This window comes from Cyprinodon tularosa, unplaced genomic scaffold (genome assembly GCF_016077235.1).
Source record: "Cyprinodon tularosa strain WSP-4 unplaced genomic scaffold, ASM1607723v1 ctg473, whole genome shotgun sequence".
NCBI classification, from domain to species: Eukaryota; Metazoa; Chordata; class Actinopteri; order Cyprinodontiformes; family Cyprinodontidae; genus Cyprinodon; species Cyprinodon tularosa.
In genome coordinates this window covers 520,752-657,225 of record NW_024039200.1, presented here as the reverse complement: position 1 = coordinate 657,225, position 136,474 = coordinate 520,752, and the positions used below count along the sequence as shown (strand labels likewise).

Here is a 136,474-nt window from a genome sequence, read left to right as displayed (position 1 = left end):
TGAATGAAATCTCCACGTGGGGCTCGGACTCGGCACGGTAAACACTATCGGAGGGAGCCAATGAGCGTCGAGAGTCCCCACGTGGGATGAGCTGACCGTTCGTTGATTGGATAGCATAGCAAGCAGCATAGTTCCGCACGTCAATCAAGAGAATCTTAAAGCAGCTCTGAGAAGTTAACCCTTTCCTGGGTGCTTGGGGTGATTGAAAATGCGAGGAGGTTGTGTGGTTGTTGTATCAAGATTCTGTGGTTTCCCCCTATTTCTCTCCACAAACCCGACGATGCATTTAAAAAACCTCAAATATATTCCTCGTTTTATGGAGATAAATTAACTTTGCAGTAACATGTGATTTGCTCTTTAAAACTGACATGACGAAACTGTTAGAATTAACCCCACCAACAAGGGATGTGTGTACACTTTCTGTATAGGAATAATGAGATTTTCATCTAAATGGAAAAAAAAGCATAACTTTTTGTTATATATAAAAATCGTTATATCCTATTACCCCATCACACATGCCTTTTTTTTTTAATGGTGTACTAAGACAGTGTCACATGAAAGGGACAATCCAGAATTCACTGACTACACACATTCAATTGCACAATATGATTTATTTCCTATAAGACATGCTGCAACAGTTTTTTGGCACATAATGAAAATTGGGTAGGCCTACTCTGCGCATACACACATATTGTTAAAAAAATTAATATGGCTGTAAGTTAGGAGTGTAATGACTGGATATTATCTCTCAAAATTTGCATACATGTACGTATATGCTCACCTCAGCATGTCTGAAACTTGAAACTAAAATAGAAACTGCACAATCTAATTTATATATATATATATATATATATATATATATATATATATATATATATATATATATATATATATTTTATTTATTTATTTTTTTTTTTTTCATTGGTCAGTCCTGTCAAAAGTAAGAAACTCCGGTGGCAAAGCAGATACATTTGAATTTCTTCTCCACTTCTCAGACATAACCAATATGACATAGTGCAAAAACAATGACAGGACTACCTGTTCCTTAAATCTCCTTCATTTCCCACCTCTAAGTCCTAATATATATATATATATATTTTCATACACAAGCGTATACCTAAGTAATAAATGGTTTGAGAGAAAGTTAATTGATTAATTAATTGATTTTACTCATCTGATTTGTTCCCCCATGCTAAAAAGTTTCATAACATGTTTCGTAACATGTTCACCTTTGCTCAAAACTTGCCTAGTTTCTGAAGAGTGACTCAACCAACATATTTAGTTAAATGATATGCTTTGGTAAGTTAGTTTACCATTTTTAAGTTTACACTTAAAAACTAATATATTTGATTATATTTCAATTAACCTTAATAACTTACGTTTATTTATTCAACTTCTGAATTTCTTTAAAAAGTGCAAAACTCAGGAAACTGACCCATCATAAGAAAGAAAAAAACTGAATCTCATTGAAAGACCATTTTAGACCTTTTAGTGATAATGGTTCAGTATTTGCAACAGTGTTTACATTATGTGCATTAGTTTGCTACCTTGAAAAAGATTACAATTTAGGAGGAAAAGGGTAGGGAACTGGGAAAAAAAATTGGTATTCCGATGGCACGACCCCTTTAGCTGGGCTCATAATTAGAGAAAGAGATATTGAAAAAGCAATTTCTGACAGTGGAAATCACAACCTGCCAGAGGTGGTGTTGGAAAAATATAGATGGGTGTGTGCATGTTTGTGTGAGAATGTGTGTGTGTGTGTGAGTTGGATAGAGAGAAAGAGAGGGTGAAAAGAAATAGAGAGAGAAAAAAAAAACAGGAGGGGGAGGGAGGTTGGGAGGAGGCAGAGAATAAAGGATGAAGGACAGCAGGGGGGATGCTGAGAAAGACGAGCCAGTGGGAGGGTTAGGAGATTGAACGAGAGCAAAGAGTGCACATGGGTGATGGAAAAAAGAAAAAAAAAAAGCCTGTGTATGTATGTGTGTGTGTTGAGCAGACAAGTGAGGGAATGAAAACAAGAAAAAGAAAGGAAGAGGGGAAAGAGAAAGAGGGGAAGAGGGAAAGAAAGAAAGATTTTATTGCCATTTTTCCATGAATTTTAATGCACAGGGCTCGCCTCCCTCCAGGATTTTGGGATCACATTTATTAGAAAAAAAAAAAAAAAAACTCATGAGGAATGCAGTGCTTTTCAGTCTACTGCTGCACAGCAGGATGCTTCATGTTGTGTATGTCTTTTGTGTGTTGTTGGTGGTGGTGGTGCCAGCAGTTGCAGGATGTATGAGTTTCCACCGCATGGTGCAGGGGTGGGGGTATGATAATACAGATGCTAGAAAATGATAAGTGAAGGACACATATTATTACTATTGGCAGGTCAGATGAAGGAGTATGCCAGGTATGTGTGTGTGTGTGTGTGTGTGTGTGTGTGTGTGTGTGTGTGTGTGTGTGTGTGTGTGTGTGCTTTGGCTGAACTCCTGTGATTGAACACAATACAGTCCTCTTCTCACTTCAGCAGCCCAGAGCAACGGGACATAAAAATGGCCTGTGATTGGACATTGTAAATCTGCAAGACATTTCTGTTTTTAGCCGATTCAGCTGGTGTTTTTTACAGATTATTTTGTCAAACACAAATACAGTGAGTCTAAGCAAAAATGTTTCCTGTCTCAAAAGCAGAGAGTGTCAGAGAAGTAAGGGGAGTGCCTCTGCAACCCTAAGTGGTCAGATTATTGGCAAGCAGTATGTTAAGGTTGTGCAGTTGTATTATGATGATAAAAACAAATGAACTTAAGTAGAGAAAAAACTGCGGCTTAAATGTCTATTTATAACTATATAACTATAAATGGGACCATCAGGTTTAAATATAGGTATATACAGTATATCCCAAACGTGAGGAGTGGTTAGAGCAGATCCCTGGAAATACATCAGACATCTTGGTCCAGAAGAGTGCAGTTCTAGGAACAGCAAAGATACAGCGGCGAACCTGAGCTTGTCCCAATGACCAGGGGCACTTGACTTTCCAGGTTTTCTTCAGCTCTCTCTCTCTGTATATATATATATATATATATATATATATATATATATATATATATATATATATATATATATATATATTAATATGCTTAAAATGTACTTGTTTGTCATCCTTGAAAGAAATGTCAGAAACTCTCCAGCAAAACTTTCAGTATCTATTCTCAAAGGGATTATATCTGGATGCGTTATTTTCCTGTTGATCGGTTTTAACTCTCAAAAACATTAAAGATTGGAGGGTTTTTTAGACCTGTGTAAAGAGAGAATTTATTTTCAAATAAATAATTTTAAATAAAATATTAAGTCATAAAAAAATATTTAAAAAAAAGAATTACAATTATATACATAAACACTTTGAATCCTTTGATGAAGGGATGGATGAAGAACTTTTAAGCTTCCACCTTTTACTTTGCTCTTGGCCTCTTCCTAGTCTGCCCATGCCATCAGAGTTAATGCTGAAAGTGGTTTCTGACCAGCAAGGGCCTGAGTGACGGGAAGACAATGCCACAGTGTTGTCACGATGACTGTCCCTCTTCATCCTCACCCCCATCTCCCCCTGCCTCCGCCTTTTCTCCTCCTCTGGTCGTCATCAGACAAGCTGGGTGTCGGCACAGAGACCCAACAGTGATTTATTGGTCTGTGCTCCTCAGGGACCCCCACCTCCCAGCACTCATCCACACAGCATCCCCTCCCCAAGTCCTCGTACTCCCTCCTCCACCCTCATTTTTCCCACCCTCTGCCCCCCAACCCATTCTCTCTCCTTCTGTCCTCTCCTGCCGCATGGCCCCTGAGGGAAAAGGAGAGGTAATGACCCACATCAGCGCTAGCTATTCTCACATGCACACACACACACACCCACACCCAGCAGGCAGATACAAATAAATATCCTCCGTGGCACACATACACACACGTATGCTCACATAAAACAGGCGCTGACACATTTACGCCCACAGGCATGTGTATCTGGGATCTCAGGAATTCCATCGCTCCACCGTAGAATTATTGTGTTCCTGCTTAGAAGCCCTCTGCAGTCTTTGGCTTGCAAAACATGACACTGAAGTGATTGATAGTAAGTCATTTTTGCAATGTTTTCATTTGTAAACAGGTAATTGATCTGATGACAATCTGATGTAGATCCTAGAGGTTGGAGTCCAACTTTTAAATCACAGGAGTTTCCTCAACCTGGTATGTTTCAGGTTCTCCACAGTAAAAGTGGGAAAAGATGTTTTAATAGTTATCAGCCTCATTAGGTTGCTTAGACAATTATTCCAGAGATGACCAGTTTGGAAGTAAAACTTCATATGGTGGTGACCTCCTACATAAGGTCACCTCGATGGTTTACAATCTCAATTGTTTGCTGACTTTTTTTTTAAATAACTGAGTGAGAAATATTTATTTTATATGCAGGCAGCGAATTCACACCGAAGGCAGAGTGAAGAGGTTAAATTTGAGCATTGACTTGAAAATGCTACTGACAGCACTATGTGTGCGCTGTCACTCATCACACACACCAGACTGATGCTCAGCATGGGATGCAGAAGAATGAGTGCAGTTCAGGTGTAAATGTTTATAGATCTCACTAGAATGGTTCATTTTGTGTTATTTATATGCAAAGAAAGAAAATAGAAGTGTTAAAAGGGGTATTTTTGAACCAGTGCTATAATACCAATTATAATATATAAATGAATGAAAATGCCTTTAAAGATGAGGGCATATTGTTATATAATTATTTTTAGTGAATGATCCTCAGATTTAAACCCCTGATCGAAAATTATCAAAGATTTCTCTAATTTTTAATCTAGCAACACAGACAGTAATTTAGAACGCTGCATTATGCTACCACCTGCTGTCCAATAGAGGTATTGCAATTCTCATGATTGCATGCGTATATTGGTTTATTTTTAAAGGGATCATTCAGTGCAGTAAGAATATATAACTGTTTTCCGTAATGCTTGCAAACATTTTCTCACATGTGAGGTTTTATTTAGTCTTTAAATATATAATTAATCTATAATCTATTATTTTAATAACTGGGGAGGGTTATTACTTTATTCATGTCATTCTTCCCCTGTATTAGTTTGCACTTTAGTTTTCATCTAAGATTATAACAGTTGCATCTAAAATAATAATAAAGTATAAAATAATAAAATTTCCCACTAATGTTTTTTTTTTCTTCACTATAGATTGAGGACGGTGCATGTTGGATGTCTTATTTACCACTAGGTGTCACTATGAGATTGAAATCTGTGGAGTTTACTACTGTGTCTCTATTTAGCTATAGATTGGACACAATATGAAAATAATTTGCATTTTTAATTACCTGTAATTGTAGGTTAGTACCTTAGAGATGATTGCTGTCCATGATAGTATGGAAACACAACTTTATTTGTGGGTTTTTGGATTTCAAACCTTTCATACTTTTAGTGTTTTGAGAAATAAGAACTTTTAACCTTTTGTTGATTAATTTCAGTATTCTGTCAGCTAAATTTTCATCTTTTGCCTTTTCCTTGGCCAGAAAATACTAAATTTTCCCCTTTAGGTTGGTTGTTTTACCTGTCCAGGGTGTACACCAAAGCAGTGTTAAGGATTGCAAATTAATTAGTAACTCTTAAAGCTTTGAAGAACTAGAATCTTGCAGAAATCGCCATATTGAAAACAATCCAACAGGAAAGCAGATCAGTGGAAATGTACATGCATCAGTGAAGCTACCAACAAAGGCTTGCAGTTAATTTAATCAGGACCTTGCAATAATAGACACAAACTAAATATTAATCAGGGTAGCAGAAGGTTAAACAAACTACCTAATAAAAACATGTATGTTATATTGCTTTTTAAGGATTTCAGTAAAACGGTTAAGCTTAAATTAAAGCTGAAGCCTCCCTAAAACTTAAGGAACAAAATAATAAAATAATGGGCAGAATCCAAAGGATTTGTCAGGAAATATAAAAGATTTAGATATCACAATGTGGTCTGATTGGTTTACACTGCAAAAATGATCAAGAAATTTGCAAAAATTAAATTAAGTGTACCCTTAATTTCAGCTGGTTAATTAGATAATCTGCCAATTGAATGAGCATTTTTTACACCTAAAGTAAGAAAAATATATAATATGCACTTGAAATAAGACAATGCAATTGTTTTTTCTTATTCTAAATGTAAATTGTCTTGTTCCATTGGCAAAGTGTCTCATTTGCCTCCTCAATTCAAGAACAAATGTAGTTATTTTAAGAAAAAAAATACTTATTGAGATTTCAGGGTTTTTTTGCAGTGTAAACATTTATTATGGAGCAGCAACAGACAATGCATTAAAAACAACAGAAGAGTGAAACAATGATTTATCCTTAACATACTGATGTCTGGTGGAATGATGCTGTCTTTTCTTGTTTCTCAATCATAAATTCATACCTTAGACCAATTTTCAAATATTTACAATTGCAAAAATTATGTAATTTTAAATAAAGTCTACAGATCCACTTCTTCGTATTCCTCTTGAAACAAGAAAACAAACATCACCAGCAATCCGCATGTCAACCTTAACCCTGTGGATGCACTCAGCTCTTTTGCTCTTTTCTTATTGGCATAACTGAAAACAACCTTCTTTCGATTTACATTACAATTGATCAAATTCCACCTTTAGTGATAACAGCTACTATTCCTCCTAAGTGTCATCATGGTAACGTGCTCTAAAGTCTGGAAGAAGCTTCCACTTCATCAGTTGTATCACAAACACCATGAGACTTTTAGATTATTTACGGTTTCACAATACTAATGGATAAGAGTTGATGTTATAAATATGTGTCTGGACTACCTTACACATCTGACTTTAAGAGCTGATCTTTTTAAATGTGTCCTTGTATAGGTTAAGGACACATAACAAGGCTTGAAATTTTTACAGGGGGTTTTAGAGGACAAAATGTTGTCTTTCAGAACTACTTTAGCAGTTGCATCTCATATGTTTTTCTTCAATAGTTCACTTTAGAAATAATGTAGGGTCAAATGTAGGGTCCTCAAGATTCATGAGTATATAAATTAGAGGAAAATTGCCTGTGAGTGAAAAGACATATTCCATTTGCAATGAATCGACCCCAAGGGAGACATAAACAATATGAACAAAACTAGCCTCTAGAGGAATCTTTGTGGGACTCCAAGAGTGATGAAGGCTACAGAGGAACCAAAATGTTGTGGTTTTTCAGAGACAGACGTGTCTGATTTATGGGAATGTTGTATTTATCCACTGGGGTGTACTGGAATCTAGAATAATCAAGAAAAACTAGTTGAACTGTCCAACAACAACAACAGGGCTTTAGACACTTTAGAACACTGCAATGCAGTGTGAAATGAATTTGGCCTATCAGTTTTAATTCTTTATAAATTAAAACAACTCTGTTCAATGTAAATCTGTTGAAGCAGACCATGTGCTGTCCCTGACAGGTGAGTTGGGTGGTTGATGCACCCAGGGTTTACAGTATTCCACTGAATGTCCTGTTTCCAAAGCTATTAGACTGAAGTATGGCACACCTTCCCCCATTTTTTTAATGGATATAAGGAGCTAGAAGCTGGATTTTATGTTTACATCTTGTTAGAATGAGATCATTTCAGTCTGTTATAGAAGTTAGGTCTGTTTTCCTCCAGAAAAGCCTCTGTCACTGTTTACTTCTCCATGTCACGAGTATTCCACAAGAGAGGGAACATTTGCCCTCTGGCCATAAATCTTTAATGGCTTGCATGACTTGTATGGTTTAAAGAAATGTCACACAGTTCTCTGGCCAAATATGATACATGTGTGTTTAAGAGCGTGCTCCTGCTTTAGAATAAGAGTGAGGAACCAGTTTTGCTTAAACTTTAGAGGGAGGACATTTTTACAAAGTAAAGACATTTTGGACAGTCCTCAAGAGCTATTTTGCTAACGGTTAGGTTTAGGACTAAGGTGTCAATTGGTTTAGGGTGAGTTATGCATTGTAAGGGTTAGGTTTAAGATTACGGCATGAATAGGTTCAAAATGACAGAAAATCAATGGAAGTCAACACATGGTCCTCACTACATCTAGCAAGACCAGGGGGTGTGTTAGTTTGTGTGTGTACTTGTTTATGTTACCTATTTAGGACAATTTTTTGTATATTTACTATCCTTCTGAGGACCAACAGACCCTGTGGGGACCAAAGGCTTACCCTAATGTGGTGGACCCCTAGTTTTAACCTTAAAGAGATCAGTATAGAGGTATGATGTGAATATCTTTAGGTTAAGGTTAGGAACATACTGGTAATCCCTTAGCAAAAAGTAGTATACTTGAAGTAAATTCTATTAAGAATTCTTAAGTATAAGTTTAGAAAGTATACCGAACGATGTACTTTTAGTGTACTTGAAGTATTACTAAAGTAATACTTCTAACTAAATTGGGACATTTGTAAGTTTACTAAAGTATACTTTAAGTATACTACACTATTGACTGTACTATTGTTAAGTATATGAAGTATAGTTTAGAATAAGTAAACTCTAAGGGCAATGCATGATTTTAAGTATGAGAAGAAATTAATGCACTTTTATTATACTTGAATAAACTACTTTTTGCTAAAGGATGGTTAGGGTACGTAGATGTCAGAGTTAGACATAAAAGCAGTAAATAAAATGAATGAAGGTCACCGTAAAGTCTTAATATGGATAGAAATACAATCTTGTGTGTGCATACAAATAAATGTATCTCAGTTCAGGATCCCTGGTGCTAGTAGTGAGGGGAGCTAGCAACCATATGTGTTGCTCTTGCTAAACTCAACCCTTTATTAAATGTACCATAATGCACTTGGCCCCACTATTACACAACCGAGTCTGTCAGGCTGCAAATAACAAAAGAACCCTTAAATAATATCTTCTTCACTATCTCCTCTTCTTGTGCTTTCCTACATGGTAAAAAGCACACCAAATGCAATGTATGAACTCTGTAATGACTTTTGTTTGGCCAATAAAGCAGATCAAGGGCAGAAATTACCAGTGATGTAGTTCAACACCACCTTCACTCTATGTTTAGCATTGTGTCTCTCTAATTTAAGACAAATTATGGTTGCCATCAACCAATCACTGCTAATTAACTACAGATGTAGAGTAACTGTGGTGTTGCATACTTGATTATAAATGAAAACAAAATTCACTGAAGCGTAGTGAAAACAAGCGTGAAAGATTAACACCGATGGTTATGACATATGAAGTGGGTAGTATTCATTTTAGATTGACATTTTTTCCCCCTCACTCCACTACATGCATTTTTGTTATTTTTCCCAGTGTTTTATTGTCATTACACTTTCACAAGCACAGAGCAATGACATTAACTCTCTGCATTTAACCTATCCCCTTGGGGAGCAGTGGGCTGCCATTGTGCAGCACCGGCACCCGAGGGGCAGTGTGGGGTTTAATGGTCTTGCTCAAGAACCGCGAGTGGCAGTCCGTGGGAGTGGGGCTTGAACTCAGAATATCTGGATTTCAAGCCCTAACCACTAGGCTGCCACAGCCATTAGTGTAGCCTTAGGTAGAGGCTTGCCTAAGGGCCCACACTGGCAGCTCATTCCCCCCAGCTGGGATATAAACCTAGGCTTCCTGTGTGCAGGACAGCTATTATTTATTCATTTAATGCAAATCAATTCGGGTGATCGGCCTGTGTACTTTTTTTTATATATATATATATGTGGTTCATGGCTTTTTTTCTATGATTATCTGACTCTGTTAAACTAAATCTGATTGGATAGAATTACCTTTTTAAGAAAAATCATATTGTTAAATTTTTAAAAAATTTTTGTAAAAAGTCTGGAACCATCATTGTGATATTTATTTATTTACTATCATTTAATGCCTGACTGAACCTAAAGACCCCAAAATTCAGCTAACACAAATACCAAGTGTTCAAAGAATTTAAGTAAAAACTACAGGTGCTGGTCATAAAATTAGAATATCATGAAAAAGTAGATTGATTTCAGTAATTCCATTTAAAAAGTGAAACTTGTATATTATATTCATACATTACATACAAACTCATATATTTCAGATGTTTATTTTGTTTAATTTTGATGATTACAAATGACAACAAATGAAAATCTCAAATTCATCATATCAGAAAATTAGAATATTGTGAAAAGGTTCAAAATTGATGGCCCCTGGTGCCACACTCTAATCAGCTAATTAACTCAAACCACCTGCAAAAGCATTTAAATGGTCTTTCAGTCTAGTTCTATAGGCTACACAATCATGGGGAAGACTGCTGACTTGACAGTTGTCCAAAAGATGACCATCGACACCTTGCACAAGGAGGGCAAGACACAAAAGGTCATCGCTAAAGAGGCTGGCTGTTCACAGAGCTCAGTGTCCAAGCACATTAATAGAGAGGCGAAGGGAAGGAAAAGATGTGGTCGAAAAAAGTGTACAAGCAAGAGAGATAACCGCACCCTGGAGAGGATTGTGAAACAAAACCCATTCAAAAATGTGGGGGAGATTCACAAAGAGTGGACTGCAGCTGGAGTGAGTGCTTCAAGAACCACCTCACACAGACGTATGAAAGACATGGGTTTCTGCTGTCGCATTCCTTGTGTCAAGCCACTCTTGAACCACAGACAGCGTCAGAAGCGTCTTGCCTGGGCTAAAGAGAAACAGGACTGGACTGCTGGTGAGTGGTCCAAAGTCATGTTCTCTGATGAAAGTAAATTTTGCATTTCCTTTGGAAATCAAGGTCCCAGAGTCTGGAGGAAAAGAAGAGAGGCACTTCATCCACGTTGCTTGAAGTCCAGTGTAAAGTTTCCACAGTCAGTGATGGTTTGGGGTGCCATGTCATCTGCTGGTGTTGGTCCATTGTGTTTTCTGAGGTCCAGGGTCAACGCAGCCACATACCAGGAAGTTTTAGAGCACTTCATGCTTCCTGCAGCTGACCAACTTTTTGGAGATGCAGATTTCATTTTCCAACAGGACTTGGCACCTGCACACAGTGCCAAAGCTACCAGTACCTGGTTGAAGGACCATGGTATCCCTGTTCTTAATTGGCCAGCAAACTCTCCTGACCTTAACCCCATAGAAAATCTATGGGGTATTGTGAAGAAGAAGATGCAATACACCAGACCCAACAATTCAGAAGAGCTAAAAGCCACTATTAGAGCAACCTGGGCTATCATAACACCTGAGCAGTGCCACAGACTGATCGACTCCATGCCACGCCGCATTGCTGCAGTAATACAGGCCAAAGGAGGCCCAACTAAATACTGAGTGCTGTACATGCTCATACTTTTCATGTTCATACTTTTCAGTTGGCCAACATTTCTATAAATCCTTTGTTTTTATTGGTCTTCAGTAATATTCTAATTTTCTGATATGATGAATTTGAGATTTTCATTTGTTGTCATTTGTAATCATCAAAATTAAACAAAATAAACATCTGAAATATATGAGTTTGTATGTAATGTATGAAAATAATATACAAGTTTCACTTTTTAAATGGAATTACTGAAATCAATCTACTTTTTCATGATATTCTAATTTTATGACCAGCACCTGTATATTGGTATTGTGGGAACATGAATTGCAATTACCCTATTCTTGGGAGGAGAACAAGATTAGTGAAGAAAAACAATTAAGTAGTGTTGAAAGTGTACTAAATTATTGTTATGCTGTTATACGGTGCTAAGGGTCCTTGGGAAGTGGTAGTCAGTCAGGCACAGGGACTGCTTCCCTGGTCATGCACTGGGAAGCAGTTAACAGGGCAGAAGTTTCCAGAAGGGCCAGACAAGAGGGGAATCCAAACTCCAATCGAGAGAGTCTGTAACAGGAGCTATACTTACTGGGTAGAGGTTTCCAAAGTGGCAGTGGCAGATCAAGGGTTCGGGCTTGGATCATACAGTCAGTCAGACAGAACATTTCAACATAGAGGCAGAGGTGCACACTTTGTCATGAGACAAAGCAGGAGGTCAATATTCAGAGATCAAAGCCAGTAGGAGTATGCGACACGCTGGAAAAAATTATCCAGAGACAATTACAAATGTCTTTAATCAAGTGTATTTACCCTTAATTTAAGTAGTAAAATAAGATGATTTGCCAATGGAATTAATAGTTTTACTCTTAGAATAATATAATTACATAATACGGACTAGAAATAAGAACATACAATTTGTTTTTTTTTCTTATTTCAGATGTAAATTGTCATGTTCCATTGGCAAAGTGTCTCACTTACCTCCTCAATTTCAAAAGAAATGCACTTATTTTAAGAAATAAATTACTTATTCAGATTTAATTTCTTTGTAGTTCAGGGGCAAGGCAGGCAGGATAAAACAGTAAGTTAACAGGTTAAGATCAGGTGACCAAAACAAGGATTTCTGGAAGGTCTATTCACACCAATGGCTTTTAAGAATCTGGCAGTAACCCATTAGGAGAGCCAGTAATGTATAGTGCTCCTCCCAGGTGTAGCAACTACTGGAAGTTTCTGCTTCTACAGGTGTAACTGTTTAGACCTGATTGCCAGTGCAGCAGAGGGTGTTTACAAAGTTGTAGTATGCTCTGCTGTTTGCCTTTTTCCTTTTTTTTCTTTTTTTTTTACACACATATGTTTGATCATCAAACCAATTTGAACATCAGACAAAGATAATTTGAGCAAATAAAAAAACAGAAAATGAGTCATAACTATTTGCCTCATTATTTTACCCAATCTTATTAGCCAACAAAGCCACTTTAAAATTCCATGAGGCATAGTGTGAGTCATTGTCCACAGGCAGAGAAAGGTTTGAACATTGGTTTCTTTCCCAGGAGTGATTCTTCAAGACAACTTCAAGAGCAGAGTTTGAACTAATGTAGAATACCAAAATAAGCCAGAATAGCATCTTTGCCACTGCAGACCTAATTTGTCTAAGTTTTGTTCAGTGTACATAATTCAACAATGAATGATCTTGAGGGTTCTTCGAAGTATCTTATCTTTTTCTTGGACTGCTCTTTTCGGGACTGAGAGGTCCGGTGTTTCTCCAGACATCAATTGGAACCACTTCTCCAGTTTGTGGGTTACAGCCCAGAGTCTCGGCTCACTGAGTTTATCCAGAGAAAGTTAAAAACTGAACATTTAATACTTCCTCCAAAGGTCCAGACCTGGCTCTGATTGTTATAATTTGCATGGGAGTAATTATGAAACGCTATTCACATTCTTATTTTAAACAGTAGAAGGCGGAAGATGATAAATCCCACACATTGGTGTTATGTGCACATAGAAGAGAAGAGTGTTAATTAATGGGTCTCTTCACAAAAGCAAGACTTTTGACTTTGATGGGGCATGACTTACTGCTTTGATGAAGGAAAAACAACAGAGTCTATAGTTGCTCATTTTTGAAGGCATTTTAATTACTACAATGCTGAGCCAAGCTAAAAATGTCTCTGCATACTTCCAGCATGAGAACGTAACTGGAGCTTCTCTCTGGGATTCAAAGCTGGAGGAAAATGATGTTTGTCAAAATACTTTGGTATGCACGACTGATCCTACTCTACAAATTGATTCATGCCAATTGTAAAAAGCACAGAGAAGGGGGCAACAGTCTCAATCTGGTTTGACCACCTGTATGGAAGTGGGTCAAGATGAATCCATAGCCCCTCTGAAAGGTTCATGTAAACAGTTAATCAGAAACAGCTAATCAGAAAACCACAAAACAGTTACAATCAGCAAAAATGAAAAGTAAAAAAACAAGTCTACCATTGATATTTCTAAGTAATATAAATAATTTCTGTTTATTTTTGTGTCATTTTGTGTTTTAATGTGTTTTTTTTAATTATTTATATCCCATGCCTTTTTTTTTTTTACTTTGTTTCTATAAGATCTAAATTTATCTTATACGTATTACTCATAAGCCCTATCTTTTTTCCAAAACATGTATACTCATTCTTTATAAGGCCTCTCTCAACTTGTACATTGCCTAAACTGCTAGTCTTGGTATCAGCTAACAGAACGGTCCTTGAAGATGAAATGGAAGTGAAAACTTGCATCTTAAACTAAAGATGTTAAGATATAAAACCTCTTACTTGAGCTGTAAAAAAGGAAACATAAACTAACTGCAACAATGGAGTTTGAATTAGTGGGCTTTTATTAGAAATAATTCTTGTGGCGTTGCTCTGTGTCTTGGGTAAACCAGACCAACAGAAACAGAAATGTGTCATAAGTTGTATTATCTGCATGCTTTTTTCATGGCATTTCAGCTGTGGAGAGTGGCTATAAGGATGAAGTAGATACTTTTGTAGAGGGGTCCCAGGTGAAGATTTGGCCCCCTCGTAAAATGACCCGAGGGCTTAAGAGGTTAAGAATGTTTCTGTCTGATTACACTATCATTATGACTAGAGATGGGAATCGAAAACCGGTTCCTGTTCAGTGGTCTCTTAACGGTTCCAGGCAGCACCAGAGCCTGGCGCTGGGCAGCACAACTTACGTCACGTTTTTTACGCAAGTTACGCACATGGCATTCAGTAAGCAAGTACGACGTGACCAGGCGTAAGTCTAGAAAAGCAAAACAAAAAAATGGCGTCCCATCGGGGAAAGCGATAGAAAGTTTTTCTTAATTTTAAGGAAGAGAAAGATGGCAACAAGGCGCTTTGCAATCATTGCAACGTGGTAATTACATCCATGGGAGGAAATACTTCCAACATGCAGAAACACCTGCGCACACAACATGGCATAAATTTTAACGAATGCCGTGTTTTTGATGCTTCCGGACAGAAGCTAAAGTTACGACCAGCATGGAAGGCAACTCTGGTGGTTAGTAACTAGTTTTATATCACTGGCTGTGCTTAATGTGGTTCCTAGTAAATCATATGACATTTCTGAAAATAAACCAATTTTCTACCTCTCTTTGGGGTTATTAAACATGCTATGAAGATGCTTCGCAGTTCAGGGAGCGAGAGAAAGGTGACGCAGATTTATTTAAATCATGGGTAAATTAGTTTGTTTCCTGAAATTGTACAGTAATGCTTTTTCATTAAATGGATGCCTTCTTCATTAGATTTAGATAACCGTGACGAGACGGGTAGTCTGGATGGCTCAGAGGATGGCAGCTTCGTTCACTGCCTTTTGTTTTCGCCGAGGCAGGCAGAAATAGAATGTTCCAGGTGAAGGTAGACAAATGTCACTGTGCACTTACCAAGTTCATTGTTTCACTGAATTAATAAGAGAATCGATAAGGAATCGAATTGTTTCACAGAATCGATGAGGGAATCTGAATTGTGAAAATCTTATCAATTCGCAACCCTAATTATGACCAATTAAAGGTATAGAGGACAATCTTTTATTTCTGGGTAGATCATCATAAGTGGTCCTCCTAACTGTCAATCATTCTGGTGAAATGTTTATGTAAGGCCGTCCTACGTGCTCATTTCATTAGAGGCAGATATATCCCAAAGTGCTTTGTGCAGAGAGCTCATCTCATTATGGGATTTGCTGTCACAGCGGCCCGTTGTCGCTATAGGCAGCCGCTACCCGACAGCTGCAACTAATAAGAAAGATGGCGCAGGCACCATGCAGTGGAGGAGGAGTTACGTGACCAGAGGGGAGCACCGTCGGTACGAATGGTAAGTTAACCGAGTGTGGCCTAGTGGTTATGGCATTGCGCTTGGAATCAGAAACAGAACAGAATGACACTCTGGGTCCCTTAACCCCACACTGCTCTCTGGGTGCAGCACAAGTGCAGTCCACTGCTCCCCAAGGAGATGGGTTAAAAGCAGAGAGTAAATTTCATTGCTCGGTACTTATGACAGTGTAATGACGATAAGAAAAGTTGGCAAACTGAATTCACCATAAAGTCCACTTTATAGTCCCCGCTCTATATAGTAATTGAGGGATTTACGGGTTAGGGCGGACGTTTGGACACAGTAAGCCTGTATGAGCTATGAGAACAGCAACAACATGCACGGGGAGAAATGGGCTTGTGCATGCTCTCGCACACATTTAATAGGCGTTCCCTTGGGGCTGGTCTTTTAAAAAATTCGCAAACATCCTCCACAATACCTTTAAGACCAATGTCTAGAAAGAAAACCAAAAAGTATTTTTAATATGGTCCTGAGTTCCCCCTTTAAATCTGTAGATCCACTGAATATAAGGAAAATGGCTAAAGAGGGCTGAGCATATAATGTCAACCACAGCATCAAACTACTGCCAAGTAAGTGCTCTCTGTGATGCTTTACTGCTTCGGTGCTGAGGTTTCCCCCAAACCACTTATTTTAAGAACCACTTCTCACGAGACTCACAGCCATTCACAGAAATACATCCTGGTGGAAACAAACCATTCATGACTTGTATGATGGTTTGTAAGGAATGATACTTTTGCTATTTATATTTTTAGCATTGTCTCTAAATTTGAGGTTGGACATGGCTTTTAAAGCAACACAACCAAAACTCTTTTTCTCCTGGACTCTAAAGCCAAGATATCTGACTTCACTATTATAAAAAAAAACAAAAGATTTTTTATAATGTGCCTGAAGATTTTTTCCAAGTTCAAATGTTAAACCAGTGTCATCTAGTTTATCAGCAAATCACTAAAAGATATAAGAATGATTAATGGGTGAAAGTTTTTCATATTTTTTTTTTTTTATGTTTAAAAGTTGTCTGAACTCTGTCTATGTGACAAACATGAAACTTTGTGTATTTCAGTTTAATGTTATGTTATAGACAAACATAAAGCAAGGTACAGTTGTATGAAAGTAAGAATAGAACAAAACAAGAAAGAAAACAATTTTTGCAAATGTAAATTCAATACATATCCTGTGGATTTCCATTAATCACATGTATTCCCTTGAAATATTGTAATACTGAGATACCTTTTAGGTAATTGCAGCAGGAAGTCGTTAGTCCAGACAATTAGGTTTCTGCCCATTCTTCTACTCTCAAGCTTTGCCAAAGAAGATGGAGAGTAATTTTCAACAGCACTTTTTATATTTCATTTGTTTCTGCACTTGGTCTGGGATAATAGCGTAAAAAATGCCATGAATCAAAGTTTTTGGTTTTTATTTGCAATTTTTTTTTGTCTTCAGCTTTAGGATCACGTCCATCTGTTATTCAATTACACACAGGTATTTAAAGAGAGGTTTATGTTCTAAAGAAAGATAATTGTTTTAAAATGTTTTTCTTCATGTAATCCAAAAACAAAACCCCTTAGGTAACACTTTGTTGAAATCAACTTTTTTTTAAAGGATTCAGTAGGATGAGGCTGACTGTACAGTCTTTGTGATTTTTGCTTATTTGCAAACTTTACCCAAAAGGCTACAAATGCTCCCAAGGATGCCATGATATTGGCGCTGGTGTCTGGTCTAAATTCCTCATTTCACTCAGCGGCTTATCTCCGCCCAGTTCTCATTACTGCTCATCTGATCCATCTGCTTCAGCCTGTATTTAACCAGCCTTCAGACCAGTCATCAGTGCCAGATTAACCTTTGGGTAAGAGTTTATACCTGTGTGTTCTGATTGCCTATCCTGGCTTGTTCTGCCTCTGGACCTCTGAGCCTGCCCGTCCCCATCTGATCTGGTTTCCTGAACTGTCTCCTGACTCCTGCCTTATGTCCCCTGTCTCTGCTTGTCTGTGAACCAAACCTGAAACGGTTTCCTGACTTTTTTCTTGATTTTCCCATGGCACCTCTTCAGACCTTTGATCAACCTGGCTCTGACTACCGAGCTCGTCTTCAACGTGGCTTTGGCTTCGCCCTGTGGATTAACCTGCCTGTCCTCCGACCTCCGATACATCAGTGCCAGGGACTCTCTGGGCGGCGCCCACCGTATCATGTTGGCAGCTGACTGGCTGGAACCAACCTTTCCCTCTGGGCTTGGACTAAATTATAAGACCAGGTTAGGGACTCACACGTTCATTATCATCCACCACCAGATAGATGTGGTCAATAACCTGAGGTCTCCTCCTGCAGAGGTTTCTGCCTTAGACACCGACCCTGTTCGCTGCGGTTCGGTTTCCAATAAACATTTTGAGAAATCCGTTTGTCCGACTTGAATATTGGATCCTACAGTTCTGAACTCAACAAAGGATCTCATTTTAAGAAATCCCCCAAAACCTATTAATGAAAAAGGTTTACTGTACTCTGAAGAAGCCAAAGTCAAACTTTGACCTGCAATTCCAAAAGCTGAATTTCGTATAAAGGAAAAAACTGAAACGTATCAAAGTTAAAAAATTCTATTTAGAAGGAATCTTTAGTTGCTGTCCAAAAAACAACAACAACAACAAAAAACAATACCTTAGCTTCAACAATTAAATGACTTAGGTCAGAATCCAGGATAAAAAAGCTAATAGTTTAATGTTTTTTTAAATCTGTGATACGATAATCTGCTATGATAAGAAACATCTTGCTGTATATATACATTTATTCCAGTGTTATGGTACCATAACAAAAAAGTACTATTTTAAAATATGATTATAAGTGAGAGTTTACCTTTCAATGTAGATTTTATAAAAGATGTTTCATCTTCATCTGCTCTGAAGGCATGAGTGGAAAAGGGTCACAAGTTAATTTGATGCACCATAACTCACTTTAGATGGAGCCTCAGGAGCACCTCATCGCAAACACATTTTATGACATAATGAGGCAGTTTCCTTCAGACTGTATGGATAAAAAAGAGGGAATGTATTTAACACAGTTGTGGACAAGCAGAAGAAAAGCTAAACAGCAAAACCTATGTATAAGGAAAAAAGCTTAATATTTTCCACTGGCTGTTGTTTTGACATAGTGTTAATGAATAGTCCCATACACACCCCCCTTTCATAGAAGGCAAACGAGTGATATTGTTCTAAATGAGGGATGACAGTGGTTTTCAGTACTGCCGCCAACAATATTCCCACAAACCTCCCTGCGGGTCCAGAGTTTATTTCGTTCTAAATAAACATGTTTATTTTTGTGGCTCGTTCCAAGCTCCAGTCCCACAAAGCCAGCCAAGGAATCCTTGATCAGTCCTTCCCAAGTCCTAAGCAGTTAGTTTTAATTATTCTAGGTGCATAACAAAACAAGAAAAAAAAAAAGCTTTAATGTGTAATAAAATCATAACACAAATCAAGATCATGTTTGGATGGTTACAGAGGTACAATGCTGAAAGCTGTAACTGTAATGCAAGAGAAGTCAAACCACATGTTACATTTTACACTGGAATCTGGCTCTGTGTTGCAGCAGTTTGCAAGTCTGATAGTGAAAAAGTACGAGCACATGAAAAGCCATATTAGATTATCCATATGCGTAAACTGTCCTTAACTAAAAAGTGAAAATCCAAAAAAAGCCAAAGTACCAATGAAAAGGCGTTCATTTATTTTCGGTTTGTATATATACAATATAACAAAGCTTGAAAGACTTTCAAAAGTATTTAATTCCTCTTTTTACTATTTTCTTTGGTCATGTGTCATAACCATACTTAATCACACTCTGGTATGCTCCATCCACAAAATGTTGCCATTTTCCTGTAAAACACTGCTGTGCTATGATCAAACAGATCCAATGCAGTTCTAATTGAATGTTTAGGGTGGAGAGGTGAACCCTAGCCCTTTCCATGCCTTGTGTTTATCCCTGTTTAAACCAAATAAAAATTTTTTTTTCCATATAATGTCAGCTTACAAAAAAATCATCTGAAGTACAATCGCTTACATTCATTTTGCAGTGGAGAGGAAAACTCCCCTTTAACAGAAAGAATCCTCCCACTGAATCAGGGTCAGCGGTAGGATTGTCCATAGGATAATATGAGGTCATCATCGGAAGCAGCACAGCCAATGCCCCCCTCCAGGATGGTGAACAGAAAGCAGTACTACTGTGGAAAGATAACTGCAAAATAAACAAAACACAGAAATCATAATGCTTAAGGTAAGGTCATTTCATGGACGGCCAGGCAAGAAGTTGTTTCTTCCAGTATCAGAAGATTGTTAGAAAAGTGTTCAAAGAAAAGTTTAATTTATAGTGAGATCAAACTACAGCTGGGGTTGTACATTGGCATAATTTGTTTGCAGCCAGAAGGTCCTGGTTTAAATGGAAGCCTTTGCTCTACCTGTATGGTGTCTGCATGTTCTTTGAACACAATGGTTCTCTCCGGGTACTCCAGCTTCCTTCCAGAGTGGAAAAACATGACGGTGGTTAACTGCCAACATTTAACTGGCCTTAGCTTTGACCATGTATGCATGCTTGTTTGTCTTTGTATCACCTTGTGATAAACTTTAAAATATATTGCACAAAATTGCATTTTTTTTCTGAAACTTAAAAGATCTTAAGTCTCCTTAACACCATGCAGTGTGATTATTTTTACCGTTCTTAGATAAGTGAGTGAAACTAGTGGTAAATGCTTGCAGAATTTACACTCAGTATGTTGACATTGTGTCTACAGATCTGTTTTTTTTTTTTTTTTGAGTTTTACAGCACGAGTGGCTGTTTTTTTCAGACAGTAGACTGACAGGAAATGGGTATGGGAGAGACATGCAGGAAAACACCACAGGTTGTAGGCCTTAGTCCTTCAAGCTGGCCGACTCCATACAGTACATGGATCATGCACGCTAACCACTGCGCCACCAAATCACACCCTCTACAGATCTCTTAAGTTGCATTATTTTAGTCAGCAACACAGAATACTTTTATTTCCTGATAGAACAGAAACGGTTTATCCAAAGTCCTACCTATGTTACTCCATATAAATCAAAAATAAATACATACAAATGAAAGTCATACATTTTAGAGTTAAATATATCTTTATTTGAAAGGATCCGGGAGGAAGACTACAGATATAATTTATAGTCTACACAGATATAAACCACAGCTACAAACTGAAAAGAGGTTTTAAAGGACTGAAGGTTTAAAGAAGGATAAAAAACAGGCACTTTAACAGTTAAAACTTTTTGTTTGTTTAAAATCACTGTCTATGTTTTTGATTGGTCTTTCTGTTTAAATGTTAGAAACTAGAACAAGCAGAACTGAACACCACGACCAGTTACTGTTGTCACCTCCTAAATGTTTAGAGCTTTTTGGAACACCCAATCTCACAGCACAATCCCAGAGCAACATCCAGTCGCCCAGCTGCAATCCTATGCTCCACATGAACACTAAACTCAGATCCCTCAAGTCACAGCCAACAGTTTCCAAGATACCAGTTGTAAAGGTAGTGGAATTTGCCAACTAAATTTATTTAAGAATAAAGCAATTCATTTTCTCTCATTTTGTAGATTCAAACACTGTATCAACAGATTCACTAAAATGATTTATACCCGTTAAGCAGGCAACTTTCCAGATCATAAATTCACTTTGATTTGAATCTGTTCAGATTTTAGACCAATTAGAGTACATGAAAGAAACCCCAAGTGGAATTTTGGACATCTACCCATCCGCTGTGCAATAACTCTGAAGTAAAAGATTTGCCTGATCTATTTTCTATCCAGTACTGCTCTTCCAAACAAAAACCAAAAAAATAAAGGAGATGATGGGTTCATGGCCCCATAAAATTTGGTCATTAGTGTTACCAGCATTAAAAGCTAAGTTTAGCAAATAACTTCTTACTACAATGCAACAACAGTCATTATGAGAGTAACTGTGGTGACTGCCACAGACTAGGAACTGAATCTGCTCGGAAAAACCAACAGACAAGCCTGATTAGTCGAAACACAAGTGATGATATGAAATCATACCAACATAGAGGTGCACAAAGAAACACATACATATATACAGACAAAAACAAGCATCCTTTATAAAGACTCATAGTATTAGTAGATACAGTATTTGTGGCTCATAGTGGCAAGCAGATGTGATTGCACAGAAAAACTTCATTAAAGCAGGCCTTTCCAACCTTGTACAAAGTGAATAAAAATGTCATTTTCAAAATAAATTAAACAGCTTTTAACATTGCTGTCTTGTCCTTCTTTATCTATTTTAAAAATAAAACAATACAATTAAACAGAAATAAAGTAGGTGGTCAAATTTTAAACCTTGTCTTGGTAGTATAGTGGTAGCAGTGTGATGTGTTAAGTTGGAAACTGTCCGCATCAGTTATTTTAGTTCTGCAGTCCATTTTTTTTCCCAAAGGAGGAAAATCAGCACAAGGGGACATTATTCCTAACCTTTTATTAGAAAGAATGATATATAATAAAGCGTGCATATTTTTAAGGGAATAAAGAATAAAAATCATTTTACAAATTAAAAACTGTTAATTTACTTAGTAATTTAATGCAAAAAGTCAGCCTCATATTATATAGATACATTACACAGTGATATATTTCAAGCTTGTGTTCCTGTTAATTTTCATTATGACTTGAAGCATCAGAAACTCTTCAAAAAATATATACAACTTAAGACCAATAAAGAAAAGACTTTTAAAACAACATAGTTTTGTTTTGTCATGTTGTGACCTGCACAGCCATGGGGAATACAGCCGAAAAATAAGGCGGTCACTTACTGCTAAAAGCTGGCCCTCCTTATCTAAGCTGTTCATTGCTGTATCTAAACATATTATATGAAAATTAAGTAGATGAAAAAATACAGCTAAAAAATAGGGTACATCAGCAGCAGGTGTGACCACAACCTTCTAAAGGTAATTATTAAAAAGTTTGGGGGACATTTATATAATTGGACTGATGGATTAAAATGTCACATTGCTTGTGTTAAGACAATAGCAACTAGATATCAGAAGCTCCACAGCTGGGCTAAAAAGGAAATTTCTAGACTGCTGCATCTGATATTTTACAGCATCTCATGCCTCTTTATTAATTTTCAATTAGACTCGGCATGTACTCAAATAATTTTAGAAGTACCAATAACTTCTTCTGATGAAATTATGAAGACAATTCTATTACTAAGCTCAACTGACGAGTAAAAACCTACCTGAAGAACACATGCAAGACTGTAATGAGGAAGAATTAGACACCAGACACCTCAGCACCTCCATGCTGTGTCTCAGTGATTGAGCGATTCTTGCTAAAGGAACACTAACCAAATAGTTCATGTAGTGTAGAGTAAGTGGACATATTTTTCAGTGGACCAACATTTAGGGCTTTCATTAGCTTTAACCTATATGCTAAATATGGCAGAAAACAAAAGCTTGAAACATACCAGTGTTTTTTTAAACCATGCAAGTTTCCCTTTATGAATGGAATGACTTAAATAATTTGACATGAGTAAAAAAAAAAAACAAAGCCTGTATGCCTTAAAGCATGTCTGATCGTCAGGTTTGTAGTTTCATGTCAGATAAGCACAGGTGAATAGACTTTGATCCTTAAAATTATTCTTGGTACAGCTAGTCTAGGAGTTTATTAAGCTGTTACTCATATTTGTTTTGTGAAAGTTAAGACAAATTACCACCTGTCTCATGGTACAGTGGTTGAGCAGATACACACCACAATATCCAGCAAGCTTTATTTAGCTTGCAGCGATCATTTTACCTTGTGCAACATTTATCTGGTCTAGTGAGCAGTTTAAGGTGCACAAAAATATTCTGCTCTCTGTCACTGCAAAGAAGTCAAACATTTACAAAAAATTAAGAATATCAAAACAAACTTCAATAAGCTAAATTTATAACAATTAAGATATGAAATAATCACACTGAAAATGTGGGAGTTATATCTGCTTTTTCGAGTCCTTTAAACTGATGAAATAAAATATGCCTTACAAAATGGTAAACTTGTGGAATACAAATGAACTAACTTTTTTCTTCTTCCCCCCCAAAAAAACAAAAAGAGCACCAAAGACTTTCACTTCCAAGGTTGCGAAAAAGCACATATTGTTCCTTTTTATCTGTTGGGTACAATGTGTTATCCATACTGTTACGTTGCACTTTAGGTTTGTGAAAATGATTATTTCATTAATTACAATTCTAAGGCAAAGGACTCCCTTTTTGCTGACAAGTGAAGCAGAGGTCATTGTGTTTTTATTAACAGGGGTAGAGAACCCCCCCCTTTAGTCAGTCCAGTGAAGCAGATGAAGAGTGAGTGGTTGAAAAAGAGCAGAAGGAGCTTATGAGCTCATAAAGTCATAAAAATGTTACAGTTCCAAAACGGGGATCAAGACTTGAACTGAAAGCGGCAGATTGCACAAATGGAGTTGGAGCTCCTGCATCAGAACCTATTGCACAGGTTTGGGCGTCTGCAGGCCACAAGCCAAGAAAGCTGACAGACCTCTTCACAAGGCGTCAGAATCATTGCGGAATCCATAATGGTTGCCATGCTCTGCGTCTGCAATCTGCAGGCTCGGTTTGCTCTCTGGCTCCTCGCTGTTGGCTGCATCTGGTCTTGGGCAACGTGGATGGCGCTCCTTAAAGAAATCCGACACATAGCGAACCTGCAGTGAAAGAACGGGGAAGATCAGTAAGACTGTTGGTCACTTAGGAAATATATTTTTTCCTGGAAGGGAAAAACAGAGGATGTGAAAAAAAAGCCAAGGTTGGAAATTGTGATTACATCTGGAAGGGTCGGTACACAGGTGCTAGATGACACACCAACACTTCTACAGTCATATCTGAGAGGAACACACAGAGAGCAGGGCCAACCCTACAGGCTATTAAACAGTGCCTCACAGGAACTCTCTTTGCACAAACAGCAGCGAAGGCCAGAGAGACACACTAAAGTTCCATTTCATCAAAGATGTATACATTCTGCCACTGCAGATTTTTATGAAGCAATAACAGGGAATGAAAAAAAACAGCCCCTTTGAATGAAGCAAACCCAAAGAACATATTGGCTGGGAATCACGACACACGTATTTTATACGTTTTCAGCTTCCAAATTACTGTCAAAATTCAATGAAGCTTGAAAATGCTTCATCAGGGATTTTCAGCATTGGAAGGAGTATTATTAGCAGTAAGATTTCCATTTAACATCTCACAGTGTTTGGTTTTCCTATCACATATTCTCCACTGTATTAACTTTCAATGTAAGGATGTCATTAGGTGAGGTTGAAGTTATTTCAAAAGGAACAAAATGTCCAAATGTGAGCATGGTTGGAATTACTCAGCACTCCACACAAGTTAAGAAAAGTCCCTGAGCTACATTCTGTTATATTATTAGCTGCCTTTAGGGAAATTTAGGTTGGATTTTTGAACCTTTACTGTGTTTGCCTTAATAAGACGTTGTCTAGGAGACTCACATTGAGAATGGCCACCAGAGCTCCTTGCAGCAGCCCCACCAGCACGTCGCTCCAATGGTGCTTGTAATCAGAGACTCGGGTGTAACCTACGTACACGGCGAAGGCCACCAGGAAGAACTGGATAGTGGGCCGCAAAAGTCTGGCCCACTTAGCCACAAGTCTGGCCTGCACGTAAAGCTGGAATGGAAGATTAAATGGGGAGGGGAAAAAAAAAGAACAGTTAGCAAACCTGAAAAACCCCCGAAAGTGATGTCACCAAAACAAAGCTCGGATATTGATTTTGTTTAGCTGAGATTTCATCAATTTACATAAACTCAACAACCAGTGGGTGGCCAGCTGAAGTTCCCAAGGGTGGCATACTGCAAAATTTAGATCAAATCCAGCTTAAACACAGCTGAATTTACTGCAGAGGCTTTGTAATGAATTACTATTTGATTCAGGTACAACTGAAAACAAATGTCATCATCTTCCTTATTATGCATTTGACATCAAACCTGCAAATTCGACTAGAATGAAACTAACTAACTAAAAAAAGGCAAAGTCAAAAAAGTGTGCCTACTTTACAAGCATAATTCATTCAAGCATGAGAAAAAAACGTGTTGAACACAACCATAATTTATATCCACTAAGGATGAATAAACCAGTAAGTATCAGCTTCTTTTGCAGGCGAATAGAAGCCAAAATATATATGAAACTGGCAGCTATAGAAAGCTTTTTCTCTGCTGCTGTAGAAGGTGAAATAACTGGCATCTGACTTTCATCCCTCTGCAACACAGCAACACTTCACACTGAAACAGATATTTGAAAACCCAGCCCACATCTGAAGTACGGGTTAGCTTTGTTCTGTCTGTAATTTCTACAGGTTTACTTAATTTAAAATGAGCAGAACCTGAATCCACCTGTGTCAAGAATGGCTGCACACCCGTAAGCAGCACCTTCTCTTATATACAAAATATTTTTTAAAAGCCTTCTTTTCTTTTTTAGGTTCCACGTTATTGTAGAATGCATTTTAGGTTTAGCTGATGACTTTAAAGGGCATCAATACAGCTGTGTGTAAACAGGCAGCATGTTTGTCCACAAGTAAGAGACTGCTGTGGTTTTGTTTTTGACATTGGTTGAGGTTGATAAGAAGCTGGCACTTAAAACAACCTTTTATTCAGGTGACAATTTGGTTGGTCTGTTAAAAGTCTTGATTTGTGACAGTCACATTTGTGACACAAATCTGGAAAAGAAAAGTTTGAAGTTTTTTTTTTCTCCTTGCTTTGTTTTCTGCCCTTTAAGGCAAGTGAAAAAGAGAATTAAATGCAAAATTTCTGTTTGTTCTTGTTATACTTTATTTTGCCACTAGAGGGACTGACGTAATAAGACAAACAGTCACTGTCAGCTGTATTCTTTGACTGCATAGTCAGAGAGGCCTGGTTTTCAAGGGTCATGTCCCAAATATAAAATTAGACTTCAAACTTTTCAAGATTTTTTTGCGCCTCTTGCCTTCCAGGGAAGAAAAAGAATAATAAAACTTCAAACTTTTCTTTTCCAGATTTTTTTATCTCTCTTGCCTTTCGGGGCTTCCGTAATAAAGTAATGAAATTGGTGTACACAAACTCCACCCAATGGCCAATTCAACAGTCAGAGACCACAAAAACTAAACATAAGCCCCATTTACACTACCCCTCTGAAACCGATCCGTGCTGAGTTCGGTTGCTTACGACTGTTTACACATCACGCTAGCACGGTTCCTCGCCTCCTAGTGACGATCTATGGTATTATTGCTCTTTAGAGGGAATCAAATAAATTAACATGGCAGCGCCTGTAACACTCAGGAAGGTTGGTTATAATTGTGATGTTTTGTAGTTTGCGGAGAGTAAGGCGAAGAAGGTAGCCTTTGGCGAATTCACTTGATAGAGTCGACCTTTGGGAAGTGGATACAACAAATGATAGCCTAATCATGGCTTACAGACGCAGGAAACAACAACAGACATTGAGGTTTATCATATTGCTAAGCTGAATCATCAGTGGAAATCGTGTGGCACTGTAGGGAACCAAGCATTTTTATGAATTTCTGCAATTACATGATTATGGAGGATGACTTTAAGGAGATGACGCGATCTGCTCATTCGCTTTTTGTTATCTGAGACACAGAACTGAACCCTACTGATGAACTAGTATCAGATTAGCGCGGTTCAGTTGTGCCTGGCACAGTTTGGTTCAGTTTTGCATGCCATTTACACTCAACAGTTAACTTGGTTACAGTATTCGGAACGATCTCGGCATGGTTTCAAAAGGTAGTGTAACTTTGGCTATAATCACTTTCCTTTGTGTTATTTTACAGTAGTAATACAAAAAACAACAACAAAAAAAAGCTTTCTCAAATAAAAAAACTGGAATGTTCTTAGGAAATGTGACCCCTTGCCTTGTGATTGTGTGTCTAATAGTTCTATGTGGATTTTTCTACATTTCAACACTTGAATAAAAAAAACAAAGCACAAATACAAGCACCTAAGGGGCCTGTAATCTTGAATCCAAGGACAAGCAGATTTTTTTCCATTGTTTTAAAAACTCAAGGTCGAACTTACTGCCAGGAAGAGCGTACAATACATTCCAAAGGAGGAGTGTCCAGAGTAAAACGATAATCTATAAAAAAAAACAAACAAGAAAAAAACTATTCAACAACTCTCATCTGACAGTGTCAATATCACACATGCACTATATATAAAAGATACAACACCAAACGATGTATAAAAAACTCAGCAGCATCAGAACATATCTGTTTATTGGGTAAATTCGGGTGGTAAAGATGATTGTTTTGATTGCTTTAGGTTACTAACTGCTTTTCAATCTCTGGGATTTGGTGTTATATAAAGTCCAAAACCCTTTTTTCTTAAATGGGAGAGGAGAAAAAACTAATTTGGGTGAGTTGAGTGCGTTGGTGACTTTCCTTTAGAGTCATTAAGTGTAAATGTGATCAGATAAAGCAACCCACTGCCCTAAAAACCCGATACAGGTTCCTTTGATTCTCCTGAGAGTAGCTGGAGAGGTGTGCAGAGAAGGAATACAGAGAGGATCTTTATTACTGACCTCATTTTATCTTTACACATTTTATCATTGATATCTTTCTGTATAGAAACAAATAAATAAATAAAATTTTCTTGCAATTATCTTGTGCATTCATTATCACATGTAGACATTGTGAATTCAATTCTAATATAACAAAGTGCATCTGGGGGCCTTAGATGTATTAAAAAAACGTTAAAGTCTAACATTCTCACCATCCTGGAGAGACACATCAGCTGTGCTGCTACCATCAACACCTTTTTTAATAGATGTTGGAGTTTCACCTGTTTTTCAGTGTAGTCCTGTTTCTCTGACTATGACTGGCTAGATGTGCTCTCTCTTTCATCCTCTGACATGGGAGCTGGCTCTGAGCTCCTCGGCCTGCCTGTGTGTTTCCTGGACGGGGCGGCCTGCGGAGGTGTTTGACGTTGGCCTTTTTTATCTCTGCTTTTTTTCTCCACTGTCGCTACAAGCATGCTTGGTGTGAGGGATTGCCTTCTAGTCAATCAGTTGATGCAACAAACCGGTTTTCCTTAGATAGAAAACTTTGATTCAATTTGACTGTATGATTTGGGTAAATTGTCTCTGCAAAGTGCCTTGAGATGACGTGTTATGAATTGGCGCTATATAAATAAATTGAATTGAAACACTGGAGAACATTTAAAGAGTCAATACGTCTGTTTCTGTTGATAAAATGGGAATTATGAACCTCGTATCCTTTACTTTAAGGACAATGTGAAAGCTGCTGTATTAACCATTTTTTGGGCAATTTATAACTGAACACCATTGTGCATGGTCTCATTCCAATAATGAAAAGTTGCACTCAGAGATCTCTTCTCCTACCTTGACTCTGTGACTTCATGTAAGTGTCCTGTGCAGTTGATTTCCAACATGTATCCTGTGCAGACCTTCGGAGCACAAACGGCCATAAAGTTAGGCCTTGGGCGGCCGATTGTAAACTTGGCAATGTCCGTGAGTGATTGGCTGACAGTTGCTCCAAACAAAAAGGTTCCCACCACCTTGTAGAGCGCTGCTACATACTGGTTAAAACTTGAATTTGAGTAAACCATTCTTTTGTAGACCAGATAAGCTTCTCCAGACGCGATCTGAGGAAAGACATTTTTTTTTTGTTACAGCAAATTTCGTTTTACAATTTCTTAATACACCATAATCATTTGGGTTATCTCTACTGGATGTTGTTTAATAGCTGCTTAATTTGGCTCAGCATCTGAGAAAAACTTACAATGACAACAGTGAAACAGATGGTGATAACTGCCATCATGGTATGGGTGATGGTGTCTGGTTTCAGGGGGTACATGATGCTCTCATCATCACAATAAATCCCCCGTTGATAAGGCTTGAACCTAATGGTCAAAATGATGGAAGGCAGGGATGCTAAAATGAAAACAAGACAAGAGAACAGAGGATTAGATAAAAATGTTTATGAAATGATGAACAGGTCAGGTCAGAGGATAACATATCATGGTGGACATGGCCTTTATGAGATTTGTAATGCCTTGATAAAGTAATCTAATTGTTCCACTGTGGAGAAAATGTATGATAGCTCTGACAGAAATGGTTGAATTAATTCATTTGGGTGGTTTCCTGGTCTACAGCAAACACAGTGAAAACATTTCTATAGCCAGTGATCCTATGACTTGGGGAGGGTCACTAAAGAAGCTTTGTGAAAGCCTTAAAACAAAGAATTTTGATGTTGTCTTTTGGATTATTTTCCTCCAATTAAAGAGCATTACTTAGGGTGATCAGGATAAACCAAATAAGCACCAGTAGTCAAACCTGTAGATTACTTGAAGGTGGTGGATTATTTCAAATGTTAGTGCCCAAAATAAAACAACTACATAGACTCAGGGGTTATTAACGAAATAAAAAAACACCCCTGCTTTAAAACTGGCACCCTAGAGGTACAGAAATGTAGAAACATTTCCAGCAACTCGCATAGAAACAGTTCCTTGAAAATATTTTTGTTCAGACATTTCAAAAATGAACTAAACAAGCTATTTGGACACAACTACAAAAAAGTTACAGATAGGTCAAGGTAAGGCCTTCGAACCCAACAATTCCATACAACCTGGCAATCGTAGAGACGGCACCATCATACTCTCCTTTTGCTGCAAGTTATTTTGGTGCATTGCATAAAGTGGGTACAATACTGAAGGAGGATAACAACATCAAATTGCTGGCAAAAATATATGAAATAATAATTACAGAAAAATTGAATAAACAACCTTAATTCTAATGGTGAGTGTATTTAAACTTGTTTAGGTTTTGACTATATTAAAACATATAGTTTTTAAACATGTACTTCTTTCAGACACATTGGTTAATTTTCTCAGAGCACAAACATATTCATTAAAGGATATTTAACTTTTCCCTCTAGCAAGACTTTAGGCTTTAAGAAACCTTTTAGTTGGGAAATATCAGGGTGGAATTCCATACAAAGGAATGTTGAAAATAAACAGAGTATTACGTTCCTTGCTACAGACAGTAGGGCAGCGGGGTACCCTGTAGAGAAATAATCAAGTAAAAATAACATTTCCAAATGCTTTCAGCTCCTCCTAAAAATAAAACCCAGTAGGAAGCGGAAGCTGAGAGAAGCATGACGTCCTTAAGTTGTTCGGAAACATCCACCCAAAAAATACACATGAGCTTTTTCCAGCTCTACCCTACATCCTTATCCGTCTTTCTGCTTTTCACAAAAATTTGCTACAGCTGCTGGGAATTATAAATGCCACCTGCAAAACGCTCTATCGCCTCTCAAGGCTACAAAAGCGAGTAGTGGAGTGGTATGATGAGTGGAGGATCCCAAAAATATGTGGATGAAAGGCCTCAATCCCACTGACTCCAAAGACAGTAATCATTCACACTATCTTTTGCTCTCTGGAATTTGGTTTTAGTATTTCATCAGAAAAACTGCAGTCTTCATTAGATTAGAGTGGGAATCATTAGAAGGACCAACAGAGACATAGCCCTAAAAAGGAATGCAATTCTCCACCCTAATATCTACTGCCAAAGTGGTTTGGGGAACACGGTGGAAATGCCAGACATATTAAATGAAAGAAAAACAGCAGCGTAGAAGTACTGGATAAACTGGGGTAGTGCACTTGCCAATGGTATTATGTTCCTGTGTAAACTAGTTCAGCGTATTCCTTCCATTCTTCATAAAAATGTATGCAGCTGGCATAACTCACAGAGGGCTTCCAGTGAGGCTGAGCGATGAGAGACCATGAGGAGCAAAGACTGAAAATAAAATAAACAACTGGAAGGTGTATCACGATTACTCAAAGCTGAATGGTTGGATGTTTAATTCCATTGCTAATGATGGAAAAACAGTCCACTGAAGATAAAAGGAAGAAGAAATCTCAACCTCAACTTGTGGCCAAAAGCTCATTGAATGTCACAGCATGTAAAAATATTAAGGTAATATGCATTGATAAATCAGACATTTGTTAGTGCAATTGAGCAAACTTAGGACATTAGAAGGGCTGGAATGAAACTGGGGTTTATCTACTGCTCATTATATTTTGCTGCACCATACCACCCACTTCTCTGGGAAAGGCTGTTCAACGTCCAGTTATTTGCAGTGAATTTATGTATTTCAGATCTAACCAAGAATCAACAGAGAAAAGGAGCATCTAGTGATCTTGTCAATGACAGATAGGCCAGCCTGAATATATTATACGCTGCTGATCTGAAATTCTAATGAATAATAATTGTTTCAGGTTTCAACAATGGGCTGAAAAAGAGAAAATATCTGCAGGGCATCAGTTTTGTGAACAAAAATGAATAACCTCTCCTAATACCAAACTATGAAGACAGCTATCTCTGCAGAACAGGTCCAGTTTTGAAACAAAATTGTGACAACAGCAGATAACACAGCAGGTTTAGAGTAGGAGTGTGGGGAAAATAAATTCTATTTATATCGGGATTATTGGCTGTCCAATATAATATTGATCTTTCAGTTCCTAGTATTAGCTTAAAATTTTTTTTTTTTACCTAAAATAATGAGGGAAAATGGGCTACCTCTGCACTGCCACACTAGCAAAAAGCACAGTGGAGCACATTTGCTATGCGCCGCAGTGCCCCATCTGTAGTTGAGGCAGTGGACCTAAACCCTCAAAAAAATGGATGCCAAAATAACTAAATTACACATTTCCTTTGATGAACAAAAACAGCACTTGATTTTTTTATCTATACATTCAATTTGCTAGCTGGGAAAAATATTGCAACATATAGTGATATTGCAGTGATAATATCACAATGTGACCCAAGTATCGGGACACTTATCTTATAGCAACACCATTGCCAATACTCACGCCTAGTTCAAGGCCTGCCCACTAATAATGGAAACATAAGGCTACAATATGGCAGTGTTAAACACAAATGCAGAATGCTAAAAAGAAACAAACAAACAAAAAACATTCCCTGGTCTGATTAGCTTTGAGGCTAAGCAATTCAAATGCTAAGGTGAGAATTTATAGGTTTATACTTAAACTATAACATTTTAACAAAAGATTTTATTTGCAAATTTCCAAATTTCCACTAGATTTTATGTACAAAATAAGATGTTTTAATGCTCTGAGCTCTCAATTGAAAAAGCTAAAATTAGCTGAAGAAAAAAGATCTTTGTGTTTTGTTTTTAGATTAATCTTTGAATATCAGTAAACTGTAAAATTCAAAAGCTACCCAGGCTTGCTCAGGTTAGCAAGGTTTTCTCATTAGGATTTGTATTTGTGAATTAAAGGTATAGTGGAAAAAATTTCAATTTTTTGAAAAGAATCACCCCATGCACACCCCTGTACCCACTCCAGAGAGGAAATGCCTATTAAACATTTTTATTGCTTAATTTAAGTAGTTTTAATAAGGGATACAAATCACTCTTGCTAGTCTGTGCCTTACCAGGGTTGGTTGAAATAAATTTCAAGTATGTACTGTATTGTACTGTATATGTTACAATATGCTGCTATGAATTTCTTTAAAGACGATCTTTGAAGTTTATGTTCAACTGTACCAAAGGTGACTGTAAAAGCGTCACCTTTTCAGGGAGAGTTTTTAGGATAATTTTTATTGGTGACGTGTGAGTCTGTTAAACCCTAAGATTACCTGTTGTGTGTCAAAACAAATGGTTTCCCGATTAGTTTATCTGATTAGGACAGTTCCTCTTTAGGATATAAAATCATCTTCATAATGCACATGGCAAAGATTTGGAAATGGAATGAGAGCGGTGTCTTCGATCTAATAACATTGTGTAATATTTTGAAAAGCCTGAAGCTATGGATGTCTACTCGTTTACAAACATGTATGAATGTAGTATTAACGAGATGATATGGCATACTGGAGTATAAAATGTTTCTTTAACTGGGATTTGGGGCCGTCTTCAACTAGAAGTCAGCCTGGTTGGTAAGTGCTGCCATCTTTAACCCTGAGCAACTTCTCTGGTTTGAGTCAGATTACCTACAATTTCTGTCATGTCTCATGGTTATTTAATACATATATGTTATGAAGTGTTATTTAAAGAGTGTGTCCCAAGTGATCTCTTCTCAGGAAAAGATCAACTGTACTTCAGAACATTTTTGGAAGATTGGAACATGTTTTTGATATATATAGATATTTTAGGGCATGCAACAGATGTGTACATATAAAGTTAGTTACTAAATACTATTTAATTATATTAGTTACATAAACATATGTTTAAATGGAGCCTAGGCGGAAGTTCAACTGAAGAAACTCATTGCTTTCCTTCATCCACCTGCGACACAGCCAATCAGCTTCGAACCACACCTCATCTTAAAAGGCCTCCGATATGCGCCGTCTGCTCCGGATGCACTGTGTGATTTCATTCAGATGACCCCGTTTCAACCCACATCCAGCCCCTCCTCCACCGTCATAGTTTAAGCTTCATAATCATTCCTCCTGGATTCTTACTGCGTTCCCTGTCTCATCTTAACCGGTCCAGCAGAAGACCGCCATGTTGAGCCTGGTTCTGCCAGAGGTTACTTCCCAACGGGAAGATTTTCCTCTCCACTGTCACTCCATGCTTCCTCATCATGGACAGGTTCTCTCAACCTGTGTTATCCAACTGGACTTCCAACTTCCATGTCCCTGAGGGAAGCTCTAGTATCAGCTCACACAGTCCACTGGATCTCCCCATAAAGCTTAGTGTACAGACTGACCAACTTCCTCTATCTCCACTCCACCACCAGTGGAGGGGGGAGGGGGACAGCCCTATTCTTTGGTCCTGTTCAAGCATATCTATAAAAATTGAACGCTAAAGCACCAAAGACAAAGTAATTGTATCAATAAATTTCTCCTAATTGTCTTTTCTCTCCGTGTGAGTTTTTCAGATTGAAGTCTAGTTAGCACAAATTAAAATGCCTAGCTTGGTGCACTTATTTTCTTAGGTGCATCCAGTTGGCCTGCTTTTTAAGTAATGATAACTAATGGGATTTTACATTGCAAATAAAAATGTACTATTTGACTTAAATACTTTTTAAATAATTTAGCAATTAGACACAAGGTTTACACAAAAATGATATTGGATTATTGCCTAGAATACATCTCTAATGTATTATACATTTAAAAATACAACAGTTCACAGATAAAAATTCTGTTAAAAATAAATTCCTAGTCAAATGATCTAGTTTGAAATTAAGATAAACATGGTCGAAGTTTACCTTCAAGCCAACTATATATTTACTCGCTTTGCGAGTCCAAATGGCTGCAAATAAACATATATAAACAAACAGAGCAAAAAGAGTTGTTGTGTTTTTTGCCCATAGGGTTAAATGTGTAAACTGAATAAAGTTAGCAAAAGTATTATTTTATCTGGAAACAACCAAACTTGGAGCTGGAACAAATATCTTATTTTGAAAACCCCTTAATCTTGTTTAGGCATCATAACCACCCAACCACAGCTCTACTCTTTTATCTAAAAGATGCCACAAAACAAATAAACTCTTGTAAATCATAATTTTGACTGGAAACTTACATGTGACAGCACACATTTCGTAAAATTTTATCTACTTCTAGCAGCAAACATATGCTCCTTTTTTTTAACCACACTCTTTTTCTTGCAAACGGCAGCTGGTTTGACAGCGACCACCTACAACAAAACGAGAACTGGAAAAGGGTTTTGCACATATACCAGTCATGTTAGGAAGTGGAATTGTGGGGTTATAAACTTCACATATTTTCCTCTTGGAACTAATAAATGGTGTTTGCAACAACCACGTCCCAACGTTCAGTCAAGTCTGTAGCTTTCAAATAACATCCTGTTTCAGGCACAGCAGGAGGGAACTTTGATGTAAATTTCACTGATGCTTTTGGAAGGCAGCTCATGCATCTGTAGCTTGGTTCCAGCTGGAAGAGCAGGCCCAGCTGCAGAGAAAATTTGCTAATTTTCTTTTAAAACGTGTGGCTTATATCAGACAAGACTAGATATATTCCAAAGACTGATCTATGACAGTTATCGAACATGATCTACTTTTCTAGTATTTTGATATAATTGGCAGCTTTCAAGAATAATTGCAGTGCTCTCTTAATTCGGTACCTCTGATAAACACATGTAAACAGAAAGATAGTTAAATAAATGCAGGTTTTATTGCCAATGAATAATCTCTCATTTGTCGAGTGGGAAAATGGGAAATCGGGCAACAAAACCTCAATTGAGCTCAGCTGAGTTTTACCTCAAACAATCCTTCTCACTTTGCCTGGGGGTAGGAAAAACTTGTGTCCTTTTTTAGAACCGATTATCCATTTAATATTGACCCTGACCACATATAATCTTCTAGGCATGAGTGGAAAACATAAGTAGGCCTCAGTCCAATCTTATTCATACAGAAAAAACACCAGAAGCTGCCACGACGTAATGCATTGATCTGAAAATCAACCTCAGACGCAACGCACGCAGTGGCGAGGGTTTGATCCGTCAGATGGAGTTAAATCAAAAAGAATTCAATGTTGAATCGGGGCGGCAGCTAAATGCTAGGCGATGGGTAGCAGCCAAAACGTTGCAATTTCACATAATCCTGACGAGATCCGAAAAACTGTAGCAAAAACTATCAAGCGGGTGATTATGTATGTTCACTAAGTAAATATTATGTAAATAAACCCTAAACCTCTCGCTATAAATGTAATCAAAATCCATTTAAATGCAGAAACTGATTGAAATTATTGATTTTCCCACTAAAAGTTAGAGAAATCTCAGCCATGTTTATACCAAAATGTTACAGTTTCACATTATCTTGAAAAATCTTTGCAAGAAACGAACAAGCAAGTGAATATGTACATTCCCTGAGTAAATATTCTGGCAACAAACTATACATTTCTCACTAGAAATGTAATCAAAACTCATTTTAATGCAAAAACAAACTCAAGTTATTAATCTTTCCACAAAAAAATGAGCGAATGTCGGCCATATATATATTTTTTTCTTCTCCCAGCTGGAATCTTGAAAGTCACGTGACTAGGACGTAAAACAATAGAAAGCGTATAGGCAGAAGAAATGTAACAGTACCACAAAAAAATGGCCATTAATGTACCTCCACTACGTTTTGCAGTGTGGACCAACGTAGTGGGGGTACATTTTCCCATGAGACTGGGTTGTAAAAGGGGCTTGGAGTGACAAGCTCATTATTCCTCCTTTTTAATCATTGATAAACAAGTTTGTAAATATTTTTATACATGAAAATAATCCTACCGAATTCCATTATTCTATTTATCTGAGTGTGGAATATTTTCTCTCCTAATTAAATGCATAAAAAAAAAAAGCCTTATGTGGTATAAGAAGATACAGCATTATGTTGCATTATGAGCAACTGTGTTTTAGGGCTCTTTCCACATCTTTACCAGGTGTTCTAGAATAAACTGAGGAAACTGTACTCTTGGTTTATATACACCAATAAATTAAGTTTGGTAGGGGGAATTAAAAAAACTTTTTGTTTTTGCAAACCAGAGATTTGGAGTTTTAATTGTCATGAATTTCTAATACTATAAAAATAGTAAAAAGCTAGCATGTTTGCTTAAAGAACACTTTTTTTTTTTACATTGCCCCCTTGATTTTACGTTATTACCCGGTACATCATGTTCTCCTCACCCATATGAGTTTTTTTTTCATTTGGAGCCGTTCTGAAGATATTCCGTTAGGTTATATCCAAGTAATGTCTTCCTATGGGCAAACGACTTGAAGACACAAACTAAACTGTTTATAATTTATTCTTTATGGTACGCCAGCATTCATAACATGTAGGCCAATTCCTGTCCCCCAAACATCCACGGTTATATTTTTGATATTTATATCTTTTAAATGGGAAGTGCGCCGGACTGGAGTTAATGTCAAATCAGGGTCCAAATGTAAAAAAAAGTGCGTTTTTATTTAATTAACACAGCATGTCAAATGGCACCATGGAGATATTTTAGGCAACGAAAGGTATACCTACTTCAAACCTAAAAAGTCAGAATCCATTAATCACTTCATGACTAAACATATATAAACAAAAATGCTGTAAAGTAAGAAACCTGTCGTTATAGAAATATGCTACCTTATTTCTACTGAACAACCTCACAAAGGTCTAAATAACCTTTGAGTATATATTTTCCAAATAAGTCATATGCTAATGGTTGTTATAGTTTTCCTAATGCGTATTAAGTCCTTGTAGCAAAACATGAGTTTTGCCAGTCCCCCCCAAACCATTTATAGACTGAGTGAAGTCAAGACATCTGGATTTAAAAGACCCTGCCAAGGCTTGTTAAAAAATAATTCGTTTTCAATCTCCTGTTTGTACATTAAGCACCTCCACATCTCACTTTAGCTTGTAAGTCATAAATTACAAGTTTGGCTCTAATGAAAAACGCTGAGCTAAGATGATGTTAAGAGTCTGGGACTGCTGGTGCGGGAAGCCCTGAAATGTGTATGTGTAGCGCGTCTCAAGAGCACTAGGCCCCTGTGGATAATATCTGCATGAGTACAAACAAGCCAGTCTCTAGAAATTCAGACATACACAGATCGCAGACCAAAATAGACCCACTGGTACACAAAATAGGCCTGCATCACACCGCGAGACAATCCCACAACCCAGAGGGACATTTCTAAAGGGCTGCCTCAACTTAAAGAGCAGCTCTGTCTGAGTCAGACCAAACAGAGACAGCTACTCCAAATTTCTCTGTAGTACGCGGAGGTGCACAAGGCGGAGGCCTTTATCCATTACATGGCGTAACCTTCTCTCTGAACACCTGCTCAGCTGGATGGTGGCCAGAAAGCTGATCAGTCAGACTGAAACACTTCACTGAGACGCTGTTTGATGTGGACGGATAGAACCTTCTCAGATTTTAGAAGCTGCCTTTAAAGATTTTGGCTTCCTTTTTGAAAACACAGGTTGTTCTTGTTCATAATTAGTGGCTAGTGAATGTCTACACTTTACAGCTGTGCAAACTACATAGCCAGATGCTGCTGATTACTCCACCTGCATGGCCTTTAAACAACTCAAGTGAATTTAAGACCTTTGTCTACAAAAGCTCATGTGAGGTCGGTGAAAGTGCAGATATTAAATATTTTACAAAAGATTGTTAATCAAGTTTGTGTGTTTGTCTTTCTGTCCGTCTGTGTACAGGATAACTTGAAAAGTTATGAACAGATTTTAATGATTATTTACAAAAGGTGCTCCTCAGTCCAAGGAACAAACCAAAGAGTTTTGGTGATGATCACTATCATGACCAGGATGCAGGAATCGTTTAAAAGACTATTTAACATTATTTGTTGGAATAAACAGTTCCTCCTAAACCAGAAAGTCATAGCAGTGACTATTGACAGGTTCAGCATCACTCAAAAAGGTCTAGAAGTATTATACTGAAGACAAAAACACGGGAAGGGTGAGCCATGCCTCACTCGAAGTCTAAATCTGCTGATCAAACAACAAAGCAGAGTGAATGAAGAAGGTGAAGAGCAGAACAAACACCAGAGGCTGCAGAAACACACTGCGCCCGATTTCTAAACTTATGAAAGGACTTTAAAGAAATAGTTTCCAAAGGTGCACCTCCTGCCAAGGAACAATTAAAAATGTTGTAATGATCCAGATCATGAGCGAGTTTTAGCTATAGGTGTAAGTCATAATATGGGGAAACAATTTTGCAGCTTGGCAGAGGTCTGCACTCTCAGAGCACTTTTCTAGTAGTTAATGTTCTCACTTTAATGATACAATAAATAAGCAACAATTCTATTAAATTTATTTAATTCATATAGCACTAATTCACAACACATGTCATCACAAGCCACATTATAATCCAACCTGTTGTCAGACTGGTTCAAAGTTTTCAAAGGACAACCAATCGACTCAATCCATCACACCAAGCATGCTTGTAGCAACAGTGGAGAGGAAAACTCCCTTGAAACAGGAAGAAACCTCCAGCAGAACCAAGCTCAGTGTGAACATCCATCTGCCGAGACCGAATAGGGTTCAAGGAGACAGAACACAACACTTACTTCGACCATTGCAAAATGTTGCACAATTCTAACATGTGGATTATTTAAGTTGTCCATAACATCTATGAGTGTTTGGATTGTGAAACAAAGTCTGGAAACTGTTTACTTTGGTTATTCATTTCTATTGCAAGCATTTTTTTTTTGTCTGGAAATGTTTCCAAACAGCTAAACTGAAAAAAAAAATGATGTTACTGCTTTTAGCATTTACTTAATCATATTTAGTTACTTTAACACAATTGTTTTATGTCATTCCTTGCTAACATGAAACAATTGTGTTAAAGTAACTAAATATGATTAAATAAATGCCCAAAACGGTTGCATTGTGACAGAGAAAAACACAGGAACCTTGGTGTAACTGGCAGTGTGCGGCAATATCTTGGTGGAGCAGCAGTTAGTTTTGTCCCTGGCATAGGGGAAACGAGGACAACTTTACAGCAAAAACTGAAACACTGACATTAGTTTTTGGAGCAGATAACAACTGTACTCTCCCTCTCTCATCCGAAAATTCTCCTGCCTCCTCTACTGTTTTAAATATAATAGTCTCTCTGGGTTCTGCTTTATTTAGATGGCAGATGTGCAATTATCCAGGACCACAATCTCAGTATGAGCTAAACTAAAGGCTCTTTACATCCTCTCTGTTAATTTGTCTGTCCTCTCCTTCTTTGTGCTCCTTCTTGTGTCGACTTAAGTGCCTTGCTGCCTTTTAGGGGGTGAGAAATGAGGACACCTTGAGTCAAGCTGCCATGTTCATTTAAAAGGTACTCCAGCAGTTTATAAAAACTCACACATGCTCCTTTGACATAAGTGGCTGCACCTGCTTGGCCGTGCGGATGCTGGGTAATCAAGTTTCTTTAGTTTGGGAAACACATTCTGGGTTTTTGGTGTTATGTGTGGTGTAAGAGGGATGTTATGAGAGGGCTGCCCTGCTTCGTCTAAGGCTTTCCTTCAGGGTCACAGCTGGAACGTTCACCCCTCATTCTAACTTCTTCCTCTCTCATTTCCTGCCTTTTCCACATGAAGGTCACTGAACGAGTTTCCTCTTTCTGTTTTCTATTTTATTCACATAAACCTCATTTCTTTTAGTTCCCCTTTGTTGGTAACTCTTTTACTCCTCCTGTTTAATAATTTCATTTTTTAATCACTTCTTATTTGCCCTTTCTAAATTCTTTGGTGGGTTTTATTTTTTCTTTGACTCTCAGAGAAGCAAAATGGTTTTCTATTTTTTGACTTGTTTGTGATTTCCTGCCAACAGAAATCCATTCTGAAAGAAACATCAGGTGATTTTGCAGATCTTTGTAAGTCAGAAAACAACTAAACCCTGCCTCTCTCTCCATACAAGCAGGACTGACTCATGTGGAAGGTATGTGCTGAGTCTACAACCTCTGTCAGCGTTGGTCTCTGGAATTTCAGTTTGATGGAGGAACGCCCAGCCTCACCAGTCACACCAAATCCTACTGCTGCTGTGGCCCATTCTTTGTTTTTAATCCCTGTGTTTTGCGCCGTCCATCATTTATGTGTGTTTTGCTGCAGAGGGAAAGAGACACAGATCTACGGGTGAAGTGGGGAGACCGGTGTGTGCAGCTAAATCTGTGCCAGCAATCAAAGAGTGTGGCTTTGGAGGGGATCAAAGAAGTAGGCCACACATGTCTGAACCTAAAAGAGCTGCAGGAGTTTAGAGTCACTCCTCTAAAAGATTCAGAAAATACCACTGACTGTCAATGTTTTACTAATAAATTGTAAAACAGTAGTATATGTAATTATTATTGTATATAAAGTTGAACTTTACAAACGCACCACACTACCCATCCACATGTATAGATATAATTTTTTTTTTGCCAAAAATTAAATAAAACTGCGGGAGATGTTCCACAATTCTGTTTCTGACAATAAGCTTCTGATATATATAAATTTATTTTATTTTTTTTTAACTACATTAGCATTGCTTGTTTTACTTTAGTTGCATTTGGTTGTATATAATGTGCAATGCAACTTGGTGTTCAGATCCATTTTACAACAAAATAACTCAAAATCACAGAATATGATAAAAACGCTCTATTAAATAATATTCTAGTAAAACTTGGATAAAGAAAAAAAAAACTAGGTTAGCAGTGTGGAAATCCCAGCAGTTGACCTCTACTGATACATAATAAAAATAATTGAAAGCTCTTTAAAACTTACATCCATGGTTAAAATGCTTTACCACTTCCTTTTGTTTTTCTGTACCAATTTATCTTTTTTTTTTTTTTTTTTTTTTCCAGAGCCTCCCATGCTTCCTTGTATTCAAACACATAAGTTTATTTTTTTCCACAGGAGCCTTGCTTGTTTATCAGAGGTCCAGTTTCCATGACAGCTGCTCCCCTGAGGAGAACTATTCCCAGCAGACATCCTAGCTGCCTTTTCTCTGAGAACGCAAAACAATCAGTTTTCCCAACAAAGCCACATGAGAAGGCTTTGCTTCCTGGGAGATGTAGAAACACTGTTCCAATACAGAACCCTTACAAACAACTACAATGCCCATGCAACATGAATACAAACATTATAACTCTCTCCAAGGAAGCTAAATTATTCCAACATGTATGTCTGTATTTATCAAAAAAAAAATAAAAATAAAGGAAGGTTGTATTTTATTTTATTAGAAGAGGAGTTCAAATGATTTTTATTTTATTTTATGCATAACAGTTAAACAAAGTACACTGATCTCAACTCAACCGGAGTATCTTGATCAATGCTCTTAACTCCAGGCCAAATGTTCTACTTTTGAATGGACACAGAGGCTGAGTCACACAGCAATTAGAGCAGAGACAACTTCTCTTACTCCTTCACCTGTTGCACCGCACCTACAGGAAGCTGTGATCAGGGAGGGGTTAAAGCTCGCCTATCTTCACTGTGTTGTGGACCAACACCCTGTGTGTATACATTCACAATGACACAGGACATGGGCTCTGTGGGGGTAGGGGGTGACTGAGCAACTAATGAAAAGGAGTATAAATGACTAATTCAAAACGAACCACAGATAGCATGACAGGGAAATAAGGAAACAGATGTTAACAGTAATAATTGTAAATCAACGTTCGACTTAAACCATTCATTGTGTAATAAGATGACCGCTTTTAATCCAGATGTGTCATCACTAGTTGTTATTTTGGTCTAGGGAGGGGAGGGCGTGGGTATCTGAAAGCAGATACTGAAAGCAGAAAAGAAACTACTGTAATCTGGACTTTCTTAAAAAAAAAAAAAAAGGTTGACCCAGCATTAATACTGCATAACTGAAGGTAATCTTGAAGGTCTGGTCCTATAATGGATCGCAGGAAAAGAAAAAAAAACTCCAAGCTCATCTCAAAACTCGACTTCTGTTTATGTTAATGGTCAGCCTAATTACAAGCCTTGTAGTGCAGTTATTACACAACGGCACCAACCTCACATAAGCTTGAGGTCGGCCTGGTGATTACTTGGAATGGTGAGGTGGGTGGTAAGAGGGAAGTGGGAGTGAAAAAAAAAGGGTGGGATACAACGAGCCAAACCGGGCCGTCTGAACCCAGCCCAGGCCCTGATACCGGACTGGTGATTTGAAAATGTCTGCGGTCTGAACCACTTAACCTCTTCATCGGGAAATCCTTTGAAACAGCTAAGGATGTGGAAATAAGGGATGTCTCTAGCCAAAGAAACGTGGAGTTAGGGATGAACTTAATGACAGTTTAAAAATCATTTGGCTAAAATGGGCCTGTAGTTCTCAAAGGATAGTTCAGGGTAGTTCAGGATAGTTCAGATTTTGTGGGTTTATCAGTTGTTAGGGGTTTGGATGATTGCATTTCAGAGAAATTGATGTTCAGACAGTGCTGTAAAAATGCATTATGAAACAAATCATCTAAGCTTCAGCCAGGTCGGCTATACAATGTAAAACTACAGAGTGCATAATTAATATAAAATGATTTTATTGTTTCTTTACATTACTTTTCTTTCGGTTTATATGGTTTCTCTGCCACTATAGCTTTGCAGCAGATGGCAGACCAACATAAACTCTGATCAACTAATCAGACTTAACACACCAAACAAAATTTTATGTAAATAATCAAATAAGATAACACGGAAACGATTTGGAAATATAATTTGCATAAGCTGCTATAAATATATTGAGACTCGGACTCTGGATGTGTTCATTTTGTCCTCATACACTGAAATGACCAAGCAACAACAACAATCTAAAGTCAGGTTTGAAAAGCCTGAGGTCTTAGAGACGCCTAGAATTTGATACCAAACATGGCTGCCAATCAGTGGCCACCCAACTGCCTCCATCAAAAATGTGGCAAGTTGTTTGTTAGAGGACTGAAGCTGAGTTTTCCATACATCAGTGAATGCATCAGCCTTTTGTGACTGCAGGACCACATGATGGTTAGTGTTTTCAATGCTGCCAAACAAATAAAATCGATGAAAGCCAAAACAATAAGCTATTCCTTTGGGCTTCTGATGTTGTGTATCCTTTAAAACTAGAGGTCCAAATAGTGCTTAAACTTTAAGCAATTTCTTCCAGACTTCTTTCAAATTTGACATTTTTATGGGCTTTACATACAGAATGTGACATACAAATGCTAGAAAAAAACAAACAGTGTAAAAAAAAAATTAAACAAAAAAAAAAAGCACCTTTGTTACCCTAACAATTCTGAAAACACATGGTTAACCTTTGATAACCTTCTCCAGTACCAGAATAAAACCTGACCATGAAATATCAGTGACCCACACTAAAAAAATCTGAAATAAACCCTTTGGAAAAATAAACACTTTGGTTTCAGTGGACACCAACGTCACATCTGGGTGCATATTTATATAAACGACGTGCACAAGAGAAAAGTAAGCAGGTTATTATTTTACCCAGATGAGAGTCGATGATCTGCAAACTATTTTATAATTTTCTTTTAAAAACAAGTACCTATAGTGTATCCTTATTTTTTTCCCCTTACGGCCCAAAAGTTGCAACGACTCCTATTCAAATCTAGGTAATGCACATATTTCAATATCTGCATATTCAGATGTTTCAATCTATCTCTAAAGCCGGCTTTATACATACTACTTTATACGTCCACTGCGTCATCCAGAGCAAAACGTTGCCGTGCAACAGTCCTCACTTGATGTGCGTAGAATCTGTCCATGGATCATCTTTCATTACCGCCAAGGAGGTTATGTTTTCATCAGTGTTGTTTGATTTTCAAAATGACTAAAATTAATGGATGGATTTTGCTGAAAATTTCAGAGAAGGTGCGTATCGTGAAATGCAACAAATGTCACAGGAAATGAGCTACTTCATCTGTGATCTCTGAGTGCTTTTGTAGTTTTGAAAATGTACTGGCTTTACTCTCTATATATCTCCTCTGTATTTTGCTCCGTCATTTGTCACAAATAGACTTGATCTGATGGGCGACAGGGGAAGCTGTGTGTCATGCACACTGACTACATCACCACACAGACTAAAAAAAGATTCAATTTGCAACAGAACGGAGGACGCACAGATGATGTCAGACGTCAGAAACAAAAAAATTTTTTCATAGTTTTTTTCAGATTTTTTAAGACTGCCAAGAAACCCACTTCTTTATGAACATGCTCTTTCAGTGCTTGAGGAAATACAGACAAATGCATCTCTCATTACGGATATTACTTATACTTAACAATGAGCAATTCATGCAGGATTTCTGACCTGGACTGCCAATCTCTGTCATGATCTTTAGAAAAATCAGATTTAGTCTTTGCAGACCCAAATAGAAAAGAAAAACAATATTTCTCTCGAATATTTATTTCCTTCTTGGCTTATGTAGGCTCAGAAAACTCAGGCTCGGAAGGAAACAATATTTTGTATCCTTTAGTTCATTCCTACCGAGAATTATGAAAAAAATCCTCATCCATGCGTTTATAAATGTTCTAATTGATTAATGTAACAGGGTTTTCACAGGTCTACATAAAATGTTCACCAGACGGCTACAGTTAATCCAGAATGCAGCTGCCTGTGTCCTCACTAATGTCAAGAAAGTAGAGCACATCATTGAAGTTCTAAAATTCTAACTGTATATATCTTTATCTTAAAGAATAGACTTTAAATATGTATGTTAGTCTATGAATCAGTGAATGGCTTAGCTTTAAAATACATTACAGACTTTTTGTCAGTGTTTCCACCACTCAGGTCTCTTCTGGCTCAGTACTACTCTGCATAGCCAGAACCAGAAATGGCTGCTTTTAGTTCTTATGCTCCGATTATCTGAAATAATCTCAGATGACTGCAAAAGTGCCAGAAGATGCTAAGAATTTAGCTAAAAAATGTATTTGTTTAAATCCAAGTTTGACTTTTTTTATTTAAACTGGTGACTGGAACATCACAGTTCCTTTACCTGCCTTTAGTATCCCACTTTATTATACTTTTCTGACTTTCTTTATCTATGTGTTATTAATTCACATCACTTTCAATTGTCATATCACTGAAATGTGTTATAAAACATAGTATTTACCAGTTCACCCTTTATAGGGCAAGTTACTATTTTTGATCACTTGCATTCCTCTTACAAATGGAGTCCCCCCGCGACCCTCAGTGAGGTCTAGAAGCACAAGATCTATATCCAGCCATTCAGCTAAGACACTGCTACATGGCTGTACATTTTATTTTGGCATTTGACCAATTAGATGAACCGTTGAATGATATATTACCTACTGTAAATTAAGTAGAAAAAAAGGTGGAATAATAGAAGAAATCTACATTATGGAAAAAAGACATCAATTGAGACTTCAGTAAACTCAAATGGAAGAAAAGTGGAGGAAATAGACAACATTCAAGACAACAGACAGCAACAAAAAATAAAGAACTAGACAAACCAGATGGGACAAGGGTGAAATAGAGCAGGCATCCCCAAACTCGGTCCACAAGGCCCCCTGTCCTGCAGGTTTTAGAGGTTTCTCTGCTTCAGCACAGCTGGTTATGATGATTGCAGGAGATTAAAAGCCTGTTAATCAGCTTTTAATTAAAATCAGCTGTGCTTGTCAGGATTTGGTGTTGGTTTGAGGACCCAAATGCAGAGGCAAGTAGGCAGAGGTGAATTTAGGTGAGTTTAATTAGGTTCACAGGAACTGAGGCAGGAATCAAAAATCCAACAAAAAATAACAAACGAACCAGAACCGAGGAGACATCAGGGGAAACCCAAACTCTAGGAACCAGGGAGAGACGAGGTAGGCAGACAGACGTTAGACGAGGATCCAGCAAACAGGAACTGAAGAGGGAGGCTTTTAAAGGGGACAGAGACAAAGAGAGGGCTAACAAGGGGATTGAAAACAGGTGAGGGCAGAGCAGAAAACACAGCTAGGGAAAGAGGACACAAGAGGGCAGCAGAGGACAACAAATGGAAAACCAAGACTGTGACAGTGCTGGAGCAAGGAAACCTCTAAAACCTGCAGGACAGGGGGCCTTGAGGACCGAATTTGGGGATGCCTGAATAGAGAAATGGCTCCCAAGCAAAGCTTTTATGTGATCTTATATTGAATGTGAAGTGTTCATGTACATTGTGCATGTAAACAACTGTGAAAAATACTAACAGTGTTAGTATTAACAATTAGTTAAGCCTAGTTAACAATTATATTAGCATTAATGCTTATACTGCTACAATTTATGGTGAACCATAAAAAAATGTGTTCCTTTCACTCTGAGTGTTTTTCATGAATATATTATAGAAGCACTTTTGTTATTTTTCTTAATATGTTCGGGCAAGTTTGCTGTTCTTGTTTTTACATTAACATTGATTTTTGCCATCAAAATATTGATATTCTTTGAAGGTCTTGTCCTGGATTCCAATAACACCATTGGCTTGAAATTTTGATTTTCAAAGTATTTCACTGAGTGCCTTAGAAAGGGTTGTTAGAAAAAGAAAAAAATATGTAGACATCTCTTATTTTGTAGAAATTATTGCTAATCATTCACTCCTACAGGTCCTAAATTACATATTAACTTCATGTTTTATAACAGAGTTTAATCCGTTCAGGTTGAAACCCTTGTTCCTCTGCATCCCTTGTCCCTTTAAATTGACTTCTGCCTGAAGTTTGACCCATCAACAGTCATGCGCTGAACTTCAGTAGAAGCCAGAAAAAAAAATACTGAACAGTAATTAGTTCAGCATTCTTTAAACCATTCTTGGCAGACAAAATATTTAGAAAAATGAGAAATAGGCGCTGCGTGCGCATGCATATCACATTTCCATAAACAAACATTGAAGTTCCTGCGGCTCTGTAAAGTATGGCTGAGTTTTCACACAGCTTTAACAATAAGCTTTAACAAGATTCACACAAAAATTGTTAATTTGAACCATTTTTCTACTTTCTTTGTATTTTTTTTTTACATTACAGGCGTTTCAGCTGCTCTGTGGAATAAAGCCAAACTCACTGGATTATTAGAAAGAATCTGCTGTCGAAGTGAAGATTTGACCCGCGGCTGAATATTTGCTGACAGCATGAAATGAAAACCTCGGATAAAACCAGACAGGACAAGAAGTTTGGGAAAGTTTGTCTCCATAACTTACCAACAAGAACGCAGATCACGTCCATAGCCACGTAAAGCCTCTTCTTCATCAAATCCGACATCTTCCTTTTGTTAGTCATGTGAAAAATATATCTAAAAAAAAAAAACCTACTTGTTTTGTGGAGCAAACGAGTGCATTTGTGTTCTCTCACTTTGAGTTACGATCTATTGAAATAAACCTGCAGAACTGGTTCTTCCGTGATCCTCTTTTTCACCACTGCCTGGACTTGCGGCTGATGTGCGTAATTCTTCTGAAACTCGTGTTTCTGGGTGGCAGATAGTCTGCGGGCTTTCTGAAATCCAGCACCACTGAGTGCGCATTACTGCTGGAGAAAAATAACCCGAGGCAGCAATGGAGAGCCTCCAGATTCCATGGCGCTGTTAGAGTCCCTACTGAGAACCATCCAGCCTGCAGTCTGTGTTCACACACACCACCCATCTGCCTCTGGTCCCTCCTCCCCACTTCCTCCTCTGGCACCACTTGGACTAATAGCTACTCATCGTCGCAAATATTTCACTCATTTTACGCACAACTGAGAAAACGCAAGATAGAGCCTCTCAGCTTTTTTCTCCTCTGGTGTATGTAAAGCATTGAATCAATAACCTTATTTCAGATAATCAAACAAAATCGCAAATTTAACACACGCAATTTGATGCATTATTGGTGCTATATTAAACCATATACATAATTCAGTGCTTATGTCCACGGAAGAGGTTTAGGGCCACTGCAAAAACAAAAAAAAGTTATGATTGTTTAATATTATTTCAGTTTAATATAATATGGGAAAAAAGTCGGAATTTTCACTTTAATCTCAGAATTCTGACTGTTTTCTCAGAATTCTTTTTTGTCAGAATTCTGACTTTAATCTCAGAATCTTGGATCTTAATGTAGATGGGCACCATGAAGGCACAGATGTGAGAGCACTCAGCTTCACTGACACATTGGTGGAAAATGGCGGAATTAGGCGACTAGGTGATGCTATTTCATTAATGTAGGAGCAGAAGGTGCTTAAAACAAGAGAGATAGTCTCTAAAACAGAAATGGCTACGGCTTGATGCTAACATGTTTGTTAGCTGTCAGAATTCAGTCAGAATTCTGAGATTAAAGTCAGAAGTCCCAATTTTGAAAAAAAAAAAAAAAATCAGAATTCTGACCTTTTTCTCACATTATACTGAAATAAAATGTAAAAATCAGTTATCTTTTTACATTTTTTCAGCGGCCCTAATCCTCTTCCGTATATGTCTGAAAAGGGGTATGAAGTAGTAAAAGTTATTATTCATATCCCTTCCTCAACACCAACAATCTTCCAGATTGCTGCATTACATATTAGATACTCAAAATGTCAAGTGAGTATATAAATCAATTAATGTTCATATAAACATACATATAGCCATTCATACATACATACATCTGAGAACTGTTAGATGATTAAAGCATCCATTAGCTGGATGGAAATAACAATGCTTTAAAATTCTGACAGAACTATACAGATCTTTAATTTAGGAGTTATATTTTATATCACCTGCAAAATCATCACAGAAACATATATCATATTCTAAAGGAAAAAGATACTACACTAAATCAAGAAACTAGCTGGAAGGTCAAAGGTAAAGTTGTAGGGACATTTAAAGCTGGAATGAAGGTATAACACAAATGATTAACGTTCCACTATGCTTTTTTTATCTGTTGAAAGGAGAACATTATATGCCAGAAAGTTGGTGAGGAGTAAGAACAAAACCTTAAAAAGTGTAACCTACCTCAATTTAAGGAAAAAAAACATTACTTTACCCTGCCCCTAAGCAAAGTTTGAAAAATACCTCCATAGTACTGAGTGCCAAGAGGATGGGAGGGGCTAGATGTGGGGATTGCTTTGAGGGTTCAGCAGGAGTTTGGGAGATGACTTAGCTTAAGATTAAAAGAACATCATTAAGCTTAACTTCAGAAAGAAACTAGAAAAGCACTCTAAAGGATTGTTCTTTGGTATGAGGCGTACCTCTGGTAAAAACGTAATAAAAATCCTTCAAAAAAGTTTAATAAACAAACAATCCCCTAGACTTTGTTTGAAAGTTTGAAAACGTTTCCATTCCCATCCAGGAAGCTTTTTCAATTCAAAGCTTCCTGAATTTGAATTGAAAAAGCTTCCTGGATGGGGATGGAAACGTCTTCAAACTTGGAAATAAAGTCTAGTGGATTGTTTTTTTAAAATGTTATGAATGATTATGACCTTGATGACTGAGAATCTTCACCAGCAGTCCTTAAATTCATAATTTTCCCATGCCTGAATTGGGGGTTATTATGAAATATTGTGTGCAAGTGACATAAAATGCGTTTCCATCAGCGTTTTCTAATGCACTTTTTAAGTACTGCATCATAAAGGTGAAACAACTCCCTCAAAAATTCGCATAAAGGTTTTATGTTCGCTTGGAGTGGTTTTTGGCTTTTGCGAAAAATATAAATGCACACAACAGGGGATAGAAACTATTTTTTCAATAAGCTCTGATGTAGCACAACTTCCTAGATAATGACGCATTTATTAAAACTTTCCTTTATTACTGATCTATAGTCCATGCAAGATTACAGCCTCTACTTCCTGTTTATTACAGCCATGCTTGACGACATAATGTGGACAACTAGATATGACAAGATTCTACTTTCTGGTGCTTAGTTAATTCACTTCAAACTAAATGGAAAAAAAAATACAAATTAGCATTTGAAATTACATTTAAAAGTTACTTAAACTTTGCATTTCAGTTGGATAGAAATGGCTAGTGGCACATACTAGCATGAACCATCAGAAAAATTCAACTGCAGTTGCCAAAGTTTAACCACTTAAGGAAACACTTAGACTGTTTGAGACAAGTACTGAAGAACTATAAAATATGAAAAAATAAGAAATTGCACAGTAACATTAAAAATGCACACCATTGTTTAAAAGTTTAAATGCAAAAAAAGGTTAATTTTGGGGTAACACTTTAAGAAGTACAATTTGCTGTTTACTACAAACCATGTCGTGAATCAAACATGCTGAAGAAGGTGCTATGCTCAGCTAAAACAAAAAAGCTGTTGGACTTCATGAAAAAAAATGTCTGAGAAGGAACCACACAATCTGTCATGAACAAACTACCCCACTCTGAAACAAGGTTACGGCAGCATGATGCTGTGGGAAGCTTTTAGCATGCACACGCATGCTGGAAAGCTGACTGAAGTACATGGGGCATCTGACAGCGACCTTGGGATAGATACTGAGGTTGCAAAAGGTTGAGACTGGGGTGGAGATTGACTTTCACTCTAAACCGGAGGTCTTCAACAGGGGGTCCGCGACCCCTAGGGGGTCCACGGAGGTACTGCATGGGGGTCGTGAAACTTTTGGTTGATTAGACTTTTTTTATATTCACCCCTTTAATTTTCCACTAATTGAAATGTCTTTAAATCCACATTAACATGAATTCAACACACTGTAGTAAACAGTTAAATGGAGGCAGAAGATGTCTTTCAGTCATCAATGCACACATTCAGCGACACACAGGAGCTCTTTCAAACTGGGCATCATTTCATTCACAACACCTGTCCCATCAACCAGGAATCAGAAATACTTTAATAATCCCAGAGAGAAATTACTTTCGTTACATTACTCCATCTGTATTAGACTGACTATAGGACCAGTCTATTATAACACAATTTCATACAATATATATACAATTAGGGGGTCCCCGCTCCATCTCGCCATCAGTTTGGGGGTCCTTGGCTTGGAAAACATTGAAGACCCCTGCTCTAAACACACTACCAGGGCTATTATGGCATGAGTAAGATCAATAAATATCCATCTGTTTCGATGGCTCAATCAAAGTCTAGACATATTTTTTATTAAAAATCTATCATAAGATGTAATACAGCTGTTCACAGAAACTTTCTATTCATTCTGATTGAGCTCAAGCATTTTTCTGCAAGATGTCTGAAGATAGTAGAGATATACCTCAAAGACTTGCACCCATCATTGCAGTTGTCATTGAGATTTTATTTGTAATCAGACCAATAATTATCCTGTACAATTTCCTCTTCATCTGTGTACCACTTTGTGTTGTTCAGTCACACAACATCACAATCAGATACATTGTTATCTAAGTTCAAATATGACCAATCAAAAACAAGTTCTACTAGTGTAAATACTTCTGTAATGTACTGTATTTGGGGTCTGAGCAACAACATTGTGTTTCCCCCCTGGAGCAAACTGGTTCAGAACTGCAGAGAAATATCTTTCATGCATGTGTGCACTGGACTGCAGCTTTTAAATGACTTTTGCACATAAGGGAGTTAAATAAAATTATATCAGACTGTGTGAAGATTTTTGTTGCTACAGTTTTTATATTTTGCATGAGGCAGATTAAATGGTAACAATTTACAGAATAAAAAAAAAATCGTAAAAAAAAATAAAAAAAAATGCAAGAAAGAATTTTATTTTAAATAAGACTTCTCTGCCCTCTTGTGGTTGTTTGCATCATTGAAGTCTCAGTGACTAGGAAAAAGAAACAGCACAATTAAAGAAAAACATGAACAAATATTTAAGTTTTGCTAGTAATCAGACCTTAGTTTAAAAAAAAGAAAAGAAAAGAAAAAAACTTAATTTGAGCATTGACTTCAGAAGAGAAAAGTAGAATTGGATTCACTGGTAATAATTACTTTTTCTTTTCACATTCAATGCTTTTAAAATAAGGTTTAACCTTGTTTCAAGTGCCTAAAGACTCCTCATTTCTCATTAGTTTGTCCGTTGAAGTGTTTGGAAACGACCTCATCTTACCGGTTTACCTTGTTCATTCTTGTGGAATATCCAACTTAACTGGTTGCTGCCAGGTATATCAGGAAGTGAAAATAAATCATTAGACACAGAACCGCTTTCTGTTTGCAGAAGCGCTCGTTTGTGGTAGTTCCCACTGAGGTACCCTAAGGTAATCTTGCTCAGTTAGGAAACGTGCCAAAAAACACAACAAAACTGATACTATAACTGTCTTTCTACTCCACATAAACATTCATGTTGAGCTGTGGATTCAAAAATGGCCTTAAAAACAAATGATTCGTGTTTCTGTCATGTAATTAAAGAAAATGTAACAGTTAACATTAATAAGACTCAAACCCAGCCTAAGTTGTATGAAGAATTTGATGATGCTTCTATTTAGCCTCAAACACAGAACCTCTATATTCATTCAATCCACTTTTGCTTTGAATATAACTTATTTTACATGTTATTTGAATAAAATTAAATACAGTTATTTATATAATGCCATTGCCTTTACGGATTCAATTCAACAGATTTTACAGTCAGACTCGATAAAAGTTTTCTATCTAAGGGAAAATCAGCTAAAGAAAAAAAAACAACAACTCCCATTTAACAGAAAGAAACCTCCAGCAGAACCAAGCATAGAGAATGCTGCCTTATGACAAGGCTGAAGGGGGATTGAGAAGACAGAGGGAGAGATAGAAGCACTAATCCACAAATATTTTCTATGTTAGAAAATTTTATGGTAAAGTAGCTCCACAGGAGGCTTTATCTAGGAAAGAAACAGTCAGACAGACGCTGAGGCAGTTTTATGCTAAAAGGCATTACAGAGCCCAAAGTCCTAGAACAGAAACAGAACCAAGCACTGAAAAACAGATCCAACATATTCATTTATAAACAAATGTGTGGATGGCAGCAGCCCAGCCGATTTTTTGTCTCTTTTTTCTTTGCTACAATGAAAGGAAAGAGCAGAGAGAACAAAAAGCGAGATGTTGAACTACTGTACCCAATATTAGCAAATAAACTGAGTATCAATGTATTAAAATTTGCTTTATAGCAGTACATTTTTTTACTTTTTTTGGCTGTGTAATCCATTCTTTTAAATGATTTATTGAATTGATTATGCTTCTGCATGGACTCAGTAATCGCTGACATCACTAGATGAATTCATGTTGTCTCCAGTCCAGCCAGACACATCCTGATAATGAAAAGAATATGCTTTATTTCTCTGTATCAAATGATAATTACCAAAAAGAATATAAATAAAAACCAATAACTATGTTTTATCTGCATATCAAGCAAGTGAAACCATGAAGATTTTGCAGGTGGAAATAAGACCTGGACTTTGTTACCAGTTGTACTGACAGAAAGGAGCAGAAAACACAAGCCATATTTTCCATCTATTTTTATGAGCAATGCAAGATCGTTAGGAAACAAGTAGAACACCAAGCCCTCACAAGGATCCAGTCAAAAATAATGGCAATACAGTAAAATGTGAATCACTGACACATGGCAGTAGGATCATATCTCTAACTCCAGGGTTTCTCTGCCAGGCTTTCTGACATACAAATCAGCAGAATTTATAGATAGCTAGAAAACTCAAGGGAAGTGGGTTGGCAGTGATTGTGAACAACAGATGGTGTCATCCAGGACATGTTACTGTGAAGATTCATCTCTGCAGCCCAGATATTTAACTGTTCGCAGTTGTTTTTTTGGCCATATTATTCTCCCAGAGTTTACCAGTGTTCTTTTGGTAACTACTGACATTCCACCCACTGCTATTGCTGACACTGCATGGGATGTGATCAGTTCTGCTGTTGTTGAGCTACAGATACAGCAGCCAATTGTATTTGTGGCAAAAACTGGTGATTTTAATTATGCCTAACCCCAAAAGTTTGTCAGCTGCTGAACCAGAGAAAACAAATTTCTGGAGTTATTTTATGCAAATGTCTCACTAAAGTTCAATTCAATTCAATTATATAACTTCAGTTTTATATTGTTATATAGCGTCAATTCCCAACGAGTCATCTCAAGGCACTTTAACCATTGACTCAAAGGCCATCCCTCACACCAAGCATGCTTGTGGCGACAGTGGAGAGGCAAAACTTGCTTTAACAGGAAGAAACCTCCAGCAGAAACAGACTCACTGTGAGCAGCCATCTGCCAAGGCCAAGTGTTGTTCAAGTTAGCCTCCTCTTGGGAAATTGCATCACAATCTTGTTTTTCTCTTCCCAGAGTTTAAGCTCCTTTGTAAGAGACAACATGCATTAAAAAGAACTGTAAGAAGATGGTTAGAGGAAGCTGAAGAAGCCCTGCAAGGTTGTTTTGAGGCTACAGACTTGGATGCGCTGTTTTGGCCACATGAAGAGGATGTTGGTGCAATGACTGAGTATGTGACTGACTACATAAAGAACTATGAAGACCATCCCCAATATACAAGTAAAATACTTTCCCAATAATAAACCCTGGATCATCAGTAATCTGAAGCAATTGCAGAACAAGAAAGGATCCTTCAGAAAGGAAAACAAGGAAACATTGAGTGTACAGAAGCATCTTAAGGTTAAAACAGTAGAAAAGAAGGGGCATAGATGAACAGTCTGGGAAATAGATTTAGGTCTGGGAAGCCAAAAATAGATAAATATGTTCTTCCTTAGGCTCTGTTGAGGAAAAGCTAAGTATCCCTTTCTCATGCCCACAGTGAAATGGACACCCCACACTCCTTTGATCCAAAGCTTCTCTGCCACACCTCAAATCTTCCACCGCTACCATAAACTGTCCTGCTTTTATGTGTTTGTTTTTAGACAAATCAGACAATAATGCTGTTCCCCTCAACTTCCACCTGTCTGTTTCTAAAAGTCAACTGAAGACGCAGCTGGGGAGGCTGCATCACAATGTCACCAGGTCCAGATGGTGTCAGCCGCAGAGTCCTGTGCAGAGCAGCTCTGATGGATTCTACAGCACCTCTTCACCCTTAGTCTGACCCAGGAGACAATTACAGTGATGTGGAAGACCTGAACCAGGACCAGGCTCACTGTGAATCCCTCACACCAAACATGCTTATAGTGACAGTGAAGAGGAAAACTCCCTTTTAACAGGAAGACACCTCCAGCAGAACCAGGCTCAGTGTAAGCGACCATCTGCCGAGGCCGACATACAGAAAGAAGCAGAGATACAAAGAAACTTGTTATCCAGCTCCACAGGCAGCCCCGTCCAGGAAACACAAAGCCAGGCAGGTGAACCCCGAGCCCGCCCCCACACCAGAGGACGAAGAGAGCACATCCAGCCAGTCAGAGAAACAGGACTACACTGAAAAATAGGCCGAGCTCCAAACTGTATAAACCAAAGGTGTTGATTAGAGCAGCTCAGTTGATATTTCTCTCCAGGATGGTGTCACAGCCAAACAGGAACAGACCAGATGAAGCTAATATAAGACAAAAAATCAGAGCGTGCATAACGCTAGAGGTTGAACTAACAAATTCTACAGACTAGGAGAAAAGAGGCCCGAGATAGTCAGCAGTACAGGAGCACCACAGGGGACAGAATTCCAACATTCCCATTTACTCTGTACACCTCTGACTTCCAGTACAAGACAGACTCCTGTCATCTGCATCAATACTTGCATGACTGTGCAGTTGTTGGGTGCATCACAGCTGGAAAAGAAGCTGAGTACAGAGAGCTGAGGAACTGCTTTGTTACATGGTGTTGAAACAATCATCTGATCCTGAATGTCAACAAAACGAGGGAAATGTAGATTTCAAAAGAAACAGGAGAAGGTTGCATTCTTCTCAACTTGGGAGAGAAAGTTGAGGTGGTACAGTACTATAATAAGTATAATTACCTTGTTGTTTACCTGGACAACACTTTTGACTGAAAATTCAACTGTAAGGCTGTGTACAAGAATGGAAAGAGAAGACTATACTTTCTAAGGAAAGTTATGTCCTTCTGCATTGGCAGCAATATGATGCATATCTTCAATAAATCTCTTGTAGAGAGTCTGATCTCTTCTACAATCATCTGCTAAGGAACCTGCATCAAAACAAATTAAAATAAGCTGAACAACATGAAAGTTGACCAGCTGTGTTATCAGAACCTTTCATTAGAACCTCTCTAGATAATTTCACAAGGAAAAATAAAATTAAATCAAAAACATTAGTGATCATCTTCAGAAGACACCAACAGAGTGTCTTCTCTATCAACACCCTCAGGAACTCATGGAAAAAGAAAAGAGCAGACTGACACTTTTGCAAAGTTAAATCTTTTTTTTCTGTTTCAATTTAATCTCTTGCTTTTAAAGAATGACTCAAAGTAAAGAATCCAAATTAGTGTATGTGAATAAACTTCAATATCAAATAATTTCAGGGCAACAAATCATGAGAAAACACTCAAACCAATTTAACACTAAGTTAAATTTTTACACTGGTGGGTTTACTTTCAGATGTTTATTTACAAACTATATTTAAAAGACATATGACAGTAATTCATAAATTGAATATATATAGATATATAAATTTATAAGAACAAAAAGGAATAACCAAAAGAGAGATTTCAGCTAATTTTTACTACTTTAACTGTCTTTCAAACCATGTTTAAAAAGACAAAACAGAAAGATTTACTCCAATTTGAGCATGCTTTACATGGCCAGTTATTACAGGAAATAAAAAAAATGAAGGATTCTAGATGTAAAGCATTGAAGTGGATTTAATTCACTTCGTCTCGGAAACTTCTTGACATTTTAGAGTCGCCAAAAAGCAGCAAGGTGTAAATATAAACCATATGAATACGACAAAAAGGGAATTTCAACTGTTATTACCATTATTACATAAATAGGCAAATAAGATGTGCAGACATCGCTTGTCCAGGTCAGACATGAACAGAAATCATCTTTACATACATTTCCTGAGTGCTGCTCCTTGGTTGGTTGGTTGTTTATTATAAAGAACTTTGTTTCATTCAGGCTTTTTATTTTCAAAAGCAAAGCAACTGCAGGGGATAAAAAAACAAATGCATAACTGTTATCCAACTAAACCAGAGCATCTAACTGAAATATAATCTGATGTGACACAAAAAGCCCAAAATGTCGCTCAGTAGAGGTGCATGACAGCTCCTTTCGTTTTCTGGATAAACTAAATGTAAGTGTTCAGTTAAATATGAATAAAGCCGAGGTAGGAACCAGTATTTTAAATTGTGTAATAGGTGGGTTCGTTTCCTGGCTCAAAGGTGTGAGCTATATGGAAACGGAGAAAAAAGGAAGTTACATTGACCTCAAAACACAACATCTGTTGATGCTTTAGTTGAACTAAGTTCCACTAGAAGTGGAAATTAGTGGGAAGTCAGTGAATACAAAAAAAAAAAAAAAGACATGTAGAAACCTAATCATTACATATCAAAATGGGAGAAAAATGTAAATGGACTGTTGTGCTCATATATGGCTTTGCGTTTAAACTAATCTATATTAAATAAAATATTTTCCATTCAGGTTTTAACGTTAATATGAAAAAGTTTCACCCAGATACTAAAAAAAACAAAAAATGAGGCAGAACTAGGGGACAAAGGAAAAAACAATTACCATATCTAAAAATTACCAAAAGCAAGCAACTGATGTGCATGATGCAAAACAAAATATGTAATAACAAAAACAATAACAAAATAAAATAAGTTAAAGATAATGGAAGTGATTTTGAAAATTGGTGTGCAGCCCTCATCCCATCCACTGTGCTTTAACAAATTTGTATTTAACAGATATACACCTGATGGCTTTAAAAGGTCCATTATTCTCTCAACATTCAGCAATGGACGGACGTTGATAACAAGCTCTACTCCAGTGCAAAAGGTCCATCCTTTTCTGGTATAAAAACTGTATGGATAAATATTTCTCTGCAGAGCAAATGAACAGCATAATCTCATCTCAGATTTTACCTTTCTATGTACCCCAAATTCTTTCTGAGGGGGAGAATGCAAACAGTGCTAGGGGTGCAGCAGGCCGCCAAATGCCTGGAAATTTGATGAGAGGAGGGCGGATGAGGAAGCCGAGGTTGAAGGAAGGTTAAATTCCACCTGCAGAGTGTGGGAGGCGTGAGCTCCACCAGCTGCCACACCACAGCCATCGGAAACAAAAGGTCTGCCCTGCATGTGCAGCTGGTAGAAGCAGGAGTTTAGAAAGCAGTGGTCATCGTCATCGTGGGACTGAGGGCTTCCTCTGGCCCACTCGGGGCACTGGTCAGAGGGTTGAGGATGGAGCTGCACCGAAGCCGTCAGACGATCCGAGTCAGGGTCTCCAAGTTCTTCGATGGATGAGAAAGAGAACGGACAGTCGAAAAGCTGCTGAGGACAATCGTCGTCACACAGTTCGGACAGACTCATCACCAGCTCACCATCTGAGCACACAGAGAGAAATTCAAATGATGTAAAATCAAATAAATGCTCAGATTCATCGGGTCTTTGATCTTTCAATAAATAGTATTCAAAGTTTTCATGAAAACATATTTTATTGAACAGAAGACAGAATTAAGCAAAACACACAAGTTGAAAATATTTTTCAAAGAATAAGTGTAGACTTTGGTAATACTGACAAAAGAAAGCCTATCAGTCTTTTAAAACCAGATTAGACACCCTTAACTGTAATTTAAGAATTTCTTTTCAAGCCTTCTTCTTTATCTAAGTGACAAAAATAGAAGAGCAAAGATTTTTATAAGTCTTTTTGAAGTTTAAAACCTTTTGAAAAATGTTGCTAAACATTTTCAGAGATTAAATCCCCATAAAAGAAGAGCAACACCGGTCATTAGACACCAGAAAAAATATGGAAGGGCTCAGTTGGAAATAATAATCAGTAAACACCTGTATTTGAAATGATCAAGAAGCATCAGCTCAGATGTATTCATGTCCTCACTTTTTTTCTGCATCCTGTTACCCATCTAAAACTTATGTTCGATATACCGTACTGACCCAAATATAGGACGACCCTGATTATAAGACGACCCCCTTTCCAGGATCAGTTTTAGGAACAAAACAAAGACCAAAAAACAAAAACAAATGATAAACCAAAGTTATTTTGTTTAAAGAAAACATTTTTTTTTTTATAGAAGTGATAAGAATTTCATTAGAATAATATTCCATTAAAGGATTTGTTAAATTAAAGGTTAGCGGAGCCAGCCTTCTCAACTTAGAAAAAAAATGCACATGCACAACCCTGTACCCACTCCTGAGAGGGAACGCATATTAACCGCTTGTGAGAGCATGCACAAGCCTATTTCTCCTTGTGCACGCTCTGTTTACAAGATGCTGTTTGCATCGCCGATACAAAATATGCAATTTTTCCACTATGTCAGACTCGTCACCAGGAAGTGAAAATGGGGAAGAGCACCTTACTTAAACATATCACCAGAATGATTGACAATTAGGAGGATCAGTTATTTTGATGATCCACCCGAAAAAAGAACATCCTCCACTATACTCTTAAACAATAAAAAGTAAAAAAAAAAATAAAATAAAAAAATAAAACACAGTAATGACACATTTATTTGAAATCTTGCAACACTTCAACTCAAATACAATCTGAACTTTGCTCAAGGAATGTCTCTAAAACCTGCATGAGGCTTATAGCACAGTACTCAGATTTCAAGTCTGGTGACAGAGAGGTACTGAGAACAGCACGTGCCAACTTAAACCGTGCCTTCAGATCAGCGAAGCAGAAACACAGCCGGAAGATCTAGGATCTTTTCCATGATGCCAGCAAGACCAGGAGGATGTGGCAAGGCATAAGGGCGATCACAGACTACTATACACCCTCGTCCCCGGTAGATGCAGCTGATGCTGACTTCGTAAATTAACTAAACAACTTCTTAGTAAGGTTTGAGGAACTAAACAGCACTCAATAATAAATGCTGTTCCACACCAGGGGGAGGAGGAGAGTCAACGCCATATTTCTTTGCTGCCAGACAGTTTGATGCCTTGGCTGCATTTACCACTACTATTTTAAAATAACTCTGAGTTTTGATGCACTCTGTTCCAGGCAGTGACTCTCTATTTGTAGCATCCTTGTCACTTCTTTTCTGTTTTGATACAAAGATGAATCCAGCCACAGTGAGGTCACTGGCTTTAAAGAAAACTGGCGCCCTCTGCTGTTATGTTCGTGTAGCAACCCCAGACAACTGTCAGCCTGTATAATTGGTTAGACCCCGATTATAAGATCTCCCAACATTTTCACATCGTTTTTAACTGGAAAAAAACCCTGGTCCTATATACGGGCTACTATGGTATTTACAGAATCCAATTAAGTCTAAAGCTTAAAATAAGAAAAACATGATTTCATACATTTCCTAGAAAATGTATTAAAATTATTTTAAAATATTATATACTGCAATCTTGCTTTGAGCTCTGGGTTATTTGAATTGTAATGATTGTCCATGAGTTGCTTTCTGACAGATAACTTGATGTGGTGGAATGGAACACACAAACATAATGTCTTACAGCTGACAGTGGGCATCAGAGAAGGAACGGAGAAAGGACGTTGTCTGCAGACACTTAACAGTGAGCTGTTTTAAGGCACAATAAGGGAAAGATACAAAAATATTGTGCAGCATTAAAAAAAAGTATAATTAGAACCAAGTGACATTTACTTGTTCAGCTCCTTGATGGCAGAGGGCATAAACTAATTTCTGTACACATTTTACATAGCGATTTGTATCTCTGCAATGATGGAAGGAGCTCAAAGTGATGGGAGAGTGGGTGGCTATATTCATCTGTGATCTTATGACTGACCTGATGCACTGCTTTACTGTGATGCTGGGACACAGTATAAATACAGTGTGCTAGGCTTGAAGAGATTGCTTTAAAAGAATGGTAACCAATAGGTGTGAACACTAAAAAAACACTGGATTAACCAATGCGGAGTAATTTGCACATCCTCCTACAAAGTTGTTCTTGCCTTGTCATGGTAGGATTGGAGTGTTTAGATTTGACTTTTTCCCTTCCAAAACCAGAGTAAGTCAGTAATGTAACCAAATGTGGGATTATGCAGGGTGTTATTTTCTAGTGATACAATTTGCATCAAGATACACAATAAACCACAATAAACCATTGCAATTCTAAGTGACCATCTTTTCAATAATAGATCATCACATTCATTTTCAGTGACCACAATTTTCTACACTAAGTTTTTTTTTTTTTACCTGCAGGCCCAGCCTGCTTTCTGTGGCGCATGTGGACGAAGGTCATGGCTTTAACAGAAAGCGGGGAGTTCGTCTGCGTCTGGGGCGGCCTTCTTCTTCTGGAGCAGAAAGCCGTCACGAACCGTGCAAGGACAAACATGCACATCCGACAAACACAGACATGCAGACATGCATGCACAAAGAGAACAAGACACGTGAAGGTAAAGGTGGGAGAAAACAAAGGTGGGGAGACATAACAAAAACATAATGAGGATGAAGCAACCGATGATGTCTTGATGGCAGAAATTAAATAGAATTATGAAACTAAACAATGAAACTAAACATAAGATTATTAGAGAAGAATCCAACCATTAATGAAAACTAAAATTGAATTTTATAACAAAATACAAGAGAATTTTAACATAACGACTCTCCTTCCTATTCAAATGAAACAATCATTTTCCCTGCAGTTTTTTTTAAAAGCTTGTTATTACATCAATGGTCAAAAAACAAAAACTGTAACCATTGTATTCTCCTTCCATGTTTCAATGAAACTTCTGTATGAAGAACATGTATAGCATTAAGTTTAACAGTTGAACAAAAAATATATTTCATTTATACCTTGCTTGTTTAGATCTAGATTTGTGTTTGCAGGAAATGGGGACTCCATCTTTTCAGAGCTCATTGAGATCTCTGACAGCAACCCCAAAGTGTTGTTTCCCTCGAGATCTCCTCCTTCAGTGTCCTGGTCTCCATCCTCACTGAAACACAAAAACACATTCACTAAAGATCTGAAAGATCTGAAGTGGATACAGTCCCAGCACTAGAAGTGTCATGGTGCAGAGTCTACTAGTATTTACATGCACTTAAATGTAACTTGCACCTGTGGACAGCAAGTTAGGGGTTATGCTAAATAGATTGCACATATAACAGTGGGCTTAGGGCAAACTACTGTATAAGTTAACATGTAATTCTTGATATAAGGCTTCATTTTTATTGCACATCCCATCATAGTCTAAGAGTTTTTGCACATTACTCATTCCGCTTTTCTAAATGTGCAGATGTTACAGATTCTCTGTTTGGTTTACAGTAAGTCTGGATTGGGTCACGCAAAGACATTGTTGCTTCTCTGTTGGCTTACATCAGAGCATAATAGAGATGTTTAATGTCCACTTTGATCATATTCAAATCCAGTATAATTGGGCCTTCATAATACAACCACTGTGTTTTGCTGTCTGATAAGAGTATTTTGACCATGACACACAGCATTATTATTGCATATGGGCATAACAATTTAGTTTTAGTTTTAATGGTTTGATACACTGAGAGCAAACAGCTTTAATGTAAATAGGACTTTAATGGTTTTTGTTTCAGGACGGCTCTCTTTTCATCAACTTTCCATGAGGTTCAGATTTAGAGGACAATATCTGCACCTTCAACAGACTGGCTCCCCAATTCCTACATAGCTCACATATAAGCCGTTTTGCCGCTTCTCTAAAGAATGCTCTGCTTGTACCTTGTCACAGCATTTTGCAAACTTGGTTTAATTGTATACAACTCATAGCTATTCTCTACACCCCATAGCCAATCTGTCACATAAAAGCCAAATAAAATACACAAAAGTTTGACATTGCAATGTGACAAAACATTGAAACATTTAAGGGAGGAATGCTTTTTCAAGTTGCTGTAGTTAATTTTACTTCATATAAAACTAAATATTGTAAATAAGCAATTAATATATTTATAAATAAATCTAATAAATTCTGCATGGAGTTTGCACGTTCTCCCTGAGCATGCGTGGGTTCTCTCAGGGTACTCCGGCTTCCCCCCACAGTCCAAAAACATGACTGTTAGGTTAATTGGCTTCTCTAGATTTTTCTTAGGTGTCAGTGTGTGCGTGAATGGTTGTTTGTCCTGTTTGTCTCTGTGTTGCCCTGCGATGAACGGGCGACCTGTCCAGGCTGTACTCAGCCTCTCGCCCATTGACAGCTGGAGATAGGCACCGGCACCCCTCAAGACCCCACTTGGAATTAAGCGTGTAAGAAAATGGATGGATGGAAATCGAATAAATACTGATTTTTAGAAATAACAAATTGCTTTTAAGCATCTTTTTTTAATTACTATTATCTTACTTATCCTCTTCATTTATTGCCAAATATATTGACTGAAGTACTCACATATTCCCTGACTGTATGCTGTACTTCTTTCGGCTCATCCTTGTAGCTTGCTGGCTGAAGAACATGTGCCGCTCAGACTTCTTCCACATGTAGTAATACCCTACACACTCACCAACTGAGCGTGTTCGGACCTGTGAGAACAAAGGTTGCCTTTACAGTAGAAAGAAATCTGAAGAAAAACTGATAAACCACAGGTAACAGATGGTGCCTTTAACAATATACAGAGGTGAAAAAGTTCAGAATTTAATTTTTTACCTTATTGGCCTGAATGAGATGGAAATTTTTCCCGTAAACACGATAGCCGTTCTCAAAGTTCCTACACTCTTCCTCGCTCCAACAGCACAGCTCCTCTGAAAGAAGCAGGTTAACAGAGAACAATAATATAATCCAGTTCAGGTAGAGCATATGTTTTCATTTACACTAAAAATCATTCAACACTAGCTGATAATCTACCTGTAGAGTCCTTAGGCTAGAGCATAAACTCTGAGTTTTTTTTATTTTGTTTTTTCATACTGATCTGATCTGATTCAAATGTTACATAAAGGAACCTTATATCTTGCAACGTGTGTGAAGTTTTTAGCCTTGACACAAATATTATTTAGAAATATAACAAATTATCACAGATAGTAATGTACTTTTTATTATTTCTTTTTTTATAAAATTAGCAGCAAAAGAAGGAAATAAGAGTTCAGTGCACAGGATGATCCAGCTAATTAGCCAATATAACATTTTTTTTTTTTTTTTTTATTAATTCAGTAAAGGCAAACAAAATAACAAATATTGCCACAGATATCTGATCCAGGTATTTGATCGGTGCATCTCTACCTTTTATTGTCAAATGGTTTACGATACAGAAATAAGGTTACCGGGCTTTGAAATAGCTGAAACACATTTTAGATAAATTTGAAGAGTTAAACTACAGTGGAAATTAGACATTTAGATATGGAGTGTGACATTTCATGCTCACTTTCTTTTCTTAAATCAAATGTTTCAGGTCACTTAATGGGACTAAAATGATGTATTAGTGTAATACTATTTTTATATATTACAATATATATTATACCTTTACTAAATGATTTATTAGTATGCTGTTTTAATAACCATTTCTAAAAAAATAAATGTTGACTTTTTAAATTGTGAAGTTTACATATTCTATGCATTCAAACTATTTTCTGAAAGCCAGGATGATGATGATTATGATGATGTCATGGCGATGAAAGCTTAGGCTACTTCGTAACATCAAAGTTAAATGGAGGAACACCAATGAAAGCATCGTGACGGAACACTTTAAACATGCTTCCTTGTGTAAGATCTTGGAAAAATCTAGAAAATCAACTAAGCTATCAAGCAGAGTGCTGTGAGCCTTCATAGGTCTGGTCCATGTTGTTCCCACATATCTGAAGCTGCTATGTTCATATTTTCTAAAATACCCCAGTTTAATGTGGTATCATTTTTATCTTCATATCCTGCTACCATAAAACTCCAGTGTGATAGCAGAGTTTGGAAAACATCTAGAACACAAACAAACAAGACTTATAAAAAATGAAAAAAAAAAAACCTGAAGATGCTACTGAAGCGGAAAATAAAATAATAAAGCTACTGGAAAGCGTTTGCTCTGCTCAAAGACCAATCAGGGAGGTAAAGACCATCTCCTACAAAGGAACATAAAAAGTCAAACAAAAGTTTGCAAATAAACTCGGAAATAAAAAAATGTATGTGTGATGTGAAAATTATGCTGCGGGGGCAGCGTCATGTTTTGTGGGTGTTTTATTACAGGATTAACTGGTGCACTTCACATAATAGATTATGTGAAGCTAATGGATAAATACAAATAAAAAAACAAAAACAAAGACAAGGCAGAGAGTTGAAGCTTTGGCACAAACCAATATTCTAATTAGACTGTGACCATAAGTTACAACTCAACTAGCCACAGAGTTGTTAAATGACCAAAGTCATAGATCTGATTTCAGGTTTATTTAAGTTAACATGAGAAGAAGGGTTGCAAACTTTAAAGTTGGCTGCATATATGTTTTTACACCAAGCTTATGTCTTAAGGTGAACCTTTAAATATTAGGGGTTAAATGTTCAACAGCACATCTTAAAAGGATTACCTATAAAAATGGATTAAGTGTTTTTTTTCATAACCAGTTGAACCGGTAATTCATTGAATACGGCAGTTTAACAGTTTAACGTTTAAGGTTGGGTTGGAAGTAAGGGTGTGCAAAATAATCATCATGACGATGCATCACGATTCTAATTTTTGTGATCTACTGCATCGATTCTTGAAGGCAAGAATGGATTTAAAAAAAATAAAAATAAAATAAAAAATGAACAAATAAAATACATAAATGTTTGGCGCACATCAGCCAAACCAAGTGGAATACAACTTCCAGTCCAGCAGATGTCGCTGCGGATGTGTTGAACAAGAGTCTTACCACTAAACACTTTAACATTGAAGCGTAATCGTCTGAGAGCTTCTTCTGCATTGAAGTTGCATTTCACTAGTTCATACAATGCCTAAAAGAACAGTGAAAAAGATGGCAAATATTACAACCTTTCACAGAAACCGGAAATGTCATCAGTTAGCTATATATAAAGGAATAAATATACTTAAACTAGGCTAAGACAACAGTTCTTCTGAGGAATCTTTAGAAAACCAAGCAAGAGGTTCTTTAAAATAGTTTGTTGCAAAAACAAAAAACCACTACAAAAAACAAAACAAAAACGTCCACTAAACTGCTAGTTGCTGAGAATAGGATATAATGTCGGATTGATGTACCTGCTCATTGTCTTGGACAGGGGCTCCTTGGGTCCATACCGCCCACTCCTGGATACAAAGTTTTTGTGCATTCAGCAAAAATTCTTCCACTTCCTGCACTGGCAGAACCCCCGGCCTCCAAAGCAACTGGTCATCGTCTCTGTAGGCTGGATGACGGCAAGGAAGAGAAAGTGGCATAAAAGAAGGGGACAGAGGAAAAGAGGTGATAACTATTTCAGATAATTGCATAGCCTTAGTTCTGTTATAGTAACTTTGTAATTTTTAAATTCTTTAGAGATAAAACAGCTGAAAGTATTTCCTTGGAGTATTAGCTGTATAATGTTCAAGGGGTCTGCTCTACAAACACATCACTAAAAATCCCTTACCTCTCTCCTCAGATGCATGGGGATTTATTGGTGGGATTTTTGCTTGATACATAGAGCCAACCTTGATCTGCCGTAGAGAAAAACAAAAAAAATCTGTTAAAATATGAACATGCATTGAACTTGAATTTGAGAATGTGAAGTGAATTAATTTCCAAAGTAAATTTTCCTGCTTGCATTTTCCCACACTCTCTATGGTCACTACAGCCCCTGTTAAGGCCAGAAAACACAGTATCCAATTTTGCGTCTGATTAACAGAAAATCGTTTCAGACAAGGTTGTGTTGTTTAGCGTCAATTGAAAGTGAATCTGGACGATCACACCTGACACCATTTTATGCAAGGGGGCTTGCGTAGGTCTGACTGAGATAGACCCCCAGGTCTATTTTAGTCGGACTATGCAGCAATTTCACGGGTCTGACAGGACGAGAGACGAAGTTACATATTCTCAAGGATACAGATTTTCAAACGATTTGGGGGATAATACAAAATAAAATCTGTTAATCGCATGGGGAAACAGTTAGCTTCTGGAATAGACTTCCTGAAGCTGGCTTAAGGAAGAGAAAAAAATGGATTTAGTAAAATAGTGAAATAACGAGGGGCACAATAAAATTCCCAGATCTCACTCTGAGAATCACCTCTTACTGCCTCAGCCAGCACATTAACTATCCCACGGCATTTATTGCTGTGCTTTTCTTTTCTTTAGATGTGGATCTAATTATGTGTATATAATATGTGTATATAATATAGACATATGAACTTTCTCTATCTGATCTGGTTTGAGATGCTGCACAAACTCGCTTTGCTTTATAGAATGCACCAGTATTTTTTTTTGTTTTTTTCATAATCTGTCCCAGTCAAATGTGGGAAATTATTTTAATTTGTGAATAGCACAGAGACAGAATAACAGAAAAACTCTTTGCAGATCTGCCCGTGCTGCCTAGTCGAAGCCTCTGTATACGCAGTCAGTGTGACATCAGAGATTAAAAAGTCATACACAACCGGTATGTTCTTGCCTTTACAATGGCAAAAAAACTGTTTTACACAGTATGATGCGCATATGCACAGCACTGAAATATATTCTCCCCTAAACATAAATAATAACAGACAGACTGACTTCATGCTGCATACATAAAGAAATGCTATAAAAACTTAAAGTAACTCAGATGTTGGAAATTTCTACTACTTTCTAATTCTTCTGAGGACTAAATGGAACCTAGTGTCATCTGGTGTTGTGAATAGTGTTGCACTAAATCAAATTTGTTATATCTCAAACATATTTAGATCACTGGGTTCAGAACAGTATTTTGTCTTATTCTAATATTGTATTAAAGATGAGCCTCCACTTTCATCAAAAAACAACCATTAATACTAATATTTAACAAAATATATCTTATCTTTTTGTGTTCCTCCACTGGTATTTAATTATTTCTAGTTATGAGCTCCAAGTCCTTGAATTTAGGAATTCCCCTGTAACTCCTTCAGAGGGCTTTGATCGCACAGTGAGAAGAAACAAGTTTGTCTAATTTCAGTCTTGGCTACAATTTGGAGACTTAGAAGTACATCTTCTAGAAATACTATACCCTCATTAGTTTTAAATGTATCTGATTTAATACGATAAAAAGGATTGCCCACCAAACGATGCGTGTCATTCTACTGTTCCTGAATTAACATTACAGTCGTTACAAATATGAAGAAAAAATTTTTTATGGTGAAGCCCAAATTAATTCTATCAAAGTATTTCATAATGTTTTAAATCACATTCCATAGTTCTGACAATCTAATATGAATTATTATACTGAATTAAATAAACCTTAGAAATACTACTAATATTAAAGTCAAAGTCTTTGATATTTCATTTTAACTAATAAAAATATTTTCTGCCCTTGGAGCTGCAGCATGACAGAACCCGTTAGCAATAATTTATAAATTCATAGTTAATTAGACGTAACATATTGGCCCGAATATAAGATAAGTTCTTTTTCTCTTTAAAAACTATGTGAAAATGTGCAGTCGTCTTATAATCGGGATCAAACCAAATATACAGGCTGACAGCTGTCTGGGGTCGCTACACGATCGCAACAGCAGAGGGCGTTAGTTATTTGTAAAGCCAGTGACCTCATTGTGGCTGGGGTCATCTTTTTATCACAACAGAGAAGAAGTGAGAAGGATACTAAAAATGGAGAATGGCTGCCAAGAATGGAGTGGATAAAAAGTCAGACAAGTTTGCAGACATTTGAGGCAGAGTTATGACGCAGATTTTAAAATAATGGTGGTCAAGAGGAGTGGAGGCATCAAAACAACTGTCAGGCAGCAAAGAAATACGCAGTTACAGAGAGCAATGTCAGAAGAGGGCATGTTGAAAAAGGCCAGGAAAAAGGCAAACAGCTAAAGAAGAGCTTATCAAAAACTTGCAGAGCTGCAGGGTGATAGAAGAAGTAACAGCGAGCGCAGCGAGACAGAGGACATCTGTGATTAAAAGCCTCACGCAGGTTTTTGAGACGTTCCGTGAGCAAAGTTCAGATTGCATCGGGTTGAAATGTTGCAAGATTTCAATTAAAATGTTTAATTGCAAAAATCTTTCAATGCAATATTCTTCAAATAAAAATTGTTATCCCTTTATTATAAAATAGTTTCTTTAAACCAAATAAATTTGGTTTATTAGTTTTTTTCCCCTCTATTTCAGTCTTGTTTTGTCTCTAAAAATTGGTCCTGGAGAGAGGGGGTCGTCTTATAATCAGGGTCGTCCTATATCCTAACTGAGGTCGCGAGGGGTGCTGGTGCCCATTTCCAGCTGTCTACTGGCGGGAGGCAGAGTACACCCTGGACAGGTCGCCAGTGGAATCCGGATCTTATTGCTGCAAGGGGACAGTGCTACCCACTGCGCCACTGAGCAGCCGGACCATCATAAGAAAATAATAAACAAATGAATAAAACCACAGGTCACACAAACTCAACAGACTAGTTTGTTGGCAACCCTAGAATGTATTGGTATTGCAAAGATGAACTTAAGTGTATATTGTCTTAAAGGTGAGTGTCCCAAATTTATATCTTCTTTATATATTTCTGATTCATTTTTCAGATATATTATGCTATCTGCTACTACTATTATAACCATGGTGAAGATATACAAAAACTCCTTTAAATACATTTTTTGTAGCTACTAGATGTTCGAAAACTGATTTTTTTTTTGAATTATAGCTTTCAATGAAGGAAAAAAAAATAAAATAAATACAAACCACTGATGCCAAAAGTATCTGCCCACCAAACATTCATACAATATAACACAATAGATAATGCTCATTAACCCACTTCCAAGGGGTGTAAATATAAAGTAAGAAAGAGATCCATTTCTTTTTTCCATCAATAACCATAATTCAATGTATAATACTTTATTAATCCCCAAGGGAAATGAAATAATTATGAAAATAAGTTAATTAAAAAACCAAATGGTGGAAGGCATCTTGCCCTTAAAGTATTGGAGATATCGATGGATTTTCATTAACCCTGCTTGCAAACTGAATTATTGAGGTATTTGTGAGTTCACAAACAAAAGAGAAACCATTCTGTAGAGTTCCAACTTTAATCTTCCACGTTTATCCCAGGGCAGATATGTTTCAGTATCATAGCGGAGCATTAAGCTGTGATAAAAGGAAGAGCCACTGAGTCCGCAGTCAAATCAAGATAAACATGGCAGTGCAGAAGGACGTGCATGTAGCCACTGCTATCACATTTGTTTTGTCGAAGTCTACAATTTCATTTTTGAAATAGGAACAACAAAAGCATAAAAGTGGAACTTGTGGTTTATCATGGCCTCTGCTGCCATTTCTTTTGTTAGAATAACTAGCTAAAATCAAATGTTGGTAGGCTTTGCCCAATCAGCTGAAAAGGTTCTGCTTAACGTCCCTCTTTCCACCTGACATACTCGATAGAGGTAATCCCAGATTATTAATGTGTTGAACTAAAACTGAGGACTACACATCATCAATCTGCTCATCTTCAAAAGTCAAAGAAGGAAAGCTACTCCCCTTAATACTTTAAATCAAACCATTTTAAACAAATGGAAATGTCACAAATAAAGGTGGATCAGGACAAAGGTTTAACTTGCCATCATGCACAGTGACCAGCTCAACATAATATTCTTTGTAGCTAACCTTGTGCTCGTCATTGGATGGAATAGACCAATCATCAGTGTCCTCATCTGATGAGTTGGCAGAGGAAGATCTGTCTCCATCTGAAATAGAACAAACAACAAAGAGTGACTCAAGCTTTCATTAGTAAAATGAAAGATGGCAAAAAGCAGTTTGCAAGCTTGAACGATTGCCTCCAGATTCCAGAAGAGACATGATTAACAACAACTATGAAAACAAGCCAACAAATACTTTAGGATTTTCAAGCATGTGAATAAGTCATATGTCTGAAGCAGAATAAAAGAATGAATTAAATTCTTAAAAGAACGGCCTGCCAAATCTGAAGCAATTGTAGGATCAAATATACAGTGAGGAAAATAAGTATTTGAAGACCCTACTATTTTGCAAGTTCCCCCACTTAGAAATCATGGAAGGGTCTGAATTTGTCATTGTAGGTGCATATCCACTTTGAGAGACATAATGTAAAAAAAAAACCCAAAAGCAAATCCAGAAATCACTATGTATGATTTTTTAAACTATTTATTTGTATGATACAGCTGCAAATAAGTATGTGAACACCTAAGAAAAACAATATTAATTTGATACAGTAGCCTTTCTTTGCAATAACAGAGGTCAAACGGTTCCTGTAGTTTTTCACCAAGTTTGCACGCACTGCACGAGGGATTTTGGCCCACTCCTCCACACAGATCTTCTCTAGATCAGTCAGGTTTTTGGGCTGTCAATGAGAAACACAGAGTTTGAGCTCCCTCCAAAAATTCTATATTGGGTTTAGGTCTGGAGATTGGCTTGGCCACATCAGAACCTTGATATGCTTCTTACAGAGCCACTCCTTGGTTATCCTGGCTGTGTGCTCTGGATCATCATCATGTTGGAGAACCCAGCCTTGACCCATCTTCAATATTCTAACTGAGGGAACAAGGTTGTTCCACAAAATCTTGCACTGCTTGTCTCCGGTCATCCTCTCCTTAATACAATGCATTCACTCTGCCCCATGTGCAGAAAAACATCCTCAAAGCATGATGCTACCAATCCAAACACAGTTAGTGGAATTATGACCAAAAAGTTCTAATTTGGTCTCATATGACCACATGACTTTCTCCCATGACTTCTCTGGATCATCCAAATGGTCATTGGCAAACTTAAGACAACCCTTAACATGTGCTGGTTTAAGCAGGGGAACCTTCTGTGCCATGCATGATTTCAAACCATGACGTCTTAGGGTATTACCAACAGTAACCTTGGAAACAATAGTCCCAGCTCATTTCAGGTCATTGACCAGCTCCTCCTGTGTAGTTCTGGGCTGATTTCTCACCTTTCTTAGGATCATATAGACCCCACGAGGTGAGGTCTTGCATGGTGCCCCAGTTTGAGGGTGATTGACAGTCATGTTTAGCTTCTTCCATTTTCTAATCCATTTTGTCTCTAGTGTCTCAAGTCAGCTCCTTGGTCTTGGCCGTGTTATTAGTTGGATTATTACTGATCGTATGGGGTGGACAGGTATCTTTATGCAGCTAATAAAATCAAACATGTGAATCTAATTTAGGATAATAAATAGAGTGGAGGTGGACATTTTGAAGGCAAAAAGGTCTTTGAGGTTTAGAATTCTAGCTGTTACTTATTTTCCTCACTGTGTATATATATATATATATATATATATATATATATATATATATATATATATATATATATATATATATATATATATATATATATATTAGGGATGGAACGGTCCGACCCGTTCAGTTCGACTGTCTCGGATCGTTTCGCGTGTGTTGCGTTCGGTACATGCGCAGTGCCTTTTTCTCATAGGCGAAGCGTTTACACTCCAGAGCAGAAGGTGGCGGTACTGCGACAAAAGCCAACCACCAGTAGTAAAAAAAAAGAAGAAGAAGCGAAGCAGCGTAGCCGGGTGTAGCAGAAAAAAAGCAGTTGTTGTGGAGAATTGTGTGGGTATGGCGAGTGGGAAAGAACAGGAGTTAGAAGACGTGCCAGCAGAACTTTATAGGTCCGCTGTACGGGACCACTTTGCATTTAGAGTGACCTACGATGACGGCGGAAAGAAAGTTGTGGATAAAAGTGCAACAGTGTGCAAGCATTGTGCAACACGTTTTGTTTATGCTAACAGCGACATGACCAACATGTCATACTCTCTCTCTCTCTCTCTCTCTCTCTCTGTATATATATATATATATATATATATATATATATATATATATATATATATATATATATATATACAGAGAGAGAGAGAGAAAAATAATTAGTAGTTTCAAACTGAGTCACACGCAGGTAAAGCCAAATAATTATCGGGGAAAAGTGTTTTTAGACAAAACATCTAAAATACAAATGTCAAAACAACCAGCTGTTTAGCTCAGTAACACAGTATATTAAGACTCCACTTTGTACAACCTTTTTCTTCACAATTAATAATTGTCAAAATTTTGCTGTGATATGAAAACATTCTCTTAGCCTTAGGGGAACAAAAATCTGATTATTAACATAAACATTTTGTGTAGATGCTTCAAAAACATTTTTTTAAGTGAAGATTACTCTATCACTTCTACTGTTATAAAAACAAAAAAACAATTTTATCAGCACTTCTTTTAGAATCAGTCCTGTGGGTTTGTGTTACCCTGGAGGCAAGGCAGCAGAACTGAGGTGTTGGAGGAGGGGATATCATAGGTTGAAGCTTGTTTTTCTATCCTGCCATGAAACACATCCTTAGCTTTCTGATCCTGTGCAACAACAAAGGAAAGAATAATGAAAAACACTTAAGAGCTCAGGAAAACAGTTCTAATTTAAATATGGACTATTTCTTTGGTTCTTAGGAAACCATCTTTACCAAAGTTACCTTAAGATAAATATTGGAGTAAACACAATGTGAATAATGAAGCACAAATCACATATTTCAAAATAATCATACATATACAGTATTTGCACATTTCTTTTATTCAATTATTTATTCATACCCAAAATCAGATACAGTCACATTTAACTGTGTTGATTACAAAGGAAACGATCTAAACATTACTGGAGTGAGTTCTATTTATTAGAGCAACTGCTAGAGGTTAATTGGGCTAAAACCAACCTTATCTTGGGTCATATCTTGCAGGGTGGTGGTCAGAGGACACTTCTTCTGCGGATTAGATACTGGGTATCCATAATAGGCCAGAAGCTCCTCCAAGGAAGGCTCACTGACCTAAAGGTGAATATGGTAGAGAAGTGTTATAAAATTTTGATTAAATTTTATCTTCATCTCCTAACAAAACATTATTTTTTCCAAAAGGTTGAAATTGCAACAATGCAGAAATAATCCTAAAAAAAGTGCACCACTTAATATAACTAGATTTAGCAACAATTACTTAAGCTGTTGTTTCCCATATGACTTCTTCAGTCCTGTACACATTTTTGAAGGAATCTAGGCCCACACCTCTTTACAAAATTGTTTTAGTTCATTTAGGTTTGTAAGCATTTTGCTGTATTTCTGTCCTCTTTAGGTCCTGTCACAGCATCTCAATCGGGCTGAGATTTAGAAGTCTACATTTCCTCTTAGGCCTTGATTTTTGTCCTCTTTAAGCTATTCCTTTGTTGACTCACTGCTTAGGTAATCATTGTGGTAATGTTCAAGTTTCAACCAATATAGCTGATGTTTTAAGCTGCTATGTTATTGTTCAACTGAGATGACAGTTTGTATTAAGGTCAAATATTCAACTTTGGGCTAATTCAACATAAAAAGAACTTAATAAATGACTGGTAGTTTTTTTCAGATAAAACTTAAGACATATTTGAACAAGATTGCTTCCTCATTGAACTTCCAGAAATTAAATTTTTTTTTTGTTTTTCCCTTGTAAAGTGGAGTGCAGGGACATCCCTTTTGTCCATGCCAACTCCTTCAACAGTGTCCACCAACATCCCTCTCAGATGCCTAGTGTGCCAGAGACAGGCTTTATTTGTGAAATTAGAAGCTATATATATATATAAGTAATAAAACTATAACCAATGATTTGTTGAAAGTAAAACCTCAAAAAACGGTCCACTGAAAGGTGCGACAGAAGTAAACGTTCAAAGGTGGTTTAATCAGCCAGATTTCTGTTTTCTCACTGTAAAGAGACCATAGAGGTAGAAAAAAACAACAATCTGGGTTGAGATTTCTACTTGAATTGTAGTTAAAACCTGATAATTTTATATTACTCTCACTGTGAAACTAATAAATCTATTCAGTCGCTGTCTATACCCGCTTATCCTTGCAGGTCGCAGGGAGAGTTGTGACCCATCTCACAAATGAATCTATGTGATAAATTTAACATAAACTGAAAATCAGATTCCCAAAGGATTAAATAATGATGATCTAATTAAAATAACTCCAATTGGGGAAAAAGTTAAAATGATTAAATGTGGTCTACTTAACATAAGATCTCTTTACTCAAAAACTCTATTAGTTAATGACTTGATAAGTGATAATCATATTGATTTATTTTGCCCTACAGAAACTTGGCTGCAGCAAGAGGATTAGGTAAACATGAATGAGGCAACTCCTTCTAGTTATTTCAATTTTCACATACCGAGAAGTTGTGGGTGAGGAGGAGGAGTAGCAACAATCTTTTAGTCTGACTAACCGTTTACTCCAAAGGCAGTTAATACTTACAACGCTTTTGAACATTTTCAGAGTTCCTATCTGATTTGGTATTAAATACTGACAGGGTCATCATAGTGGGGGATTTTAACATCCATGCTGATGAAGGCGATAGCTTAAGAGCCGCCTTTAATGCTATCTTAGACGCTATTGACTTTGTCAAAATGTGAATAGTTCCACACGTTCTTATCTTCATACTTTGGATCTTTTGCTGACATATGGCATAGAATGTGAAGAAATAACAGTATTTCCTCACAACCCTGTCCTCTCTGACCACTTTTTAATAACCTTCAGGATTACTTTAAAAGAGTTCTCATCCCCCAAAAAAAGGTTTCACTTTAACAGAATCAGTTTCCCTTTCTCTCTCCTCTGTGTCACTGAGCAGTGCTGCACAGTGCAAAAACTTAGTTTATTCCCCTTCACAGGTTGATGATTGTTGATGGGGTTGCTAGTTCTCTGGGTACTGCCTTAGACAACGCAGCCGCTTTGAAAATGAAAACCGTTAAAAATAGAAAGCTGACTCTGGTTTAATGCAGAGCTGTGGACTTTGAAGCAAAATGCTAGGAAACCGGAGAGAAAATATCGCTCCACAGGCCTACAGGAATCCTACCTAGTCTGGAAACTAGTTTAATGCTGTATAAGATGACCCTTTGTAAAGCAAGAACAGCATATTTCTCCTCATTAATAGAGGAGAATAAGATTAATACCAGATATCTTTTTAATACAGTTGCAAAACTCACCCAGAGCCATAGCTCTGTTGAGGCGTTCATTCCATCTGCTCTTGGCAGTAATAATTATATGGGATTCTTTATAAATAAGATTAATCTTATTAAAAATAAGATCATTAACACTCCTTTATCTAGGATTGGTTTATCTGTGGAAGGTGAGGCAGCATCTGAGGTAGCCATAGAATCTGACCCATGTTTCGACTGCTTTGATCCAGTTGAACTTTCAGAGTTAGTAAAACTATTGTCTTCATCTAAGCCTTCAACTTGTATGTAAGATCCAGATCTAACCAGGTTATTTAAAGAGGTATTCCCTTTGATCTCCTCCTCCGTTTTAGATGTGATTAATCTATCCCTGTTACAGGGACATGTTCCTAACTTCTTAACCCAGATGACTTGGTCAATTGTAGACTTATATCCAATCTTCCTTTCTTATCTAAAATTCTTGAAAAAGTAGTTGCCAAACAAGTGTGCGAGCACTTACACTATAATGAACTTTTTAAAGAGTTTCAGTCTGGCTTTAGAGCACATCATAACACTGAAACAGCTCTGGTGAAGGTTGCTAATGATATTCTCATGGCCTCAGATAATGGACTTGTATTTGTGTCCGTCCTATTGGAGCGCAGTGCTGCATTTGATACAGTTGATCATAATATTCTGCTTGTTCACGTTAATGACAAATCTTCCTCATGCTCAGAGGTTACCTGTGGAGTACCACAGGGATCAGTGATAGAAACAATTCTCTTTACTATATATATATATATATATATATATATATATATATATATATATATATAGTCTGAGCCGGCATGTCATTCATTATTTTGTCTGTCATCTTAATATGAGGTAGGCATTAGCGTGAAGGGTCTTGTCTAAGGAACCATATGGACATTTCTCTTTGAATCCGGGCCTACCGTGTGCAAGTCGGGTGACTTACCACTTGAGCCACAGATCTTAAGACACGAAAGCTCCTAAACATGCACGGAAGGTACCACTCCAAATCCAACACCTTGAGATTGTATGCCAGCCGTAAGGAAGGAGGCCGAGGACTAATGAGCGTAAGAGCCACTATCCAGGATGAAACATCCAAGATCAATGAGTACATCAAGGACAAGGCGACATCCTCAGTGAATGTCTCAGACAATAGGGAACAGAAGATGAGGTGCCAGAGATTCTGTCATGAGAGGATAAGCACCTACATGGGATGTACCACTGAAACATAATCGAAGTGGTGGATTACAGGAAATCCTACCAATGACTAGACAAAGCCGGAGTGAAGGACACACAGAAGCACTCATCATGGCTGCACAGGAGCAGGCCCTAAGCACTAGAGTTTTAGAGACCCAGATCTACCACACCAGATAAGACCCCAGGTGCAGACTCTGCAAAGAGGCCCCTGAGACATTCCAGCATATAACTGCAGGTTGTAAGATGCTGGCAGGGAAAGCTTACATGGAGCCCCATAACCAAGTGGCTGGAATAGTATACAGGAACATCTGTGCAGAGTATGGGCTGGAAACCCCAAGGTCAAAGTGGGAAATGCTTCCAAAGAGGGTAGAGAATGACCGAGCAAAGATCCTGTGGAAGTTCCAGATACAGACGGACCGAATGGTAATGGCAAACCAACCAGACATTGTGGTGGTGCACAAAAAGGAGAGGAAAGCTGTGGTTGACATAACAATACCAAGTAACTGTAACATCAGAAAAAAGGAACACGAGAAACTAGAGAAATACCAGGGGCTCAGAAAAGAGCTGGAGAAAACTTGGAAGATCAAGGCATCAGTGGTACATCAGTGGTCATTGGGGCACTCTGGGCACTGACCCCCAAACTTGAAGAGTAGTTACATCAGATCCCTGGAAATATATCAGACATCTCGGTCCAGAAGAGTGCAGTTCTAGTAACAGCAAAGATACTGCACAGAACCCTCAAGCTCCCTGGCCTCTGGTAGAGAACCCCAGTTTGGAGGAAAAAAGTGGGGGAAGACTGCCCGCGATGAGAGTAAGAATAATGCGATCTATCTATCTATCTATCTATCTATCTATCTATCTATCTATCTATGTGAAAAATGTTGTTCATTATGGTCCTTGGTGTACTCAGGAGGCTTGTGTGTATGCCAGTGTATTGGCAGCGTTTTGGTATTAAAAGGGGTTCACAGGGAAAACCGTCAGTTCTCCTCCAAACTTCATTCCCATCAAAGGGTGAGCAAGAGGGTGAGTGTGATGGATCCCCCCTGTATTCACGTCCACGGTCCTAGCAGACATGATGCTATATCTGTTGCAACTGCTGTTGAAGATTCTCAGTCTCAGTTTTTTACTATTGTTTTTTTTTTTTTTTTACAAAAAAGTAAAAAAAAATAACAATCCACTGGACAATTAGGAGGTCTGCTTATTTATATGATTATAATATTATAAAGAGCCTTTGTGGAAGGTCCAATGAATCACCTGCGGCTCCAGATTAGACCTTTGTAAAAATTACAGCGAGAGACACTCACAATGGCTTCTTAGGGTGTTGACTTCAACAGCCTCAGTATGACTCTCATAGGTAGGAGTAGGGGGGTCTAATGGTATGATTTACTTTATGACACCTTTCTTTCTACAGGGGTGGTGTACGTTTAAAATTTCTTATCTTGAATGAAATTTATTTTAATAAACTTCTCCATATAGCATAACGTTAAATAAAGGCCATATAAACCATAATTACATGCATTCTTATTTACCAAACAAGGAAAAAAATATGAGATTAATATACAAAATTTTAAATAGTGTCTGCTAGGGTTGTCAAAAGTATCGATACTTAAAAAAGTATCGATACTGAAAAGTTGTATCCGGATACAATACTCATTTTCAAAAGTATTGATACTGTGCCACCAACAGTGGCACCTAAACAGTCATTCATCTTATGTGCAGATTAGAGAAAAATGCACTTCCTGAACACTGTGTGTTCGGTTTCAGAATTTTTTCTGTAACAGGTGCAGCTGCTGAGAATTATTTTTGTTTTTTAACTGGTTTGGCTAGTGTCATTGTTATGTGTGTAAAGCATAGCCAAGGAAGGAACACTTTATTTTAATTTTGTAAGTTTTTTATCAAGCTTGCTTAATATTGTGCACAGCATCCAACCTCAAAATATTGGTAATTGTATTTATTTATCTATTTATTGTATTTTGTTTATTAATAAAAACATTTCTGGAGTCTTTGTTTTTATCCTCGTGGTATCGAAAATGACATCGAGTATTGAATATTTTACTTAGTATCGGTATCGAGTTGAAAAGTTTAGTATCGTGACAACCCTAGTGTCTGCATTAAATCTTTTCAAGTAATTGCTCTAAGAAACCCACAATACAATCAGCAATCTCATCTGCATTCTCTATAGCATTATATTGGGAACTGCTGATTTATTTGTTTATTTAAATCAAATGATCAAAATAAAATACTTAAAGGTGGTAGAAATAATTTTCTATCCAGTAAATGCAAAAAATGTCACTTATATAAAAAATATTTTTTTGTTTATATTATTTATTAACAGTTTGTTCGCATGATGTAATCTTTGAATGGCTATTTGGTTAATACTACTTTATATAAAATAAATCATCACTAAGTTGACATCACTAAACAGAGGGGGAGCCAGAACATTTTTATAGGGGTGGCCGAGTAACATCAGGATTCTGCCAAAACTCCAGACATGCAATAAATTCTCCAATAAATTCTACGAGCAGCTTTACTTCATACAGGCAGAGGTGTCAAGTAATGAAGTACAAATACTTTGTTACTGTACTTAAGTATCAATACTTTACTCCTTTACCTATTTTTGTCCCTACTTCTCACTTCTACTCATTACATTTTCATTCAAGTAACTGTACTTTCTATTCTTTACATTTTCTAAACAAACGTTATTCGTTACTTTTGGCTTCGGTTGTATGTTTATAAATATTAATCTATGCGCCATACAATGCAAATCATTGGCACCATCCACATCTAGTGAAAACTAGTTTAACTGGATGAGTCATATAACACAAACACTCATTGGTTAGCTATTTATCAAATTTGTGCTGACGCCAAACGAAGTCATCAGAAGCAAGCAGGTGTTTTTCAAACTGCAAACGTGAATTGTCTATGCCATGCTACAATGTCGGATTCAGAAAAAGATGTCGAAATGTATGAAAGCTCGGATACCGGCGAGAGCGTATCGGAAGATGGAGACGGAGACCAACAAGACCTCCCTCATCCTTGGCCCTATCTCAAAGAATTTTTTTAAATAGTCAAAAAATGTAGCTCTAAAATTCATATAGCGGCATCTGGCTGTTTTTTTTATGTTACTTTATACTTTTATACTTTAAGTAGTTTTTGGAGCACTTGATCACTTTTGAGTAAAGAGGTCAAGCTGATACTTTAACTTTTACCAGAGTGTTTTTAAACTGCAGTATCTATACTTCTACTAATGTGTATACTTTTGACACCACTGCATAATGATGCTCATAAGCGACTCCTCACGCAAATGTTTAAGATGTTACATGCGCAAATACAGTGCCCCTGATCTGTTAGTTTTCAGGAAATCCTACATCTTGAGTTGTGACTAGGGCTGGGTATTGTTAAAAAAATTTCGGTTCCGGTACCAATACAGATACTTTCACAGGGATACCGGTTCCTGAACGATACTTTTTTCAATACTAGTTTTATAATATCAATTCGAAAAAAAAGAAAATTAAACAACATAAAAAAGTACAAATCTTGAGTTTTATTTTAAGCTCTGATTTTTCCATTTACATTTTTCCTCTTACATAAAAAAAAATTCTGTGTCTAATATTCACTGTTACATTGTGAGGACCTTTTTACTTAGCAGTTTTCCTTTAGAAAAATTACCATGTCTGACAAACAAGCCCGTTGAATGGGATCCTTCTGACAGCGCACCGCTGGTATGTGGGGGTCTGAGCGGCTCCGACAGAAATATTGGAAGGCAGGATGAACTGACTGCACTGACTAAGTTTTCAGGTGGATTTTCCCACTTAAAAACATAATAAAACTACTTTATTCCCACTGATCACAGCAAATATAGCTGCAAGGCAAATAAAGGATAGAGTAGCTCCGCCCAACGCGCGTCAGAGCCACTTTTCGACCGCGCAGCCAGAGCAGCAAAGCTTCTTCAGCCGTGCGTCAGAAGCTGGTACAAGCAGCAAAAAAGGAAGCAGCAGACGTGATTTTGCTGCTCTTGCTGCGTCTGGTTTGAAAGCAACATGATTCACTCCGCTCTGGCTTTGCTCTGCCCACGGGCTGCTGAGAGGAGGATGGTCGCCCCGGCTGCGGTCCGCTCTTCTTGCAGTCAAACACCGAGCAACTTTCTGCTCTTAAATTGTTTCCGTGCTTGATGTATTGCATTGCGCACTATTGGCATCAGTCTTAATAAAGTGAAGCCGCACTTTTGACCTGGGGGGCATTTTAAAGGGGTTCTGCGACGCTCACAACCAGTTCACAACAGATACACATGAACCCTGGCTGTAGGCGTGACCACCTGTGTATTTTTCCTGGATGACGCAATCACGTTAAGTGTTACAGCCAATCACCGAAACTTGGTACCGAAAGACGAGGCATGTTTCGATACTCTGTAGAACCGAAGCATTTCGGTCGGTACCATAAAAGAACCGAAGTTCGGTACCCAGCCCTAGTTGTGACGTGTTGCAAAGGTAACCAGTGTAAACTGTTTTCCTTTTCCAGCTAGCGTTTGAGCTAGCAGAAACTATCTTTAACAACTTTGGCCATTTCTTAATCACAAAATTCACAAGAACACGAGTACGGACTTGTGTCCTAACCAAGCATGTTCTTGCGAAGAACACAGGAAAGTATGGACTTGGGGAGAACAGGAGCACGCAGCATAATTATGGGTAAATTGGAAGAGAAGCATACTCGTGACATCACCACATGCCCGGCAAGTCTGGAGCTGCATTTCACCTCCTGTTATTCATAATCTCTAGATAATAAAAAATTCTTACTTTTTTCATTTTTGGGGGGAATAATAGTTAACAGTCAGATAAAAACAAATCAAATCAACATTTTGCCAAAAAAAAACAAAAAACTCGCCATCCTTCAGACATGGCTATGCCGAGAGAGGGCTGCTGCAGACAGGCTAGAATTAGACCTGGCTTTAAATTACGAATTAAATCGGTAAATGGGCCATATAGTGATACTTAAAAGTATAATGATCTTAAAACGTACTTTTATTGAACAACGGCAACAGAAAAGAGAACATTTAACTTAATACTATGAGCTCTGTGAGTGCTGCATTGAAAGCGGCTGCTGCCACAGTACATGCTGGGAGAGCTGTCAGTCTGGAGAACAGACATGTCTGCTCTGATGCATGCTGGGTAAATACAGAGGGGCAAGAACAACATCTAGGGACTTTGTCCATTCTTGGTCTGCTGTTCTTGTGAATTAGAACAGTAATAGGGCTGAGGCTGATGATGTTTCACGAGCACATGAGAACTTAAAGTACACATATTGAGAAACGGCCTTTATTTGTAGATGTCCTATTACCCTGTTTAACTGACACTCTACAGCCAGTAAGAATCCAGTTTTCATCCAGACCTTATTATATCTAAAAATGACTTGGTTTACCAACTTTCAACTCTTGAAGAGTAGCGATTAGCCAGAAGTTCCTTTGCAAGTAGGAAGAAGAGTACAGCCTCAAGCGGGATTTCCTGAAAAGTAGGCAATTACAGGTGCTGGTCATAAAATTAGAATATCATGAAAAAGTAGATTGATTTCAGTAATTCCATTTAAAAAGTGAAACTTGTATATTATATTCATACATTACATACAAACTCATATATTTCAGATGTTTATTTTGTTTAATTTTGATGATTACAAATGACAACAAATGAAAATCTCAAATTCATCATATCAGAAAATTAGAATATTGTGAAAAGGTTCAAAATTGATGGCCCCTGGTGCCACACTCTAATCAGCTAATTAACTCAAACCACCTGCAAAAGCCTTTAAATGGTCTTTCATTCTAGTTCTATAGGCTACACAATCATGGGGAAGACTGCTGACTTGACAGTTGTCCAAAAGACGACCATCGACACCTTGCACAAGGAGGGCAAGACACAAAAGGTCATCGCTAAAGAGGCTGGCTGTTCACAGAGCTCAGTGTCCAAGCACATTAATAGAGAGGCGAAGGGAAGGAAAAGATGTGGTCGAAAAAAGTGTACAAGCAAGAGAGATAACCGCACCCTGGAGAGGATTGTGAAACAAAACCCATTCAAAAATGTGGGGGAGATTCACAAAGAGTGGACTGCAGCTGGAGTGAGTGCTTCAAGAACCACCACACACAGACGTATGAAAGACATGGGTTTCTGCTGTCGCATTCCTTGTGTCAAGCCACTCTTGAACCACAGACAGCGTCAGAAGCGTCTTGCCTGGGCTAAAGAGAAACAGGACTGGACTGCTGGTGAGTGGTCCAAAGTCATGTTCTCTGATGAAAGTAAATTTTGCATTTCCTTTGGAAATCAAGGTCCCAGAGTCTGGAGGAAAAGAAGAGAGGCACTTCATCCACGTTGCTTGAAGTCCAGTGTAAAGTTTCCACAGTCAGTGATGGTTTGGGGTGCCATGTCATCTGCTGGTGTTGGTCCATTGTGTTTTCTGAGGTCCAGGGTCAACGCAGCCACATACCAGGAAGTTTTAGAGCACTTCATGCTTCCTGCAGCTGACCAACTTTTTGGAGATGCAGATTTCATTTTCCAACAGGACTTGGCACCTGCACACAGTGCCAAAGCTACCAGTACCTGGTTGAAGGACCATGGTATCCCTGTTCTTAATTGGCCAGCAAACTCTCCTGACCTTAACCCCATAGAAAATCTATGGGGTATTGTGAAGAAGAAGATGCAATACACCAGACCCAACAATTCAGAAGAGCTAAAAGCCACTATTAGAGCAACCTGGGCTATCATAACACCTGAGCAGTGCCACAGACTGATCGACTCCATGCCACGCCGCATTGCTGCAGTAATACAGGCCAAAGGAGGCCCAACTAAATACTGAGTGCTGTACATGCTCATACTTTTCATGTTCATACTTTTCAGTTGTCCAACATTTCTATAAATCCTTTGTTTTTATTGGTCTTCAGTAATATTCTAATTTTCTGATATGATGAATTTGAGATTTTCATTTGTTGTCATTTGTAATCATCAAAATTAAACAAAATAAACATCTGAAATATATGAGTTTGTATGTAATGTATGAATATAATATACAAGTTTCACTTTTTAAATGGAATTACTGAAATCAATCTACTTTTTCATGATATTCTAATTTTATGACCAGCACCTGTACAGGCAGGTGTTCTTGTGGCCTGGGTCGGTTGTTCAGAGAGCGATGAAAAGATCAGATCCAGGTCGCATTTGGGCAAAAAAATTAGATTTGGGTCACTTCAGGCAGCGGTGTGAATGTAACCTGAACAACACTGATCTGATTTTTTCCAATGCGACCCACGTCACTTGGCTATGTGGTTCTAAATCCGATACATATCCAATTTTTTTCAAGTGTGACCTGTGTCTGAACGGCCAGGTCACATTCATCTGACCTGAACGTTGAAACGATTGCTTTGTTAATGTGCTGGCTCCAGATGAAATAGAAATGAAGATCGCTAGATGTGATCCAGCACTACCATCCATCTGTACAACCATAAACACAGAGCACACTTGCTACTAGTGACATTATTGCATTCTCTACATATGTATGTATGTATATATATATATATTTTTTGTGTTTTTTTTTGTTGTTGTCGTGGAACCCTTCTCTCTGGTAACCTGAGGTAGTCCTCACACAAAGTCTAAATTAGAATGAAATTGTAGCCACTAGCTCCAGTTCTTAACTCTTATTTCTTTACCTTCTGTGGGGTCAGCAGTAGGGCCACCATTATGGGTAAAAAGGGAAGTCTGGATTGTTGTAATGAATGACAGCCTTTAGACTTCAAGGCATTATTACACAATGGAAACATATATGGATGTTCCTTGTCATATTGGGGATACAGCTGTCTTTACAGCTGCCTTTACATCCTGTTATGCAAAGCATTGTGGGAATCAGTAAAGCTTCTAATTCCCAAATCATCAGGAGGTTCCTATGCTAAATCAACTATTGATACAAAAGCATTCAGACTTAATGCCAACACTGTTTGGGCAGCTTTTTTATTGGCAGTCACTGCTTTCGCTTAAGAGTTTTTCCCGATTTGCTGTATTCCTATTGAGCCATACACTCTGTTTACTGTTTGGAAGAAGGCCAAGCAGAGACTGTACTACCTGCCCCAACTCTGAGGGTACAACCCTCCACAGGAGTTGCTAGTTCTCTTCTACATCACTATTATTCAGTCCGTTTTCTCCATATCATCGTCTGTGTGGTATACCTAGTCTAAAAACAGAAGAGATCTGAAGCAATTTTTCAGAAAAGAAAAAGGAATTTATCCATAAAGCTGAGACATCCCGGGCAGGACAAAGCCAAAAACAGCCTGCTGTTTTGGACGTCTTTGTTGATATGATCATTCCATACATCAGACTATGTTGCCATTTATAACACTTCCTTCTACTGGTCACTCCACTGCTGTTGGTATAAAAAAAATGTTTACCATACACACTCTCTGCCTCACTATCCAATGGAGCTATTTTAGCTTTTGTTAAGTTGTTTTTTCCCCACTTTTTCTCTGCATTACCATTTATAACCATAAAATAATAATGGCTCAGCTGGCTCAGTAAAAATACACAATGACATTCATGTGCTGCTTTGCATGGTTCAAGGATGAATGGGAGTGTTTAGTGGGCAGAATATGGGGAAGAGCCTTGTGCACACAGGTGTGATTTAACCAGGAAATTTGCTTTTTTTTTTCTGAGTGAGCATGGTTTGGTAAAAATGAAATAAATTTTGGATAACGCACTTTTGTCTTTTGGGTGTATGTACACTTTTAGTAAAGATCCTATGCAATCTTTGATAAATGAGATCCCTTGGTTTTACCCTGGACCAGGAGGGAGGCCTCCAGAAGATATCCAAAAAAAGATCCCTGACCCACCTCTTCTCAATGTGATGCTCCTCCCGGATGGCCAAAGTGATAGCTATTTTGTTTTGTTTGTTTTTTTGTTTTTATCAAAGGAAGGCCTGGTCATCCTCATCCAAGGGGTGCTAAGGCCTTCAGTTAAATAATAATATGTACTGCCATCATACTTTTTAATTATCTTGACTCTTTACTTTTCCCATGCTGTTGTTTTTTTGTTTTTTTTTAAATATACTGTGGTTAATTTCTGAAATGTTGATTAAAATGTGATCGATGGAAAACAGAGTAAAGTTCCTTCTTTGTGGAAATGGATATGGGCATTAAAATTGATTCAGACACCATTTCTGAAACTTGGGATATATTCTTAACAGCCAATTAATTTGATTACTAAACACTAGATTAGATCCTCACTCTGGCAGATGGTCTACACTTTCTAACCCTTCAAGATCTAATATCATTATACTGCACACGATCCAGCTGACACCTGCAAATAAACAATTCAATGAAACATCTGGGATTTTTCCAACTGAAGTCTTAGTGAATCATTTTAAACCACAAGGCTGGCCTTTTTGTGATTTCACCATAGATGTGCAGCATACAGAATAAAAGTTATACCATGTTTGAAGTGTATATTGACTCGAGGAAAAAAAAAATGGAGGGCACCATAGTCACACATAATGATAAAGAGGCAAAAACGGGACTTACAGTTTGGGATTGTGCTGCCATTTTCATGGAGCAGGAAAACTTCTGCTCCAACTCCTCTAAGACTTCTTCAAACAGTTGTTTCTTCCGATCACAGCCTTCATTGCTCTAATTGCCCACATTCCACTGGGCCACATCATTGGTGCCGAAGTTCATATACTTTCCTCCTACCTGCAAACACAAATTTTGTATGTCAAAGACAAGTAAAGGAGTCGGACAGAGTGTGGTCGAAAGTGAAGGCGACATACACAGAGTGCATCTGAAGCACACAGTAAAATTCACAAAACCATGTGGATTGTCTTGGCTCATGACATTATGAATCAGCCAACCGCTGCCTTTTGAAACACAACTTTTAAAACCTTTTAGCACTATAACTCAAAATACATTATGTCACCAAAGCTACAGGGCTACTTGCCTTCAAAAACATGAACTTGATTAAAAGCCCATTTTAAAAACCACAGTACTTAATATGTCTGCCAGCCTTTTAAAGCCATAATAGCCTCAACTTTTCTGGAGAGGTTTCTTTATTGCTTTTGAGAAGTGTTTATGGGAATATCTGACAATTCTGAGGCTGTTGTTGGACATTTGTGAGTTAATAATTTGTATAATGTGATTCAAGTTGGGAGCCCAGTTACTGAAATATAAACACTTTTCAACAATATCATATCTAGTATATATCTCTATCTAGTATATTAAGCTAAAGGGCTTACTACTGAATGAACTTATAAGATATGTCAGTGCATTTTGGGTAATTTGTTTGTGAAAAAAAACTTACAAAGAATGCTGTTTTCTGCGCCATAAACGTAGGACTTTTCTTTGAAGTTTGCAAAGTAAATTTTGTTCAGCTCAGCTCCATGCAGATCATCCTGTCATGGAAAGCCGTCCATGGACATTACAAAAACAGATACGAGGAGCTGAATTTAGTTAGGGTATACAATTCCTTGTTTGAGAAACTCCATTGCAAAGAATTTAAGAGGGGATAAAATTAAATGAAGTGGGAATTGAATACAATTTGGCAGAGGAAGGAGGTCATTCAAAGAAAAAAAAAACAGCTAAAGAGATTGAGTTAAGGAAATAAAAACTAAAATCTTACACATGACATCTAAGTCAGTGTGAAAACTGCAAATTACAAGTATTTATTACGAAGTTAAAAAATGTATTTAACTTACGTTTAACTATGTTATTTTTATCTGCTAAAAAAGGGTTACTGGTTTACTGATAAAGTAAAGTTAGTCTTTATTGTTAAATCTAAGCGATTACAATTTACAACCCCAGGCTGAATATAAGAGGGATTGAAGCAGGCTGTAATAGTAAAAGTTGAAAATAAGTATGAGCAAAGTCATTTTCTTCTTGAATAGCAAAAATAGTTTGATGAATTGAAACTTTTTTAAGGAACGCTTAAAACAACAACAAACAGAATAAGAAATATTCAGTCGAGAGGTATTGAACAGGATATGCAAAAGTCTTATTTCCCAGTGGAAAATGTCACTGAGGGAATTCAGTAGTATACATTAACAACAGATTACAGCAACTGCCTAAAAGTTGGCATTTGATCTGTGAAAGCCCTGAGATTCCTCTAAATTACACTAAACTCATCATCTGATACCACAGACTGCACAATTCATGACCTTTATGACAATGCCAAAGTTTCCAGATGAGTCCACACTACACACCTGATTCAACTGACTGTGGCTACGTTCAAACTGCAGTCTGAAGTGACCAAAATCTAATTTAATTTGCCAATAAGTGACATCTATCTGATCTTTTCATGCCAGTCTGAACAACAAAGATCAGATTTTTTCAAATGTGACCCAGGCCACTTGACTATGTGCTCCTAAATCTGACCTTTTCAAACGCGACCCCGGTCTGAAGGGCCAGGTCGCATTAATCCAACCAGTACCCCATTCATACGCGACAAAGGTCACTACTGAGTCTTGCTACACAGAAGTGGTAAGAAAAACAACCATGGTGGACGATAATGCAGAGAACAGTCTTTGTTTTTGATCTTCTTGAAACGATGGCACTGTTAATGTATTGGCTCCAGTTGGGAAATAAATGATGCGCTCCAGCATTACCATCTATAAACATAGGGCATGCTTGCTACTTTTGAAATCATTGCGTCCTCTTCTGCGCATGTGGAACACCTACGTTGTATGAATACAATTCCCACAGCAGATCACATACAAGTTGCATGTATTTTTAAATGTGAAGGACCATGCAAATCAATTGAATTTCACAAAAATACCAAAATATTTTAATTGAGTACTAAGGTCTGCAGTGTGAACCAGTGTTAATTTCGTCAACAAGGACAATGACAAAAATATTTCGTCAATGCCCCTTTTTCCTGTGAAGATGACGAGACGATATAAATATGATGAAAATTAAAATTTGTTAACGACCAGACAGAATTTACGAGCCACGGACGAATGGACATTAAGAAATGTAATTGTTTATAATTAATTTGTAATAGCTAATATAAGTGATATAAGCTTCATAGAAAAATATGCGTTGTTGCCCTCTTTGTACATTCATAAGTGCAAACTTGTTTGTAAAAAGTGAAAAAGAGAAGCCTCACTCGAGCAAGCAGATGTGACACAGGGGGGACACAGCAGTATTGCATTAGCTGCATTATCTTCGCTGCACGAACCATTTTTGCAGTGTTGTCTTTAACAACTACAGGGTGTTTGCTGGTCAGCCCCCATTTGTTAATGTCTTCAGTCAACCTATTGTTATATTTGCAGCTGTCTGGCTTGAAGTAATCTCTAGTAGGGCTGCAACAACGAATCGATAAAATCGATAAAAATCGACTTTTAAAAGCGTTGGCAACGAATTTAATCATCGATTAGTTGTGTCGCGCGATTAATGCGTCATCCGCCGCCGCCGCCGTCATCCGGGGGAAGAAAAAAAAATATGACGGAGCGAGTCAGCGCCGCAGTTGCAGTGTTGCCAACTCAGCGACTTTTCAGACCCCTCCAGCGACTATTTTTCAAAAAAGCGACTGGCGACAAATCTGGCGACTTTTTACGGTGTCACTGGCGGCTTTTGCCTGCCGTGGGGCGCCTCCCCCATCCCAACCCCTTTCTCCCTCTCCCACAGGAATCCCTCTCAGCGCGGCAGTCAGAGTCAGAGCCGCAGGATTTTAGTGAGGAGTTTACCCTCAGCGTCCAGACTGCAAATGAAGCGCGCATGCGCCGGGATTGACGGCGCAAATTGATCACAATAATTAAAATAGCCTGCGCTTTGTAAAGTGAAAAAAGTCGTAACATGCAACTTTTGTAAAAACAAATGAACATGGCACGGAAGCACCACTGTTATGACGCAGCACCTGAAAAGAAAACACGTTGGGGCCTTCAATGGCAGTGAAGAGAGCTGATCAGCAGGATGAGTAACCATGTTTGTTTCATTTTAAAGAGGGGAGAAACGTAACGTTAGTTTCTCAGTTCGCTCATCTGATGCTTTCCTTACCTTGTTAGTAGGTTACAGACAGTGATAAGGTTGGCTACTTATTTTACTTTTAATTTCATTTAAATTTGGTTAAGCAGCGTTTATATTTTCTTTATAAATAAATTAACTTGCAAATTATGAGGGCAAGGCTTTTAAAGTTTAAATCTTCTGGCAAAGATAAAGAAAAGAAGATCCTGCAATTTATGGAAGTAAAGCAGAACAAAATCCAGCAAGATCAGTAATATGTCAATTAATTATCTGCCACATTCCCATGTAAATATCTGTCTTTGGAGGATGTGTTTTTTTACCACCCCTAGTTCTCTCATTTTTATTCCAAATACAATTTATAATTAGAATCACAGGGCTATTTTTATCTCTATGGTTCAGTATTTTCTCAAGTAGCAACTTTAACTGCTATACTTTCCTGTCTTAAAAGGCAGAACTCTTCTAGTCTAAAAAAAACTCATTTGTTGAAATGGGGGGACCTATTGTTTGAACCCCTTAGGGGCTTTAAAAAACAAAAATGCCTGTCTCTTTTTGCGCTTTATGAAACAAAGTAGCCTATATTTTGTGGATGTACAGCTACATTTCTCATGTAAGTTTGCGTAGTTTTTACACAAACATTTATTTTTCATATTGCACCAGTACAGTTAATGAGCAACCTGTACTTGTGTGCTTGTTTGTTCTGTCTAAAATGTTTATTTTGGAATAAAGAAGTTAATATAAAAATTTTTTTTTGTCCGATTCATCGATTAATCGAAAAAATAATCGGCCGATTCATCGATTTTTAAAATAATCGTTAGAGACAGCCCTAATCTCTAGTGCATCTTTCCTGCTCATTTGAATGTGAATGTCATGCGCATCACTATAAAACTAATCGATCTCATTTCCTAGACATCGATTCTGCAAAATTGTAAAGGAATCGATTCAAATCGATTTTTTTACCCAGCCCTAAATTTGACTAAGACTAAAATCGGTTTTCGTCATTTAGACTAAGACTAAAACTAAATCAGGAAGGCAATGACTAAATATGACTAAGACTAAAACTGATTTTTGTTATTGTGACTAAGACTAAGACTAAATTTTAAAAAGCTGACGAAATTAACACTGGTGTAAACACAGCCAGATTTACCTCCTCTTGCACTCAGGTTCTAAAGAGTCCTCCTAATGACCCAATAATGTGAGTCAGGTGTATTAAAGGTTGCAGAATACCAGGCTCTGGAGGAATGGAGGTTAACACCTGTCCTTTACTGGGGCGTCTATGTAATGGAAATAAACAAACCAAATTTGGGGCACACCAAAATGATCTTTGGTGTTAGCCATCCGGACCTGCCTCAGTAACTAACTGTGAACAAAGATCACACTGGGGTAGTACAAGGCTTTAGACTTTTTAGCTAGACCAGGAGGAATTTTGATTTTTAAGTACTGGTTTAGTGCAGGTGACACCGGTGGATTTTCCTGTTGCTGTTTTTTAATCGTCGCTTTTTGTTAGCGTTTTTTCCAAAGCCAGTACAGGTTCATAAAAGGAAACTAACACAGAGTCAGGTATAATTTATGAATATAGTCAGAGGTATGGTCAAAAAAGAATTCTAAGCAGGATCTCATAAACATCAAGTTTATATACAGCTTGAAACTCAGTTATCAACTGAAATAGAAAGATATTATCAAAAACTTCAACTGGCCATAAACCGCGAATTCTGTCAAGCAAGAGTTCAAGGTCATTGTTTAAACACCTTACAAAGACTGTGCACAACACAACGACCCAGGGTGGTTGAATTGCATCTGCAAGGTGTCTCCTATGAAAAGATTTGCACACCTCTGTAAGTCTTTTACATTTTCCAACACTCCTTTTTAGTTTTGAAAATGGAATCATCTGTGTTCCACCCTCACAATACTTTGGGTAAAATGTTATTGATCCACATACTTCCCACTGACAACATTTAGCATTTTATTAGCCATCTTATTTTACCTCTGCTATGTAATGCAAAATCCTTGCAATGTTGTCAAAGGATGCTCTTACTGGAGAGACCAATTTCACTTTTGGGCGAATCGTTATTGCTGATTAGTCAGCCGCTGACGGGCGTTGGATTGGTTAATTGATAGGTGGTGTCACATCAAATCAACATTTAATTCAGTCTGTTAGAGCAGATATACATCCAAATGTTTGAGGACAGTAACTTTTGAGGACTGGACTTTGGTATGGCTGATCAAAGGCATCGCTGGTTATTCCTTTATCAATGTCTACTGTTGTAGAAGGCTATTCCTGACTTTTTTTCCTTAGCTTGGGACAAACGTATGTTCTTACATTTCAACGCCTGCAGAAATTTTGAAATAACTTCTTCTGAAGGCAACAAACCAGTTTCAGGAAAACAACCTAAAAAATAGGGATCATGCAATTAACAAGTGAACTAAATAAACAAACAAAGAGTCAAACTCTATGGATAGAGGGTATCCACAATAGATAGAGGTATACAATACCCCTATCTTCATGATATCATGAACACTAAATAAATCACAAAGGGAATTGCATGAAGGGCACTAACAATACTTTCAAATGCAAAAGGACTTCACAGTAATATTAAGGAAGCAAAGTCAGTGGGTTGGGGGCTGTTGCTGTTACAAAACGTTGATCAAACTCCTGCATTAAATTGGTGAATTGAGATGAGAAAAGCATTTGTGAGAAGCTTGTAGAAGGATAACCAAAAATTGTTTAACCTAGTTTAAAGAGTAAATGTAATTCTGTCAAATACTGATGCAAATACTTTAGAAAATGATCTATTCAGGCATCTTCTAATACAAACAAGGTGGCCATTTCAACCAATCTAAAGCAGAAAAAGTCCATTAAAGGCACACTGTGTAACTGTTGGCCACAAAGGGCGCTAGATCTGTCATTGCCCGTATTTTGCCTCTGCTAAACATCTGTCATGGTCCCTTATTCTCTGACCCACATTCTGAACATGCCGAGGAGACTGGTAGGGCAGATTTAAGATTATAAAAAAAAAAAAAAAACAAGGACGACACGTTGAGTTTCTTCAGGGCGTCGAAACGAAGGGAGCATGAGATGAGAACTACAGCACAAAAAGGCTTACCGCGTGAGACCTGAACAATCCACCGTAGGGGAGTGAGCGGGACGGGGGAGGTCCGTAGGTGGGAAATGCAGGAGCTTGCAGGGGGGAAGGTGGCTGCAAAGCGGTAGGAGGCTGTTTGGTAGAGGGTTAGGCAGGGCTCGGCCGATGAGTCTACAGGGTGACGGCAAGTTACAGTCAGTTGGGCATTGCTCTGATTGAGCGCTGGCATGATGGGTTGAATCTCTGAGAGGCTGTGAAGCGGATGAGAGGCTGATCCCCTTGGCAGAGATGTGTGACTCGTGGAAGTTGCTCGAATTGGGATTCGGAGCTGAACAACCGCATATAGTCAATAGGAGAAAAACAAAGAGTGTGCCGGCATAGAAACCACCGCAGCACCCTGACAACATTGAAATACTAAAAGATATATGACTGTAGACTAGGAGCAAAGTTTAAGTCACAAGTCAAAGAATAAAGTTGAGAAAAGTGGATCGGGTTTACATCCAGCTTTTTTTTTTCAGCTGGTGCCAACGAATAAAGTCCTTTCCATGAGCTACTCTTTTTAACGTCCTCAGAATGTTTAAACTTCTTCCTTGCCTCAGCCATGACCAATAGTCAAGTAGGCAGGAAAATAGTAGAGCAAAAGCCTTAGCTTCATGATGATATAAGAGCCTGTGGCCATAAAGTGATACGTTCTTCCAGGTAACATGACCTGGCCAACGACGTTCCGTCATCTCCAAACTTACATATTCGGTATTTCAAGAAGGGAGCCCCACTTGTAGCATCGATAGTGTCAAGCATCATATATTGGCCTTAGGAATCATTTAAAATAACTCATATGCATCTACTCTTTAGGTTCCAAAGTCCGCAGTGTGCCTTTAAATGTCATTGAGAAAACTGTGATAAAAAAACAGCTTCTTGAATAAAGATTCTGTTTAAGATTTTTTTCACTTTCATAGCCAGCCTGTATTTATTGAAGATAAAGTGATTAAGTTAGTCATTAATTTTGGCATAGTTATTTAAAACACACAAAAAAGTTTAAAGAGTTTTACAAAGTTTTACAGAGGTGTGCAGACTTCTGATATCCCGTGTAGGACTGATACTGGGATTTCTGTTGATCATTTAAAGCATCTTATTATTTATTTTTATCCAGGAAAAATAGTTAAGGTTGCGGGTTTGATTCCCAGCCCAGGGTCTTTCTGCATGGAGTTTGCATGTTCTCCCTGAGCATGCATGGGTTCTCTCCGGCTTCCTCCCACAGTGCAAAAACATGGCTCTAAGGTTAATTGGCTTCCCTTAAGTGTGAGTCTGTGCGTGAATGGTTGTTTGTCCAGTTTGTCTCTGTGTTGTCCTGCGATGGACTGGTGACCTATCCAGGGTGTACCCCGCCTCTCGCCCGTAGATAGCTGGAGATAGGCACCAGCACCCCTCACAACCCCATTTGGGATTAAGCGTGTCAGAAAATGGATGCATGGATGGAGGATTATAAATAATTAATGATACTAGAGTTTTAAAGTATTGCACATAAATGCTCTGAGAAAGTTGCAAGTAACCGGTTCGATCCCCACAGCCTCCACTCTGGGTCCCTGAGTAAGACCCTTAACCCCACACTGCTCCCCGAGGTGCTGCATGATGGCAGCCCACTGCTCCCCAAGGGGATTGGTTAAATGCAGAGTTAACTTCTTTGCTTTGTACTTGTGACAGTGTAATGAGAATAAAGTTTAATTCTATTCTACTCTATTCTGATCTCATGAAGCATGTTTCCCCCAAAAAATACAACAGAGCTAGAATTTATTTTTTTAATTGAAAGTGAGAAAATTTTAGTTTAACAGGGTGCTCTCTAAAATGCACGTTTATGCAGTCTCAACAGCCAGTTGCAGGCCTGTGTTATACTCAATTTGCAAGAAAAGAAAATAACTAAAAATGAAAAAAAAAAACTTTGGATGATGGGTATTAGGGAAAGGAAGCCTAACAACCAAATACTTTGATCAGATTAAGTGCCATCAGTTATTAAATTGCACAACCAACTTGAAATGCACATAAAGTGCAGAAAGAAGCCGTTTTTAATGCCAGCCCCATCGGGCGCTGTCTGACCAGGGGCGCTTTCCTGTGACTTGGTGCTGAACGTCTCTTCCTCCACCCGGCTCACTGCAAGAAGGAAACTACTAGTTTTTAATGTTTCCGAGAGACACGGTGGAAGTTAGAGTCATGTCATGTCAACAAAACTTTTCAACTCGACCCACCCCGCCGAGAAGACGCACCTGGAAATAGTTCAGCACCAGCGCGGCCCCGGGGTCCCTATTGTTTTCTACAGCCCTATTATCAAGGCAGAGGGGAGAATGGCTCTTTAACGCCAGGAACGCGGAGAGAGACGATCTACGCCGGGGAGGCTCTCCGTTTCTCCTCCACCTCAGCTCCCCGCTGCTAAAAACCCTCCGTAGCTCTTTTACAGCCGCCGCTCAGCAGCCGGAAATACCGTCGCTCTTACCGGGTGCCGTCAGGGTTGACATACGCTCTGAATTCAGCTCAGTTTCTCTAACATTATGCCTCATTAGATTCCTCGTTTTCGCTTACTTACCTCCGCCATTCCGTTTCTGCGCAAGCTTACTGTTGCCCGGATGTTGAATGTCTGTTCCTCTGTACAGCTCCGTTTATTGCCGCAGCGATTCACAAACGAGCTGCTCTGCCTTAACTTTGTTTACACTTATTTGCAGTTTTCTCTGATGTATTTAATTATTTTTATCTTCATTTAGAAATTAATGTTTATTTTATTTATTTATTTTTTAGCGGTAATTGTTAGGAAAGACTCAATAAACGCTACTTTCACAATAATTTAAATCAGCTGGTATAGCCTATATATCTTTTATACTCTACTTTTCTATTTAAAGCAATTCTTTAAATATAGACTTAGACTTAGACTTAGACTTCTTTATTTGTCATTTTGTATGCACAGGGTGCATACAGAACGAAATTGCGTTACATACAGCTTATGAACGTTGCATTGATATTTCACAATGGCACGAGTTATAGAAAAATACAAAAAGTGCAGCAGTGGTCAAAGTGTGAACAGTGCAGAGGATAAGAGACAGTGTGCAAGTTGCAGTGGTTCAGTGCAAGTTGCAGTGGTTCAGTGCAAAATATAGTTTAATAAGCAAGCTATTTTGGACATGCTGCGCAATAAACCAACGAGGTTGATATGACTCTCTTTTCTGGCAAGTTTTCTAGCATGTTAAAATTGAATAACTTCACCAGAAATAAATGTATTAAATCTACAATTAATGTTAGGCTATGCAAACATCGTGTAGTGTCCATGTAATGTGACATGTTGAAGAGTATAGACCCACTCAATGTTAGGCTGATTATATTCATGAAGGGGAGGTCACACATGGTCAGAACAGAGAAATATGCTTTTGCACTTTAAAGTTGGCAATATGTTTAACTTACAGTACAAAAAAGTGCTTTTTTTGTTTTTTTATTTTGTAGGGATGTGCCATAGATAGATTTACATTCTGGAAACTCACTTCCCCAATCGAACCGACCAGCCAGCAGCCATATGTTACGGAGGAGAGGAAGTTAGACAAATATTCTTTATCTTTTGCAATTTTATCGTGCTTATGTTAACATGTCAATGGCAACATTTGACATCTGAAAACATTAATTACCAGTCTGAAGATTTTCTGCCAGGTCTTAGAGCTTATCGCTGAACAGAACCTGTTCTACTGATGTATCCTACTAATGATATGCTAATATTCTCATTGCTTTATATAATGGACTTACTTCTATAAGTAATATTAGATCTCCGTGCTGCATTAAACAGTCGATCATTTTACTCTCTCAGAAAGGCTTTGAAATGCTGTAGGGAACAGGAGTTTGTTGATTTAATCATTTTTTAGATTCCAGTTTGTTAATCATAATGATATACCTTTCTTGTGGAGTACCACAGGGTTTGGTGGGATGGCCAATTCTCTTTACTTTATAAATGTTTCCACTCTGTAAAATTGTAAGGCAGTATATAATTAATGTCAACCTCCATAAACCCTGATGAATTCTAAAAATAACACAAAAGAGTTCTGATTTAACATTTGATTTTATTTTAGATGAGAGTAGCTGGCATGTTTTAGACCAGTCCTTACAAAAGAAACTTCGATGGTATTCACTTAATATGGAAGACATAAAACTTCATGCTCTTCATAAAAACCCATCTAGGGACAATTGCTGCAAATTAGCTCACACTGTAGGCACCACACAGGCATAGGACTGCAGCTTTAACCAGTTTGTCTATCTGTTCTTATCTGCTATATGCAAAACAATTACAGTATTGTGTAAAAGGGCGGTATTTTTTCCAGTCATCTAAAGCAGTGAAACTCGTCTATTCTATGGAAATAATTAATTATAGGGTTTGATCTTCAAACGGTTTGTGTGCCTGTGAGCAGGCGACCTCTCGGCTGGATTTTCAGTGAGGCAATGAACTTGTCAGGCAGAGTAAAGTTGAGGCATCAACAGGTTTATTAGGCTCCACAGCATTCAGTCTCCATCAAACTCACAATCTCTAGCTTAAATAGACACAGCTGATGGACTAAACCATTTACAAAAAAAATTAACTCCTCGCTTCCATCAAAAAAATACACATTTAAATCAAATATCTACAAACATACACTTAAGGTTATTTTTTTTATAAACATTTTCTGATTTAACTTGCACCCAAACACTATAGAAATCCCACAAACTATGTGCACAACTCCCCCTGTATTTTCCATGGCCTCTCCCAGAACCTATAAATGTTGTCTGGACCCCCGGGGAAGCATTTGTCCAAACACCCTGGAGAGGACACAGAAAAGACAGGTAAGTGACTTTCTCAGCACCACAACACTTCATTGGCACTCACTTCTAACAGACTTTACACTGACATTTGCTGAAGTTTCTAAACAGGAACCCTTGCTTGCTCTAAACATCAATTCTCTTTTCCACAGACAACCACCCCAATTACTAATGGAGAGCAGCTGTGGAGAGCCTGGAACAAAAGGCTACATGCTAACTTTTAAAATACACAATAAATATTCAATAAATATTTTAAAACCTTGTGTGCAAACTGTTCTTTATGTGCAAATCTATGCTTAAAGTGCAGTGCTAAATAAAGTGCCCTAGTGCTAAGCAAGCTGATATTTCATAAAGTGCAAAGGCCCCTTTAAAGTGCTACAAGCTATTTACATAAAAATAGTCCCAGTAATGAAGACCTCTTCATTACATTTCTTCCCCCTTCTCTTAAGCCAGAACCTCAGTCGTGTATCCTGGACAGACAGTCAGCAACCACATTGGACTTTCCAGGTTTGTACTGAACTGTGAAATCAAAAGGCTGCAGAGACAGGTACCATCCAGCGATGCGGGCATTGGCATCCTTCATGCGTCTTAACCACTGAAGGGCCCGATGGTCAGTCTCTAGAGTGAAGTGGTGGCCAAGAAGATAATACCTGAGGCTTTCGATGGCCCACTTCATGGCCAAGCATTCTTTCTCCACTGTTGAGTACCTGGTCTCCCTGTCAAGCAGCTTCCGACTCAAAAACACCACAGGCTTCCTTTCACCCTCCACCTCTTGTTGAAGGACCGCTCCAAGCCCCACTCCTGACGCATCGGTTTGCACGATGAATGGCTTACTGAAGTCTGGGCAGTGTAGAACCGGGTCAGAACACACTGCGGCCTTGAGATCCTTGAATGCTCGATCACACTCTTCTGTCCAGCAAACTTTGTTGGGGGCTGAAGCCTTTGTTAGATCAGTCAGTACAGCTGAGCAGTCTGCGAAAGAAGGTATAAATTTTCTGTACCAGCCAACCAAACCCAGAAATCCTCTCACCTTCCGCTTTGTGGTTGGGACTGGGAAGGACTGGATTGCCTCCATCTTCCCCACTTGAGGTTTTATTTGTTCCACAATCTGTAAGAATCTCTCTTGGGATTCCTACTCTAGAGAATAGTTGCAGAAGGCAGTTAGCAACATGGCGGGCTTTAATAGATCTAAGTGGGAAGGCCTCTGGGTATCGTGTAGCATAATCACATATCACCAATATGTAACGATAGCCTGTAGAGCTCTTTTCTAGTGGACCCACAATGTCCATGCCTAGCCTTTCAAAAGGAGTCTCAACAATTGGGAGTGGTTGTAGTGGAGCTCGTGCTACACCTTTGCCTGAAGTCAACTGGCACTTTTTGCAGGAACTACAGAAGTTTGATATCTCACTATACATTCCTGGCCAGACAAAACGGGTGCTCATCCTACTCAGTGTCTTGTGAAAAGCCATATGACCAGCCCAAGGAATTGAATGCCCAAGCTCCATAACTTTGAATCGGAACTGTTGTGGGAGAGCTAAAGCTTCACACTTTCCCTTTTTCTGGTACAAGATGCCTCCTTTAATCATATAGACTGCATCTTCTAGAAAGTTTACCTGGCACTGATTAGTTTCCCCTTTCCCTGTCACTTTTTCAAACCAGGGTTTCAGAGTAGGATCCTCTCTCTGCAGTGCCCCCAAATCTGAAGGAATGTCAAAATCAAAGAGATTTGGCTTAGATAAGGGTTCTGTCTTCCCACCACCCAAACCTCTAAACGTATCCCTTCTTCTCTGAGCTCTAGATTTCTTAGTCTTTCCTGGCTGTGCTTCCAGAGATTCCCTGAAAAAAGGTAACTCTTCCAGCCCTGTCTTTGCACTCTGGGCCCTTGTGATGACATGACATGGATTCAATGGTCTTGTTTGTAATGCTTCTACTGGATCAACTGAGCTCTGGGTGTCTCCGTCATTGATTACTTGGGAATCATGATCTGACTGATGTATAAGATCAAAGAGAGTGGGGATATCATTTCCCAGTATGACTGAATAAGGCAACGAGGGAACCACAGCTACCTGTACCAGGTAAGTCTGACCTCCAACTGTCAAATAAACCTCAGCTGTAGGGTAAACATGTTCATCCCCATGTATACAACTTATTCTAGTCCCCACCCCATTCAGATTTTCCTCTGAGATCAGGCTAGCTTGTACTAGAGACTGGAAGCACCCAGAGTCAAGCAAAGCTTCGGCTTTCTCCCCATTAATTAGAACAGGAACCATGCAAACTTTCTTTTCTACCATCTCTGTGGCTGGTCTTGGAACTGAACACAAAAGAGATGGCTTTGATTTCAAGGCAGGGCAAAAATGTTGTGTATGGCCAAAGTTATTACAATTATAACATCTTACGTCTTGGGCTGAGGGCTTCGGAAATGACTTTTTACCACTATGTTTTCTATAGGAAGGAATCTGCCTTGAACTAGACATAGTTCTAGCCTGAACCTGACCAAACCCCTGTTCACCCCCATTGGACTTACTTGGTTGGGCATAGTGGGTCTCCCGGGCAAAACAGGTGCTCTTGCTCCCCTTCCTGGCGGATGTGAACACCTCTGCGAGGCCAGCTGCTTCTTTCGCCGTTTTCGGGTCACGCTCCCGTATCCATATCCCCAACTCTGGATTAACCATCCTCAAAAACTGCTCCAGAATTATCTGCTCAGATATTTCTTGTACAGTAGATTTCTCAGGTTTAACCCATCTTGAAAACAAGTCTTTCAGTCGTACATAAAGCTCACGTGGCGTCTCACCTGGCTCCACCCTCAGGGATCTGAAGCGGCGTCGATACGTGTCAGCAGTGATCTCATACTTTGCCAGAATTGCTTCTTTCACTTTGTCATAGTTCTCAGAATCTGCGATATCCATGAGAACATAAGCGGTACGAGCTTTTCCTGTCAAAAGGGGAACGAGACGCACAGCCCACTCATCTCTGGACCAGCGACACACCTGGGCCATCCTCTCAAATGTTGTCAGGAAATGCTCAATGTCATCATCCGCAGATAAGAGAGGCAATTTTGGTTCCATAAGGGACCTGGAACCATGGGGAACCTGGACATCACCAACCTCTGATTCATCTTCATGCACTTCATGTGCTGCGGGGGAAGGTGGTGCTTCAGGTTCAGGTTTATCAATCACAGCATTTACTAGGAGCTGTAGTTGTTGAAATTGGTGCTGCATGCTTTTCCACCTCTGCTCCTGGCGAGAAAAGTCTTTCTCCAATTTCTGGTCTCTATTTGCTTGAGACTGCAACAGAGATTTAACCAACCCCGCCAGTTCCTCCAGCCTGTCCACAGGCTTTGCTGCTGCCATAGCCTCCAGATCAGATGAAGCTGCAGCCCCTTCAGGCTCTTCCTCTTGGTTTGTATTTTTCCCACCTCTAGTCATCATCTCACTGTAGCATGGAGATCCCACTTCTGACACCAGCTGTTAAACAGGCGACCTGTCGGCTGGATTTTCAGTGAGAAAATGAACTTCTCAGGCAGAGTGAAGTTGAGGCATCAGCAGGTTTATTTGGCTCCACAGCATTCAGTTCCCATCAAACACACAATCTCTAGCTTAAATAGACACAGCTGATGGACTAAACCATTTACAGAAAAATCAACTCCTCACTTCCATCTATAAAAAAATACACATTTAAATCAAATATCTACAAACATACACTTAAGGTTATTTTTTTATAAACATTTTCTGATTTAACTTGCACCCAAACACTATAGAAATCCCACAAACTTTGTGCACCACTCCCCCTGCATTTTCCATGGTCTCTCCCAGAACCTTTAAATGTTGTCTGGACCCCCGGGGAAGCATTTGTCCAAACACCCTGGAGAGGACACAGAAAAGACAGGTAAGTGACTTTCTCAGCACCACAACACTTCATTGGCACTCACTTCTAACAGACTTTACACTGACATTTGCTGAAGTTTCTAAACAGGAACCCTTGCTTGCTCTAAACATCAATTCTCTTTTCCACAGACAACCACCCCAATTACTAATGGAGAGCAGCTGTGGAGAGCCTGGAACAAAAGGCTACATGCTAACTTTTAAAATACACAATAAATATTCAATAAATATTTTAAAACCTTGTGTGCAAACTGTTCTTTATGTGCAAATCTATGCTTAAAGTGCAGTGCTAAATAAAGTGCCCTAGTGCTAAGCAAGCTGATATTTCATAAAGTGCAAAGGCCCCTTTAAAGTGCTACAAGCTATTTACATAAAAAGCTATATACATAAAAATAGTCCCAGTAATGAAGACCTCTTCATTACAGTGCCTAAAAACAGGTAGCCTACAAACATTTTTGTATTCACAGAGCATATCTTAAAGAAGGTGCAGAGTGATTTGTGTTTGTTTTTTTAATCAATAGACAGTATATCAAAACCTTTTTTGTGTGTGTGCCTTTATCAATATGCATATCATATTCTACTTAGTAAAGTTTGCAAATTTGTGGATGAATGTATGATGTAAACATTTACCACGTGAAAAAAATAGATATTGTGGCATTGCTATAGAAAATAAAATTGAATGGTAGCAAGAGGGATATTTTCCACACTCAATATTTCCTTTTACAGGCTTTGTATGAAGGTTTTGTTTTATTATTATTAAACTATTATGGACCTACCAGTAGGCTATATCGGGTCAAGCGGCTTTTGAGAAAAGTAGTTATTGTCATGATTGGTCCAGAAAAGCCCAATATGCAGAACACAACGGAGTCTGATGAAAAGTTTAACAAAGTTTATTGAAGCACAAGCACATGAATAATAACATTGGAACTGGTTCAGGCCGGGGGTCAGGTTCACTGGAGTCTGTAAGGATGACAGTTCAGTTAGCTCTGGGACTGAAGAGTTTGAGTTTGAGAGTTTCTGAGGAATACCTTGAGGAGTCCGGGTTTTACTTTGAGAGAGGAACTGTTGGGTCCAGAGACTGTTTAGTTCAGCAGAGTCCAATAACCGCTTCAGCATCTTACTTCTGACTTGAGGGCAGACCTTGGTTTGGGTTTCCAACTCTTAGCCAAGAGCTGCAGGGGAATCCAGAGAAGAGTCTTCAGGTTTGGCTCAGAGGGCAGGCTTGGCAGGTTAAGCTCATCCAGAGCTTCCAGGGGAAACAGGATTCCTGTGAAGCAGAGACAAGGAGGAGTTAGAATCTGATCTCAACAGAGATAGCTAAGATTCTCAGGAGTTTGCTAGGCTCAGGTGCTAACCAAACTGGATGAACACTGCGGAGTTGAGGCAAGGTCTGAAGGCAGGTTATATACAGGAGGATCCTCTGATGACGAGATGCGCCACAGGTGTGTTGGAGGCTCAGCTCAGGAGGATCCACGGCGCACTCTGCTGGAGAAAGGTGGTACAGCTCCAGATCCCAACAGTTATGGGTTAATCCAGATCTTTAGAGCATAATCTGCTGTAAATCTTACAACTCATGTTGTTTGATTTTAGCCATTTTCATCATTTAATTTTTTACAATTGTTCATAGAAATTGAGATAGATTACCTAAGAGAAGTGCACCATCATTAATATTTAATATTATAATTATTGTTTTTGAAATAACTATTGTCATTATTACCTCAAACTACATGGCTTCCAACTCATCTTTATTTTACACCCATTCTCAAATTCCCAGTATCATATGCAGTCTGCTCTTTTGAATGGGGTGAAATCAAATCGGTTTGGATGTTGTAACATTTGTGCAATAACCTTGGTACATCACCTGCAACACACCCACTTATTGCAATTCTACTGCCACCTTTTGGAGTCCTTGAAGATCAGGAATAGAGTGTAAAACTTGCTTTCTTAGAAATCTAAAATCCTCTGAAAAGGTGTATTGTTTGACACTCATTGAAAAACACACCTTGATGTGCTAATTAACTTCAATCACTGGCAAAGGTTTCCTGAGCCTTCAGATTTTCTTTCACTCTGCATCAACAGGCCACAAGACTTCCAACTTAACAGGTCTCCATAAGAAATCATCATCACCCTTTACAAGGAGTGAATGGCACTGTTGTTTACAAAGTTATGTATCCAAACATACTGACAGAAAATTAAGTGGAAGGAAGAAGTGTGGTAGGAAAATTCACATTAGTAACAGGAAAAACTACGTCTTTGAGAGGATTGTCAAGCAAAATCTTATAAGGATAAGGCTGGAATCAGTCCCTATGCACAGAAAAACCCTACACATATGCTACAAATGATTTACTTCTTCTGTCAAGCACTTCTAAACCAGAGGTGTCAGAAGAATTAAAGAGAAAGGAACTAAAACTTAACAAATTGTTCTAAATATCTGTTAAGGTAAATTAGTTAATTCTGTATTTAATTTACAAATCAAGCTCTAATAGTCGGGATAAACAAATAAAGAGGCAAAGAATCCATATCGTCTCCTGCTTGAACCCCCACCTTAACGTGAACGAGTGGCTTAAGTGCCCAGTCTTTGTCTTAACAAAGAGCAGTCCAAAAAGTCCCCATGATGATGAAGAAATCAAGGCATGTATTGTTAACGTGGTCTGGTGGAGCAGCAGCCCCATCATCAAGCCAGAACTGGGGTTAGGCTGATCTCAGGGACCCAAACCACTTGCACTTAAACTGGCTCTGGGGATGTGGAATGTCATCTCACTGGGTGAGAAGGGACATGAACTTGTGCAGCAGGGGTTGCTATACCGGCTAGAAATAGTCAGGCTCTCTTCCATACATTCCCTGGGCTCTGGAACCCAACTCCTTGAAAGAGGCAGGACTCTCTACTACTCTAAAGGGGCCCATGAGGAGAGACCAAGGGTGGAGGTAGGTATGCTTGTCTCTGGCCAGGTCTGCTGTCTCGTGTTGTCGTTTATCCCTGTGGATGAGAGGGTTGCATCGCTTCTTCCAACTCCTAACTCTGGGAGAAGTTCTCCCAGATTCCGGAGAAGACTGCAGACACGGAGTCTAAGTGAACTATGTTCCCTGCATGTCTATGGGGCCTGTAATGCTGGCAATCCCCGAACCTGGTGGTGGACAGCAAGAGTGAGGGATGACGTAAAGTTGAAGAGCTGAAGGGTCTGATCAAGTTTTAATGGCTTGTGGGACTCTTGAAGCGGCAAACAGGTATCATGATGCCAAGGGTGTTGCTGCCCAGGTTGTTGCTGGCCAGCAACTCAGGCCTGGGAGGAGGTTGTAGAGGTCATGGAAAATGACTAGCCTCAAAGTGATTCTGACAAACCATCCGGCGCCTTTGGAGGGGGAAGCAGTGCTTTGCTAACACTGTTTCAGTGGGAGTGGGTATAGCTGCTGAACTTGAAAGAGGACATTGTTGGACGGAGGAAGAATACTTTAAGGATCTCCTAAATCAGGCTGAAACACATTTTGTGGTGGAAGAAATGATATGGTGCTTGGATCAGCTTTTTTCGGAGCCCTGTTGTCCCATTTAGTTTGGAGGAGACTGCCTCAAGTGGAGGAGTTCAAGTATCTTTGGGTCCTGTTCACGGGTGAGGAAAGAATGAAGTAGAATATTGATAGACAGATAATTGCGGCTGCTGCTATAACGCAGACGCTCAACTGGTTTGTCATGGTGAAGGGAGAGCTGAGTGAAAAGGCATAGCTCTCAATTTACTGGTTGGTCTACGCTACTACCCTAATCATCCACATGGAAAATCGATCATGACCGATAGAACGAGATCCCAGGTACAAGTAACCTAAATTAGTTTTCTCCACAGGGTGGCTGGGCACTCCCTTAGAACTAGGGTGAGGAGTTTGGTCATTCAGTAGAGGCTCAGATTAGAGCCTTTCCTCCTTATCAAGATGAGTCAGCTGAGGTGGCCTGGACATCTTTTTCTGATGCTCCGTGGATGCCTCCCTCGAGGCATTCCATGCTCGTCCCACCTGGAGGAGGCCCAGGGGACGACCCAGGACACGCTGGAGGAGCTATGTCTCTCGGTTGGCCTTGGAGCGCCTTGGGCTTCACTCCAGCAGAGCTGGATGAGGTGTTTGGGGAGAGGGAAATCTAGGATCTCTGCTGAGACTGCTGCTTCCTGTGACCCAATCACAGATGAAGCGGAATAAGAGTATGACTATGAGTATCTGCATTGCTTGAAGTCTAATGTGAGGTTTCTACAGTCAGTGATGGTTTACAGTGCCATGCCATATGCTGGTGTTGGTCCAATTTGTTTTGTGAAGTCAACAGTCAATATAGCCATATATTCGGACTTTCTAGAACAGGATTTCTCAATTACAGTCCTCGAGGTTCAGATGTTTTGCACCTTTTAGATATATCTCTGCTACCACACCTGAATGGCATGCCTTAATTACCTCTCAGTTTGTAGTCAAGTTCTCCAGTCTTGCTAATGGCCTGATTATATGACTCTGATGTGTTAAAACAGAGACACATCTAAAAGGTGCAGGACTCTGGAAAAATACAGTCTAAATATCAACCTGTACAGAGATATCCTGTTAGATTATATTAATCTAGAGATGTGCCAAATCACTGAATCAATCTCTCTGGACACCTGTGATTGGCTACCTTTCATGGTAGGAGGATGTGACCTGTCGCTCGGTCCAGTGGGGTACTGGGGCTTATTTTGAGCGTGTCTGGGCCTCTGGGGATCAACCTGAGTGTCATAGCCTTATGTCTTCTGACAGCTGGCTGAATGCGGGGATGGGTTTGACCTACCCATGAGGTGGGGGAGGTGGGGGGGAAGTGGCGCCCTGGCATTGGGTATAGCTTGGGATGGTGCGGCGTTGTGGCTCTGGGATTGCGGATGTCTATGCCTGGGGATGCTTCTTCTGTGGGTGGGGGGTGGGGGGGCTTTGGTATCTTTGTGGCATCTCTTGGTTTCTGTTCAGTCGCTCCCCCACTCGAGGAGGGGTTGCCCTGTCGGGCAACTTGCTTGGTCCCTTTGGCTGAGGTGGCCACTACAGTCCTTTCATATAAGGAATGAGTGAGCGGGTGGGTGTGTGTGTGTGGATAGTGGGAATCGGATTGGCTAGAGGTCTTAGGTCGGGTGTGGCATGCCAGCTGCCTTGGCGTAGGTTTGGGTTTCGTCCTGGCTGTTTCCTGATCTTTGTACGGTGGGCCCTGGGCTGGACTGGGTCCTCCCAGATTTAAATATACAGTAGTCCAACAGGCAACAGCACTACATATGAGCAGGATGGGCACTGACATGTGGTCTTACACACCTCGGTTCTCTACATTCTGCTAAGGGATGGGGCTGGACCCTTAGGGCTGGTCACCCTTGGGGTATTGGCCCCCAGCCCTGGGAGGATGGTGCATGCATGATTTAAGAATATGTTTAGTGTCTGACCTTTGTAAATCTCTGTTGAGTGCTTGTGTATGTTTGTATGGGTGGAAAGCTGGGAATAATGACTGAACTAATGTGAATTTTCTTTATCTGCTTGTCAGGTTGAGTGTTCACCCGTTGATGCTGTGGGCCTAAGCATTATGGCCTCTGGGGTTGGGACCCTCAGGGACTGGGCCCCTTAGGGTTTGGCTCTAGGTGCTCTTGTTGGCTTTTCTCTGATGGCTGGCGGCCATCCCTATGTCGTCCCTCCTTGTGTCTCGGTGATCTAGAGGGGCCTTTGGATATCTGGGGCTTGCATCACCTCTTATTGATCCAGGGCCCTCTAGGAAGAGTCTGGGGCCGCCCACACCTCATTTTAAGCATATCAGCCTTCTAAAGGAGCTTGCCCACTCATATATACCACATACGTTTGGTTAAAGGTGTTCAAGGATACACTCTAATACTAAATACTAAGCTGCAGCTACAGATATAAACCACCCTAAATATTATTATGCAATCATCATAGGTTTTGCCTTCCATACATGGATATTTAAGGGATACCTGCTGCTCTGGAAGCTCTTCATTTGTTTACCTTGGTTGTTTTTGTTGTTATGTTCTCTGTTTCTGTTCCTCTCCTCTCATACAGGTCTTCTTGGAGTTAATATATATCTTCTGTGTTATCAATTTTTGCTGTTTTTTTTATTTTTTCTCTTTTCATTCTGTTTTCTGTCTTTATCTCTTTCTCTCTACCCTTAGTTCATATCCCCCTTTTCTTTCTCACATCCCTTTCAGTCTATTTGTATGTTGTATACAGATTTACTCCTTAAATCATTTTCAAAACAGTTTCTTCTACAAGTACCATGAAAAACCTAGCCTTATTTCAAAGTCATCTATCTTTGGGACATCTATTCCAAGAGCTATATTGGCAAAACAGGGCACACACACACACAAAAAAACAGAAATGTAAATTTGCATAACTACCGTCCCACCAGTGTCATAAAATGCTACAACTTTTTCGTTTGTCAAAAGATTCACAAATAGGCACCTAAAACAAAGAAGGCAGTAAGGATCTTCTGTAGCAGTGTGTCTTGTAGCAGATCTGAAGAACCCTTTGTTTGAAGAGACTGTTGATCTTTAGCAGTCACGATTGTCCTCAATGTTCTTCATTGTATGAGGAATTATTCTATGTGAAATCATCAGTTGCTCTGTATGAGTTCAGAGAGTAAAGCAGTTCACCAGCTCTCTTTACTCAGATACTTGTCCATCTCTAAAGCAACCTATGACTGCATATTTTTGCAAATGATCTTAAACTCTAAGTTGGACATATGCAGTGTAGACATGAATGCATTAAACTAAAATAGTAATATTTAGGTGACAAATTTGAATAAAATAAATGCTTAAAGACTAAAATACTTAACTGCATTGATCATGTTTTTTTTTTTTACTTTAGTTAGCATCTTATTTTCTGAAGGGTTATCATTTTCTTATTGTATTTTTTGAGATTCTTTGGTCTTTTTCTGTTTTCTTAATTTCCCACCTTGTCATACTCTCTGGTTGATTCTATTTTAGTTTAATCCATTGTTAATAGATTTGACCCAGTCTCTGTTTCTCTGTACATGTCATGTGTTAATTATTCTTTCTCTTCCTTCAATCTTTCCCTAATTCTCCTCAGCTGTTTCTCGTATTCTTCTAATTACTCTCACCTGCTTTCCATGGCTTTTCTCCTCAATCTCCCCTATTTATAAGCTGCCTGAAGCTCTGTCGTTTTGACTGCTCTGTGTCCATTCACATTCCCCCATTCACATTCCCCCTCTAATGATTTTTGCCTTTTCTCTCAAGCTTTAGATGTGGGGTCCTTCTCACAAAGCAGATTTACGGAAAACTCGTAAGTTTTCTAAACATGAAATCAGGGAAACTCAGAGTTTTCCATTCCCCAAATAGAGTTTCCTCCACCTCGGTTCCTGTTACTGTGGTAACATTCTCCCCAGAGCTAACCTGGTTAGTTGCAGGTTTTTGGGTGTTCTCTGTATCCACCCTCCTTAAAGACAATTATGCTGTTTTATTTCCTGATTTAAGATTAAGAGTTCTGTCATAGTTTTGTCAGAATGATAAAAAGGAAATCATTTAATAAGACCGTTAGACACATTAGGTGTTAAAAATAAAAACATTGCACTTCCTTTTGAGGATGATCTAATTAACGAGCGAGCGGCCTTAATTCACAGGAATTAAATGTTTATAGGGAGAGGGTTCTCATATCGTGCAAAGATGTCCTTTCATATTTAGGTATCTTGTACATCCACGACCTCTTCTGTCCTCACATTTGCAGAATTTACTTTTTTTAACAGGTATTTATAAGTACTTAATATCAGTGTGAGCACATTGATGTGAGATAGCAAAACAACTACAGTTGTGCAGACAGCCACTTATTTATTGTGTGATGCAAGGCGGAAATAAAATAAGGTGAAACCTCAAGAAACGATGCAGAGATTCTAACTCTTTGAACAACTTTTTATACCACATCTTCACCTGACACCTGCGCTTCTCTCACGTGAGGTTTCACCTAAATTCTATACACTGATACACTACCATTCAGCCAATGAACTACTTTCCCCACTGTAATAACGTTGTGATTAGAACAGGCCATGGCAGGCCGTTTATTAGTTTGTCTGAATAGGTATTTTTGATATCTGCAATACATTTTTTACTTGCAAAAATGAAGTGTTTAAACAACATGACATTCTTAATATCTGAACTAAACATTCTGGATGTCTTGAAATGAATTTCAGATATCCATATTCCTACAGTTACTATTCAAAATGTGCATTACAACCAATAGAAGCTAAAATTTCAGATATCAGAAAAACATATCCAGTCAAGCTGATAAATGTCAAAACGGCCACTTAAAATGTGTAAACTTTTCCAGGTAAATAAAATTTAAATCTTACGAGTACAATTTTGTTTCTTTACTTTTTGAAATAAAGTTTCTGCTGCAAACATGTAATTTAGAAAATCTGTTACGGTATTATAGTTCTGACTAGCATGGTGATTTTGACCAAGTAGAATCCAATTTTAGTGATCTAGAAAAATGAAACAACAGAAAGGAGAGTACTTTTGATAAATGTTAAAACCGTCTTCTATAGGCAGGGTTGCTGGAAGTCATTTTGTAAATAAGTAAATAGATTGAGATTCCCTAGTTGATTGTCATATACACTTCAGTGCACAAAACCAGGGTCTGTACCACAGACATCATCAGTTCTTTGGTGAATATATGTTCTATTAATTAAATTTCACAATAACATGTAGATTAAATAAGCTGACATGAACCTGAGTCACTGTGTTGATGTCACACATGACTCTATTGGATCCAAAAATCCTTTTACGCAAACTACAAGGAAATAATTATATTATTATACTATTTAAAAATTCTTAAAAAGTTCTCTTCATCCATTACACAAAGAGCACAAGATCAAACTAACAGTCTAAAATACTATGGTTACCTTAATAAATAAATATGAAAGGGCACAGCAGCACCATGCTCTTACTTTGAGCTACAGGCAGGGTGCCCTGCCTGGTTATAGGTGTCCAAATGTTCAGATGTACTCTGGGGTTCATCTCATAAGGGGATGAATCCCAAATCTGTTTCTGTGCCATAATTCCTCCTTGTAAATTTACTAGTCTGTTGCCGCGAGTAGGATACCACACTCCAGCTTGCTTGATGGTGCCATGAATATGTAACTTCCATTAACTTGTGTTGATTAGGCCTGAAAATCATTGAATTAAAATCCAAATACACATAATAGTAAAATAAAAAAAGGCTAAATATTTTCCCAAAATATTCATAATAAATTTATAAATTCTGCAAAGTAATTTTAATAAATCTTTTTTAAAAATCTCCCTCTCACCACTAAGGGGTGCTGCAGCACCCTCAGCACCCCAGCTTCCCACAGCCATGTCTATAGGGCATTTCATATAACTCAACGCATTAATTCGAGCAGCAATCTGCTCCCATGCCAACTCCATCTCTTTTGCAGCTATAACACTATTGCTCTGTCTTTTAAACACTTTGTCTAATTTTTTATTTCATTTCTATATGAAAATCTATACTTCCAGTCAGGGGCGGATTTAGGAAATTTTGGGCCCTAGTCAAAGACAGGTAGGGGGCCATCTGAATTGAGAAGACAACACATAAACAAGACCCATTATACAGATACAGCCAATTTAATAGATTAGAAATACATTATTTATTCTACATTTTGTTTTCCTCTCTATGTTTTTACTCAGCTGACTTTTCATGCTGTCTCAAAAGGAATGAAAGATTTTCTCCAAACACTAAGCTCACTTAGTCGATTGCTCCTTCTTGTGTTTCCAAAAAGGCAACAGCAAAAGTAAATAACACAGTTCTTCTTTTCACTGTAGGCAAGCCATAATCTGCTTATCTGTTCTCCATTTTTCATTTGAATGAAATAATAGCTGCATGAATCATGACATCAGACATCTCCAGTAGCAAAAAAAAGTCGCTAGTCTTCTGAGCCTCGCAAAAACAACGAGTAACAGTACAAAGAGAAAGAAAATCTATTTTACAAACACTACAAGCACAGAAAATGGAAATATAAAAATAGTGATCCTCTTTGAGTCTCAAAAAAAAAAGAGTGGCAGACAGTGCAGGTTATCAGAGCGTATCACTTCCCCTTTTTATGAAAAAAAAACAAAAAACTTCAACAAGCTTTACAGACCTCTCCGAGAACCATCTCACTGCCTCATTTGTTTTCTACAGTGTAATTGTCATTACACTGTCACAAGTACAGAGCAAAAAAATAAACTCTCTGCATTTAACCCATCCTCTTGGGGAACAGTGGGCTTCCATTGTGCAGCTTCCGGGGAGCACTGTGGGGGTTAACGGTCTTGCTCAGTCTGTGGGAGTGGGGCCTTAACTCAGAACCTCTGGATTTCAAGCGCAATGCCCTAACCACTAGGCTGCCACTCTCCAGAAAGATGGCCCTACTGAGGTCCATGTAAACTGTACCTAGTACCCATATAAACTGTCAGATTGTCAAACGGCAGATCATAACAGTAACAGAAAAAATGAGCCCATTTACCGTATGCTAGGACTGAACTTTTTTTGGTAGACGAAAGCAAGATAAGAAGTGAAAATTATGAGTTGTAATTTGATGACAGCTTATCAGTTATCTGTGTTTGTGGAGCATAGTTTACCTACAGTTAGTTATAGCATACATACAAATGTTCATTTTTTTTTTAGGATTGCCTGTTCTCAAGAGGTTCAACATGTTGGGTTTTGTTTACAAAGATTGCTGTTAGATGCAGAACACAATGTGACGTCAAAATGACCCAGGGCCGGGCAGTGGGAGCTAAGGGGTTAAAATTCTCTCTGTGCTGGTTTCAGATTCTGCGCAGCAGTCTATTCATGAAGTGGGGCTTGGCTCTGTCGCTGTGCCATTTTTTTGTTTGATTCTTTAGGCTCTCTTCAACCTTAGTCCCAGGAGACAGCTCCAGTGCCAAATAAGTCATCAGTCCTTAGTTGCTATAGACCTGTTGACCTGGCATCCCATGTAATGAAGGTCCTAGAGAGATTTCTGTTGGCTTACCCCAGCAAACAAAAGAGCAGCCATCAGGACTCCCTGCAGTTTGCATATCACCATGGAGTTGGAGTTAAAGATGCCATCATACACCTACTTTAAGAAACCCACTGTCATTTAGACAAGGCAGACAGCCCTGGAGGATCATGTTCTTTGAATTAGCCAGTGCATTTAACATGATTCAGCCTGATATACTTGATATGCAGCCTGAGAAACTTCAGAAGACTCAGACAGAGACATCAACAATCACCTGGATCAGAGATTACCTGACAAACAGGCCAAAGTTGGCTAGACTGAAGGGTCAACAGTGTAATCAAGTAGTCATCAGCACATGAGCACCACAGGGTGCGGTACTCTCACCATTCCTTTTTACTCTGTACACGTCTGACTTCTAGTACCAGACAGAGTACTATCATCTGTAGAAATCAGATGACTCTCTTATCATTAGGTGCATCAGAGATGGACTAGAAGCTGAGTACAGAGAGCCGATGAACCACTTTGTGGCATGGTGTGGAAACAATGGTCAACAAAACAAGGGAGATGACAAACTTCAAAAGAAACAGAAAGATGTTGAACCCTCTTAACATGTACATAGACTGGAGAATCCTATTAACATGGACATAGACTGGAGAAACAACTGGACAGTGGAGATTGTACTTCTTTAGGAAGCGTAGGTCCTTCAGCCTTTCCGGCAAGATGCTAAATATCTTTTATAAATCTGTTGTGGAGAGTGTGATCTATTCTTCCATCCTCTTCTGTCTACAGCTATGAACACCTACAACACCTATTTAAAAATAATGCATTAGTTACTGCAACATTTAACTTTCCTTTTTGAACTATGTTATAACTGAATTGAAATGTCGACAGTTTGTAGGTGGTTGGATTGTGAAAAATCTAAGCTTTCCAACTATGTCTAACATGTCTATATTGGTAAACAATTTACCGGTGGATTTTTCAAGCATTCTGAGTTAGTCTCAAAACTCAAACCTCTCAAAACCCACCGACCCAGTGGGTTTGGAGATTTGGTAGCCTATGCTACCAAATCATCTACTTTTGCAGACTGCTGGGTTCAGCTGCACACAGAAAAGAGCCATTTGTTGAGCATTACACCAATAATCTGAGTTTGGCTCAGATTTTCTTCTAGTTGTATGTTATTTAATATAATAAAATATGCAGAAAATCTAAGCAAATACACTATTTACTGCATCATCAGAAGTTGATATTTGGCATTAAAAGGATAAAAGCACATCTTCAGAGCCTTCCTGGCCACAGACAATCAAGTAGACTACGTCAAGGAGGGATTCTACAATATGCATGTAATGCATGTCTTACTTCCTGGTGTGACTTTATAAAAAATTTTTCCTAATCGGTTTGTTGGACCATAGTTTACAAAGCAGGGTAAGTGGCAATCCATAGGGTTGTGGTAAAGTCTTGCTTACTCCGCTGTTCCATTACAAAAACCTGGCAACCTATTATCTTAGATAAAAAATATGAAAACAAAATTACATCATGAAACAATACTACTCAGTATGAGGGCAAACCTGTGTATTTCTAACTTTTAAGGTTGAGATCTGGAGGAACATCATTAAAAATCTAAAAGATATTACCATTCTTAAAATTTATTCTTTAAATCTATCCAAATCTATTTCTACATCCCATGTTGATTCCAAAAAAGTTAAAAAACAACCACTGGACTTTGTTTCCAAGTTCTAATACGTTTTGCTTCCCATCAAGGAAGCTTTTTTAATTCAAAATGTCAGAATTAGCATTGAATTTGAAGCTTTATAGAGTAGCACAAAACAAAGCCTTGTCTTCAAACTTGGAAACAAAGCACAGTGGATTGTTTTCTCTTTTTTTTACTTTCTTGGAATGACTATGACCTGGATGACTGAGAAGCTTCACCAGCATATCCCATATCTATTTTAAAAACTTGTTTTTATTCCCAAATCGTACATTTATATCTAAATCTATATCTGATATTTAAATCTTACATCTCACAATATCATCAAAATACATATATCAGAACTCAGAACCTTGGACACAGAATTTCAGGCAGACAGACTGATGTCATTTACAGTAACATCAATTGACAACACTTCGAATCTGCGACTCAGAAGCTAGGATGAAAAAGGCTAGGATTTCTGTAGAGGGGAAAACTTAGGTAAGTGACCATGAAAATCTGATGGAGGAAGATTACGGGCATGTGAGTCATTAACCTGGTTTTAAAGTTCAGTCCAAGCCCAGAAGAAAGAGTGGAATCCAACCGCATGATTTTCCACAGCACACGGCGGACGTCTCCCTGAGAGTTTAGGAGCCAAAGCCAAGAAGGCTGCCGAACTGGCTGACGAGCATAAGCAAGCAGACGAGGGAAAGCAGAAGCTGGTGTCATGGTCCAAACCAGAAGGTCAGAGATCCAAAGAGGTACTGAAGGGAAATCCATGTCAGGGTCAGAAGACAGAGCCAGGGCCATAAGCAGGCAGAATCCAGCAGGAGTAAGGAGACAGGTCAGGAAAACAGATCAGGACAGGGGCAGGCAGGCTCAGATTCCAAGGGGAGGAAACTAGTTAGGATCAGACAATCAGACTAACACACAGGGTATGCTTGAGAACTCTTACCAAAGGTTCAAATAATCTAGAACTGATGACTAGGGGCAAGCAGCTTAGAGGTAGGAGCAGGTGGATAAGATGATCAGTAATGAGAAGCTGGGCGGAGCCGGGCAAGTGAATAGAATGAACCAGTCATCAGCGCCAAGTTCATGACAATATATTTGAAATCTGATTCTTAAATCCAAATATGTGTCTTAAAGGTTAAATCTAAATCTCTAATCTAAGACTCAAGTCTTCGGAAGGTATGCTAATTAACGGTGCTCCTTTAACAGCTCAATTTGTGGCCACACCATTCGGCATAGAAATACCAATAACAAAAGGAGGCATTCTTTGAAGGACTAAATCTACCTTTCCCTCTCTTTCCCTATACTCTGGGGGTGTGGCCTCAAATGAATCCTTCTATCCTGCCATTGCCATGTTCAATCACGTTATCTGTGTTCCATTGAAGGCTGCTTCTTATAAGATGTCAAGTTTTTTTAACAATCAATTACTTGGTTGATATCACCTGTTCTGAAACCAAAGACTGAATAGGATAGAGAGGGGTAGCACTTCTTAGAGTATCTGCTTTCTACTCAGGATGGCAATTCTTTCAGAAATAGGGCCCTGTTGTCCCTGGGAGCACAGAACAGAGATCTTGGTGATTACCCGAGGGTTCTGGGGTATAAACATTTCAAATAGAGAGTAAAAATTGTTGGTTGTGTATTATACAATTGACAAACATTGGTTTTTGGACAAGCTCTTTGTGAGCTATTTCATCAATGATGGTAGGAAGATTTTCAGCCGTTATTTGTTTTCTACAGCCATAACTATCAAGTACTTCCAAAAGATCATCAAAGTCAACAGCAGAAATGTTCTTGACTGCTTCCCTCAAAACCTCACATTCTTGGCTGCTGACAAACTGCAGAAAGTGCCCTTGAAGATCACTGTAAACACCATTGAAAAGCACTTGTTCAAGAAAGGGGATTGCAAGTTTATTTGGAAAATACTGACAGTCCTGGTAACCTTTCAAAAACCAATTGTGGTTCCCCAGATGATTACCTTGCCCCCTGTTCATCTCCGCCAAAAGGGAAGGTCTACCAGTTGTAACAGGGTAACTGGCTGACATGAAGAGTTATCCAATTCCCCTTGTTTCGCTCTGCCCGCTGACCTGTGTATAAAATGGATGATTCCCTCAGCTTTAATCAACTCTACGTCTAAGTATAACTTCGGCCTTGAACAGGAGCTGATCAAACAGGCCAGGATTTCCACAATTCCTCTTATGACCCCACTTAAAATATCCACTTTGAATGTTGGATCCTTCCCCAAGATAACTCGCCAACCGCTCCATTAGAACTCGTCATTTACTCAAAGAACTGCACTAAACACCATCGGCGTGTATACCTTGCTCTTCAATGTCTCCTTAAAAACCACCTTAGGAGATAAATGTGAGTTCCACAAAGTGTTCTGTTTTTCTTAAAGCTGTGGTTGGGAATGTTGGACAGCTAGCAAAATCTGAAAGCGGCTCTCCCCTCTGCCTCCCCAGTCTGCTCCAGGCTATGTCCTTCCATGCAAATTCGAATGTACATCTCGAAGCAAAACATAGCCATTTCTTCCAATACATTTTGGATTTCAACCTAACTACCTTATTTCACATTCACTTGTAAACAAACTGTATTATTATTGTGGCTTTCCAGGCATGCTAGGTTTAGCAATCCTAACCATACAAGTTTGAGCATGTTGTTTTTAGCAATACTTATCTCATGAGTTTTGCAAAGCGGTGTGGCAAATAATTCCGGTAACAGCCAAACCTGATGATTGTGCACACGGAAGAGGAGGGACAGAGATGAGTAAATCTGATTGTTTGCTTTTCTTGCAGCTCTCACAGATGGCTGTTTTTTTCGTTTCTTTTTCTGAATATATAAGGTATTGACTGTTCTCAGGATGGAAATACCATTTCACTCAAAATAACAAAAAGTGTTTCTGAATTTATTTAAATTGGCAACTTGTACTTTTTTTGCCTGTGTTTTGTGTGTTAGCATTTTCTATGGTCTTGCCGTAGGTTTTGTGTTTGCAGCATGCTCCTTCTTTGCTACTCCTTTTCTATGATTGGAGTTTTTCTTTACTTATGGTTGTTTTGCTATTTGCAACATTTTTTTCATTTGGACCAGGGGAATGGCGGCCTAGTGGTTAGGGCATAGAGCTTGGAATCCTGATGTTCGTAGTTTGAGCCCCACTCCCACAGACTGCCACTCTGGGTCTCTGAGCAAGACCCTTCACCCCATACTACTCCCTGGGCACCCCATGATGGCTGCTCACTGCTCCCAAAGGGGATGGGTTAAATGCAGAGAGTTCATTTTGGAGGTACATTTCTCCAATTTGAGATCAATAAAGTTCAATTTTTATTATTTCTCAGCATGTGTTTTGTGTGATAGTGGGTTATTATTAGTTTTGTGTTCAATAGTCCCATATTTGTGCTTGCTGGTTTAATTTGTGAGTTTTGCTAGTCTAGTTTTTGAGTTTGCAGGACCTTTTGAATTTGCTTTGGAATCATGTATTTACATGCATTTACAGTCCTTGTCTGCTGTAGTTTCTCCTTTAATTCAATTCAGTTGATTTATATAGCGCCAAATTCACAACACATGTCATCTCAAGGCACTTTACGGTTCAACCAGATCATACAGTCAAATTGATACAAAGTTTTCTATCTAAGGAAAACCAGTTGATTGCATTGACTCAAATACAATCCCTCACACTAAGCATGCTTGTAGCGACAGTGGAGAGGAAAAACTCCCTTTTAACAGGAAGAAACCTCCAGCAGAACCAGCCTCAGTGTGAGCAGCCATCTGCCGAGGCCGACTGGGGTTCAAGGAGACAGAAGCAGAGACACAAAAAGCAGCTGTAAAAGGCGGCCCCGTCCAGGAAACACACAGCCAGGCAGACGAGCTCCGAACCAGCTCCCATGCCAGAGGACGAAGAGAGCACATCCACTCAGTCACGGTCAGAGAAACAGGACCACACTGGAAAACAGGCCGATCTCCATCATCTATAAACAAGGGTGTTGATGGAAGCAGTACAGCTGATGTTTCTTTCCAGGATGACGTCACAGCCAAACAGGAACAGACGAGGCAAAGCTACTCTGAGGAAAAGCAGAGAGAGCAGAACGTTAGAGATTGAACTAAGATTTTGCAGAATAGAACAACAGAGAGAGAATGAAGCAGAATGATGAAATGGGGTTCCCTATGTCCGCCAGAAGTCTAAGCCTATAGCAGCATAACTATAGAGATAGCTCAGGATAACCTGAGCCACCCTAACTGTACGCTTTATCAAAAAGGAAAGTTTTAAGCCTAGCCTTAAAAGTAGACAGGGTGTCTGCCTCACGGACTAAAACTGGTAGTTGGTTCCACAGGAGAGGAGCCTGATAACTAATAGATCTGCCTCCAATTATTTTTTTTAGAAATTATAGGAACCACTAGTAAACCTGCAGATTGAGAGTGAAGTGCTCTGTTAGGAACATAAGGAACAATCAGATCTCTGATATAAGATGGAGCTTGGCCATTTAAGGCTTTATATGTGAGAAGGAGGATTCTGGATTTAACAGGAAGCCAATGAAGAGAAGCCAGGATAGGAGAGATGTGATCTCTCTTTTTAATTTTCATCAGAACTCTGGCTGCAGCATTTTGGATCAGCTGAAGGCTTTTAACTACAGTTTGTGGACTTCCTGATAGTAAAGAATTGCAATAGTCCAGCCTTGAAGTAACAAATGCATGGCCTAGTTTCTCAGCATCACCCCTTGACAGGAGATTTCTAATTTTTGCAATGCTTCTCAGATGAAAGAAGGAAATTCTAGAAACCTCTTTGATATGGGATTTAAATGACAGGTCCTGATCAAAAACACCAAGATTTTTTACTTTATTATCTGAAATCAGTTTAATCCCATCCAAATGAAGTGACTGGCTAATCAGCTTCTTTTTCAGAGACTCTGGTCCAAAGACTATAACTTCTGTTTCGTCTGCATTCAGAAGCAGAAAGTCAAGAGTCATCCAGGTTTTTATGTCTTCAAGACATGCCTGTAATTTATGTAATGGGTTAGCTTCATCTGGATTTATAGACAAATATAGCTGGGTATCATCAGCAAAACAGTGAAAATTAATCCCATGCTGTCTAATAACTCTACCAATTGGGAGCATTTATAAAGTAAAGAGAATTGGTCCTAGCACTGATCCCTGTGGTACTCCACAGGTAACCTTTGAGCATGAGGAAGATCTATCATTAACATGAACAAACTGAATTCGATCAGATAGATAAGATTTAAACCACTCTAGTGCTGTTCCTTTAATTCCAACAAAATATTCAAGTCTTTCTAAAAGAATATTATGGTCAACTGTATCAAATGCAGCACTGAGATCCAACAGGACGAGCACTGATACAAGTCCATTATCTGAGGCCATGAGAATATCATTAGTGACTTTCACCAGAGCTGTTTCAGTGCTATGATGAGCTATAAAGCCAGACTGAAACTCTTCAAAAAGTTAATTATGGTGTAAGTGATCGCAAACTTGTTTGGCAACTACTTTCTACTACTTTTTGGATAAGAAAGGAAGATTGGATATAGGTCTATAATTAACCAAGTCATCTGGGTCAAGAGACGGTTTCTTAAGCAGAGGTTTAATTACAGCAACCTTAAAAGCTTTAGGTACATATCCCTGTAACAGAGATAGATTAATCACATGTAAAATGGAGGAGGAGATCAAAGGGAATACCTCCTTAAATAACCTGGTTGGAACTGGATCTAACATACAATTTAAAGGCATAGATGAAGACAATAATTTTGCTAATTCAGAAAGTTCAGCTGGATCAAAGCAGTCTAAACCTGGTTCAGATTCCATGACTACCTCAGGTACAATCGCGGATAGAGGAGTGCTTATGATCTTATTTTTAATAACATCAATCTTATTTATAAAGAATCCCATAAAATCATTCGTGCTAAGAGCAGGTGGAATGGACGGTTCAACAGAGCTATGGCTCTGGGTGAGTTTGGCAACTGTATTAAAAAGAAATCTAGGATTGTTCTTATTCTCCTCTATTAATGAGGAGAAGTACAGTATGCTGCTCTTGCTTTACAAAGGGTCCTCTTATACAGCAGTAAACCATTTTTCCAAACTAGGAAGGACTCCCGCAGGCCTGTGGAGCGATATTTTCTCTCCAGTTTCCTAGCATTTTGCTTCAAAGTACACAGCTCTGCATTAAACCAAGGAGCAAGCTTTCTATTTTTAACGGTTTTCATTTTCAAAGGACCTGCATTGTCTAAGGCAGTACGCAGAGATCTAGCAACCCCATCAACAAAATCATCAACCTGTGAAGGGGAATAAGCTATGCTTTTGCACTCTGCAGCACTGCTCAGCAACACAGAAGAGAGAGAAAGTGAAGCAGATTCTTTAAAATTTATAACTGCACTATCTGATAAAGATCTACTAAAATGTAACCTTCTTTTGGGGGAGGAGAACTCTGTTAAAGTAATCCTGAAGGTTATTAGAAAGTGGTCAGAGAGGACAGGGTTGTGAGGAAATACTGTTATTTCTTCACATTCTATGCCGTATGTCAGCACAAGATCCAAAGTATGAAGATGAGAATGTGTGGGACTATTCACATTTTGAACAAAGTCAATAGTGTCTAAGATAGCATTAAAGGCTGCTCTTAAGCTATCGCCTTCAATGTCAGCATGGATGTTAAAATCTCCCACTATGATGACCCTGTCAGTTTTTAATACCAAATCAGAAAGGAACTCTGAAAACTCATCTAAAAATTCAGAGTAAGGACCTGGTGGACGATACAAAGTTACAAAAAGAAGAGGTTTTCTTGCCTTGAAATTTGGATCAGGGAAATTAAGAGTTAAATGTTCAAAAGAGTTGTAGGTATTTACTGTTTTGAGAGTAATCAGTAAGTCACACTGGAAGATTGTTGCTACTCCTCCTCCTCGCCCAGAACTTCTGGGTATGTGAAAATTTAAATAGCTTGAAGGAGTTGCCTCATTTATGCTTACATAATCCTCTTGCTGCAGCCAGGTTTCTGTAAGGCAACACAAGTCAATGTGATTATCACAAATCAAGTCATTAACTAGCAGACTTTTAGAGGAAAGAGATCTTATGTTAAACAGACCACATTTAATTGTTTTAACTTTTTCCCCAATTGGAGTTATTTTGATTTTAATTAGATTATCATGATTTACTCCTTTGGGAATATTTGCTAATTTATTAGATTTTGGTCGTGGGCAAGACACTGTCTGGATGGAGTAAAGAGTGGGTAACAGTAGAGTAGCTGCAGAGATGTGTGTTAAACTACAACTCTGCTTCCTGGTCTGCACCCTGGGTGGTCAGGGTTTTGGAGGACTAATAAATGTGGCCAGATTCCTAGAAACAAATGACCAAGCTTGAAAAACTTGATGTTCAGTTCCATTTCTATACTCTGAGCCATTTAAGTATGACAAAACACAAACACAAAACTTTGGTGATGAATACGTTTCTTGTGTTTTAGCCAGTTGCTGTGTGAATAGCTAAGTGGCAGAAGAGGTTAAATGTTCCCATGACACAGTCAGAAAATGCTTTGCGTGTCACTCATGCAGAATTTGCAGTACATTGAGGAATTTGTCACTAAACCACATGCCACAAACTTCACACTGTGGCACAGAGCACTGCCTGTTCCAGTTCTAGATAAAAGGCAGATGTGAAGTAGATATTAACCTTTGTGCCAGGTGTTTAAGCTCTCTATCTTACTTTTGAATTGGCATACTTCCTGGTATGCATATGGACTGAAAACTCAATATTTTGATTTAGAAAGACCCTTTTGGAAATTGTCATACTTAAAACCAAGTGATCCCCTTGGGGCGACAGTGGCATCGGATGTAAGAGTTTGACCCGCTTCTGTCAGTGAGCCCCAGGACAGCTGTGGCTACAATGTAGCTTGCCACCATCAGTATCTGAGTGTGTGCATGAATGGGTGAATGACTGAATATAGTGTAAAGCGCTTTGGTCAAGTCTCCTGACTTGAAAAAAGGCGCTATATAAGTACAGGTCGGATGGAGGATATCACACAATCCAAAGCAACACAGTTTCATTTTCTGTTTATTAAAGTTCTATCCTATAGTTATGGTCCTACAGGTATCTCATTTATGAAGACTCCCATCTTCTCTACCTGTAAGCATCACCGCACTACATGTCACTCTTTGTTTATGTACTTAGGTTTTCTTTTTTGGTCTCTGCATATCATATTTTTCTGAGGAGCCTGTTGTATTCAGGTAGTTTTCAATATAATCTAGCCAAGTATGAAGTTCTCTTCAATGATGGTGGTTCAGTAGAAACCTCATTGGTGAACTTGGTGCTTCTTGATAAGTTTAATGTAAAGGTATAATGAACTGTGTAGAGTTGAGACAAAAAGGGATTGATCACTTTACCCAATTTACTGTATAACTTAAGTCCTGCTTTCAAACATCAAACTTTACAGAAAAGCATTGTGCCAAACGTTTTGATACAAATACTTTGATTCTGCTGACAGTTACCCTGCTTATCAACTTGCCACCAATCTGTTCAGCCTACCAAAAGCCTGTCTGTCTACATTCCCATTTCAGTTTATCAACACCACAGCGTTCAGTAACCCTTTTAAACACAAAACTATGTCCGGTTAAATAATCAGGTTCTTACTCATACTTGTTACACAACATTGGTCTCTCTATAAAGCCTGGTTAAATTTGACATCTTCAGAGCTAGTTATGATAGTAATGATTTCTGAACATAGACTTTCAGCTTTAGGTTGCTTTGTCTACACAGTTTGGACATATTGGTTTGACTGCCACACTATGTTAAAAAAGTGACCAATGAGGTAGCTTGCTACTTTGGAGGAGCAACTGCAATTGGTTTAACTGGTTTCCAGTTACTGTAGGCTACTAATGACTAGAGGGGTCAAGGAAAAGGTAGAGGAGGGTAAAGTGAAAAGAAAACGCCACTCCAAAAAGGAATTGTTAATGAAAGGTGAAAAAATAAACCGGAAATGGAATAAAGATTGTCGGACCACTTTAGTCAGAGAACGAGCCAACATGGCAGGTAATTCTACATCTAAGATAGATAGTGGTGCTATCTATTGTTATCGTTGTTATTGTTGGCCATGTCCGCACAAATGAAACCTTAAGTTATCTTGAGTTCAATATCCATGATAACAGGCAGCTCTATCTTTGGTGGGGTTAATTTTAGCATGTGACACGCATGCCTGTTTGTTAACAAAAACGTCTCTGCTCTAAAAAGTAAATACAATTGAATTAATAAAACCAATTAAATTGTCATTGAGTTATGTAAATGTTATGATTTAGTTGAACAAAACTTAATTCAACGCAGGGACAAATATAGGTCAACAGAATTAGATTTTATTAAGCTGAACCAACCGAACATAAAAATTTGGTGCATACAGTATATTAATTTCCTTTTAAAAGTATTTCAAAAATTGTTAAACAGTGTTTAACAAACTTAATAACATTACACCATACAGCTAAATGTGGATTAGGTTCAGCTAGCAAAAATATATTGGCTGGAAAAACTGCCATCAATTAAATTGAGTTAATCCAATGACTCATTTTTAAGAGTGTAGGATTTGAAAATACATTTTCAGATTTCTGTATTTAATGGGTTAATAAATACAGTTCTACAATTCCCATTAAATATTTCAGTTTAAAGGTATATTGTGTAAGAATTACTGTCATCTATCCGTGCAATTAAGCCTAGCACGTCACTGCCTCAAACGCCTACTCCTGCTACGGTAGCTGCCGTGTGCCAAAAAGCCTCGATAATGCAGATGTAACCATCCAAAGTGAAGTCTCTACAAGATAGTATTTACTGTGACACAAAGCCAGTATTCAAGGCAGCTTTAAAAGCTACAAAACCAACTTATATTCTGTACCACCAAGATCGGTATATGTTTGCTGTTATGCTTTCTATAGTAAGGAGCAACACTGTCTAATTAAATCAAATAGAATAGGTTAGTTTTATGATAATTTTGGCAGTACAGTGCATTTACTTGTCGAGGAGAAACAGGGCAAATTCAGCATCGCTTTTAAAATATTTCACCTCTTTTTTCGATTTCTTGAGGATTGTGAAACTGTTTCTTGAGCTGCTGCTGAATATGCATGATCCTGCATTGTGATCCAGTAGTGCAGACTTCATTTGTTGGGATAGTGTCTCCATATGATCTTCACCGCTGCCTTTCAATCACACTGAACTGCCAGCAACACTGCCAAACTCTTACATAAACACACACACACACACGCACACACACACACACACCCACACACTGTTCTGCTATAGTGAGGATTATGTGTTGACTCCAATTGACTTCCATTGATTTTCAGTCATTTTCAACCCTTTCTATGCCTTAACCCTAAAACTAACCCTAAACTTAACCATTACCAATGCATACCTCAACCTAACCCTAAAGCTAAAGCAATTGACGCCTAAGCCTTAAACCTAACCATTAGAAAAATAGCATGTGAGGAAGGACAAAGTATCCTCACTTTGCAACAAGTGGTCCTCAATTTGATGTTGAAATTGGAAAAATGGTCCTCACTCTGTGGGCTAAACAGGTACACCCAAACACGCACACACAAACGCAAATCCACATCCAACAAATAAAAGAGTAAATGGAGCTCAAATCATGGTCGAACAGATAAATCTGCACATATATGGAATAAAGTCTGAACAACCGCCTTTCAAAATATGAGTTTATTAACACAAATCTTTCAGCTGTAGGTCAAACATATCTCAGTTAAAAACTCTTGACTATTCTAGTGAAAGTCAACTAAACTAAGCTACTCTGTACATAAAGAAGAAGAAAATCACATGGTGGGAAACAATAGTCAATAGGATGAAGTTATGATTACTGTTCTGCTTGAATTTATTTTTGAAAAAGTTTATTTTGAAGAATTTTGAATGTTGTCAAATTAGATTTTAACTCATTTAGAGCAATTGAAATGTGCTCACACCGATTTACAATGCAAATCCAAGAGGTAAATTAAACATTTTGTGAAAATAATGTTTCAACAAATGATTTGCTTATTCAGAAATCAATATTGTTTTGTTACCTGATTCTTAACCTTCTTTGATAAAACTAGTAGCTAGCAGGCATGAGGGGCCTCCTTTTAAAATACTTTTTGATTAAAGGAATATGATTAACATAAGAGGAAACCTGTGAATGGTAATGTTAGATTGGTTTTGAAGCCCTTAGTAAAACAGTTCAAATAATTTCAGCATAGTGTCACATGGGCCTCAACCTGTTAGCTTGTTTTACACACCATTTAACACATGAAATGATCGAAAATAATCAAAATGCTAATAAATTGTTAAGCTGAAAACTTTTTCCCTTACTATTTATGTCAGACCTCCAACCTCTGCTGATCTCCATTTTGGAAATCTGAAGATCTCCATCTTCGACATTTAGCAGCTTTCCATACCATGAACACATCTGGGACGATCTTCGTTATCATCAGCTCCAGTTTCTTCGGGCATGTGAAAGTTCCTGAAACTCAGAAATGTTACAGAAAAACTGTTTTTGTAGCGTTTTGGTTTTGAAGTCAGCCACCAGGTCCACTTAGTCTTTGATCAGTCTCCAAATCCTTGTCCTTGACATGTGGCCATCCATGACGGCAATGGCATCTTTACCCAAGTGATTCTCGGAAGACGTTGATAAAACTCAAAAGGAACAAATGAAAGTCAGACATCACTTGTAATGTTTCAACACACTGAATTAAAAAATAAACCACTGAAACATACATAAAAAAAGTACATAACTAAATATTTTGTTACAGATGGTAATTGTTGCAATTAAACAATTCCTGCAACTGTTAATTAGAATTCTACACCTCTCAGTAGGCATTTTGAACCATTCCTCATGAGCAAACTGATCCAGTTGTCCCAGGATTGAAGGATTTCTTTTCTAGACGGCATGTTTAAGTTCCTTACAAAGATGCTAAATAGGATTCGGGTCAGGGCTTATAGAAGGCAATGTTTCAATGTTTTCCTCTTTGCCATTCTTGGGTGTTTTTTTGCTGTGTGTTTTGTCTCATTATCCTGTTGCAGGACCTATGACACGCTATTGAGACAAAGCTTTCTGACATTGGCCAGCATATTTCTATCTGAAATCCCTCAATGGTCTTGATATTTCATTGAACTTGAGGAGATTCAAGACACTGTGTCAGATGAAGAAAAGCAACCCCAGAGCATAACAGAGCATCTATCATATTTTACAACAAGGACAGTGTGTTTTACTTGATGTGCTTCATTTTTTTTAATGTCTGTTAACGTAGCGCGGATGTGCCTTGGCAATAATGTCAATTTTTGTCTCATCTGTCCAAAGGACATTCTCCTAGAAGCTTATCAAAATTTGGTTTGGGAAATTAAAGTCTGTTTTTTTAATAATTCGCTTTCAGCAATGGTGTCCTGCTTGGTCATCTTCCGTTACGTCCACTTTTACTCAAACAACAACCAATGGTGCCTTCTAGCACTGATTATCCTTAAGCTTTAGGTTCACTCTTTTGTCTCATTAAAGGTTTTTCTGGGTTCTTTTGTTTTCATTAATCTTTTTTTCCAGTTGCCAGAGGCACACACTTGGAAAGCTCAAACCAATTTGTACATCTTTGCACACTCAAACTTTGTAGATGATCAACAACAACATACCCATTTATTGCAAATGTCCTAATTTGAATTCTTTGAAGATCAGGTTCTGAGCGTCATTATATTCAATACTATGGGTTATAATACCATTCAGAGAGAAAAAGGCCATTACTATCCACAAACCACCAACAAACCACAAAGTCAATTTACGGTTTGCAAAAACACATATGGGCAAAAGAATGAATGATTTGCTATTACATGTTAAGCAGGTCCTTTACTGCTTTTACATCCCTACTGATGAGTTATCACTTTTACCCTTCAGCACAACATAGATTGTGTTATTTTCTCTGCATTTTCTTTGTTTACCTTGTTTTATTTATTATCTTAATGTAGAGCACTATAGTGAATCATCTTCTATGAATAAATTGGAGGATAAAGTTAGCCCCGATTTCTGAGTATGTTCCTAAAATCATACTTAAATGCTTTGCTCTTATAACTTATGTTGTGATTTTTGAATAATTAAATGAAATATATTCCTGAAATAAACAATTTCATATTTATTGTTAAAATAAATAATGACTGGTCTATCAACAGCAGGATGGTATTTTAACTACCTTTCCACAAGGGGGCAATGCTGTGTTAAGCATAAGTTCTGAAGAGTTCAAAATGGCAGCAAATTGTTTTTTGTTTTTTTTTCTGACCACAGCAGGTTCAATAGTTTGATCAGTTATAGAACCATTGTGAGACTGTCTTAATGTAACTTTTTGGAAAACTGTTAACTCAGTGTCAAATTTGAAAAAAAGATTATTTGCTTTTAATAAGAAAGAAAATGTTATAACGTGCATTGCTGGACTTTAGATTTGTTTGTTTGTTCATGGTCCCAGTCCAACAAGTCTATCTTAGCCTTAACTGACTTTACATAAATCTATTCTACTAAGTTCCGCTAAATAGAATCCAGAATACTTGAGAGACTCAGAGTGTACATGAGTGTATTTTTGACATTCAGGTCAGTACCTCCACTTTGTTTGCTCTCTTTCACCCTTTTTCCCACTCCCTCCCTAGACAGGATGTTTGTGTCTCAGTGGAGTACCAGCAGACAGCGAACCATAGGAAAGCTGATGATCAGATAGTGTGGCTGTGAAGAACCCAGCTTTCCCAGCGATGTAAAAGATTAACTGGGATTTAGGACTTCCATTTAAATCGCCCCCCTAAACTAAGACACTGCCAGAGATAGCAAAACAACGTGAGATTGTGAAGCCATGGTGGCCCCAACAGCGAAGCTCCCTATCCAGACCCTATCATTTCCTTTCTTAACCTCACATACTAAATAAACAACCCTGTATTTGTGCAAAAATTACTCAGAAGTGAAACTCCTGCTGCAATAATATTTTGCAAAAGAGTTCGTGCAACACACATGATTACACTAGTAGGTACTGTAATACCATAAGTCTCAAGTGGTTTGTGTTTCCTGGTATTGTGATGGATTCATGCAAAGTAAATGCTGGACGCCTGGCTGGGCAGTGTCTTGTGTGGCACAGGATCTGAATCATGAATTCAAGCTGTTTCATGCCAGAACAATGTGAACCCTGGCTTGTCAAAGCGACCTATAACAGAATGATAATTAACATCAGTGGAGGAAAGAAATGCACAAATGGATAATTGTTGGTGTCCCACATCTAATGGAAGAAAAAATTTTTCATTTTAACAAATTAAAAGTTATATATAAATGAAAGTCAGATATTGCTTTTTAACAATGTTTTAACAGAAAGTCATTAAACGGGCCTAGATTAAAAATGATGGTACTCCTTGAAATGATTGTAAATACTGCGACTAGAGGGACATGATCAAGATGTGCCCACTAATTAGTATTGCAGATGGCTACAATCTTGTAATCAGTAAGTGGGCCCATATATAGAGCTACAAATAATCACTGTGCTATTATTATGGACAAATATGTAAAAGGAAAAAACTATAAGACCATCGCCTAGCAGCTTGTTGTTCCTATGACTACAGTTGCACATATTATTCAGAAATTTAAGATCCAAGGGACTGTAGCCAACAGTGGAGATGGCAATAGGAGGAAAATTGATGATAAATTAAAGGATGATGGATAATATGAATGGTAATGAAAGAGCCCAGAAAAACTTCTGAAGAGATTTAAGGTGAATTTCAAGCTCTTGGAAAATCAGTGTCGGATCAAAGCATCTGTCATTGCTTTTGCCAATATGGATCTATTGTAAGGCAACCAAGGAGGGCACTATTGTTAAAGACAAAATCATAAAAAAGCTAGACTGGAATTTGTCAACCTAGGCGTTAACAAGCCACAAAGCTTCTGGTAGAATATCCTATGGACAAATGACAAAAACATTTAATTTTTTGCAAAGGCACATCAGCTTTATTTTTTACTGAGGGAAAAGGGGAAGCATATCAAGAAAAGAACACTGTCCCTACTGGCAAACATGGAGGAGGCTCTGTTATGCTCTGTGGCTGCTTTGCTTCATTTCGACACAGGATGTCTTGAATCTCTTCAGAGTACAATGCAATCTCAAAACTTTCCTGAGATTATAGAGAAAAATGTGCTGCCCATTGTCGGAATGCTTCATCTCATTAGCAGGTCATGGGTCTGCAAAACGATGATGACCCAATACACACCTCTAGAAAAAAGAATGAGAACAAAAAGAGAAAGAGGAAACATTGCACTGTTCTGAAGTGGCTTTCTATGAGCCCTGACCTAAATCCTATTGAGCATCCTTGTAAGCAGCTGAAACATTCTGTCTGGAAAAGGCATCCTTCAAACCTGAGACAGCTGGAGCACTTTGCTCATGAGGAGTGGGCCAAAATACCTGCCGAGAGGTACAGGAGTCTCATTTACAGTTACACGAATCATTTAATTGCGGTGCCTCAAATTTTTCCTTTCATTAAACTAGTGGTACTGACTTTTTTGTCTACTTGTGCATTTCAAAAGTTTGTTAGAATTGCAGTAATTGACAATTTCATTGTTAGATTTTTAAACGCTTTCATTATCAATTAATTTTTCCCTCTGATGTAAGATTACAGTCAGACATTCTGATACTTTTTATCTTTAGTTATTTAATGTTTTATGCATTCCTTATAGATAAGGTAAAAATGGCATTTGCACATTTTGTGGATTGTAACTTTAATATTTACCAGCTGTGTGCAAGTAGAGACTGTGATTTTGCAGATATAGGTCAAAGTCAGACTGAATGGAGAATATCTTTCAACTTTGTTTGGACTGTAACCCTTAATTTAATTTTGGACTCTAATTTGTTCGTTTTAATGCATAGGTATGATTTAATTCAAGATAGGTGTAGCACTAGTGGTATGCTTAGAGTTTTTTGTTTGTTCTTTCTTTCTTCTTTCTGAAGAATTGTCCTTTATGTAGCTCAGTCTACGTTCCCTATGACCACCCTGATCAACGATGACCACCTTCAAACGGAGGAAGTTGAATACAATTTTAAAGATTGTGTTAAAAAAAAAATGTTGTTGCCAAAAACCCTGTCATTCCACCTTAAAATTGTATGCTACATTTTGTAATGCTATCACCTAATAATAAAAGCAACATTGAAGTCAGTGATTCTAAAACATGAAAAACGTTCAACTGTATTGATAAGTATAAGGATCAAAATCAAAATTCTTATTATTATTAGGCTAAATGTATACTAAAGTAAATTACAAAAACCTTTAAAAAAACAGCAACAAAACCTGATTCTAATCTCCAAACCTACCTTAGTTTCTGTTATTATTGAGAAATATTTCTGAACAAGAAGTTTTTATAGAAATGTTAGAGGGCACTTCCTGTGAGACACAACATGGTCTAATGAAAACACAGGAGTGGAAAGATGTGTTCGGCTCTGCCCTGTCCTGTTTTAGCCTCCCCCCACCCTCCCAACCTCTCCATATCGCTCCCTGTTCTCTGTAAATTCCCTGGCCCAAACCGCCAGTTTCCTCTCCCAATACCATTTATGGGCTTAATTTGCTTAAAAAGTAGCTGAAGAGCAGAAATGGCCTCAAAACATATTCAGTTTACTCAGGGTAAACAGGCTAACATGATGTAAGATGGATCAAAGAAGGTGAAAGGAGAGCCCTAAAAGTGTCTCCAATCCGACTGACACAACTGATTCTCTGTTGGTAGGATTTCCTTGCAGCGATGTTTTTTTTTTTTTTTTAAACACCATACAAGACCCTGTGTGTGAATTAAGCTTGTAAGTGGTATAATTAAGTAAGTAACTGAAGCTAAGACACTCAGGCCTTTCACACCAAAGACTCACCGTTGAGTGTACACACATGTGCCATAGATAGAGCTCACAAACAGCCTTCTGTTCACATCCAGAATTAACCTGCTAGGATAACCAGCCCCCTTTTCACCACCATACAGTGATACAGGTTAGGTTTGGATACAGTCATACAATTTTAACGTTCATAGGGTCCCAGCCCTTTAAATAATCTAAATTCAGTGTATGACCTACATGTTGTTCGCACTGTATGATTTATACTGAAACTTCTGTTGAGTTTGTGTTCCCTAAACCGGTCCTGGAAAAATCCACCTCTTTAAAAGGAAGTAATTTTGTTAATTTTCCATAGAAGCAGCTCATGTTTCATTCCCGACAGCAATGTTCGCATTTTAAATGATCCAAATCAGCTTGTTAAGTCTACAAGTGCCTTTTTGGAGACAGTCTTATGGCAGTTGGCAGTAAGTCCACCGAGAGGTCATGCCTTTATCTTTTGGTCCTCATCCACAAAAAACAATCCAGTAGGGTTAGTGCTGCAGTAAGAGTAATTCTAACAGCTGTTTAACTCCTTGAAAACATAAGTTTCAGATTTCCCCCCCCCCCCAATACATCTCCATTTGTTGTTTTTCTGATAAAGTTTATCAGTTTGATAATGAGGAATAAACCATTCTTCAGGGTTGAAATATGTAGAATAGGGTAAACTAAAAGGCATAACTTGAAAGTCTATTTTTCCTCTGTTTTGCTTTTATTTCAGCTTTCTGGGTGATATTATCTAGAGGTTGGATGCTTATGAAAATTGTGCATTGGTGTTTGTTTGGGTGTGTGCATGTGAATGATAGATTGGAAAAATTATGGCTGTGTCTGAGATTTATGTTAACTTTCCTGTGTCCATGGTTTGATTGTTTTTAATAAGACTCCAGGGAAAATGGTCTGGATGTCCAAGGCGAGGGCATGGTTTGCGTGCGTGTTTGTGTCTGTGCAAATGTCAGGTTTACTTTAGCTCTCTCAGAGACGCTAGAGGGATACTAGACTAAGGCAAAACTGTTGGAAAAGAATGATCTCATAAAGCAGGCAATTCTCCGTTTACACAGTTTTCATGAAACCTGGAAAAACCTGGACTTAAAAGGCTATTCCTGCTTATTCACTTGCAGCCTGTTTAATTTATTTTCACACCGCATTCCCACTGTTTAACCTCTGACCAACTCTTCCACCTCCTATCCTCTCCCTTATTCCCCTCACACTCCATCAATAAACAAACCATAACCATCACATCAGCTATTTTTCATCAAGCGTTAAAGCATGCTGCATTTGCTCCTCCAGCAGTCCCAGAGTGCACTCCCAGAGAGAGACTAGGACACATGTTGGATGACTGGCAGGGAGGGTGGGAGGCAGAGTGGACTGTTATGATCTCATCAGTGTAGTGGACCATAATGTTTAAGACCGATAAACACAGGTGGTTTGCTGTTTAGGTCAAAATATTAGTATGGGCTTCTATGTGTGTCTTCTGTCTTTATATAAATCATCATGAAACACAGTGTCATGTGCACAGCAGATGCTAAGGACATAGAAGTACTATGTTCTATTTTTACATATTTATCTGAGTAGTATAACCTGCCTTTAGATTCCTGCAGCTCTATTGTTACTTGCTTTAATAAAAGCTCCAAAACCAAAAAACAGAAATCACAATGTAGGATTGTTTAACCATTAATTTGCAAATCTGCAAATAAATAAATATATAAAGCTGCAAATAAATATTTGAACACCTGAGAAAATCAATGTTGATATTTGGTACAGTAGCTAGAGGTCAAACATTTCCTGTAGTTTTTCACTAGGTTTGCACACACAGTCAGGTTTCTGGGCTGTTACTGAGAAACACAGAGTTTGAGATCCCTCCAAAGATCCTCTGTTAGGTTTAAGTCTGGAGACTGGCTAGGCAACACCAGAACCTTGCTATGCTTCTTCCAGAGCCACTCCTTGGTAATTCTGGCTGTGAGCTTCGGGTCATTGTCATGTTGGAAGACCCAGCCTTGTCCCCTCTTCAATGCTCTAACTGAGGGAACAAGGTTGTTCCACAAAATCTTGCAATACATGGCTCCATGTGCAGAAAAACAACCCCAAAGCTTAATGGTACCACTCCATGTTTCACATTAGGAATGGTGTTCTTAGGAGGGTACTCATCATTGTTCTTCCTCCAAACACGGTTAGTGGAATTATGACCGAAAAGTTGTATTTTGGTCTCAAATCACCACATGACTTTCTCCCATGACTTCTCTGGATCATCCAAATGGTCATTGGCAAACTTAAGACATGCCTTTACATTTTTAGGTTTAAGCAGGGGAACCTTCCGTGCAATGCAGGATTTCAAACCATGACGTCTTAGGGTATTACTAAGAGTAACCTGGGAAACGATTGTCCCAGCTTTTTTCAGGTGATTGACCAGCACCTCCTGTGTAGTATGCTGATTTCTCACCTTTCTTAGGATCATTGAGGCCCCACGAGGTGAGACCTTGCATGGAGCCCCAGCCTGAGGGAGATTGACAGTCATGTTTAGCTTCTTCCATTTTCTCATGATTGCTCCAACAGTGGACATTTTTTCACCAAGCTGCTTTGCAATTTCCCGATAGCCCTTTCCAGCCTTGTGGAGGTGTGTCATTTTGTCCCTTGTGGGTTTGGACAGCTCTTTGGTGTTGGGCATGTTAGTAGCTGGATTCTTACTAATTGTATGGGGTGGATTAAGTGTGTTTATGCAGCTAACAACCTGAAATAGGTGCATCAAATTTAGGATTATAAATGGAGTGGAGGTGGACATTTTGAGGGCAGACTAATAAGTCTTTGAGGTTCAGAATTCTAGCTGCTAGACAGGTATTCAAATACTTTTTTGAAGCTGTATCATAAAAATAAATAGTTAATAGATCATATAGTGTGATCTCTTGATTTTTTTTAGATTATGTCTCTCACAGTGGATATGCACCTACAATGACAATTTCAGACCCCTTTTTTGTTGTAAAGATCAGCATGCTCTCTTTTCTTTCACTTATCTTAACCACTCTACCTTGCAGAATCTTTGGAAGTAGTGAAAGTGCTCAATCCTAAACTGTGGCTGCAACCGAATGCTGAGGAGGCTTAAGGAAAAGCAGAAGTGCATCAGTAGTCGTCATGATAAGCGCTGTCCCAATTCTGCTGGCACTAAGGGAGTTTTTCCTCTCCACTGTCGCTACAAGCATGCTTAGTGTGAGGGATTGTATTTGAGTCAATGCAATAAACTGGTTTCCTTAGATAGAAAACTTTGTATCAATTTGACTGTATGATCTGGTTGAACTGTAAAGTGCCTTGAGATGACATGTGTTGTGAATTTGGCGCTATATAAATAAACTAAACTGAAACTGAACTAAGTAGGTAGATAAGGAAACAGGATGTAGCTCCCAATGTTACTGCCTAGCACTTAGAACCTTTGTAAAACACCTCACAGAGTTTTGAAAAATACACAATTTCCTCGATAGTTTTGTGAAACTTTTATGTAGTTCTTTCTTTCTTTCTTTCTTTCTTTCTTTCTTGTCATTGAGCTTCTTCTAGGTATGTTAAAATGACGGTTTGTAGTTTTCTGCACCAGTTTTAGGTCTTTCTGCTCTCTATTTAAAAAACTCTATAATCTGCTTTTTTCTGTTATAAGACATGGAAATCCTTAGAACTGTGCCTGCACTTTAAAAACTACAATTATTGCTATTTTTAATTGTATATGTTACAACAAGTCCTGCAACAATTCATCAAATTGCTGGACCTTATATATTAATCGTTGGTTTGTTTAATGCTGTCTAACCTATCCACCTTGATATGTGTTGCTGCTTTTTTTTTCTTTACAAGGTCACCCTTGGGAAAAAGGTTAAGATATCAATAGGTATTTTTTTCTGGTTACATTAAGGTTTATGAATTGAAAAGGCTATATGAATATATATTCTTCTTGGGGGGAAAACTGCATTTAAAAGGTCTTGGTAGGTGACTTGACAAAGATTTGAATAAATGTTTGAATGAATCTAATTTAACATATGAAAAATAAGTATTATTAATTTTTTCTGTTTGCACATGTGATTTAGTTTGTATTCTAGCATACATGTAGCAGAGGCAACTGTATACAGAACTTGCCTCACATG

General features: G+C 38.3%; 2 protein-coding genes and 3 long non-coding RNA genes across 6 annotated transcripts; 3 read left to right on the top strand and 2 right to left on the bottom strand.

Annotated features, from left to right (window-relative positions):
- Positions 1-20,701: 20,701 nt before the first annotated feature.
- Positions 20,702-48,627, bottom strand: plpp2b (phospholipid phosphatase 2b). 2 transcript variants are annotated; one of them, XM_038301754.1, is made up of 7 exons: positions 48,332-48,627; positions 48,181-48,245; positions 29,390-29,541; positions 28,990-29,252; positions 27,669-27,726; positions 25,096-25,272; positions 20,702-24,291 (listed from the first exon to the last, which is right to left on the bottom strand). In XM_038301754.1, exons 2-7 carry the CDS (start codon positions 48,239-48,241, stop codon positions 24,133-24,135), a joined length of 870 nt encoding a protein of 289 aa, XP_038157682.1. In that variant the 5' UTR covers positions 48,242-48,245; positions 48,332-48,627; the 3' UTR covers positions 20,702-24,132. The 2 variants fall into 2 exon arrangements, with proteins under 2 accessions (XP_038157682.1, XP_038157681.1); XM_038301753.1 differs by having other exon boundaries at positions 48,181-48,627.
- LOC119794278 lies at positions 47,866-48,371 on the top strand. The gene is made up of 2 exons (XR_005282205.1): positions 47,866-47,895; positions 48,008-48,371. It is a non-coding gene; the product is annotated as an uncharacterized LOC119794278 (long non-coding RNA).
- A 9,510-nt stretch (positions 48,628-58,137) lies between the features above and the next one.
- On the bottom strand, positions 58,138-96,787 carry mier2 (mesoderm induction early response 1, family member 2). Its single transcript, XM_038301763.1, has 12 exons — positions 96,739-96,787; positions 87,655-87,822; positions 74,653-74,763; positions 74,197-74,299; positions 71,568-71,647; positions 67,419-67,485; positions 67,054-67,199; positions 66,710-66,791; positions 64,530-64,624; positions 64,275-64,405; positions 62,719-62,858; positions 58,138-59,325 (listed from the first exon to the last, which is right to left on the bottom strand). Exons 2-12 carry the CDS (start codon positions 87,679-87,681, stop codon positions 58,916-58,918), a joined length of 1,392 nt encoding a protein of 463 aa, XP_038157691.1. The 5' UTR covers positions 87,682-87,822; positions 96,739-96,787; the 3' UTR covers positions 58,138-58,915.
- A 2,149-nt stretch (positions 96,788-98,936) lies between these two features.
- Positions 98,937-99,247, top strand: LOC119794260. Its single transcript, XR_005282204.1, has 2 exons — positions 98,937-99,002; positions 99,131-99,247. It is a non-coding gene; the product is annotated as an uncharacterized LOC119794260 (long non-coding RNA).
- Positions 99,248-102,792: 3,545 nt separating this feature from the next.
- Positions 102,793-103,108, top strand: LOC119794256. The gene is made up of 2 exons (XR_005282203.1): positions 102,793-102,863; positions 102,992-103,108. It is a non-coding gene; the product is annotated as an uncharacterized LOC119794256 (long non-coding RNA).
- The last annotated feature ends 33,366 nt before the right edge of the window (positions 103,109-136,474 follow it).

Bases quoted from the DNA above. Each gene is read 5' to 3' on its own strand.
- plpp2b (XM_038301753.1), bottom strand. From the start codon at position 48,259: ATGACTAACAAAAGGAAGATGTCGGATTTGATGAAGAAGAGGCTTTAC. The intron at 29,253-29,389 runs GTAAGTTTTTCT...GTCTTTCCTCAG, and splicing joins TCTGTTTCACTGTTGTCATT to ATCGCGTCTGGAGAAGCTTA. The intron at 27,727-28,989 runs GTAGGAGAAGAG...TTTTTTTTATAG, and splicing joins CATGAAGTCACAGAGTCAAG to ATTATCGTTTTACTCTGGAC.
- mier2 (XM_038301763.1), bottom strand. From the start codon at position 87,681: ATGAAAATGGCAGCACAATCCCAAACT. The intron at 71,648-74,196 runs GTAACACAAACC...GTTCTATTTCAG, and splicing joins TCTGCTGCCTTGCCTCCAGG to ATGGAGACAGATCTTCCTCT. The intron at 67,486-71,567 runs GTTAGCTACAAA...TCTCTACGGCAG, and splicing joins CATCCAATGACGAGCACAAG to ATCAAGGTTGGCTCTATGTA.